Source organism: Carettochelys insculpta, chromosome 11 (genome assembly GCF_033958435.1).
Source record: "Carettochelys insculpta isolate YL-2023 chromosome 11, ASM3395843v1, whole genome shotgun sequence".
Taxonomy (NCBI): domain Eukaryota; kingdom Metazoa; phylum Chordata; order Testudines; family Carettochelyidae; genus Carettochelys; species Carettochelys insculpta.
In genome coordinates, this window is record NC_134147.1 from 18,429,973 (window position 1) to 18,559,215 (window position 129,243).

Below are 129,243 nucleotides of genomic sequence, written 5' to 3' on the forward strand. Positions count from 1 at the left end.
AATAGGCAAATGCAAATATTAACCACTGAACAGGGTGGCGGGAGTCTTTATTATATTCCTAGGACTGCCTTTGGGCTATAGGGGAGGGACTTGCCTTTTTGTGTACTCTAGTGGTAGATATCTAAGGGTGTTAACTCTGCGTAGGCAACTAGTGGGGAATAACATTCTACGTTTACACTCCTAGTTTGGAATAGGAGTGTATTTATGGAGGAGTGCCTGAATGTGCAGAGAAGACCTACTACAAACATTGCTTGTTACAGCACTTGAGGCTTTTGACATAGGTTGCTTATGAAAATGGCATATGAGTGGGTATTACTGTAAGGTGGATGCAAAAGTGATAGCAAACCTTTTTAACTACTCAGTATGGCCTTTCAGTTAAAGGGAAAAGCTAATTCTAGTGAGGCCCAACAGGGGTCGGCCCTGTTCTTGGGAGCAGCATCTGTAGGGGCATGTGCAACCCCCCTGCAAGATGGGAGGAGGCAGTCAATGCAGGTGGTGAGACTAGCAGCAGGAATCCTCCCTTCTGCCCCTTCAGTTACCAGCAGCGGTGGAGGAAGCCCAGCAGGGCAGCCCTAGCTCAAGCTCCTCTCGGGCTGCAGTGCTCTCCGGCTCCATGGGAAGGGCAGGACCACCCCACATCCCCAAGCAGGTGGCAGAATGGCACAAGCTGGGGCTGCCTTGCTGTGCTGCTGCTTGGGAGCAGGGGTCACATGGACTCCTGCTTGTCCCCACCCTCCAAGCATGCTAGTCCCCTTCCCCTGGCCTTGATTGGCAGAGGAGGTGGGTCTGAGCTGAGCAAGGGTTGTCCCAGCCCTTCTTCAGTGGCCTCCAAGTCCTCTTCTGCTCTCCCCATCGGTTGCTTCTGCCTGTTCTGCATCCACAGACTTGAATAATGGATGGGAGAGAGCTGCAGATTTTTGTAAGCACAAAAGCTGAGCTGGGAAGGGTTGCAAACATTTTGGAGTACAGGATTAAAAGTCAAAAGACTTTGACAGATTAGAGAATTGGCTCTGAACACAAAACTACACTATCTTTCCTGACTTTAAAGTACTACACCTAGCAAGGAAAAGAAATCAACTGCATAGTACAAAATGGGGAAATAGTGGCCAAGAGGTGGTAGTACTACAGCTTGAACCTCTAAAAACTAGGTCTCACTGGCGCAGCAACAGCTGTGGTCCAGCAGAACCATGCATGGTCCTGGATCCGAGAGGCCCAGTAGCTTTGTCTCTGATGGAAGGAGAGCCTGGGGCCAGGATCCCTGTTAGATCCAGTAGACTAGCCAGGCTGGGGCTTGCGATCTGAGTGTGGTGGGTGACGGCAGGCTAGCCACCCCATGGGCTAGAGCTGGGGGGGCGGGGCCAGAACTGACTTCCCCAGATCTAGCAAGGTCCTGAGGGTGCCAGAGCAGAGAGGTCCAACCTGTATTGAAGAGTTGGGGTTTATAGTGATCGCAAACTGAGTCAATGATCTTGTGTAGTTATAAAAAGATACTTTTTTTTTTTTTTTTCCTGGGGGTATATTGAGTGGTGTAGGCAAGACAGAAGGTAACTGTCCTCGTTAGCACAGTACTTGGCTTGATAATGGTGCCCAAATCTGGGTGCCACACTTTAGGAAAGATGGGAACAACAAAATTATAAAAATCTTTCCTATAAGGAAATTATTAACCCTGCCCCCTCCCAAACAAGTCTTTTTTAAATGTGAAAAGAAGATAAGCCTCCAGATATGCTAAGAGCTGTTATAAAGAGGACTATAATAAATCTTTCTCCATGTCCACTAAAAGTAGGACAAGAAGTAGTGGGCTTAGAATAAAGTTGGGGTGGGGAAACCTTTATTGGGTCAGAGGCCACTGACCCACAGAGAAATCAGTCGGGGGCCACATGCAAGTGAGATTTTTTTTCTAAAACAACCATTCTTACCATCAATTTTTATCCACTGTATCCTACCAAAGAGACAGAAAAAATATAGAGCTCTTTCTGTGCTTTATGGATATGCCCTTCTCCATCACAATGGATCACCTGTCTTGTCTAATTTTTCTCCTCTTCATCTGAAGCATAACTAGTGAAAAATAACTCATCCAGGACAGAGTCACACCATCTACTACTATTGAGAGAGGCTGTTTGCACAGAATGAAAGATGAAGTTTAATGGTAGACAGTAATACTACACAAACATTTAATGATCTCTGAAAGTGCAGCACACAGAATAATGGTACTAAGCTACCTCTCTGGACACTTCATCTTCCCTACCTCTGAAAGCTTTATCGGAGTTGACTTGAATATCCAGCACCAACCTGCTACAGCACATGGGGATGCTATTCCTGCATGGTAGGGCTGAGATGTGATGTTGGATGGTGCCCTCTGCTGGGTAAAACCCAAAACTGAGGCTCTAATCCTGGGGTCAACAACCTTTCCAAGGCAGTGTGGAAATGTGGCCTTTTGATCTCTATGTAACTGTGATACTTTCACAAATAGTCCTACTTACAACAGCTTCATTAATAAATAGATGCAGAGCTTTACCATTTCTGTCTTTTTAAATCTCTGGGTGGCTGGGTGTTTTAAATATGTAAAAATGTCTAGGACTCTAACACAGGTTGAGTCTCTCTTAGTCCAGATTCTTTGGTCCAGCAACATCCCTTGTCCAGCAGGGGGAGATGACACATCCTAGCCTGTCCAGGATGCCCTCCATCTGTGGGGGATATGGGGAACAAGAAACATCTGTAATCCCACCTGTCTGTGCGGGAGATGAGTGGGTGCAGATGTGAGACACGGCAACCTGTCTGTGGGGGAGGCAGGGGCAGTGCATGTGAGACAAACCCACCTCTCAGATTCAGTGGCGGGGACACAGGCCCACAGCCCAGGTGCAGTTGCTGAGCTGGCCCTCCCAGAATCCCTCTTGGGACAGCCCCCCCCCACCCCCCCCTACCCTGCTAGGGTCCCTTTTTGCCCCCACCCATCTCTTACTTGCTTACTGTTAGCCAGCTGAATTAAGTAAGCAGACAGTGGGGAAGTGTCCACTGTTGAAGAACAAGATGAAACTCTCTCATCCCACACTCTCTTGTCCAGTAACATCAATCATCCAATGGGACGATAGATGTCACCAGACCAGGGAGCGCCTGAACTTGACAGCTCCAGTTGTGTATGGTGCAGCAGAACCTGCTGGTAGCAGGGAGCCCCAGGAACATCCCCAGGTCAGACAGCCCTGCTACCGGGAGCCTGGCTGGGGTGGGAGAGCCCAGGTGCAGTCAGGAGTCCCAGAGCAGGGAGACAGTGGGGAGCCTGGCTGTGGCACAGAACGCTGCTAGCAGCCCCAGAGCTGTGTGGAGGCCTGTGAAACCAGCTGGGGCATGGAGTCCTGCAGCCCCTTGGGCACCCTCCTTTCCTTTTTCCTTGTGGATCCCAACTTAAGGCTTGCTTTATGGTGGTGGTGGTGGTTGGTTTTCTGAGGGTATGTCTCATCCATCACTATCTTCTCTTCCTGATTCCTTCTTTGGTAGGAAGTTGGTGAGTCAGTTGCCACAGGCCTTGGTTGTTGATGGTGTATGACCAGGGGAGCCGAAGGATTTTATGGAGGCAGTTATTGATAGATGTACTGTAACCATCTGGTCTCACTGAGCCCAAGCACTGCTAGCTTATAGCATCCCATTTCTGCAGCCAGTTGCACTGTACTTTGTTCTGATGTTCTATGTTCTGATGATCAGGGTTTTCCTGGTTGATGAAAGCGTGGTCGGCATTGTAGTTTCCTTTCAGCTGTCATCACAGCATGTCATACTCCCTCGAGACAAGGGCCCTTTTTCCTCACAGGATAGGAACCTGTTGAACGGTAGATGTTTCTGTAGCAGGGAGTGTTTTACTGGGAAGGCGTGATGGCCGAATGCCCAACCCTCCTCCTTTCTCATCCAGATTTGGGACTGACCATGGTGGAGCTGACCAGAAAGGAGGGAAGGAGAATTTATGGAGATTAGGATCACAGAGTCCTTCTCCTGGTTCTCAGCCCTGAGCACAACTGATAGCAGGCTTTGAATGGTGCATCCCCCGAGAGAACTGGAAATAATTTTATATGGGTGGAAAATTAAGGACCTCTGCATCTGGGAAGCCAGGCATGTTATGCACAGGTAATTCCCCACTCACTTTTCTCTGCAGCCCTGAGCCAAATAATGCAAAGAAGGGCTGAAGAGGCAGCTTGGGTGGCTCGGGGAGTGGGACACAATGTGGGCTGGGAGCAGAGAAGTGGATGCTGCAGTGTAGCTTGTGGGTAGTTCCAGCAGACCTAGCAAAGTTCTTATTCCCTCAGCTGGAGTATTGCATCCAGTTCTGGGACCCCCAGTGTAGAAAGTATGTGGGAGCATTGGGGTGGGTTCAGCAGAGGGCAGCAAAGATGATGAAGGGGCTGGAGCACATGACCTATGAGGAGAGGCTGAGGGACCTGGGTTTATTTAGGTTGCAGAAGAGAAGAGTGAGGGGTGATTTGATCGCAGCCTTCAGCTTTGTGACGGGGGGGGGGGGCTCTAAAGAGGTTGGAGGGAGACTGTTCTTTGTGGAACAAGGAGCAATGGTCTGACGTTACAGGAGGAGTAGGCTGGATATTTGGAAGAACTATTTCACCAGGCGGGTGGCGAAGCTCTGGGATGTGTTGCCTGGACAGGTGGTGGAATCTCCATCCCTAGAGGTTTTTAAGTCCCGCCTTGACATGGTCCTGGCTGCGATGATTTCCTTGGGGCTGATCCTGCTCTGGGCAGGGGGCTGGACTCCATGACCTCCCGAGGTCCCTTCCAGCCGTAGGTACCGGTACCGAGAGGGACGGGGCTCAGAGCTCCAGGGGAACGGGCAGCTCGGGCGAGGGGGCTGAAAAGCAGCTGGGTCCAGCTTCCCTTGCGCCGCTGGCTCCGTCCGAGGCCGGAGCGCTGCCGGGTTAGTCCTTATGGAAGTGGCGGGTTCGCCTCTGCCTGTCGGGGGGTACCGCGCCCCTCCGCACCAGAGGTCTCACTGCGGCAGCGGGGAGGCTGTTGCAATGCGGGGAAGACGGGGCGGGGCGGGCGAGCGCGGCACCAGCGGGGCTATAAACACCAACTCTCCGCTACCCCCGCCAGCCAGCGCCCAGCGCGCGGCGCTCCCGGGACGATGGGGGCTGAGGCTGCCCCCTGCCTGCTGCCCGCACCCCCCGAGTCCCCTGCGGGTCTCCGGGCCCGTCTCTCCCCCGCGCACGGCCAGAGCCGCGAAGGAGGAGCCTGCGAGGGAGGAGCCGCCGCGGACGGGCAAGGGGGGGAACTCCTGTTTTGCGATCTTCCTGGTTTCCAGCGCTTTGCTCGGCCGGGGGCGAAGGGAGCAGGACCTCGCCGGCCCTTCCAGCCAGGTACGTGGCTTCTCTCCAGCTGCGGCCGGCTGCCCTCCGAGGCGCCGCGCTGGGGCTCGGAGGGGCTTTGCCGACAGCTGAATCGCGTCGGGGTGGAAAAGTTCTCTTCCCCTCTGGCCCAGGCGCTCTGTTACACAACCTCCGCCTGCTTGGCAGCCTCCCCGGCACTGGGGGCTGTCGGTTTTGTGTTTCTCTCCAGCTTAATATTTCCTCCTCCAAATTATAAAGGGCGGGTGGGCGCGCAGGGACCTGGGCGCCCTAGTTTTTGATTTGATTGTGAAAACTTGGGCACCATGCCCTGCTCTTAATTCACAGTCAAATCTTCCCTGGTCTGGTGGGAGAGATCAGAGGTTTTGCTGGAAGCCTGACGTTTCTCTGCTAGTCTTTGCCCTGCTTGTTGTGGGAGTGGGGTTTGCACTAGTCCCCCTAGGCCTGTCGAGGCAATGGTGAGAAAGGGGATGAAATTGGTACTCACAAATAGCATTCTAGGTACTATTAACACGTTAGTGCTGACAGCACCTGTGTGAAGTAAGTACATAGATTTTCTTGCATGTCAAGTGGAAGTAAGGACATAGGATGATGCCTACAGCCCTACAGGTATTTAGGTGGTTTACTTCCCCTGATTTAATTAGAGGCTCTGGGCATAAGTGATTTCCGAAAGGCTAGTCACAGAGTCAGCAATGCACAGTCTTGCCTGCCCGCTAATCACTAGGCCCTCTTGCTCTTCAGAGGCTGTTCATAATCTGAGCCCCATGGAGTGATAGGGAGCTGTCATCCACTTATTTATTCTGGGATTTTGGTTTTAAATCCAGTCCCATCTATATGTCATTGCACCTTGGACAGTACATGAGACTGCAACAGGACTTAGAGTCAGCTTGGCGTTTGGCAGCAGTGCTTAAAGATTCCATGGCTGAGATACTCAAATGAGCATAAAGGAGTTGGGTGCTGAAATCAATGGGATTTGGGAATTTAATTCCCCTTGGCTCCTTTGAAAAACACCAAAGACGTTCTCTTCTCTCCAGCTGGAGGCTTTGTTTATTCCATCCTTCTAAGCCTTGTGTGTCAAAGTTAGTAATCTGCTCCAGGCCTATGAAATGTTCTGGTGTCAGGTAAAAAATGTGAAAGGAAAGAATTTTTGAGCAGCGCTGTAATCTGAGGTGCATGGTGGCCAGACAAGCACAGCTAATCTTGCTGCATCCCTCTTTCAGTGAATTATGGTGAGGTCACAGCCAAACCCTCCAGCATTATGGCAGGAGCAAGAATGAAGCAGCCTTTGCCCTGTGAGCCTTTTAAATAACCAGCCACTTCTTTTATGGTCCTGATTCAATCACTGGTTATTCAACTAGTATGTGACACTATAAGACAGGACATTTTATATTCCTCCCTCTTGTGGGTTTGTTTTGTGCTTGTTCCAGATCTCCTCACAGACCCTGACTAAAGATTCCCCAGTCATTGTTACTTGCCGGTGCCGGGATGGCAACTCCATCATTTCTGTATTTGCTGCTGAGCAGTTCAACATGCTTCTTCCTTCCAAGGCCCAAGTGTGAATTCTGCACTGTTCTCTATGTTGGCATTTCTAATAAGCCATCTAGTTGCCAATGAAAACGGCTGACATTGCTTTTTCCATAAAGAGGATGTCTGCCCTTTAGGGTCAGGAGATCTGGGTTCAGTTCCCAGATCAGCCAGAGATTACTTGGCACAAATCACTTCTTTTCTTTTTACTTGTGAAATGGTGATAAAGAGTTGCCCTTTATCTGTTTTGCTTATTTAGACTGTGAATTCTCTTGGTAAGGGACTGCCTCTTGAGGTGTGTCTGGGCAGTATCTGGCACTATGGCGCTCTGATATTGTGACTGGGTGCTATCACAGAAGATCACTTGGAATGTTCCCTGGTGTGCTGATTATGCCACTGACTTATTGCTCTCTGGGGCTCCCCACCACCGTATCTTGCTGGTCCAGATCCTCTGCTCTCCCCAGCCAAGGCATGGAGCTGGGGTTACTGCCCCCTGCTTCTCCCCACAGAGCAGTTCAGACACTGATTTACTTCCACTCCGGGAGGATGGAGCTCTAGGGCACAGCAGCCAGGAAACCAACTTTCAAAAGGGATCAATCCCCGCCCAGAATAATTCATCTCTCTGTGTAAAAGTTTTGCACAGAGTGTTCATTGTGCAAGCCCCCTCATCGATGAAAGGGAGATATGTACAGTGGTGGTCCTTCCCTGGTAATCATTACTTACACTGAGCTTGATAATAAAAACTCTTTTTTGTTTGTTTATGAAGCAAAAACAGTAGGCTTTAAATGGTTAGAAGTTAAAAACAGGCAGATCAAAGTGAGTTACTAAATTTAAAATAAAGGAAAATGCAGAACTAGTTCTAACTTCCCTAAGGACTTGTCTATGCTTACTGTAAGCTCTACAAGCTGGTGGTCGATCTTCTGGAGTTCAATTTTGTGCGTCTGGTGAAGATGCAGCAAAATCGACGTCCCTGGGCTTGGCTGTTGACCCTTGTACTCCATGCTATCGTGTGGAGTTAGGGATGTCAGTGCAAGACCCTAGAGGCTCAGAGTTCACTAGAAAAATATGTCAATTCTGATTCTAGCTATGTAAAGTCGTAGCTACAATTGTGAATCTGTAATCAACTTATTTCCCTAATATAGGCTTACTCTCAGTGGCTTATGGCATACAGATTCTTACCCTAAAGAGCTGTTCTCATTTCAGGTAAAATCTTCAAAGCAGAGCAGTTCCTTCCTCTGATTTGGGTCAATATCCTTTCACAGTTCTTTGTTTCTTCCTGGGGTGTCAGGGAGATTACAATGTAGGCTGAAGACAAAAGTCTGGTAGAACAACAAGAAGTCCTGTGGCACCTCATAGACTAACAGATATTTTGGAGCATAAGCTTTCATGGGCAAAGACCCGCTTCATCAGATGCATGAGTGGGGGATGTCAGAGGAGTATTTAATGAGTGGGGTCCCAGTAAAAGGGAGGGCCAGAGATGACAAGGTCTATTCGGTCAGGGTGGAAATGGCCTGTTATCAGTAGTATACATCAAGAGGGGAGAACAAACAAGGCAGATCAGTCAGTGGGGATGTGGCCCATTGTCAGATTCTGGTGTGGAGGTGTGAACTTCCAGTGCAGAAGAATTGCTTTTGTATAAGGGGCCAGCCACTCGCAGTCTCTGTTTAATCCTTGGTTGGTGGAGTCAAATTTGCAAGTGAATTGCAGCTCAGAGATTTCTCTCTCCATTTTATTTTTGACGTTTTTTGTCGTAGGACTGTTACTACTAAATCTGTTACTGAGTGTCCAGGGAGACTGAAGTGTTCTGCTACAGGTTTGTGTATGTTGCCATTCCTGATGTCCATTTATTCATTTACGCAGAGACTGTCCAGTTGGGCCAATGTAAATTGCAGTGGGGCATTGGTTGCACATGATGGCATATATTATATTAGTAGACGTGCAGGTAAAGGAGGTCCTGATGGTATGGTTGATGTTAAGTCCTGTGATAATATTGCTGGTGGAGATATGCGAGCAGAGTTGGCAGCGAGGTTTGTTTTAGCGATTGGTTCCAGGTTTAGAGTTACTGTGCTGAGGTCTATAGGTGTTGGTGAGAATTTGTTTAAGGTTGGCAGGCTGTCTGTAGGTGAGGACAGGCCTGCCTCCCAAGGTCTGTGAGAGTGAAGGATCATTGTCCAGCATGGGTTGCAGATCCCTGATGATGCATGGGAGAGGCTTTAGCTGCGGGCTGTATGTGATGGCCAGTGGTGTTCTCTTGTTTTCCTTGTTAGGCCTGTCTTGTAGCACATGGCTTCTGGGTACCCATCTGGCTCTGTCAATCTGTTTCCTCACTTCCTTAGGTGGGTATTGTAGTTTGAGGAGAGCTTGGTAAAGGTCTTGTAGATGTTTGTCTCTGACTGGCGGATCAGAGCAAATACAGTTGTACCTTAGTGCCTGGCTGTAAACAATGGATAGTGTAGTGTGCCCTGGATGGAAGCTGGAGGCGTGTAAATAAGCATAGCAGTCCGTGGGTTTTCGGTATAGGGTGGTATTTATGTGACCATTGCTTATCTGCACAGTAGTGTCCAGGAAGCGGATCTCTTGTGTGGACTGGTCCAGGCTAAGGTTTATGGTGGGGTGGAAACTGTTGAAAGTCTGATAGTTTCCTGATGGTTAAAATACAGTCCCCCATAGAACAGTAAACCTTTGTTCTACCTCTACACGGAAAATCACTGGATTAAAATGGCTTTCAGCACCAGGTGGTACGGTAATGTGTCTTTCTAGCACCCACCACCTTTTAGACATACAGGACAAACAAGGCTGTTTACAAGTCGTTAAGCTGATCACCCAGTTGCTAAAGTTCTGGGAGCACCAGTAATGGCTGTTACTAGCACATTTAAAACTATAAACAGACATATGCTCCATATGTCTAACTTCATACACAAGAACGATACATGCAGAAAAATATGATATACAGATTCAGCAGGTTAAAACATTAAAATTATACATTACAAGAGAGATTTTGTCCAACGCATCTCAGTTAAGCATATTTGTGTTCATAACAGAAATTTCATAAAGCATGGGGATGGGAAGAAAGTACGTCACGCATGTATATTGTAAATATTTCTAGGAGTTCTTCTGCTAATTTGTTTGATCCAGCTGTAATCAAACGAAGGCTCTCAGGGTTTGTGTTTAATAAATTTGTTTAATAAATTTCTCTTACACATGAGAAATGGGCTATTCAGTCATTTGATCCTGGCACCTTCCCAGCTCTTTAGTCTTCTGGTTTGAGTTAAGAATTCACCTTTGTAATACTAATCAGGGGGCTAGAAAGTTGTCGTAATTTTGGGCATGCCCAGGTGAGATAAATGTGTTATAAAACAGTAGATGTGGTAACTAAAAAAAATGTGATCTGACTGATAAACTGTCTAACCTAAATGGAATTTATTTATTTATTTAGCGTCCGCTCTCTTGAGCCAATGTAGGTGAGTGCCTGTTTCCTTATATCCTTGCTGTTTCTGTGAGTCAGACACTTCATCTAGCAGTTTTCTTTGGTTGTGTTGAAAGCTCTACAGTTGGAACAATTTTGGCCAGCAATTTTTTTTTTTTTTAAATCATTATTTCTTCTAGGAAAGCTCTTGCTTTCCCTCCACCCCTGGACAGTTTTGTTGGTATGGTTGATTTTCTTTGAGTTGAGCTGAAGACTTTTTAATCCATCAGGCAAAGGCCTTACAACATCTCATGGCTGAGAGTGGAAGCTAGCAAAGTTTATATTGGAAACAAGGTGTCCATTTTTAACAGTCAGGATAACTAACCATTCCTGTGATGTGGTGGACTCTCCGTGAGGTGGACCCCATGAGTCAAGATTGGAAGTTTTTTGGCAAGAGACACTGCAGTTCAGTTTGAGGTATTGGATTCGATGCAGGGATTTCTGGGTGAAATTTCCAACCTATGTTATGCAGGTGGTTTGACTAGATCGGGGTGGGGGATCTCTTTTGGGTTGAGGACACTGACCCACAGAAAAATCAGTTGTCCCCACAAAAGGGAGAAGCAAACAAAAAAGGAAAAAAGAAGAAGTTTCCTACCAAACAGCAACAACAAAACTCTCACTGGGCTGACCTGGTGCCCAAAGCTCTGGGCAGGAGGGTGGGTGCAGGCAGGGGCAAAGGGGGCTGTTGCCCAGGGGCCTGACATTTCAGCGGAGCCAGAGCTCCAGACCCCTCTGTAGTGCTGTAGCAGTGCTGTGCTGCATGGCTGGAGGGCGGGACAGTGCTAAGGGCTGACTACGCTAGTAGGGTGACCTTCCGTCCCGTATTGGGCGGGATGGTCCCGAAGGTAGGATGCCCAGAAGCTGTCCCAACTTATTCTTTAAAATGGCCTCATTGTCCCATATTTGGTCTGTTCCCCCTGCCCCATTTCTGCTAGCAGCTGTGCAGGTGCAGCTGCTGGCGGGAGTCACTTCCCTGAGCCTCAGGGAAGTGTGGGCAGCTGCCGCTTCCCCAGGGCTTGGGGAGTGCCAGGGGGATGTCACTTCCCCTGGGCTCTTGGGGTCAGCTGCAGTTGCTGCCTCCTTCCCTGCTCTCTGGGGCTTGGAGGAGGTGCCCCTCCCCACATATCTCCCTGTCCCAAATTTGGAATAGAGAGAGCTGGTCGCCCTGGTCCTCAGCCCTCTTCCACCCTTGGCTCCACTCTTTCCAGGACACAGAGCTGGGCCCACCTCCTACCTTGCCCTGGGGCCTGCAACGGTTGTTGGATCCTGCTGGGTGCAGGAGTGGGGTGTGGGTGCGGGATCTGGGCGGAGGAGGCAGGAGATGGGGACATCTACCTGGCACAGCTCCGGTGGGGGCAGGTGCAGATGTTTTTGCATAGCTCTGTGTGCTGCAAGGAAGTCCACCCTGCAGGCACGGCCCCCCACTGCTCCCATTGGATGTGATTCTTGGCTCAGGGGAGTAATGGAGGCAGTGCCTTCAGGGAGCACGTGCCTTGATAGATCCTACATGGCTCGGGGTTTCCCCCTCACTACAACAGGGAGACTGTGCTGCTGCTCTGGCCATGGTGTGGCTGGAGCGCCAGAGCTGGCTTGCTTCTCTTTGGGGGTGGGGGAAGCTCTATGGGCTGGATCCGGCCTGTGGGTTGTAGGTTCTCAGTCCCTGGACTAGATGATCACAATGGCTGCTTCTACCAATTTTTGCTCCTGGATGGAATCTCAGGGAGTGGGATGAGTGCCTGATCAATTATTAGATAAAGGTGGCGTGTTGTCTGTAAGGTGTCTATTGGGGGTGGGGAAGATGTATCACAAGCACATCCTGAACCTACAATGCTTGGTCACCTCTGGTTTTTCTGGTGTTCAGGGGCACTTCCTGTTTTCTAGCTGTCCTTCCTGATTTCTCTGCCTGCCTTAATTGAAATTAGGCAACATGTGCTGGCGTTTGAACCAAAATATCAGACAAGTAGCCTTTAAAAGCTGGAAAAGAGACTTTGGGTGAGAGAAACCACCTGGAACAAAGACTGTACAGTAAACACTCGGTTATCTAGCACTCCACCAACTGGCACATTCAGTTAGGAGGATCAAAGAAGGCATATTAGGCCAGTGCTGGGGAAGCCTGTTAGCTGAGATGCCTGGACAATGAGATTGGGAGGGGAATATGTTCTGCTGAGTGAGGAGAATGGGAGGGTGAATAACAAGACATGAGAGGCAGCACAAGCATCTGGCTAAGGCACTGAGCTAGCGGTGAGGAGACCTGAGAAGAATTTAACGCATGTATTGTCTAACTTTCTATCTTCTGCTAAGTCTATAAGAAGCAGAGACTCTCTGTTGCTATGTGTTTATATGAAGCCATGGCACAGTGAGGCCCTAGTCTTGGCTGGGGCATTGGGCACTAATGTAATAAAAGTAAAACAGTAGAACTCAACATTAACTTGCTCTGTAAAATATGTCAAGCACCCTTCCTTTTTACTGTCAGCTGAATGTGAGTGGTTTCCAAGGCACTGATGGGGACATCAGTCCTCTGATTTTTGGAGTCACTTCCAATCATACTCAAGTGTGACTACATCTGACCTGAGCCTGCAGAAGTTAAGAGTAGTTGTAGTAGTAAGCCTCTTCCACTCCTCTGTCTTGAAGCATAGGGCATTGACAACCAGTCACCAGTGTCCCCTGTCCTAGGCAATCTTTCCCAGTTCTGACCAGGTGTATCCTGTCTTTTTAGTGTCTGCCTTTAGCTCTCTGCCATGTGTTTATTGGGTGCCCTCTTTTCCGTTTTTCTTGTGGGTTCCAATTTAAGGCTTGCCATATGATGTTGGTGTTTAGCTTTCTAAGGGTATATCCAATCCATCACCATCTTCTCTTCCTGATCTCTTCCTTGGCAGGGAGTCGGTGAGTCAGTTGCCGCAGGTCTTGGTTGTTGACGGTGTATGGCCAGTGGATCCCAGAGGATTTTATGGAGGCAGTTATTGATAAACGTCTGGATTTTTTGACAGCCCTGTTTGTTGTTCTCTACATTTCTGCTCCGTACATTAGGACTGATTTGACATTGGAGTTGAATAACCTGATCTTAGTTTGAGTTCTGATCAGCTTAGAAATCCATGTTTTTCATAAGAAGAAAACCTGTTCTTGCTTTTCCAATCCCAAGATCCCAAAGAACAGCTTAAACAGCTGCAAGAACTATAGAGGAATCACACTTCTCTCTGTGCCAGGAAAGATCTTCAACAGAATCATCCTGGAAAGAATGAAAAACACAATGGGTCCAGAGCTGAGACACCAGCAAGTCGGCTTTCAACAGCATGGATCGTGCATTGACCAGATCACAACATTACAAATTCTATTGAAGCAGTCTATAGAGAGCAGAAATTAGGTGTCCCTAAATAATTTCTCTGCTGAATGGAGGGCCCTTAATTGTTTTTTCTAGATAAACACTTTAAAATTTTGGTCCTTAGTAATGCTGTCCTCCTGGGGCCAATGTGTATCTTCATCACGCTTCTTTCAGAGAGCACAGGTGTTCTTGTGGTGACTCATGAGTTATCTTGCTTCTGTCAGGCACAGCCGTCAGGCACAGACCTGTCTTAACATTAATGCAAATACTTCAGGAGTCTGCGTGGGGAGGTGGTAAGAGTGATACAAATTTAATCTTATGGAGACCAGTGCTTGGTTTGTGTAGCATCTCTGGGATAAACTCCCAGCTCTGCCATTTGTTTGTATAGTGGTAGCTCCTAAGAGCCCCATTGCTGGATCAGGGCTCCACTGTGCTAGGTACTGTGCAAAAATAGAAGAAGAAATGGGCCCCATTGTACTTAAAAGAATTTTGCAGGATCTTTTGCAGGGGGATAAGGCAAAACACCACATTTATTGGTAATACGTATATCAGTCACTACTTGATCATATGCATGCGAGATATTGCACTCATGTACCTGCTCTCACACACAAGCACACTCTGTCTTGTGGTTATTATCAATTAGTTGCCCCCCTGTCTTCACTGATCGGTGAGTTAGATGGCGGAGGGTGGAGCTGGGCTTCTGGAAGGGTGCTCCAATGTTGACCTGGACCTGAGGTCCCCCTACGTGACTCCTTAGATTTATAGTGGTCTCTCTCTCATGCAGATCCACAGCAGTCAGTCGTCTTAGGCATATGCAAAAACCTATGTGCTAATGGCTATGTCAGTCAGCCAGTCATTCCTGGCGCCTTCTTCTCAGGCATGTCAAGCTCAAAGCCTACTGAGAGCTGCACAAACAAAAACTGATAGCTGTCAGGGCCACCAAAGAAAATGTACTTCTACCGGAAAGTCTTAATTATTTATTATAGCTTATGGCTTAGGTATATCTTATAATACTTTCAGGTATTGTTTGAATATGATACAATAATTTTAGTTGAGAATTTAATACTTAATATGACTTTTATAGTATTATAATTTTATTAATAGTTCATAAAATGTGGTGTGTAAAATTATTTGTTCATATGTAATATTTTTTACTTTAAATATAAATTTAACATACTCTGTGCCCCAGCTGGCTCCCAGCCCTAGGGCCGCAAAAAGATTCAATGGGGCCACATGCTTGACATGCTTGTTCTAGATGTTGCCTCAGTGCAGCCAAATTCATCCTCAAAATGGGCCTTTTGAATCTGCTTTCAAAAGAAGGTGCTTGCTTTTTACTCCCACGGTCATCAATGTGTCTGGTCCTCCCCACCTGACAGATCTTTACTGTCCTGGGATCGGGTCCTGCTTCCCTCTCCAACTGTTGCAGCTCTTCAGAGGTGCTTGCCTTCCAGGCTGCTCATCCACACCTCATTCATTCAACAGGGGAATCAAGTAAAAGAAAAGATCTATTTTGGCACAAAGACATTCTCTTTACCTTAATTATTTATAGGGACTATTATACCAAGATTTGATACAAGTTTCTATGTAAAAGGACTTAATGTAAAGTTTATCTATATTTATATGCACATATACAAAGTTAATAAGAAAACAGTACAAAAATTACAAGGTTTCCATATAAAAAGACTTAATTCTGTAGAGACTCAATACGAGGTTATAAGAAAATTTGGTGGCAGATGGCAGAACAAGGAGCAGTGGTCTGAAGTTACAGCAGGAGAGGAGTAGGTTGGGTATTAGCAAACACTACTTCACCAGGAGGGTGGTGAAGCACTGGGATGCGTTGCCTAGAGAGGTGGTAGATTCTCCATCCCTAGAGGTTTCTAAGTCCCGGCTTGACAAGGTCATGGCTAGGATGAGTTAGTTGGGGTTGATCCTGCTTGAAGCAGGGGGCTGAACTAGATGACCTCTTGAGGTCCCTTCCAGCCCTGTGATTCTATGAAAATAATACAGAATTTTTTTCTACAGCCCCTGCCCCCGAGATTTTTACAATCCAAGTACAAGAAACAATAGCTGAATACAAACAGATGCAGGAAACAAGGAAACACTGTTGGTCCGCAGAACAGGCAGCAGCTAGTATGAGATGCCACCTGCCTAGTGTTGATGAGTTATCTGACTCGATGTGTGGCCAAGACCTTTCCCTCTCTGCGCCTGTTTTCCCTGCCAGATTTTCCCTGTTTCAGCTGTAAAGTCTGCAGCAGGGATGGTTTTTTTCACGAGGGATGTTTAGCACAGTAGGGCCCAGAAGTCAGCTGAAAGCATTAGGTGCTCCCATGTTACCAATAACAACACGTAATCGGAATCATCTGCTGATTTGCATTAAGGGTAATGCAAATGGTTTAAAAATGGTTGACAGCAGTTGGGTCCATAAACTGACCATTCCGGCAGATGCAAAGGAAGAATGTTTGAATGCTGCAAGAAAGCTAGTTCCCCTCATGGTTCTCTCTTGCGTGGCTTAGCTGTAACGTAGTCCATGCTTAGTAAGAACATAGACCGATATTAATACTTCCCAGGAAATTCCTCCATGCACTACATGATGTCAAAACCAGAAGTGCTTGCAGAATGCTGCCTTCTTATTGTTTAGATTGCAGTAGCACCAAGAGAGGCCAGGGCCTGACTGAGTTGGGTGCTTCACATATACATACTAGGACACAGTCCCTGCTCCAAAGTGCTTACTGTCTGAATAGATGTGGGAGAAAGGAAGGAATAGTACACTGCTAAAATAGGCTACGTCTACACGTGCATGCTACATCGAAATAGTCTATTTCAATGAATAACGTCTACACATCCTCCAGGGCTGGCAACGTCGACGTTCAACTTCGAAATGTTATTTTTACCATGCACACACGAACCTTTGCAAAAATATTTCCATCCATGAACACAGAAAGTTAAAGGCAGGCAAAGTAAGAAAAATGCTGCATCTGAACTTACTAGAGTTGGATTTAAGGCTATTTACTTTATATTTTGACACCTCATGTGATATTGGCAATTTGCGTTTTAATGGCTATAAAGCTTTAACTTTTTTGAATCTCAACATCTCCTACTATTAAATACTAGTGCAGGGGTCAGCAACCTGCGGCTCGGAGCTGGATGTAGCTCTTTAAAGACGTCTTTGTAGCTCTCGATGCTAAATTGCGAAATGAAAAAACAATCCCTAGCTTCCACACAGTACTTTTCATTAGTAGATCTCAAAGCACTTTACAAAAGAGAAGGAAATCATCATCCTTAGTCTACAGAGGGGAAGACTGAGGTGCAATAGGGGACTGTCCCAAAGTCATCCAGAAGACTAGTGGCAGAGATAGGAATTGAACCCAGGTCTCCTAAGTCACAGGCCAGTGTCCTGCTTGGTAAGATATACTGCCTTCCTGGTATCAACCTCTTGTGAGGTTGGACTGAAGTCACTTGTGGACTGTTATTTCCGTGTCATGCCTTTTCTTGGAGGCCCCAAAAGCACCAGTCAAACAATCAGCAGGCTGTGCCAAGAAATCTGCCTCAATGCAAATCTCTTGTCTGCAGACCAAATGACGCAGCCCTGCTTTGCTTTGTGGCTGCACCTTCTTCATAGCATGCGGGGGTTTTCTTGAAACCAGACTGATGTGTCTTTGCTTGGGAGGTTGTGCTCAACATCCTAGCCAGGGCTGGGATAGGGTTGCGAGCAGCTGTTCTCTGTCTGAGCAGATGCCTTGGCTGTTCCTTTGGCTTAAGAGTGCAGGGACAGTCCGGCTGGCTGCTTTGGCTCTTAAATCCCACCCTAATCGAAATAGGCGCTGCGAGGGAACGTCTACACGCCAAAGTAGCACACATCAAAATAAGGGTGCCAGGAACAGCTGCAGACAGGGTCACAGGGCGGACTCAACAGCAAGCCGCTCCCTTAAAGGGCCCCTCCCAGACACAGTTGCACTAAACAACACAAGATCCACAGAGCCGACAACTGGTTGCAGACCCTGTGCATGGATCCGCAGCTGCCGCAGCAGCAGCCAGAAGCCCTGGGCTAAGGGCTGCTGCACACGATGACCTGGGCTGGAGACAGAGCATCTCTCAACCCCTCAGCTGATGGCCGCCATGGCGGACCCCACTATTTCGATGTTGCGGGACGCAGATTGTCTACACGTGCCCTACTGCGTTCAACTCCGAAGTAGGGCGCTATTCCCATCCCCTCATGGGGTTAGCGACTTTGACGTCTCGCCACCTAACGTCGATTTCAACTTTGAAATAGCGCCCAACACGTGTAGCCGTGACGGGCGCTATTTCGAAGTTGGCGCCGCTATTTCGAAGCAGCGTGCACGTGTAGACGCGGCCATAGTCTCTCTAAACAGTAGTCTCAGCACCCTTTCCACCCCCACACTCACCATCAGTGCCACTCCACTTTGGGTGGGCGCGGGGTTGGTCCTGCCCCCTTCCCCAGAGCAGCACAGCCCAAGAGCAGCACAAGCTAGAGCAGCTTGCACTGCGCTCAGGCTGCACCACTCCAGGGGGAGGGATGGGACTGCACCTGCACTCACTGGAAGCGGCGTGGCCTAGCAGGGCAGGGGTGGGATAGGTGTGGACATAGCACTGAAGGGAAGCGCTTGAGGCAATGAGAACACTGGGGGAGGAACACAAAGCCAGTGCCCCAATCCCCTGGAGCCCCCATCACCTGTCATCACTGGTCCCTAGTCTTTTCCATTGAGTTTGGGAAAGGTACTGATGCCTGTTTTGCCTTTGGCCACTAGAACAGGTGTGAAAACACCTCTCTCAGCAGCTTTAGTGCACCCACGTTACCCCACTGGGAAATACCGTTACCAGTGCAGGAGTGGAAAACACTCTTTAGACCAAATACCTTGGCACGCGGCAGTTGTCCGCGCTGCAGTTTTGTAACATGATTTCTCTTCTTGGTAGTCCGCCGTGTCCGACGAGAACGTCTTGAGCTTGCCCAGGCTCGTCGCTTGTGGACTCGCATGTGGCTGAAGAGTCCAAGCCTTGAACGGCGTGGGTGCTCACAGGAGGGGCAAGGGAATTGTCCTGGCTCTGTCAGTGCGGCTGCTGCTGTTGCTTTCCTCCTCGCACGAGCATCAATCAGGCGTACGCGTCGCTGCTCTTCGAAGTTGTTATACGCGTGTCGTACGAGAGTACGCCAGCCTGTTCGGTCTTCTGCATCCTGCTTTAGCTTCTTTGGCTTTAATCCAGGATGAGCAACGTTGGCCTTCATGCAGTCTTTATACCTCTTGCGAGGCCTTCCTTGATCCCTTTTGCCCTGGGAGAGGTCACCGTAGAGGAGTTGCTTAAAATGGTTTAAAACATGGTTGAAAAGTGGTAGCAAAGACCCAGCTGAAGATCTATTTGGCCAGATCCTCGGCCGCTGCTGTGTATTGTCATAACTCTGCCTGAGACCAGCAGATGATCTGGCTCACCGAAGGACAGAAATACTCAGCAGCCTGGGAGTACTGGGCTCTAGAGACTGCCAGGGGGTCAGTTCCGTGCTCTTGGTATGAGCTCCCCAGGAGGTTGCAGCTGTGGGGTTGTGGTTCCTGCTTGTTCCCTCCATTTTCCTTGAATTGTCTTGATTCACTTCTTTTCACAGTCACTAAATAGAAAAGGGGCTAATTGTAGGTGTGGGAATTGCTGTTTATTGCGTAGCGTTCTCGGTTGGCTTGCCAATCCTGCAGGTATGGCATTTTTATTGCGTAATTAGTTCTGCCCCTGCAGGAGCTAGTGTTTGTTGGGCTGCATACCTGTTAATGATTTTATCCCTTGGGGCTTTTTTCTTGCATGTTAGTTCTATGAACAACCCTACCCTACCACACTAATTCTGTTGACATAAGGACAGGTTTATCTATATGTGAGCGAATTCTAAAGCACACGAAGAAGGAGGTGCCACTCCACAGTGCTATATTCCTCTTATGCCTTTAAAGAAAAAGCTTTATCTGCTAGAACCTTTTGGTCTCTGTTTGGAGAAACTGGAAATAAAAAACGTGTTTAAAACATAAACAAACTCATGAAATTTGGCCAGTGCCGGGGGCAGGCTCCTTGTATAATCCAAAGGTTGCTACCTCATTTTACGCTGTGTTCTAAATCCCCTTTACCAGCCACTCAGTTGTTGGTCCTGTCCAGAACATTATGCTGCAGCCTGGAGGGTGTCACACTCCCACTGAAAGCCTGGGCAACCTGTGACCTGGCCATTGGGGCTCCACACTGGTTCATGGCCTCCCTGGTGCCTTTGTGCCATGGGGGGACTAGAGCCCACACTTCCTATGCCTCCCCCCCATTCCCAGTACTTTCATAGGAGCCAGGGATCTCCTGATTGGCGCTCCGTCCCCACTGCTCCCCCAGCTGGAATACTGTGACTCAGCTGCTCCTGGCATTCCAGTTCTGGGAGGGCGGGGGAGGAGCAAGTAAGTGTGGAGCACCAGTGCCCTGGTGCGCAAGAGGCACGTGCGGGAGGGGGCGGAGAGCTGGTCAGTGGGGCTGCAGGCAGAGCCATGGGCTGCAACATCCCACTGAGGTGAAAGAGGGCCACAGATGTGGCCCGCCTGCTTTTCATGATTGCCCATCCCTGCTCTACTCTCTTTGGCCCCTTTGACTCTGCCAGAGGTGAGGCTGGCGTTTTCAAAGGGACCATCAATTTAAAAATCACACTCCTGCCTTGAGCCCATTAGCCCCAGTGTCATGAGATCTGTGCCATCATCCCTAAATATGCAGCATGAATGTCCCATGAGGCCCAGCGTAGCTGAAAAATGGCATGGAGGACACTGGGATGCCTACGTACGGTGCAACATAATTTTGCTGATACAGCTTGGTGCTGCACAGACAGAGAACCCCAGGGCAAGGTGAGAGCGGGGCGGCCAGCTCTGTGCTGTGGAAGGGGCAGGTCCAAGAGCAGTCAGCTTCCCCCTGTGTGCACGCGCGCGCGCACACACACACACACACACACACACACACACACACACACACACACACACACACACACACACACAGGAGAACTTCAAAGGGGCCCATGGGCAACTGCCCCCTTTGTCCCCGACCCCATTGGTGGGCCTGATGGCACACATGGGCCGGGGTGAACAAGCTCTGCTAAGTAGTTTTATTAGATCATATCTGTCATATCAGCAGTGGGTTTTTTTGTGCCAGTACTTACCGGTATGGAGTATAGGGACCCCTGGGGGATAGAGAGGAGGGTGTGAAGTCAGCTGAGTACAGTTTTTTTTTGTTTGTGTTTTTTAAGCACTGTCTGTCCTTTATATCTGCAAGTTTTTTGTTGCTCAGGGATGTGAAACACACCGCGCACCCCCCACCCCGGAAGCAGTGTAAGTTTTTGTTGGAAGGATTGCTCCAGTGTGCAGTGCTGTGTTGGTAGGAGAAAATCTTCCACTGATGGTTGAGCTGGCTTCACCCTGTCCGTGGGAGAGCTCTCGCTCCCATTGGCGTACTGCGGCTAGACCAGGGCTCTTCCATCTGCGCCACTGCACACTTGTCAGTGACCTATTGCTTTGGTGTCACAATGCCCACCAACCATTTCCTGGTACAGATGGCTAGCACAGATAGGGCCTTGCTGTTGTTACAGGTAGCACAAGAACTTTCTGTTTTGGGTGGGTCCTTCATGCAGCAGGGAAGAGAATAACACTTGTAAAGTTTAGTGGTGCTGGAAGATATTGATGCAACTGAGAGCAGGTCTGTTTGGAGAAGTGTGTGACCGGATCCCCCAGGTGCAGCCTGGGACTGTGGGGCTACTGTGCCCCCCAACCCATAACTCTCCCACAACACCTTGCTGGAGATAACAGGGCCTGGAGGGTTGGCTGCTTATCACTCAGCACCAGAGGCACCAACTCCCCAGGTCTCTAGGGCTGGAGGACCAGTGGAAAAACATGGGTGCTAAGTTACGCCTCCAACACCTTCCAACCCTCCCACCCACCAACAGCCCCCACTGATCAGTGCCTCCCTCTCCCCCTACAAAACATCTGTTTAGAGGCATTTGATGGGAGGATGGGGCATGCTGGGGGAAAGGGGCAAGAGCTGGAAAGGAAGAGGCAGGATAGGGGCAGAATTTTGGAATGGATGGACCAGGGCGAGAGCTAGGAGTCAAGCAGCCCCTCAACACTTTCCAGAGTCAGCACCTCTGCTGAGCACAACTACAGTGGAGTCTCACACCCACCTATGTTGCATGTGTCGTAATCAGAGGCCCTGAGACCTCAAAGGGTGAGTGAAGTCTCTGCCCTACATCCTTGGCTGAGAACCAGCTGGCCTTTAGCTCATGTGGTAGAGCGCAGGGCTCCTGTGATCGCAGGTTCAGTCCCTGGTGCTGGTGACCTGCGTCTGTCAGCATTACACATGAAAGGCTCCAAATGACTTTCCCCAGCTCTCCCTGCACTGTACCTCAGCAATATACCGTCTGGCATGCTCCAGATGAGCAGGGCGAATTTATTATTTGGTTCTCTGCTTCCACCACAGAACACAGACACATGTTAGCCTCTTTTAAACCTGAGCAAATTACTAGCTGCTTCAGGGAAACTTAGTGATAAAACAGGAAAATACAATTTGACTGCAGAAGATAGGCAAAAAGTCAGAATTAATGACCAAAAGAAATAAAACATAAGTACACAGTCTAAATTCTCAGCCCTATTGGACTGGCCAACATCTCGGTGAAGCTGTTTTTGTCACCCCACTGACTAGCACAGTCTTTAGTACACAGGATTGGCCCTTACAACTGGTCCAGCCCTCCTCTGTGGGAGTCTTCCGTCTCCTCAGTGATTTTGTGGCTTGTAGTGTGGGTGGAGACAAGCAAGGCAAAGCACAGCCCTGCTGCATTTGCTTTTATGCCCTTGGTCCATGTGCGTGGAGGACACAAGTCCAGGCATGTCTGGGGGCATTATTGAGTCCCTAGGCAAGGTCAAGCAACTCCCTTGGTCTGGATCAAAGTGAATCCCTGAATAGTAGCTGTCTTGATGGACAGGTGCCTGAGTGTTCTTTACTTTCCCTGCTTTTGTGTGTGGGGAGTGTGTGGCTGGCAGATTTTGTCCCCATTTACAGCATGTGTTAGTGAAACCTCTCACAGCATATGTGCATCCCATCCCATGAGGTTAAGGGCACAGGGGGTGCTTGGACACTGCTTGTGCTGTTGTCATTCCCTAGGACAGTGTGGCCTAATAGGCAGAGTCAGTAGTGCCACCCTTGAGTTACAGAGCTATCCAGCCTAGTGGATAGTGTTCAAGTGGTTGAAGGCAGCAGTCCCAACAGGGGAGCCCCAGCCCACCCTACTCCACTGGGCCCCAATCCAGGGTTTTTGTCAGTGGGGAAAGATCCACCACTTGCCCAGCAGGGATTCCTGTCCCAACAGCCAGAGCTCCCTGGGGTGGGAGATGCCACTCACTCACCCTCCCTGCATAGGTGCTGTAGCACCCCCAGGCTTGAAATGGTTTCCATCATATACTGTAGGTACAGGTTGGTTTAGTGGCTCTCAGCACCACAACTGTACAAATTGGTCCAGCATTCCTCCCTCCCTGGGTCACTTCCCACCACTTCTGGCATTGAGGTGATCCACATAGTTTCACAATCAACCACACCACTCTACCCCCTGCAGCACCACCGGCTCTAGTGGCTCCGGGTAGTTACCCAGGTTTCCAGCTTCCACTGGCTGGGTCACCTCAGAAGCTCCTATAACAAATCCTTCTTCTCCAGCATTCGGCTCATACTGAGCTGAGCTGCTCCCTTTTATATATCCCCCAGGATCAGGAGCATGCCCAGTCTGGAGCAAGGGGCGGGACTTGCTCCACTCACAGGTTTTAACCCCTTCTGTCCCAGTGCAGGGTATGCACACCCTTCACACAACCAGACAGCATAACTTCATAACCTGATACGCACTCACGATACACATATTGAGATGAAAGAGGTTATGAACTGCTGACACCCGTTCTCCTGGTACCTCACATGACACGCTGTCAGTGCAATAGCACAGGTGCATGCAAATGAGGACTATGAGTATTACAGAGCACACCCTCGACGTCTAACATGTCAGAGTGAGGACTTACTGCAGCTCCATATGTTCAGCAGGTTACATCCTGTGCTTTGCTATTAGGTCCTTTGGCTAAAGCTGTGTAAGGGGTTGTGAGGGCCAGTTCTCCACTTACAACATGTTTGGACAAGTGCTCTTACACCAGCGCAGCTGTATCGATACACCCGTGCCATTGTAAACTTGTCAACGTACCTGTGTCCTGAGTAGCACTGTGCCCAGCAAATGTTTCCTGGTACAGATGGCATAGAATGGCCTTACTGTTGTTACAGGCAGTGTTAAAGAGCTGTCTGCTTTCTCTGTTTCAGTGTGGCTTGCCTCGTCCAATAGTTGCCAAAGATGTCAGAAGAAATCATCACCCCCGTGTACTGCACAGGTGTCTCGGCTCAGGTCCAGAAGCAGAGGGCTAAGGATCTAGGTCTGGGGCGGCATGAGAATGCAGTGAAGTACTTGGGTCAGGACTTTGAGACGCTTCAGAACGCATGCTTGCAGAATGGAACCCTCTTCCGAGATGACACCTTCCCTCCTGCAGCCACCTCCTTGGGCTTCAAAGAGTTGGGTCCGAACTCCTCCAAAACCTACGGAATCAAGTGGAAGAGACCCACGGTGAGGCAAGAATTGATTCCTCCCACATACCATTTATAGGGTTATTTGTGTCCTACGTAGAGAATCCCTCCTGAATCTTTTTCTTTGGGTGACCAGTGAAACAAAGAGAGTTGCTTGGTTTGTTTGCCTCCCTAAATGCTGTCCTGGTGGAATTTTCAAGCCCATGTTGGTTAGAGCCAAAGACCTGCTGACCATTCCTGCCATTGATTTAGGTCTTGCCTATACTGGCAATCCACCCTGATTCCAGCCATTAATGAATACAGCTGTTTATTTAGGACAGTGTTTCTTAAACTGTGTTCCGTAGAACACCGGTGCTCACAAACAACTTGCAAGTGTGCTGTGAGCATTTGGAAAAATGCACTGACGGTCTATATGTTCTGCTATTAAACCAGATACAAGGTTACTTCGTCATTGCTAGGACACCTGATTAAATTATCAAAACAAAAAGCAGTCAAGTAGCACTTTAAAGACTAGCAAAATAGTTTATTAGGTGAGCTTTCGTGGGACAGACCCACTTCTTCAGACCATAGCCAGACCAGAACAGACTCAATATTTAAGCCACAGAGAACCAAAAACAGTAAGGAAGGAGGACAAATCAGAAAAAGATTTGTCTGGCTATGGTCTGAAGAAGTGGGTCTGTCCCACGAAAGCTCACCTAATAAACTATTTTGCTAGTCTTGAAAGTGCTACTTGACTGCTTTTTGTTTTGATAGTGTATAGACAAGCACGGCTTCCTCTCTGTTACTGATTAAATTCGTTCATTTTGGTTTTCTTGTGTATGTTGCTTGTTTGGGCTTTTTGTTTTTGTTTTTTGGTCTGACAATTTTTTTCTGCATTAAAAATATTATTGTTTGGTGTTCTATGAACTCAAAAAGTTTAAGAAACATTGGTTTTAGGAAGGCGGGTTTGCCACATTGTATCAGATCCATGCAACTAGCTTAGTAAAATGGCTCCTCCTCCTGCAAATAAGGGCAGTAAGCCATCTACGTTGGTATCCAGCTTCTTGCTGCGCTGGATTGAGCCATTCATAAGGTAAGTCCAGCATCACACATGTAGCAGAGGCTGCTACCTGGTGCTTCAGAGGAATCAACTTAGTGAATTGTGCACTATTAACTTCTGCATATCTGTGTAATCATTGCATCATCCCGTTCTCTTTAAAATAAACAGCCTGCCTATATATTTATATGGCCTTATCAATGTCGTATCTGAGAGCACATACCATGGCAAACTCTCTAGCCTCCTGCCATGGGATTTACTGCTGGCTGCATGCTTTGTGAAGGTGGTTTTTCTTTGTATCCCTTCTACCTGTGGTGCACCTGTTATTAAATTTGCGTGACAGGCCCTCCTTCCCCCCGGCCTCCCATGCTTGCATCACAAGACACAGTACAGAGGAGATGTTTTTATTGTTTATACTGCAGTACTGTCCACAGGCCCTGGAGGGGAACTGGGGCCCTATAGCATTAGATACTGCACTGCCATGTAACAAAAGGTCTGGTCCAAAGGACTGACAAAAGTATTTGCATTTCTGGGGAACCTAAAGAGGCCTAGGTATGGACCAGGACACAGCCCCGTTGTGCCAGGGGCTGTACAAACATAACAGTATTGGTCATGGTCCTTCTTTCGAAAACTGTTGCCTCCTACCAGGATGGCAGAGGCTTTGTATATTTGCCACACACACCATGTTCACTGGGCTGCCCTTGTGAAAAAGTGGCTGTGTGCTTAGGGGTTAACCCTTGTAGATCAAAGGTGCTGGCTTTGCCCGGCTGGACTGCATAGCCTTGTAAGAACCAATATGCTTGTCACTGACACCTTAAATCTCATCTATGTTTTGTTCCAGGAAATGTGTTCCAACCCGCAGTTCATTGTTGACGGAGCCACCCGCACAGACATCTGCCAGGGAGCCCTCGGTAGGGATGTTTCTGGGTTCCCTTTGGGGGGTCTCACCTATTATTAATGCTGTTGTTGAGAGACTGGGCAGGAGGGAATCTGGGGGCTGAAGCTGGACTCTTGTTGTTGGAAGAATGTAGCTCCCAAGGACTTGCTTGGTTGTGATTCGTGGTTACATGTGGAAGCGGGAACAGGTAAATCTTTGAAGAACTCTTGAGCATGAGGACAAGTATCTCCTGCTTCCTTATTTCATAAAGCCTTTGGAGATTGTATGATGAGATCTGTACATCCATCTCCCCCATTGCACCACAACTCCCCCGCTCCCCACAATTCTGCATTTTGAGACAGGATGGCCTAGTGGGATGGTGTTAGCCTGATATGAGAGACATGGCTTCACTATGAGCTCCCTGTGTGATTGTAGCCCTCTCGCTCAGTTTCTGAGAGCCTCGGTTTCCACATGCCCAGTCCTACAATGAGATTCTCCTGGGCAGACTCCACTGTGGCTCTCCCATTAACTTCACTGGGGCTCTCAAAAGGATTTATCTGCATGGAGCTCACTGAAGGGCCTGACTCTTGGGCAGGAACTTGGGATATCAGTGCATAGAGGGGCTTGAATGTTCCCTGATTTTCCCCTTGCTCCTCATTCTAGGCTGCCAAGAGGTCTGCTGTGTAAGCCTCAGTAATTTCTAGCTTCTTTTGCAGCATATTCCTGTACCTGTTAGCTGTTCCCAGCCATGTGAGGCTACATGCCCCCAGTTCTTCTCTCCCCCAAGCTTTCACTTTTTAGTGAGCTTATGCAAACCATCAGATCAACAGGTGTAACTTTAAATAGTCCAGTAGATTGTTTATCACATTAAATCCAGCATCTTTCTCCTTTCTGTGAAATATTGCAGCTACTTAGCAAAGAGGAATGCAGGGAGGGGTGGTGTGATAAGAAGGAAAGCTGTACTTTTATTTTTCTCTTGCAACTCTGCTTTGAAGAGTCACTTCCCCAGTGCTCTTTCTACAAGAAATTGTATCTATTTCAGACTGGCACTGACTTCCCTGAACTTTCTCTGGATAAAAGGAAGTTAGTAAGCTGCTCAAGCTAAATTGTTTTTCAGGTGGTTTTAAGCCTTCTCTTCAGTTCACCCAGCGGGAATGTGCCTGACTCAGTAACAATCTTGTTGCAACTACAGGCTAAGCCACTGTTGGCACAATACACATGACAGAGAGTGGAAGAGTGCAACAGAGATATGATTCCCACAGAGAGGTTTTAAAACAGGCAGAAAGGGAAGCCTGGCTCTGCTTTTGGCTGAGATAAAGTGTAGATGTTCTGTACCTAGTTTCCTTTACTGTAGTTTCTATTTCGTTTTAGCTGTGGGCACTGTGTGCGTGCACTGTCTCTCCTCTGTAAAGGTCTCTGAGTTCCCCAGCCTTGCATTGCAAAAAATGGATTAGGGAGAATGTCTGAGCTAGAGAAAATTAAGGCTGGAAATGTACAAATCTGCGCTGCTACTTTTTGACAGATTACCCTGACCACGGCAAATTGGAGCCTAGATTTAGAGTAATTTAAACCAGAGGGGTTAGTGCTCTGAGACCGATGGGTTCATCTACACACACAAGTTGTACAGCTCAAACAATCTTAAAGCTGTACAACCCCCCTTCCTGCCCTCCTGCCTTCCAGTGTGGCAAGAGGTTAAACAGCCTATGAATTTCTGCTGGTATGAAGGTGTTTAGATGAGTGTAGTTTATTCCTAGATGAGTGTAGCTTATTCCTCTTCCATTTGGGAATAGCTATATCAAGATAAGCTTTTTGCCAGTATGATTGCATTCTCGCTGGAGGTATTCCTGCTATAGCCATATGTGTTCAATATATATGGTACAAAACCAGTATGACAACCAAGAGTGAAATTTTAAACCATGTTGAAGTGGCTCAGACCTAAGCGCCCAAGTGTCACTGACAGTCAGTGGGATCCAAATGCTTGAATCCTATTTGAAAATGAACTTGAAGCCTTCTGGAAATTTTTTCTCAAGTGTTCTGAGTTATGGGCTACTCCTGTGAGTTGCCACCCCTTGCGCAGAGACTAGTCCATAGTCTCTTTGAATCCCACCCACTGCATGCCTGTCTTTCTATTAAAGGCAAGGTTAGGGCCATCAAATACAGGGTGGGAGGGCAAGGAAGGATGGAGGAGTCATGTGCATGGTAATACTGACTACTTATATGGCACCTTCCATCCGAGGAGCACAGTGTGTTTTACGAGCACCCGTGCTTATCTTTAGCTCTGGACTTTGGCCAAAAGAGGGGTCCCTTACGGGCGACGTGAAATATTCCCAGCTTAGGCGCAAACCTGGCTCAGTAGCATTCTCTCCCCCACAGAATAGCACACTCTTTCCAGGGGTTGGACGCTGCCTCTGCATTGCTCCCAGACAAATTAGTCCAATTTGAAATCAACACACAGTGCAAAGATGCAGTCTGTGAAGCCCAAAGGAGGCACGTTCCTCCCATGATGCACCTTTTGTAAGGGCAGGAGAGTCCCTGGATTTGGAAGGTGTAATAGCAGCTGCCTGGGAGTGAGGCAAATTTTGGTGTCTGCCCAACTGGATATTCAGGACGCTGCAGTGAGCTAAGTTTGGCAGCAGCAATAGTCCTGCTGCCCTGTTTTTAATAGCCTGGGTTGAGTGCTGCTCTGGATGAAGGAAGCCCCTGACAGCTGCAGTCTGGCTCCTCCCAGAGTCAGCATGGGGCCTTGTCTCTCGGCATTGTGCCCCTCCCTACAGTGGATTGCCAGTTGCAGCAGAAATGGAGTCCAGCTTTGTGCAGATCCCACAGAACTTTAAAAGTACCAGGAACACACGCAGGCGGGGGTGGGGGGAGAAGTGTGTGGGGAATTAGTGGGGCTCTCGTGCCTGCTGGGCGGGGGGTCGTGTGTGTGTGTGTGTGTGTGTGTGTCTGGGGGTACAGGGAATGGCGGTAACAGAGCACCTGGCTTTTGGCCAGTGCTCACAGCTGTCCCTGAAAACGAGTCTGCACACAGCATTCGTTGGACTGAAAGAGCCTCCTCTGGTTGTCATCCTGTCTGCTGCCGGCCTCCATCCTCCTGCTCCTTTGCCGCTGGGCTGAAGCAGCCTTTAAACTGTCCCTCTGAGACGGCTGCGGAGGCGGCAGTGCGTGCGGGCCAGCGGGGGCCGCTCACAGAGCTCTGTAAGGAGTTGGCAGCGAAGGGCAGACAGCCTCGCATCTGGCTCGTCCTACGCCGGTACTAAGTCGCTTTCTGGTTCCCGTTAAAGAGGAACAGCAGAGCAGAGCTGAGAAACAAGCAAAACCCCAATGGCTGTGGTGACCTTGCACTCGGTAAGCGGGAATTGCCAGACTGGGTTAAACTAAGCGTCCACCTAGCCTATATTCTGACAGCAGCCAGCACCAGCTGCTTCAGACGAGAGCAGTGCTGTCCCATAGGAATGTAAGGATCACCCCGCACCACACACACATGCTCAAAAATAAATGGCCTTCCCCCTCCCCACTGAGCCAGATGCCACCCCCCCCGCCCTGCCCTGCGCAAACTGCCAGCGACTCACCAGAACCACTGCCGCTCTGGGCTGCTGTTGCCACTGGAGCTGCCAGGCCGCGCACGCCAGGGCCGTGGCCAGAGCTGGGCTGCAGCCGCTGGGGCTGGGCCGGAGCCGCAGGAGTTGCTGCTGCCGTATGCCTGTCCCACCGCGTGGGGGGAGGGCGTGCCGCGCGTTTGGCTCTAAGGAGCCGCATTTCACCACCCCGCAGTGTCCGATTCGCCCCATGTGGTGAACAGCAAGTGTATTAGACACCGCAGGACTAGAGGAAGGTGCAAGAAATGCCGCACTGAGGGGAGACCCTGCCCCTCAGGAAACTGCCTCCCTACCGCTATTTGAGATTGGCTGCTGCCCTGATGCAGGAGGACTGGTAATGCCCCGTCTTTGTTTATTTTTAATTGTTGTTGTGCATTTGGAGAGTCTAATCATCCATACAGCTATCCAGTCCTTTTTTCTCAATCCTGCTGAGCTCTTAGCCACGTGGGTATCTGGTGGCAATGAGGTCCACATTGTAACAGAGTTGCACAGGGAGTGGTTAAGGCACAGAAATAAGTTGTAAGTTCTCTTTAATAGACACTCATTGGCATGAGGTGTGACTCCTTCCCAAGCTTCACTCTGACCATGCTTCCAGGAATGACTGGCTGGGGTCCTATTCTTTAGCTCAAGTGGTGCTTTGATGGTTAGAGCAAGGAACAGTGAGATAGGACTCCTGCAGGGTTGGCTATTGATTTGTAGTTCAACCCTGGGGCAAGTTGTTTCACTGCTTCCTGATGCTGTTTTTCCACTAGGACTGACTGCACAGCCCTACAGAGCTTCACTGATGTTTTCAAACGCACCTTGAGGTGGAGGGTGCTATGGACGTGCCAAGAGTCACTATTTTTTATTCTTTTCCTTACTCTGCTGAGCATAGTAGCCTGCTAATGGTACTATTAATCTGATACAATGTCTTCCACAGTAGGCCCAGAATAAGTTGTAACCAATTGTAGTGGGACAGCTTAAAGCAAAGCGCACCCTGGCTGAGATCCTTACCCCTTTATCCTTATCCTTTATGTTGGATAAAAAGGGCCCTAAAAGCTCCATATCTGGCTAGAGGAGGAACTTGGAGAGGCACAGGACAGGATCCCACCCCTCTGACTCTTATCTAAGTGAAAACACTGTGCAAAGTGCACAGAGAACTGGATAAACTTGCCTTGGGACTGAAACTGGGGAGGAGCCTGGTCGAGCTAGAGGTAAGAGGGGCCAGGACTGGCAGTGGAAGGAAATTTCTCCTCTCGTCTGCGTGGAACAACGACTTTTAGGCAGCTTGTGAGTGTGAAGGCCAAAATGGTCGTCTTCCTTATGCCCTTCCCTTTGGATGTTCAGATCTCTGCTGATTTAACTGACACAGTGCAAAATTCAAAGGGGCTTCCGCTGCTTTTGAGCTAAACCAAATGGCTGTCAGATCTCTTTTGAACCAGACTCAAGTCCAGAGTAGCCCATGCATCCCAGGAGCATAGAATCAGAGCTGGGAGACACCTTAGGAGGTCATCCAGTCCCACACCCTGCTCAAAGCAGTCCCAATCCCAACTAAATCATCTCAGTCAGGGCTTTGTCAAGCCAAGACTTAAAAACCGATAGGGAAGGAAATTCCACCACCTCGCTAAGTAACCATTTCCAGAGCTTCACCACCCTCTTGGTGAAATAGATTTTCCTAATATCCAACCTAGACCTCCCCCATTCATCCACAGTGTCATATTTTTGGTGCCACTGAAGTAAAGAAAGAAGAACAAACCATCAGCAAAACTTAGAATGCTCAGCCTTGGAAAACGATGATGAGGATGTGTGAGAACTTGCAGTTGGAGACTTAGGAGAATGTCTGGGAGGGAGCCCCAGGCTGTTCTGAGTCATATGTGGGATTGTACAGCTAGTTTGTGTTAGCTGCAAGAATTGGTGTGTGGTTTACACAAATATTTTTCTCCCCAGTGGTCCTGTGTTGCCAGATAGCTTCTAGAACTTGCAAGCCTGAAATCTTGCACTCATTATATATAATATTTACCACTTGGCATTTTCTTTTTCCTTTGAGAATAAAATATAACCACAGCATACCGTGCAGTTATTTGATTGGATGCGGCTAAGTTCTTCTAGAGAAATGGCCATGTTAGTTCCTGTCATCAGCCTGTAAATCGAACTTTCCTGACTAACTTTTCCTTCTGCCTTCATTCAGGTGACTGCTGGCTCCTAGCTGCTATTGCTTCCCTCACCTTGAATGATACCATCCTCCATCGAGTGGTCCCCCATGGGCAGAGCTTCCAGAACGGCTATGCTGGCATCTTCCACTTCCAGGTGAGATGCTGGGGTGCCAGAACATTTCACCTCATCTGGTGTTGGACCTGCTGCTCCCTTGGTTTACCTTCTTCCCCAATAACACGGCCACAACTGTTGCTTTTGAGTTACTCTCTCCTTCGGAGTTTTCGTTTATTTAGTACAAAACAATAATTCAGGTCAAAGCTAGAATCTTCCAGCCTCCTTGTCCAAACTTAGTGCTTAAATTCACCCTTCCTGAGCTTCTAATTCCACCTTAAGGGATTTGCTGCTGTGCCTGGCTGCAGATAGGCTTTTCCGTCTGGCTGATAGGGAAAGTTCCTTCACTATCCCACTCTGACCCTGTATTTCATCAGGGCCCAGCTCTCTCTCTGGGCTTCTCCAGAGAGGTCTGTCTCTCTTTGGTGAAGCAGGAAAACGTCTTCTAAGATGTCCCAACCCTTGAATTGTCATGGCCTGATGTCTTGTCACCTGACTCAACCACTGGGCCAAACCCATCACATACAGGGAGATAACTAGGTGTAGATGGAGCTCAGGCCAGCTCCTTTTAAAGGGACAGCCCACCCCATAACATTTGAGTATTGGTATCTTTACCAAAGATGCATGTGCTTTTCATGTAGGCATGTGGGAAAAAAATTATAGATCAAAAATGGTTCCTGTTAGACAGCGCAATATGCATTATGTTTCACGTTCACTGGTACCTTTCAACAATTGTTACCTTGAAAACCATTGGATGTGATGTCAAAGCAGCTTCCTGTGGGGTTTTGCAAGCAGGGGTGGAACATTATACCTTAGTGGAATGCAATGGGCCTTGTTATGTTAAGACGTTTTGGAGAGAGATGAATCAGTAACAACTTTCCCAGATAGAAAGGGGAGGTCACTGGCAGTCTGAAGAGCTCAGTTACCAGTGAGAAATGCGTGTCTTGAAGCTGGTAGGAAACAAGAAAGCATGACGGCGTTAGTAAGCAAAGACCTTAGAACAACTTGTCTAGGGCGCACTTTATTAGGACTTTGTCTGCACAGTTTTCATACCCCTTTTTGTGTTAGTTTTAAACAGAAATGGCTAAAGCATGTAATCCCTGGTACAGCTGTAGTTATACAGGTATAAAACTGCTTATGCTGGTATCATTATTCTCTTTCTTAGCTGTACTTACCGGGATATCTCCCAGGGTTCGATTTCATGCCCCTAGTGGGGATGCATGAAATCAAACCATCAGGGCTTTACTGTCAACCCCGGAACTCCCCATTATCACAAGGAGTCAGGGAGGTCAACGGGAGATTTTCGCCCGTCGACCTTCCTCTGTGATCGATCCTAGATATGTTGATTCCAGCTAGGACTGGCTTTCAGGGCTAGTGTAGACTTGCCCTCATTGTTGGCTTTCTAAAAGAGACTGGATTTTTGCCTTTGTTCAGCCCTGAGCACAGCTAAACAAATCACAATACCCATAGCTGAACCTTGTTGGTAAAGTGCCAGTGGCTGGTATGACAGATATCTGGTTGTTCACCTGTGTGCTACAATTCTGGATCTCCCCCCTCAGCCGTACTTCAATGTGAACGCTAACGTCGTTATTTATTTGCTCTACCTGTGGTGTTATTTTTTGGGGTGTGGTGCTGTACCTGTGTATTTAGCAGGAAGAAGATTGCACTGATCGCTATCTAAACCGAGAAGTATTTGGCTAGTAAATCAGTAGGCTTAATCATCACTGATCTATGCCCGGGGGGTAAAACTGTAGCGGAGGTGATTTATTATTCAGCATGGTTACTCCCATCATGGGCAGGGCATGCCAGGCAGAGAGAGGAAGGAAGGTGGTGTGGGGGTGGAGGAAAGCCAGATGCTAGGGACAAGAGGCACCAAATAAATTACAAACATCATCTGTAGTTAGGTTTGGCCCCGGTAGGCTGAAGGTCAGAGGGCTGCAAGTGGCAGTGGGAATCACTGGATAGAGCACTAAACTGTGACTTTGAGACTTGGATTCTGTTCTCTGCTCTTCCTCTGTGCTTTTGTGTCTGTACATCATCAAGCAGGTGACTCTTATCTCAGTTGTAATCATAAAGGTCAGGGAGTCAGGAATGCCTAGGGTGAACCTCTCTTGCCCGCACCCTTTGAGACCTGACTGGTGCCAGATGAGAAAATTTGCCAGACCATTGTCTAGCACATTATCAACACTCTCACTGTTACTGGGCTCTTAGAAGTCACTTGAGGGTAAATTACAGCTAATCAACAGCACAGAACACTGACAGCCATGACTGGTGGCTGGAAACAAACTTTATGGGACCACAGGAAACTTGACCACACCCATAAATTGTGCTTATTGGGCCTAATTAGAATCATTCCGGATTACAGATGTTGCTGGATGAGAGAGTTCCAGATTAGAGAAGTTCATCGTGTAGCACCAGTTCGTATAATCTCAGTGCAAGATTTAAAGAGCTCAGTCAATTGCATTGATCAAAAAGTAGAAGAAGAGATGACTTGATCACAATGAATAAGCACCTTCATAGGAAAAATAGTAGGTACTAAAATCTAGTAGAGGGAAGCGTAACAAGAACCAATGTCTTGTTAGAAGAAGAATGTAGCTCACCAGGACTCTGGGTGGGGCTCCTTCTCCTCCAGGTCAGTGGGTGGCCATTCTGCCTCACTACACTGCCATTCATTCACACGCAGGGGAATCAGCTGCAACACTGCTTCCATGGCCCAGACTTGCGGTCAGGCTGAGCATGGAGTCAAGCAGACCTGGCCCTCGCTCAGGGCAGCCAATGCCATTCCAGGGGCTCAGGCCTGTGGTCAGACCAAGTACACAGTCAGTAAGCCCGAGCCTTGCAGGGCAGGCAGCACACACACAGTTCAAAAGCTGAGACCTGTGCTCACATTGAGCCTTTAAACATGTGGTCTATAGGCCCAGGCCCTAGCTCAGGGCATGGCCACAAACCATCAGATCTCCTAGCTCTGATGGGCAGCTGACAAGCACAGGCAGTTGGTCTGGAATTTGGTGGTGGGGAGACTGTTATCCATGAGGGGGTGGAGTGTGGAGGACATAGGCCCACCCATTCCTCTGCCCTGGGCCCTAACTGTGGCAGATCTGTCTGCCACTGGGTCCGTGGGGATCCAGGCTGCCACACGTTGACTTGCATACAGGCTCTGGTTCAGCCAGACTAAGGTCAGCTGTCCCTGGGCTGCTTCCAATCTCTCCCTCTAAGCACACCTGGCTCCAGTGCAGATTCTTGGGGGTGTTGGAACCTCTGGCAGTCCCTCCAGGTCCAAGTCTGTCTGGTCCTGGCTGGTGCTCAGCTTCCTCTAGGTCCCCACCAGCCTCCCAGCTCAGGCGTGGGGGCAGCCATCTGGTTCCTCTGGAAGTCGGGGCCTGACTGAGCTCCTGGGCTGGCCTTTTATACCTCTAGTCCTGCCTCCTGGCTTCCGGTCAGGCGAGGGAAGGGCCAGGGCTCTTCCTCAGCCAGGTCAGTGGGCGGCCAGTGCGTGTCAGTACAAAGAACAAGAAGCTAAATTCAGACCCAGAGGTGGTTGGTGAGGAAAGAGGCAGAGGGGGCACCGACTGTGTGACTGTCCCACACCTGACTCCCTCCTGCGCCCCCTCGGGGGAAGGCCGAGACAACACCCCCTCTGCCCTTGGCCCTGCCCCTGCTCCACTCCCACTCCTGCCCTGCCTCCCGCCTCACTTATTTCCCAAAGACACTCCCCCAGTGATGCTGCCTGGAGGGGAGAAGGGTTGTGCCAACAGCAGGGGTCAGGCAGGCCACTGTGCACACACCAGCGGTGGAGGGAAGTGAAGCAGTGAGCGTGGGGGAGACCCCATGCCTGCTGCTGGCGCCAGGTGCCCTGCTAGTCCCCTGGCCTGCCCAGAGGCTCTGGCCTCTTGCCCCTCCCACTCACAATGCTGGGAGGGACGTAGCCCTTTGCACCCCTCCTGCATGCATGGCCAGTGGCCAGTCCAATTACAGTTAGAAATAAGGCTTGAGTTTTTAACAGCCAGGCTGATTAACCATTGCAGTTAACTCTGCAGGAAATGACAGATTCTCTCTCCATCTTTTCTTGTCTTCAAATCTTCAAATCAAGATGGGGATGCCTTCTGGAGGAGGTATTTTAGTCAGACATAAGTCACTGGGCTCAGTGCAGGGGTAAATGGGAAAATACTCTGGCCTATATTGTATAGGGGGTCAGACTAAGTCTAATGTTCTTTCCTGGATTTATAATCTATTAATTTAAACTCTGAAGGCTTTAATCACTATTTACGTAAATCACTTTGCAGACCTGAAATGTTGTATGCGTTGCTCTAACTCTTCACCGGACCATCTAACCAGGGTGCTTTATAAAGTTTCCTGTTTCTAATTTTGGTAGAAATTTGGTGTGACAGTTCTGCAGTGTTGCCTTAACAAATGTCTGCTGCATCGTGACGCGACTGTTATGTACTTTGTGGCAATTACTAATCTTTATTTGGAAGTTTAGCACTTTCCCTGCACCTTCAAAGTGTTGAATGAGTTCATTGGAGGTGGGAATTTAAGATACTATGGCTGGGTCTACACGTGCCCCTTCCTTTCGAAAGGGGCATGTTAATGAGCGGGTTTGAAATATGCTAATGGGGCGCTGCAATGAATATGCAGCACCTCATTAGCATAATGGCAGCTGCGGCAATTCGGAAGTGCGGCTTTTTGAATTGCGCACTGCCCGTGGAGATGGAACCTTCTGAAAAGACACCCCCCCCCCAGTTTTTGAAAGCCCTTCTTCCTATTTGGTGATCGGAAGAAGGGCTTTCAAAAACTGGGGGGGTCCTTTCGGAAGGTCCCGTCTCCACGGGTGGCGCGCGATTCAAAAAGCCACACTTTTGAATCGCCGCAGCCGCCATTATGCTAATGAGGCGCTGCATGTTCATTGCCGTGCCTCATTAGCATATTTCGAACCTGCTCATTAACATGCCCCTTTCGAAAGGAAGGGGCACGTGTAGACTCAGCTTATATGTTAGGCACTTTAGAAAGACCTAAAATTGACTGATTAATTTCAGGATCCTGATATTTCTGGAGCACTCAAATGAAATAAAAAGCACGGAATCTTGATCTGTTGTCTTTCTGCATGTCGGAGAAACTGCAGATGAATGGATGCCTTTCTAGGCACATCCTAGACCTCTAATATCCTTGCTAATGGGGAGTGAAAGCAGGCTGACTACAAAGAGTTTATGCTTGCTGTCAGGGCAGCCTTGAACTGAACTATCATGTTTTTGTCCTGACAGTTAAATTTTTCTGGGCAGAGGTCAATTTCTGAGGGTGGAGTTGCGGCAGTGACTAAGCATTGTAGAAACCCGGAGGAGTAAAGTAATATTCTCACTGAGACAACTAAATTGCAAACTCAGTTTTCAACAGTTGAAACACTTGAAGGGAATAGGTGCTCCTCACACAGGCTGACCAAGAGTTCTGATGAGAGCAATGCTTACTTGCATTGTGTACAGTTTTCCCTCCTCAGCTCCGCTAATGCACCTCAGTCCTGAGCTGCACCAGTCTGTTCTAGCCCAGCCAGCAGCTCTGCCAGTGTATTCTGAAACATATCCACCTACCCTTGGAATGACCCTCTGGCCCTCTTCTGAGTCAAGAGTAAGGCGTGTTTTCTCCTCTGGACAATATGGTCGTGTCTACACTAGCCCCAAACTTCAAAATGGCCATGCAAATGGCCATTTCGAAGTTTACTAATGAAGTGCTGAAATACATATTCAGCGCCTCATTAGCATGCGGGCAGCTGCGGCACTTCAAAATTGACACGGCTCACCACTGTGTGGCTTGTCCCAACGGGGCTCCTTTTCGAAAGGACCCCGCCTACTTCGAAGTCCCCTTATTCCCATCTGCTCATAGGAATAAGGGGACTTCGAAGTAGGCGGGGTCCATTCGAAAAGGAGCCCCGTTGGGACGAGCCGCGCAGCGGCGAGCTGCGTCAATTTCAAAGTGCCGCAGCCCCACACATGCTAATGAGGCGCTGAATATGTATTTCAGCACTTCATTAGTAAACTTCGAAATGGCCATTTGCGTGGCCATTTCGAAGTTTGGGGCTAGTGTAGACGTAGCCTATGTTGACTACAGGTTAACGATGATGGTCTTTCCTCACCAAAATCCTTTAAACTTCCCCAGTCTCCACTGCTGAAAGACCAGTGCATTAACAGACAAAGTAAAATCATTCCCTTCTCCTACTCCAAGCCTGGCTCGTTAGCACAGACTCTGGAGACTCATGCTTTCAGCTGTGGTGGTCCCCAGTTGAACTGCCAGTTGTTGGCCAAAATGAGGTCTTCACACCAGGGCTGTGAGAGGAAGGATGGCCAGGCAGTTAGGACATTAACATGGGACCTGGGTTCAAGGCCACATTCTGCCACAGATTTGGTGTGATTTGGGCAAGGCCCTTAGCGTCTCTGTGCCTCAGTTTTCTTGTTTTGAAAGGAGGATGATAGTTCTTGCCTACCTGAAGGGCTGAGGATAAATGTATTGTGTGTTGTGTGCAGATACTACAGGAACATGGGCCACATAACCACCAAAAATTACAGGCCTGATTTCCATCTTGTACAGTAAACCCTCAATTTAAGGGATTAATGGGGGGAGCAGTGTTCGTTAATCCTGAAAGTCCGTTAAATCCGAGGGTTTACTGTATAGTCAATTTCACTGAACAAAAACAATTACTGTTATGAGACTTTTTTACATATCGACCATCTTAATGATAAATATACCAGAAGCTGAAAACATCCTTCCCAGCTCCTCTCCACTCCAGCGCTGCAGGCAAAGTCGCGGTGGTTTCTCCAGGTCCCAGTCACCCGGGCTCTGCCCTGAGCATGGGTGGCTTGGAGATGGAGGAGGTGCCATGCTCTCAGAGTGCTGTGGCTCCCCGGCCTCCAAGCCCCCCATGCTCAGAGCAGAGCATGGGGTTCTCAGCCACGGGGGGGATCTGGCAGTGGCTGCCAGAGATCCCCTGTCTGTGGCATTTGTAGCCATGGGGGGTGGGGTGGGGGGATGACCCTGTAGCCACCACCAGGGATGCTCACGGCTTTGGTGGTCTCAGATGTGGGGGAGACCCAGCAGTGATGAGTCACCATTTACAGTACTGTACAGTACTTTACTTTCTTTGTGGGGGCATGTCTGTTGTTACCAATATCCGATAAAACAGAGTCTGCTATAGCAGGGGTTTACTGTACCTTACTCTGGTGCAGAATGATACTAAATAAGTTGTAAAATACAAGTAAATAAGAGCAGGAATATTTGACACTGATGTTTAATGACTGCACAATGTGCAGGGCATGTGGGTCTCATTCTCCACTGTTTTTAAAACTGTATCTTTCTCATTCAATGTGACTGAACCACATCCTGTTGGTTCGAATCACATGGCCAGACTGTAGCTGGGTATCTACAGAACCTTATTTTACCCGCCCCACGAGCTGCATGTTGAACACTCGAGCCAGTGCCTGGTGGCTGTGAACAGACGTCACAGTCCATCAGATCAGATATTGAAAGCTCTCGTTGAGGTTTGCTCCAATGCGAGCAACAGAAACAAGCGAGAGGATTTTCTGAAGTACTTACATCAGATATTTTTAAACCACCCTTCTTGATTAAGGAGCTGCGTTCCCTTTACCTTTCAACAGGACTCAGACTGAGGCTCTGCGTCTACCCTAGCCAGTTTTGTTGACAAAAACAGCCTTTTGGCAACAAAGCAGTGAACGCGTACGCCACACAGTGCAACTTTTGTCTGGAAAAAATGCTCAGTTTCAGCCACCAAAAAACTTCCACCCCATGAAAGACTTTTTTTCTTTTCCCTTCCCTTTATCATCAACAAAGAGCCAGTGCAGATACTGCTGGTTGTTTTGTGGACAGAACTGGCTTTCTCTAGTATTCCACAAAGCCTGCTCTGCTGCCCTACAGGCCTGCACCTCTCCCCTTTCAAAACTCAGGAGAGTATCTGACAGCTGAGCCTGCTGCTCTGTTTGGGGAGCAAATGAGCAAATCTTTGGACTGCTCCTGTTCTACCCTGTCTAGGCATACAGTGGCGGGCAGACTGTTGATGCTGAGGGAAGGGGACAGACCTGTGCTGTTTTGACAAGTGTCAGAGAGGTCGCCGTGTTAGTCTGCAGCTTCGAGAACAAGAAGTCTTGTGGCACCTTATAGACTAACAGATAGTTTGGAGCATAAGCTTTCGTGGAAAAAGACCTGATTCATCTGATGTCTTTTCATGGGCAAAGACCCCCTATGCATCTGATGAAGTGGGTCTTTGCCCATGAAAGCTTATGCTCCAAACCGTCGGTTAGTCTATAAGGTGCTACAAGACTTCTTGTTGTTCTCTGTGCTGTTTGGACATTCCCTACCACAGAGAACTCACAGAGCTACACATGATGTTGCTCCCGGAGCTGAGGAGGCTGTGGGAGAACTCAGAGGGAATCCCAAGATGCGTAGGGATCAGCTCTGCTTTCCCACAGCACCGCACTGTGAGAGACATACCCATAATGCATTGCTCATACTATCGATGGTAGTGCCCCTACTCTGGACATGATCTGTAACAGAGGAGCAAGTGTGAACGTGCTCTGGCAAAAAGTCAACATAAATTTTGTTGACAAAACTCGGTAGTGTGGGCAAAGCCTAAGGCCACGTCTACACTAGGGAAATGAGTCGATTTCAGTTCTGATTGACTTATTGGAAATTGACTTTCCTGTCGACCTTCCTTAGTGAGGACAGCCAGGTGAGTTTCTCCTGTTGACCTCCCTTATGCCTCATGATAGCAAGGAGTAAAGGGTCGACCGCTGACTCCCAGTAAGTCTATTTTATGTGTCCTGGCCAGATGCATGAACTCAAACCCTGGAAGATTGCCCCTGAGCGGGTTGATCTTCTGGGTAATGTAGACGTGCCCTGAGTCAGTTGAAAGAGTGACTCTGAAGAGGACTTGGGGTTATGGGATAACACAAGCCCCCAGTGTGATGCTGTCACTAAACTGATGAACACAATCCTTGAATGTGAATAAGAAGGAGGTTACAGAGTGGGAGTAGGGAGACGGTATTGTCACAATTCAGGGCAACTGAACCTGCATTTCCTCTTTGTGGTCGAGCAAGGGCACCTGCTCCCTTGCCATTGGCTTTCTTGGGTGAAGACATGTGTCTCCCTCCCTTCTAAACAGGATATCTCCATGCTGCGTTGTCCCTCAACCATTGTGTGCTATCCCCAGCAAAAGACTAACTGCCTAAGCAGGCTCCTTTTGCTTTCCCTTTAGAGTTGGTTAACAGTGGGGTGACAACACTTAAGCTGCCACCCAGCTCTTATTAAGCAAGACCATTTTATTCTTAAGTTAAAAGCAATACAGAGAAAACATATTAAAAAGAATAACGGAACCTCTATGCATGCTAATAAACTTATCAGAGAACATCCCCATTGCGGCATGGGACTGTCAGGAGCAGTTCTTCAGGCCCCACACAGGTGTTTTCTTGTCATTTCACATTTACCACGCACTTTGCTCTGAACAAGAACTCCCATGAGTCACAGACTGACTCATTTATCCAGTTTGGGTCTTGAAAAAGACTAATCGGTTATCAGCCAAACAATGGGTCTCTGCTCAAAAGAGACAGATAGGAGATGGGTCATTTGCATTTCCTTCACCCCAAGTGTTTCCTAGGAAATCCCCTTGTTGAAGCACAAGACTTCTCTGAGTTTAGGCGGCTAACATTCAGCTGTATTGAATTCAATAAGGCAACAGATGAGCCAAAGTGGACACTAGTAAAACCAGGTCCAGCAAGGCTGCTTGATTCAGCTAACTCTAGTATTTTATACCCTTACACAAACAAGCCCAGTGTCAGAGGCAATTAGTTAGAGAATTGTAAGTTGCTTTCCAACGAGAAACCGTTATCAGCACGGAAAAAACAAGTACAAGGGAGCTGGATCCCCAACTCCAAACAGTTCATTAACGCATTCCATAGAGCTCATCCTCCCAGCCAGTCCCAAACTGGTCAAGGAAAGGACAGGCTCCTGTGTGCGTGCAGAAGTAAGTGATGTGAAATGCGTTCTATACAAGATGGCTTCCACACCCTACTGCACGCACTTTGTTCCAGAAAGTCCTTTGAAGTTTGTAGCATCTCCCCAAAATTGCATTAATTCACCATGAAACCAAAACCTTTGTTTTCAGAACAGTAGGCTCCAAAGGTATTAAAATGTAATTCCATAGCCTATGTCTACATGACAGCAATCTGTCGATGGGCGTTACTATCGACAAAGATCTTCCGACAAAACTCTGTCAATAGATTGCGGCCACACACGAAAACAGATTGCTCTGTCTGGCCATTCTCTCGATAGAATGGCCAGCTGAAAGCACAGAAGATGGGGCTGCCTGGTGACCCGGATGCCCTGTCTGTCAACAGAGACCCTCCTGGAACGTCCATGTGGCTTTTTTGTTGACACGTTCTGTCAAGAAAGGCATTCTGCCTCATGGGGGAGAGGCAGAAGGCTATCCACAAAAGTGCTTTTTTAGTGTGTCTCCCCAGGTTTTGTTGACAAAACCCTCCAGTGTAGACATAGCCATAAGGTTTAACTTGATTAAGTAGGGTTTAATTTAATTTCTTACCGTTTGTCCAGAATATTGCCATACATGTCACAGGTATTATGTCTGGATCGAGCCTTAATGAGACTGTTACTGGATACTGTGTCCAGTTCTTGTGTCCATGCTTCAGAAAGGTTGTTAGACAAACTTGGAAGGGGTTCAGAAAAAAGCTACAAGAATGATTTAAAGGAAAATATACCTTATAATAAGAGATCAAAGAAGCTAAAATTTTTAGTTTATCTAAAAGCCAGTTAAGAGATGACTCTATTATGTCTACAAACAAGTATCTATAGAGAAGAGATTTCTAATAGTAGACAGTTCTTTGATCGAGCAGAAACAAGATAATGAGATGCAATGTTTGGAGGCTGAGTCTGCATCCAGACAGAAAAATATTATCAAGTTGAGTGTAATGCCTCTTTAGCTCGACCGATTAATGAAAATTTCATTTCTGGTTCACATTTGCAGGGTATTTGGGCAATAATTCATCAAAATACTTATGAACACAGTTAATGTTAAGCATGTGAACAGTCCTGCTGAAGTCAGGTAAATTAAGCACACCCTTTTAACGTTAGTTACTTACAAAAGTACATTGCTGAACTGAATCTTCAAACAACTACTTGACCTCTTTTGTCCATTAACTGTAAGGCCTGAATGGAATCCTAGTGCCCTATCGCTTGGCTTGTGATGTTTCAGGGGTTTAATTACTGCACAGTTGTTTGAGCGTCGGCAGTAACAAATAGCCTGGGCGCTTAGCCAGACCTCTGCAAAGAACATGACCTTCTCATTTTCATCGCCTGTGCATCCTGTAGCTCCAGCGTGAATAACACAGGGCACAACAAAACTGGGGCACTGCAGATCTTGTCACTAGCTGGTTAGTGTCCGTGCTCTCATAGTGCTGTTCTAAACAACAATTCTTCTCACGGAATGGGTTTGTCTACACCTGAGTTGAAGCTGTGTTTCACAAGAACACTTCTTTCCCTAGGGAGAAGAGACCACGTGTTCCACATATTAATTATGTTGCTTAATGCATTTTTGGAAAGTGTTTGGTTAATATGGTGATGAAGGTGACCATAGAATCTATAGCTATTTTCACCATCCATCTGCATATATCCGTCTGTCCTCTGTGCAGATTTGGCAGTTTGGAGAGTGGGTGGATGTTGTCGTGGATGACTATCTGCCGACCAAGGATGGCAAGCTGACCTTTGTACACTCGGCAGAAGGCAGTGAGTTCTGGAGTGCGCTACTCGAGAAGGCTTATGCCAAGTAAGTGCCAATGCCTGGGCTTGCCCTGCTCTAGTTTGGACATGGTCGTGACGTACAGGGGGATCCTCAATTGTATGTTGGGGATAGGGTCCGTAAAGTTGTGGCTTAAAACAAAATGATGTATAATGAGGAATTTTGCCCCATAAGAAATAATGTAAATAAAAGCAGGTAGGGACTGTAAGAGAGTAAAATTTGCCTATGTGACCATTTGCATATGTGACCATCCTAACACAGGGGTGTGGAAAGTGGGGGGGGGCAGGTCCTCGGGGGGAGGCATGAAATTTCATTAGGGGCAGAGCACAGTTGGCTCAGGCTCATCCAGCTCATTTAAAATGTTGAAGAATGTGACTGGTTTTATGTTCGTGTATTCACATTTCTCTTCCAATTAATAAAGTTTATACATTCTACAGACATATTTTCTCACATGTGCCAAAAGAGTTTTTTCCCCTATGAACAAAATTTCCGTTGGTTTGGATTACATTAGACAGGTTGAAGGGGTATGCTAATTTTCCATTTCTAAATGACGTAGTGAGGAATTTTTTACGTCGTGTAAATGGTGTAAGTGTGGAACAACTTCTACGGGAGTGACTTACATCGAGGACTGACTGCACTAGGCACTTGGCTGGTGGATCTCTGCTGACTAATGTGGCCAAGAGTGTGTGTGTGCATTGGGAAAATGCTAACGATCTCCCTTCTCACTCAGGGTGAATGGTTGCTATGAAGCTCTGTCTGGAGGAAGCACCTCCGAGGGCTTTGAAGACTTCACTGGGGGAGTCACAGAATGGTACGAGCTTCGGAAACCCCCCAGCGATCTTTTCCAAATTATCTTGAAAGCTTTGGAAAGGGGATCGCTGCTTGGCTGCTCCATTGATGTGAGTCCTTGATTTGCAGAGTATTATGCACCTTTTTCTTGGTGGTGGTGGTGGTGATGGGAGTGTAGATCTTGGATCATTTTAATAGGTTGAGGATTTGGGGCTGGTCATTCTCAAAACAAGGGAGAGATTCCAGGATCCTTTGGACGGTGGGCATTTGGGATTCCTTTGGCAACTCTACAATGTGTGCATGCGCGCACACACACACACACACACACACACACGCACACACATGCAGAAGCAAACTACTTTTTGTATCTGCTGGAGTCCTCAACTCTCTGCTCATCCAGGCAAGCCACATGGCTTCTAGGACTTTTCTTCATAGCAGTAATAGCTTGAGGTATGGCTCAATTTTTACCCAGTCTTTTGCCTATCTACACACATCTCTATTTCACATTCAAAATGATGCTTTAAACTTGAGCTAATTTGCTTGTCATGGTATGTAGGTTGAAGCTGAAGAGTTGCTGATACTAAGGATTTGTCTACACAACACCCCTACACTCTGCCCTCCAATGACAAAAGTTCTGGCGTGGCAAGAGAAAGTGTGAATGTTGCTGTATGGGAAGGCACACACTTCTGCCCACAAAGGAAAAGGTGCTTGTGAGGTCTGGGAGTATTTTGTCTGCAAAAGTGCTGACACAGGACATTCACACACACACGACTTTTAGCCACAGGGCTGTGTCAATACAGCCTTGTGGCTAAAAAGCTACTTAGTGTAGACATACCCTTTGGCTAGCAATACAGTAGGGAAGCAGGAGCTTGAGGTACTAGACCAGATGCCAATCCTGTCTGTTTTGCAATGTGGTTGCTGTCACTCCAGCAAGTTTAGCTTGACTTGAGTATACTCACCTGACTCAAGCTAACTGTTGCAGAGAAAACAAACCCTCAAGCTCACTTTGAGACCTCCACCTCCCTAGACAGTCTCTGGAGTTCAAATTAATCAAGAAAAACAGAACTTTGTTCCAAAAGGCTGTTCAGCTTTGGGAACAAACAGAGCTCTCATCTTGGCTGCTAAGCTACATGCATCTCCTGTCAATATTTACAGCAAATCTCCAAGTCCGACTTTAGAAGAAATATCAGAAAGAAACTCCATTGGAATGGCGTCAGCTGTCTTACTGGAGCTCATGAATGCGTGTGCCAGTCCCACGTTAGCCTGTCTACCCGTTCTTCTAACAGCAAGGGTCACTCCTTCCTTAGCTCAGATACACTTACAAAATCCATAGTGTTCTTAACCACTGGCTGCTAGTTTGCTGTTCCCATACCAACTGTACATGGTGGCCATCTTGTGGTTCCCCCTCTCACTGGGCAGCCAGTCGTCCTGTTCCTTGTGGAGTTATTGCCTGAATATCATGCACCTCTTCAGTGACGCAGTGGTCTCTGCTATTTCTGGTTGAACCTGTTGTCATCCTGTTACTATATGTCTGATGGCACTGGGAAGAGCTCCAGCACTGATGTCTGCTGTTAATCTAGAGCTCTCCGATCAGACAAAGGCCGAGGGAAGCTTTTCATTTTTTTTCTTTGACCTGAGCTGTTTATGGGAATTACATAAACAAAAAGCACCTTTTTTTGCTCCCAGCACTAAAAACATTCATTAGCCTGCACTCGGAACCCAAAAACCACTCTCCAGATTTCACCCAGGGTCAGCCACCACGTTTTCAGCTGCTCTGTCAGACCAAGTCCAGATTTCCATGGGCCATCGGTGTAAGTCATGCACCCACTATCTTCACTGTGATAAGTCAACAGCTGATACTCTCCTGTTGCTCTTCCGTCTACCCTTCTTGTTCTGGTGGAGTACCAGAGTCAATGGCAGAGCACTGAGCCGTCTATTTATTTCATCTGTACGAGGTTGATTCCTGACGATCCAGCGGTTAGTAAAGACACGCCCTCAGACTGTCTTTCTCTCTTTATCTTTCTTGTCTGCTGCGTCTTCTTCCCTATTCACACTCTTACCCTACCATGTACATTTAACAGATACGTAAAAATCCCAAGACAGATCATTCTACTGCACACACAATTCTCCCCCTCTGGCGAGGATGAAAGAGAGAGTGGCCCCCGTGTGATGGTCAGTCGGAATGCACTCCAGAAGGCCGTCAGATATTATGGCGATGAGGATGGTGTATGAACCTATTATGTACGCCAAACAATAATGTTAATGATCAGTGAGTTCTGAGCTTTCCATTGATACATTATATGCCACACTTTGGGTAAGTATCCTAACAGTAATGTGCGTCTTGGCATGAGGGTGCTTTTAGGGTCATGCCTGTGGTGAACAGAATTGGTTTGTTGCTCAGGTACCACAGTGATGGTTGCATTGTAAAAACCTGGACACAACCAAGGTATGCTGGCTTATTTGCATGTGTTCACCTTTGGGTTTTACACTGTGGCTACATCTACACTATAGAGTTTTGTAGACAAAACTCGCAGTGTCTACACACAAAATGCACTTTGTCCACAGTTTCCATGTAAACGCTCTGATGGGCCCTTTTGTCAACAGAGTAGATCAAAAGATCAATCCACTTTTACATGTAGACACGATCTGTCTACAGAAATTTTGTCAGAACGTCGCTTCCGACAGTAACTTCTGTAGGCAGTTGGTTCTAGTGTAGACGTAGCCTGTGTGGAGAAACTAAGTTTGAGTTAATATGTCTTTTCATTTGGGGACAGAGATGACACCTATGTTAACTTTAGCATGCGTTCTTGTGTGCTTTTGCATTATAGATTACGAGCGCTTTTGACATGGAGGCTGTCACATTTAAAAAGCTGGTGAAGGGTCATGCTTATTCGGTCACAGGAGCCAAAGAGGTACATTCTTCGAGCCCTTGAATTTTTGGGGGAGAGGGAGTGTGGTGCAGTAGTTCAAACTGCGAACTGGGTCTCCTGGGTTCTGTTCCCCCGTTTGTGACATTGCACAAGTCACTTCACCTGAGCCTGCCCACCTGCATAGAGGGAATAATAATATCTCAGACACCCCTGGCAGTGGACTTCAATAAGGAATGTTGGAGAATCTCAGATGTAAAGTAGGCTTAAAAGACAAAATGTTTTGTGCATTGTCTGGAGGGATTTTCAAGACCTTTAGAAAGACTCATAACTGCAGTGTTTGTTGTGGGCTTGTAGGGATAGGGTTAAATAGGAAGTCAGACGGAAGAGGAGGAGATACAGTGCACTGGCTGATCCATATTTCATTGCCCACCCCATCCTAAGTCAGTCTGTTGTAGCTGATCTTTGTGGCGTAACCACCTCGCACGGGGTGGACAATAATTTTTTTCCGGGGAGGGGGACACGCCAAGATTTTGGTAAGTCGGCAAGGGCCAAACTTTTCTATGGAGGGGGTACAGGGTCTGGGATGGAGGTTGGGTGCAGAATGGAGCTCAGAGTAGGGGACTGGGATGCCGAAGAGCACGTGGGGTCTGTTACTTAATAGCACTTTTGGATTCCTAAAGTTGAGAGCATTTTAAGATCCCACCTACTTTTGATGCCTATAAAAGATGGAGGCAGGAACTACACAAGGGCCTTCAGAAGGGTGAGATGAGGATCAGACAGCTAGCAGAGGAAAAGCGAGCCCACAGAAAGCACAGTAAGGATCTGCCAGAGACCCATTACACATGCAACAGATGCGGCAGGGACTGTCACTCTCGTGTGGGCCTTCACAGTCACAGTCGACGCTGCTAATGATGATCCCAAATGGAACTACGAAGGGCGCGATCCATAGTCTACGTAGACTGAAGGATGCTACTACTACTACTGCTAAAAGATCACCAAGACTGTGAAACTGGACGAGTGAATTTTAAAGCACAATGCTGCCTGCTGTGTGTGGCTTTTAAACATGTGCAGGGAAATGTGTATATATAAAATTCAGATTTATAAACTTTATAAAACTTCTTCAAAACAAAATCTGCATTTTAGTCTGAGGATGCCTAAAATGCCCCTTCACAACACTCAGAACAAGCAGTCCTGGAACACCTTAAAGATTAACAAATTTGTTTATTAGGTAATCAACTTTCATGATAAGACCCACCCCTTCAGATTCTTACCCACGAAAGCTCATTGCCTAATACAGCTGTTAGTCTTTAAGGTGCTACAGGACCTTTAAAACAGTGTCTGCAATAGAATGAAAACCTTAATAGCTAAAACTACGTGTAAATAAGATTGTAGTTAGTAAAGTCCTGGTACCATTGTGGCTCGGCCTTTCGTTAGTGGAGCACAGTGACGTGTTCAATCTGTTCTTGGCCATAAGAAATGATTTTCTTAACTTTCAGATCTATTGTAATTTTTTTCCTATAGCATTCACCCCCATAGTATCCAAATTCTTCACAACGGTTTTTGCAGAATGGAAAAAGTTGTTTTCATTTAAAGCTGATCGCAATTTTTCTTCCCCATAGAACTCTTGCATTAAAACCTAGTTATGTGTTGCCCTGCTCCATCATAGTCTTTTGCGTGATAATTCTCTGTGCCCCTGACTGTAAGGCACACACGCTACAGAGAGCAAATATTGTGGTCTCTCTAACTGCACATCTGTGGTGATTCCAGATTAACTACCGGGGACAGACAGTTAATCTAATTCGAATGCGAAACCCATGGGGAGAGGTGGAATGGACTGGAGCCTGGAGTGATAAGTAAGGATTAACTTCTTTTTGTGCAGGTTCTAAAGACCTTGAGTGCTAGAACTCAGAGTAGTTTGAAGTGGTTTTCATCACAGACAGGGTTTATAGTTGGTTTCATTGACTCTCCACACCCACCCTACTGGATGTTGCGGGTAAGGGGGATAATAATAAATAACATTTAATCTATTTGCCCCAGACCCCAAAATGGCCCACTCAAGGAGTGAAGTTGAAGGTAGCTCAGTCCTTGTACTCTGCTGCAACTGGCGACTGGGGGAGCAAATAGTGTCAACTAGGATGATAAGATTAATTATATCAGTCCACTATGCACCAGACTGCAGATGTATCAATTAACTGCATATATAGGTTCTCATTGTTTATCTATCAGGTGAGATGGTCCTTAGATAAATGGGAAATAGCTGACAGAAAGAAACTGCTTCTAGTCATTACTTATCTGTGTCAGAACTCGTGATCTAGAGGTAAAAGGCGCTATCTAGGGCAAGGTTCAGTCCCCAGGATAGATCATTCCACTGCACACACAGTTCTCCCCGTGGTAAGGATGAGAGACAGAATGAACCACGCATGATACATCAGTCACTTTATGCGACAGGAGGCCCTCAGTTGTTAGGGCGATGAGAATGGTATAGGAATTTATTACAGGTTGAACCTCTCTGGTTCAGCACACGCTAATCTGGTAACATCTGTGGTACAGCATGATTATAGTTAGCTGGAAGTCCACTTAACATGGGTGTGGCCAAGTTTCCCCCAGTCCTGTAAAGTTTGTTAATGGCCACCATTCCTGGCTGTCAGTCTTTTCTGCTGTTATTTAGCTGTAATTTACCTCAGAATGTCTTCCAAGAGCCCAGTAAGCAGTGAAAGTGTTGGTAATGCTGCTAGACAATATTGACCTTCCGTGGTTCGGCATCCGTCTGATCCTAAGGGTGCCAGACTAGAGAGGTTCAACCTGTACAGACACCACACATTAATATTAAGGATATGTGAGTTTTCCAGTGATGCGTTACATGCCAGCGATTGCATAAATATTCTAACAGCACTGTGCCCCCTGGCATTGGGGTGCTGTTAGCGTCACACATGTATGGAATAGGATAGGTTTGAGGAATTGGGTGGGATAGGTTCAACCCAATTTGTGGAATTGGTAATAAACTAGTGAGCAATATCACAGGAGTTGCTTAGAATACAGACTATGTGGTCTATGGCCAGTTATGTTGTTGTTGTTGTTTTTTTTTTTATGAGCAACATGGGATGATCATGTCGACAACAATGGCCCAGATTCAGCCCTGGTGCGACTGGCGTAGCTCCAATAGAACAGTGGAGTTGGCACCTCCTTCCCCCAGAATCAAATTTATTATTCCATTGAATTTACTCTTCAAGCTTTGAGACTCACTGCATGTTTGAACTGCTTCATCCCTGCAGCTCTTCTGAGTGGAACATTGTGGATCCATCTGTGGGACAACAGCTAAGGGTTAAAATGGAAGATGGGGAATTCTGGTGAGTGGAAAGTACAGTTTGCACTAAACCGCATTTTATTCTCACGTGACCAAGTTAAAAAGGGGTTTTAAATACTCACAAAGAAGCTGAGATACCAGCTTTTTTAAAATTTGTTTCCTACATGGGTTTTCACTGGCAAAAACACCTCTTGAGGAAGCAAATGTATGAAAATGTTTTCACTGCAAATGGATCTTTGCACCGCTTGGAATCCGTTTTGTGCTTTTTATGCGGTTTTGTGCTTTAAGGCCATGAAGTCAATGACCTGGGAAAAATACCAAAATGGATTGTTTTTTTCGGGTAAGAATATTGTCACCCACCTGTTTCCTGACAAACCATCCCCACTGCCCCCACCTTAAAAAAAAAAAAATCCACTGTGGAATGGGGCTGATCTCCGTTTGGCATAAATCAAGGAAATTAAGCTGAAGATAATGAAATTAGACTGATATATACCATCTGAGTGTCTGGCCTTGTAAATTTATTTTAGAAATACATTTATAAAATGTGGATGCTTATACTCGCAGCTCATTTTTGAGGCTATGGAGGTGGACACAAATTTTGTATTTGCACAGGGCTCTGCTGATCAGGAGTCTTTCAATGAAATGTTTGTTCACCAAGAAATGCAGATTTGTTGAAACCAAAGCTGTTTGTGAAATGGTAATTTGTGCAAGTTTCTATGTGAAGATATGTTGAAGAAAAACTTTTAAAACAGTGAAAATAAAACAATTTAACAGTTTAAAAAGGTTGTTTTCTGGTCTGAAATTATTGTGTTTAGAACTTTAATTAGAACTTTAAAAAAACTAAATCAGTTTTGGAAGTACCAAAATGAAACATTTTGATTGACCTGATTTGATTTTAGTTTTAACTTTGGTCTGTCAATTTGTGAAAACACGATCGAACTTTTTCTTCTGATTTGGGGTGAGAAATGCTTTGCACTCTCAAAAATGTCCATGGAATAGGAAAGTCGCTTCACACCCAGCTTGACTTGAGAGAGACTTTTGCGGCAGTTTCTCTTACACGTGTGCAAACTCACTGGATTTCTTTCGTCTTAGGATGTCCTTCCAAGATTTTTTGAGAGAGTTCTCACGGCTGGAGATCTGTAACCTTACCCCAGATGCACTGAAATCACGCAAGTTCCGCAAGTGGAACACAACTCTTTGTGATGGCAGCTGGAGACGGGGGAGCACAGCTGGAGGCTGCAGGAATTATCCAGGTAAGTTACGTGGCCTGAGTGCTATCCTTAGTGCTAACCTGCCCAGAACACCTCATTTATTAAATTAGCCTGATGTTGGCTGTTAAACCAGTTTTCACCAGAGATGTACCAATCTCACTGCTGCCTGAAGAAATGTGCTTAGTTTACTGGGCACATCCTTCCAGGGACCCACGTTAATGAGGAGCGCTCACTTTTCGATAGATATTTGCTGAATCACCACATTTGTGAATGTTTTTGTAACTGAATATTGTTCTGTTCATATCCGGTGATTGTTTTGTACCGGGATGGTCAGGTTTTCATGGCACTTGGGGACTAACAGGCTCAAAGGCTAAGTCTTCACTATGATAACTGTGGGTGACTACAGCTTGTGTAGGTATATCCAATGTAGCTTTAATCAGGCTAGCTTGGGTACCAGTGCTACTGAAGCCACAGCATCCTGGCCTTCAGCATGGGTATACAGGCTCACCAGAGCCCTGGGTTACTACTTGGGCAGCTAGACCACGCTAGCATGGCTTTCTGTCTACCAGTGCCCATGCTAGCTGTATTATAGCTGTCTTAGGTATCCACAGTCTCCCCCATGACTGCAGCGCAGACCTGCTGTACACCTTAAAACAACCAGGAATATATAAGCATAACACACTGTTTAGTCTGTTTCTTTCTCTTCCCACCCTTCAGCTACATTCTGGATAAACCCCCAGTTCAAAATCTGCCTGGAGGAGGTGGATGATGACGATGACGACTACAACAGAGAATCGGGGTGCAGCTTCCTCCTGGCACTCATGCAGAAGCACCGTCGCAAGGAGAGGCGATACGGGAAGGACATGGAGACCATTGGCTTTGCTGTGTATGAGGTAACTGTGAAGGCTACATAACAATCCACCCTCTGAGATCCCTGGCTTCAGGTCAGCACAACCTCGTCTCTTCCCTCTGAGAATACCAGTTCTTTATCAGATTAATAGGCTCCGTTGCTTATAGTCAGCCTTCAAATGTTAGCTCACTGTTGAGCTGCCTCTGTGCTGTGGATGAATTAACCTGTCAACCCAGCTTGTGGGACAGCTGTGTTTCCTCATAGGAACAGCTAGGGGACGGGTGAGCTAGGATGTTCAGTGTGGGTGCCCCCGAACGACATGAGTGCTTCATTGCAATGGCACAAGAGAAGTAAGAGATGTGAAGGGAAACCATTGGTTAAAGTCTGATCCAAGCACTTGAAATGTAGTTCTAGGAATGCTGAAGGGGACTGGCCAAGTAAATAACTCAGTACAGATAACAGACTATAGATGTTATTTTTTTTTCCTGTTGGCTACCAGAACACTAGTTTCATTGTAACTCACTGACTTCTAATTTGTATCTCTAAAGGTTCCTCGTGAGGTACGTATGGAAATACATTCATCAGATACCAACCATAGGTAATGCATATTTAAATCACTCCTTTTGGCAGGGATGACACTACATGATGGTGCATAATGTAGCTTCACTTTGCATCCAGAATCTTCTTCATTTAGAAATGATCAAGATGGCTCCAAGGCTTTTGTTTTGTATCCATCTGAGACCATTTGAGTTCTTTGATATTCATCCAAATCAGGGGAGGGCAAGATATGGCCTGTAGGCCGGATCTGGCCCACCAAGTCTTTTAATATGGCCCATGGTCTGTCCCTGGGACCCTTGGACATGGAGCAGCTTGGGCTGCTGACTGGGAGCCACCTAGGTAAGCACCTCCTGGCCAGAACCTGCTCCCGGTACCTGGCCCGACATTACCACCCTGCACTCCAACTCCTTGCCCAAGACACTACCCAAGCTCTCTGCACCTCAGCCTGCCGCAGGTCACAACTCCCTCCCAAACCCTGCACCCCCTCCTACACCCCTTCCCAAGGCCAGAATCCTCACCTGCACCCATCGCCCTTGCCTGACCCTGCACCCTAATCTCTTTCCCCATGTCACAACCCCTTCCTTCAACCAAACTCCTTCTCAGACCCCCACACCTTTTCCTGCACCCCAGTCTCCTACCCCGAGCCCCTTTCTGCACCTGTCCTCCATCCTAAACCTGCCCCCTCCCATTGGAAAGTGTGAATCTTGACCTCTTACCGAAATCTTGGAGTGGCCCCTCATTAAAAATTATTGATCAGCTGTGATCTGAACAGCATGTCTGTGTTTTACGGAACTTTTCATTCTTCTGTTGTCACACCACTAACAGAGGCTGATAGGCTGTAATGGCATGTTGTGGGGCGGGGATTTCAGCTTTCTGAGGTCCTATTTTTATTCTAAATATTTATCTTAGGTACTTATAGTGCCTCTTTCACTGTACTATATAAGCACGTCAGAAATCCCTAGTCATAATTCGGCGGTGAGGTATGGAAGTGTCCCTGTTTTACAAATAAGGACCTACGGCACAAAGAGTTTAAGTGATTTACCCAAAGTCATACAAGAACTCTAGCAGAGCAGGGACTGTGAACCCAAATTTCAGATGTTCTCAGCTATTATCCTCACTGCTAGACCATCCTTTCTCTTTAATTGCCCTCTTCAATGTCATCCTTTCTGCTTTGCTGGGTTGGCACCTCCTATCCTTGTTGTAAGAGGGATCGGCATAATTCCCTTCAGAGCCTATCAGTGCTGCTGTTGAGTTAGACAAAGGAATGTGCTGCAGTTCTCAGACTTTACAGGCTGAGTATGTGGGAATCTGAGGTTTGATTCAATGTGTGGCAGCCATTACATTTATTTTCACTTTTTATTTGCGCAGCAAAACCTACATGGCCCAGGGGCAAAATGCCAATGTTGTGACCACTGTTCTTTCAAAGGTCCCTCTGCCCTTTTCCAAGGATCTTCCTATCTTTTGCTGTGGTGTTCTTTAAATATTCTGGCTGGCCAGATCATTGTACTGGGACTTGCGCAGTCTGTGTGGAGCAGTAGATTTCCTAGCACATGTGGGTGACTTGTATGTCTCTTTCTGGCAGTTGACAGGCCAATCTGCAGTTCACCTAAAGCGAGATTTCTTCGTGTCGAATGCCTCACGAGCTCGCTCGGAGCAGTTCATAAACCTTCGTGAAGTCAGCACGCGCTTCAAGTTGCCTCCAGGGGAGTATATTGTTGTGCCTTCCACCTTTGAACCCAACAAGGAAGGCGATTTTGTCCTCAGGGTCTTCTCAGAGAAAAAAGCTGGAACTGAGTAAGTGTCAAGACTCATCTTTGACTCTGGCAGGTGTTTTGTGTGAGCTAGTAACTGTTTTCCAGGCATTGGGTCCCAGTATAGAGAAGGATGATCGTACCCAATACCATTACTGCCGCTGGCACCCCCATACTTGCTTTTGCTAATTAATGCTAGCCTACCAGGGCTTCCCAATAGAGTGCTATATGGGAAAACTTTAATGATATCAAAGCCAATTCACAGGGCTGCAGTTAGGACATGAGTATGGGAGTTTACTCACATACCTCTCGTGTCAGGATTTTTGCAATGGTTGGGAACCTTTGTTACCAAGCATCATATTTTTCTCTCTCTGGCAGACTGTAAAGAGGGAATGTGACACAAGCTTACCAATTCTATATCAGCCACGGCCTTTAGGCTGTGTGGCTACGGAAACCAGTATGTAGTGGGTGTGATGGTTGGAAAAAGAGAGGGTTGATACAATGGATAGTATTTTGCCCTGCTGTGCTAGAGAGCCTGAATTTAGAACCTTTGATCTATTTCCCTGCATCTATAAAGGTTTGGGGCTGCCAAATATTACTGAAACCCAGAAACTTATCCCCTTGAGAACTAATATATAGCATTTATACATACTCATGCAATCCTGTGAGCACACAGAACCTCCTCTCTCGCCACATTGGTTTTGCTATTTTGATTCCTTCATGGACATTTGTCTGTGTTTCTGCAGGGAGATGGATGATCAGATCCAGGCTAATCTTCCAGATGAGGTAAGAACCCCTTATCCGCTAACCTCTGCAAGAGCAGGGCCCTTTTGAGGTGTAAGACCACTGGGAGTTCAAGCACAGTCACTTGGTTTCAATTCATGGCCTGTGGTTGTGTTCCAAGAGCCCTGTTTATATAGTCATGAGAAGAGGCTCCTCTTATTTCCATACATTCTCATCTGATAACTATCTTTCCATGCTAATACATAGCATGCCAATGCTTGCTCTTTCCAGTAGAACAGGCAGCTAGAACTTGGTAGTTACTAAGTGTTGTTTCCTGGCATAAGAAGTCAGTCCCTTATCTAAACCTAGCTACTGTGGGTCTATCCACATAGTAAATCTTCTGAGTCTCAGTCAACCTGGTTATGTCATGTACTCTAGAAGCCTGGACAACAGAAGATCTGCATTGAACACTGATTTTTTTTATCTACTGTTGTTCCCCTTCCCTATGCAACATGTCTCTGCTCTCTGGGGAAACTGGCCTTGTGTCGGAGTTCTGACTGAGTGGTGCTAAGGTATTGTTCGAGTGATGTAAATCCAACTCCCTCAGGAGCTAAGAGCATTATTTTCCCTGTACAACTGCTCCCCTGCTGATTGAAGGCGTGAGAGGCCGAATGTGGGATTCAGATATGACTTTACTCCTTGGCTGTTCTTGCCATGATATCTTTACTACTTCTGTGTTCTCCTGTCCAACTGTAAGCTCACAACAAATTTCCTGAGGTACATGTTTCATGGCTGTGTGCCTGGCATGGGCTGCGTACTTTATTCTTCTGAGAAGGAGCCAATCAAAAGTTTGTTCTCTTTCTGCAGAAAGTGCTTTCTGAAAGTGAGATTGATGAAAGTTTCAAGCAACTTTTCAAGCAGCTTGCTGGAGCGGTAAGCATACTGTTCTTACGAATTAAGAGGAAGGGACAAATATATGTCAAACGTCCTATCTTTGGAGGAGATGTGGCTGCATCTGTGGTTCCTGTGGTGATGGGTGGAAAACCAACATGAATAAAGAAAAATCTCTGTGCTGTATATCATGGTCCCATGGAGGAGTCCCTACCTATTACAAAATCATTTTGTGAGCAGTTGGATCTAGGGGAAGCTTGATATATGTGTTCCCAAGTAGGAGTTTAGAGATAGGAAAGAGACTCAAATGGAGCTCATTCAATTTGATCCTCCAAAGGAGTTACAGATAATTTAATTTATTGGAGGATTGTGAATGATACAATGAGTGGTAGGATTAAATATTGTTTTTAAAATAAAATAATTAGGTGAAGCAAAGGGGCATTACAAGATAACTGTATGCAGCCTCTATGCTCAAGATGAAATGGTGCATCCAGAGATGATCGGTCCCTGATGAGAAGGGGAATACAGGTTGAACTTCTCTAGTCTGGCACTCTCTGGTCTGGCAACATCCAAGATCTGGATCTCCACCTATCATTGAGTGGCCCTGTTTCCTGTCGTCCCTTCAAGTTTTGTTTATGGTTCCCAGTCTTCTGTGCAGTTGTTTAGCTCTAATTTACTTCTAAATGTCTTCTAAGAGCTCAGTGAGCAGTGGAAGTATTGGTAATTTTCCTAGACAGCATTGACTTCCCATGGTCCAGCAAATTCTCTCCTTTGTCACTGGTTGTGTCCTTAGGGTGCTGGACTAGAGAGGTTCAACTTGTATAATTGTCTCTAATATATAATGATAATATATAATATCCAAATGGGGAATGAATGCACTAATTTAAAATGAGCATACTAATATTTTTATAGTTAATTGTAACAATACCCCTTAATTAAAACTATCTTCTACCATATCTGTATTTCCACTTCCCTGTTTAATCTTCTATACCGCAAAACCAAACGTTTTCTACTTTTTTGGCTATTAATATCAAACATCATTCTAATGATCATTTTTGTCAATGCAATTTCTGTTGTTGACAATCTTTCAAACCATCCAAAAATTTCCTTGCAACACCAGTTTAAATAAAAACACTAAGTACTTGATCTGGTCTTAAGTCCTAACTTATCTGTACGTTGCCTCTGAATTGTCTTTTCACTTATATTTTCCCAGGCCTCATTATTATCAAGCCCAGCTTGAGGACCAAAAACAGTTCTTTACTTACATTATAGCACATTTCTATGTAATACAAGCAAGCATCATCTCTGTGGGTTACACAAGATAAAATGCTTTTCAGCTGGTCAGCAAAATGAATTGGCTGTATTATTTTGTCTCCTTTCAGGTGTAGGATGCTTGAAGTGTGAATTGTCTGATTCTGATTCTTTTCTCCCCATACCATACTTTAGTTCAACCGTTAGACTGCTATTTAGCTTTGCATGTAAGAAGCTAAGTATGATTAGGCCTTAGAGCTGAATGGATTGGCTCCGAAGAAAAATGAGAGTCAGCGTGAAATGGTGTTGACTGTTTTTCTTAGGTGGCCCTTTCCCCACTGCCTCATTACCAAACTAATACCTCTTTGTGGTAAGAACAGGTAGCACAGCTAGTGGAGGTTTGTCCTGGAGAGTTTATGGTAATTAAATAGTGACAGAGAGGTAGCTGTGTTAGTTTGTATTCTATCAAAAAAAAAAAAAGCAGTCCTGTAGCGCTTTAAAGACTAACAAAATAATTTATTAGGACAGACCCACTTCAGATCTATAGAATTTCTTGTCCAGACTCAGTTATATAGCACAGAATTACAAAAAAATTGCAATAAAAACTGACAAATCAAAACTGACAAATTGCAATAAAAACTGACAACTGTTAGCATCCCCCACCCCTCACCCCCCTCCTTCAGTTCCATGTAGTTGATTTGTCAGTTTTTATTGCAATTTTTTTGGAACTCTCTGCGATATAACTGAGTCTGGACTGGAAATGCTATAGAGCTGAAGAAGTGTGTCTGTCCCATGAAAGCTCATCACCTAATAAATTATTTTGTTAGTCTTTAAAGTGCTACATGACTGCTGCTTTGTTTTTATGATAATTAAAGCTGAACATGAACTCTTCATGCAAACCTGTAGCTAAGAGGCAAATGTGGTCCTTGTGTGTATAAGCAAGCTAATAGAAAGTAGGAGAAAGAAGATGGTATTACTTCTCTCCATGGCATTAGTGAGGCCATTTACTAAGGATGTTGAGCAAGTGGTAAAAAGGTACAGAAAAGAGCTACAAGAATGATTCATGATCTGGAAAACATACCTTATGTCTGAGACTAAAGAAGCTCAGTCTATGTAGTTTACTGAAGGGAAGATTGAGAAATGATTTTATCATGTTCTTCAGGTAAATATATGGGGAAGAGATTTATGAAAATAGAGAGCTCTTTAACTTAGCAGAAAATATACAATTGGCGTGTCTATGCTACAAAAATAACTTGAAAGTTGCTAACTTCGAAGTACAACTTCGAAGCAAGCAATTTCAAATTTGAGCATCTACACACACCGTACTTCGAAGTTAAACTTCCAAGTAGAGTACTACTCCATTCCTGGGAACGGAGCAAGTACGTTGAAGTTGGGCTCCCTACTTCAAAGGTAACTTGGGCCAAACCCTCTGTTTTTCTGTGAGACGTAAGTGGCTTGAAATGTTAGCTTCAAAGGCTAGGAGGGACCTTGTCTGACTTCCTGCACAGCACAAGATGGAGAATCCCACCCAATAATTTAAAGACTTCAGGTGATGAAGAATCCTTCTCCTCCCCGGCTAAGTTATTCTCGTGATTAATTACCCTTGCCATTAAAAACGCCCCTCTTATTTCTCATCTGAATTCAGCTTCCAGCCATTAGATCTCATTGGATGCGTCTACACTAGGAACTAACTTTGAAGTTAACTTCAAAGTAAGGGAAAATGTGTGTAGACTCTCTGATGGCAACTTGGAAGTAGTGGCCAACTTCGAAGTTAACTTCAGAGTTAGTTCCTAGTGTAGAGGCACCCAATGAGATCCAATGACTGGAAGCTGAAGGTAGATGAATTCAGGTGAGAAATAAGAGGGGCGTTTTTAATGGCGAGGGTCATTAATCACTAGAATAACTTAGCTAGGGAGGAGCTGGATTCATCACCTGAAGTCTTCACATTATTGGGTGGGATTCTCCATCTTGTGCTGTGCAGGAAGTCAGATGAGGTCCCTCCTGGCCTTTGAAGCTAACATTTCAAGCCACTGACCTCTCACAGAAAAACAGAGGGTTTGGTCCAAGTCACGTTAGCCAAATTCCAGTCCAAGTCTCTGCCTCTAAAATTTCTCCAGACATTTCAGCTGGATTGAATATTCTTCACTTCCCATCCTAAACCAATGTGTGTGGTGTTGCTGGGGGCTATTAATTGCAGCCCACAATTTAGCTAATAAATGTGGATGCCTCTTAGCAACACATGGTTCAGTACTTAAGTTGTACTTTGTGGTGAGAGACATTATCACAATGCAATATTATTTCTTCACTTCTTCTAGGATATGGAAATCAGTGTTGCAGAACTGCAGACTATCCTCAACAAAATCTTAAGTAAACGTAAGTAATAGAAAAAGCAGCATCCTATAACTCAGCTGACCTATTAGTGTCATGGTCTGAATCTGGGTATTTCGTGCTCAATCTATGCCATCTAGTGTACCATGTAGTTCTGTGGTTTGTTGAAGTAGTACCACCAATCTGATGCACCCAGACTGGTAGCTATAGCTTGGGCATGGTGGCTCTTTTTTGAGTATCGCTGTTGGGACAGGATCAATATAGTTCTGTCTTCCACCTGTTGGATGCAATCTCATTCTCTGCTAGGAGAGGATGGAAATGAAACTAATTATTTTTTCATTCCTGCATTGACTGCACACTTACAAAAAATCCAAAAAAAGACCCAAACCCTCAGGTGTTTGTAATGAGGGTGCTAGCTTTTCATAGAGTGCATATAAACAACCCTGCCATGTGCCTCACCTTTTCCCCGTCTTTGTTTTAAATTCCAGATAAAGATCTCCGGACTAAAGGGTTCAGTACTGAGTCATGCCGAAGTATGGTTAACCTCATGGATGTATCCTCCTCCTGCATCTCTGTTATGTGCAAGTGACTTCCTGGTCCTTTGGGTTATGTCATATCTGTAAGATGTAAACCAGTAATGAGGGATTTTTTTATTATGTAAAAATTACATATTATAGCTGCTAGGGTGCTGATGTTTAGTGGAGACTTTAGTTGGTTTCTTCTCAGGGTATGTGTGGTATGAGAAGAAGTTCCTCTTCATAAAGTACAATTGATTGCAAACATTTTTCCTTAATTATTTTTTCTGAATAGAGGGATGGAAATGGGAAATTAGGACTGGTCGAATTCAACATCCTCTGGAACAAAATTAGGAATTACTTGGTAGGTGAAATTGCTATTGATCCTCTGCTTCTCCTTCCTTTGACTTCTCCCTATCCAAGGCAGAGAATTTCCAATGTCTACTGAAAATGCTCTGGTAGCAGCCGTAACAATTTGGTGTAGTCTTTATCCAGTCAGTGTTTGTGTACACAGCAGTGTGGTGTCTTCACACATTGTCAGTGGACTTTAGTTAAGTTCATGAGATTGCTGACCCAGCTTCAGGAGTATCCAGCATGCTTACGTGTCTCCTTTTGTTTGTTTGTTTAAGGTTGTCTTTAGGAAGTTTGATTTAGACAAGTCTGGATGCATGAGTGCCTATGAAATGCGAATGGCACTGGACTCTGCAGGTGATGTATCACCTTCCATGATGACGTTAACTTCCTGCTTTCCACTTAGTTTATTAGTCAGTTAATTCGTAATCTTTTCCATCACTAACCAAACAGATACCCCTTTCAGCCATTATTCCAGCCATGATGCAGCCAAGGTTCTAATACTCTTGTCCAGGTATTCCATCTAGGCACTGTAGGAAAACGATCAAATGATGGTGAGATCGGTTAAAATTCAGAGTCAGGCCAATGAAGAGAGCTTCAATAAGATCGGTGTGACTTTTGTTTCAGATGTAGCTGATGGCAGTGGTAATGTGGTCTGTGCAAGAAATTTTGGAACATAAGCTTTCGTGGGCAAAGACCCACTTCATCAGATGCCCACGAAAGCTTATGCTCCAAAATATCTGTTAGTCTATAAGGTGCCACAAGACTTCTTGTTGTTCTCAAAGCTACAGACTAACACGGCTCCCTCTCTGATCCTTGTGCAAGAAATGTGTGCCCTCTTGTGGCTGCATAGAAAACCTGAGTAGTTGCTTGTTACAACCCAAAATGACAAGATTTGATTGGTAGTAGCAATACAGGAATAGTCATACTAGATCAGGTCCATCTAGTAGTCTCTCCTGTTTCCAGCAGTGCCCATAAAAGCTGCCTCAGAGATGATGTAGTGATGAGGTAACCTGCCCATAGAGAAAATTTCTTCCTAATCCCTCTTGTCAAATATTCTACAACATACATATTTATGTCCCTTCCAGAACGCTTGGGATTTTTAACCCAGGATATTCTGGTGGTCCATATAAATGGCCAATCTTTTTTAGAATCATGCTAAATTCATGGCCTCAGTGATGAATAAACAGATCTCTTTATACATACATCAACGAAGGGTCCTGTGGCACCTTATAGACTAACAGAAAAGTTTTGAGCATGAGCTTTCGTGAGCACAGACTCACTTCATCAGACCAGCATCTGATGAAGTGAGTCTGTGCTCACGAAAGCTCATGCTCAAAACTTTTCTGTTAGTCTATAAGGTGCCACAGGACCCTTCGTTGCTGTTACAGATCCAGACTAACACGGCTACCCCTCCGATACTTTATACATACATGGCATTCCAAGAGCCATCTGCTTACTCCACTTAATACATGTGTGTCTGAAATCATGTGGAGTCTTAACTTGCTTTTTAATACAGTAATGTTCGTCTTGATAGGCTTTAAACTGAACAAGAAGCTGTATGAATTAATCATCACCCGTTATGCTGAGCCTGACTTGGCTGTTGACTTCGATAACTTTGTGTGCTGTTTAGTGCGACTGGAAACCATGTTCAGTGAGTACAAATTTCCGAGGCCTTTCTTGTGGATAAGAGTTTCTTATTGAGGTACTAGACAGATAGTTTTGTCCATAATCCAGCTGGAAATCAGATTCTGACCTACTCAGCCTTAAAAAAGTCTCTTGATCTGTGCCTGCTCCTGATGCTTGGGTACTAACGTCCATGGTACCAAGGAACCCATTTAGTGCTGACAGTGAGTATTTCCCCAAAAGTCAGGATTTTGCATTGGCACTATTCAAACTCTTGACCATGAGCCACTCATTGATGATGCTACTTGTAGAACGTTTAATAACTGTGGTAAAGCTATTTATTGGGATTAGGAGACTGGCAGTGATAGGAGACTATCGAAGATGGTAGAAGGCAGGGATCGTATGCAGGACAGACGGCTCTGTGGGGAAGAGCTTGTTAGCTGAAGAATCGGTTGCAGATTACCAGCCCCACAGTTTATTTTAACTCCTGTCTTTGTATAGATTTGAAAGGGCTGGGCCCTGACCTTCATTTGTTCTGTCAATAGCAAGAATTGTACTTGAGCTGTATTCAGTGGATTCTCGTGCAACATTGGATTTAAAAAACAGTGAAAGGGAGGTAAACATTCTCTAGCAGGTTTCCTTGATGAAGTGGTGCTTAATCTATATGGAGAGAATTGAGAGAGATACTACTTTCTATAGGAGCTCTTAGAATTACCCAGAGGCATCAAAGTTTAAAAACGGTGCAATTAAAGAAGTAATTACAAAACATTCCCCATTTCCTGCCTTTTCCCATCACCATAGGATTTTTTCAAGCCCTGGACACAGATAAAGATGGAATTGTCACTTTCGACTTATTTAAGGTACGTACTTTCTTTCCTGACCCTGGTTTATGTGTGTCTCTTACTACCCATAGCTGGCCCTTGGGAGCAATAATTACAACTCACTACGCATTCAGCCACAAAGAGGTGGTGATAGTGTTCTCCAATATTTAATGCCTGTGATGCAGAGACAGGATTTCTTGGTTCTGTCCAACCTCTTTCACCAATTTGGGGCATATTAGTATGCCTCTGTTTACCCATCTTTAGCACTCAGACGTACCTCATGCATATGTTATGAGGCTTCGCATTACCGCTTACTACTTCTAATAATAATAATAATAAATTTGTGGTCCTTGATGAAAATGGTTCTGAATACGGAAAGAATTATTATAAATGACTACTTAGCAAGTTTGTCTCATACACCAGTTTGCCCCCCAAATGTTCCCGTAAACAAACTAATTTTTTAAGACCAACTGGTAGGTGTGCCAAGTGTTTTGCATTTACTTTATCCCAGCAGAATACTGTGAGCTAGAGGGCTCTTCATCTGGGGCCTAAGCCAAAAGTCCACTTTTCCTAGGGGTCATTCCACTGCTTTCAGTGGATTTGGGGTATAAAAGTAGAGTCAGACACACACTTTTATTGTACAACATATTATTCTATATGTGCTTTGGAGGTCTCCTTCCTTTATCATACAGGTTGAACCTCTCTCATCCTGCACACTCAGGACCTGACTGGTGCCGGACAATAAAATTTGCTGGACCACAGGAGCTCAATATTGTCTAGAAGTATTACCTACACTTCCACTTCTTATTGGGCTCTTAGGAGACATTTAGGGGTAAACCACAGCTAAATAACAGCACAGAACACTGAAGCTGTGGGCACACTTGGCCAAAACTTTGAAATGGCCATGCTAATGGCCATTTTGAAGATTACTAATGAGGCGCTGAATTGAATATTCAGCGCCTCATTAGCATTAGGACACTTCTGGCTGCAGCGCTTTGAAAGTGCCGCTTTCGAACACGTGGCTCAGCACAGCTACACGGGGGTCCTTTCGGAAAGGACCCCGCACATTTCAAAATCCTCTTATTGCCCTCAGTTGAGAGGAATAAGGGGATTTCCAAATGTGCAGGGTCCTTTCGAAAAGGACCCCTGTGTAGCTGCATCGAGCCACACGCGTTCGAAAGCAATGCTTTCGAAGTGCCGCGGTCAGAAGTGTCCTAATACTAATGAGGCAGTGAATATTAAATTTTTTGGCCAAGTGTGGCCACAGCCTGAGAGTCAGGACTGGTGTCTGTAAATAAATTTTATGGAACCCTGAGAAACTTGGCCACACCCATGATAAGCAGTCGTCCAGCTAACTAAATCATGCCAGATTACAGATGTTGCCAGATGAGAGAGTTACACATTAGAGAGGCTCAACTTGTATGTTGATTTTTCGTTAATGTGGTAATGGTTTCTGGTGGAAATGGAGATGGAAATTCCTGAGAATTACATACATTCTCTCTTTGTCTCTCCTCTGCAGTGGTTACAGCTAACCATGTTTGCCTGAAGAAGAAAAGGAGCCACTCCCACACAGCCATTCAGCTTTTTTCCCCATGTAATCTCAGCTGGAAGTGCCTTTGTTTTGGGATGGGAGAGGCCCTCTCCTACTCTTTGCTGCCTCTACTCCTTGCCCCCACTGCCTACAGAAGCCTGTTTGGACAACGGGACCCCAACTCTATGCATGGAAATACACTTATCAGTTCCTAGCCATATGCCTGATTGCCTTGTCTTTGTAAGCCTTTCTGCACCGTAACTCAGGCAGCTAAACCCACTCTGTTTTTAATTTTTAGTTCAACGTTTTGGCGAGAAACTGCAGGACACAGTGCCAAAACCACATGTGGGCCTTCTCATTCAGTTATATACTCAGTTTGTTTTAAATGGATAAGTCTGTCAGAGGACGCTAGTGGGGGATGATAGAGGAGGATTGTAATGCTTACCGTACAGAATGTCCTAGAAAAGCTGCTGCCTTAAGGAGGTTGTATTTTCTAGACTCCTTCTCTGCACTTTGCTTTGTGGGTTTTATCTTGATTGCTTTATTAGTCAAGATTCTAACTCAAGTGCTAAATATTACAGTTTGCCAAGACAATCTCTTCCCCTCCTTCCACTCCCTTCCTGTCCCTCTATTACTGGTCTTTACTCTCCTCTCTCCTTCCCAGATCTTCCATTTCAGCCTCTGGCTTTTTGCCTTTAAATGGCCCAAAAGGACCAGGGCTGTCTTTGCAGTTCTCCTTAAATGAGTCCTATTCCTTGCTGTTTTTACACCTGGGATTATATGTGAGAGAGGGAGACTGAGATGGGACCCAGGGAACTGACTTCATTCACGGTGCACTGTGAAAAGCCTTCTGCTTGGGATGATTGACCTGAGATTTCTTGTGCCTCAAGACTGCAATAGCAAACACTTTTCACCTGTTCCACCATTGCCTTTCCACTTTTCTGCTGTCCGTAGCCAAGCTGAAGACTCCCCAGAGCTTTCTCTTAGGTCAACCTGTTCTTGACATTTGCTATTTTTTGTATTCCGGTATGTGATGGGGGATTTTGAGGTGATTAGCATGCTTATTTAGCATTGCCAGCGGTGTCAATATCAGGGATTATATTACACACACGTATTGAGTAGTTTTATTTTGTATTGTAGAAATCCATTTTTAATGCCAAAAATAAATTTTAAAAGTGCTGTTAAAACTAGCCTGTTTTGCTGTGGTTTATTTCTTTTTGTGCCTTTGAAACGTTTAGCCATCCATTTTGGTGTTTAGTACATATGCACCACCGTGTCATGAATTTGGAGTAGGGTTTCCATATTTGAACTTTCAAAACAGAGGACACCCGTGAGAGGGAGTGTATTAATGTGTTATAGTATATATAGTGCATTAATACAATGTCTGTTGGTAGGTACTGATACAGATACACTCCCTCCCATGGGAGGCCTCTTTTTTTGAAAGTTCAGGTATGGTAACCCTAATTTGGAGCTATGACAATTATAATCCTATAACAATTTCCATCAGATGATCTCTGCCTCAAACAGATTGCCATTAGTTCGGGAGGCATAAAATGGGGTAACTTAGAATAAATACAGTCATACCCCGAGATACACCTATTTGGGTTATGAGAATTCAGGTTTACGAGGAGTTTGATTTAGAACCCCTACCTCGTCTTACGAGGCATTTCCTCGAATTTTTGAGGACCAATTTCAATTTCGTGCACTTTGGCGGGACGCGGATGCCCTGCAGCCTTTCCACAGCGCCCGGCGGTGGTTTCTCAGAGCCCCCTGCCCAACCTTTACCTGTGGCTGGTCGGGGTCTCTGCTTTGGCTTTGCAGCAGTGGTGCGCCCCGGCCCAGCCGGTGGCTGCGGGCTCCCAGGTGCTCCCGCGAGACGTGGCTGCTGGGCGTGGAGCCCATCCCGGCCCTGCCTCTGCTGCTCGCTGCCCGCCCTGCGCAGCTGTGCCTCAGGGCGCTGCTTGCCACCTGTGGCGTTCCTTTGCATTTAGCGCCTCAGCCGCCGCTGGTGGGGCTTCTCCGCTGCGCAGCCCTGTATGAGCGAGGCATCGCCCCTTGCCAACTGGGGGCCTCCTGTGCCTGCCTAGCTCCCCATGTGGCCAGCCCCTGACACTGCCCCCTCCCCACTTAACCTTAGCTGTGCTCAGGCCAGGCTGCCTCCCCGTGCCTCCCTGTGCCCTGCTCTGCCCCACCCGCCCCCTTGCACCAGCCCCAGTTCTGCAGCCGCGGGCAGCTAGCTGGCTTTGCACCCCTCTCCCAGGAGCTCTTCGATTTCCATTACCCTGTCTCTGCAGGTAAACAGACATATTGTAGAGTAATTAATGAAGGGAAAATGCCTTGTTAGGTTGTGTTATGATAACTAATGTTAACTGTTGAAGTAATTGTGTCCATTTTAATGGGATTTGGTGTTGTTTTAGCGTAAATGGGTGTAAATTTTGGGGCTCAGGAACACATAAAATTTTTTCCCATTGAAATTAATGGTAATTACATTTTCAACTTACAAGAATTCACCCTAAGAGGAATTTTTCAGGAACGAATTATCCTCGTAAGGCGGGGGAAGACTGGATCAGAGGGGTAGTCAAGTTGGTCTGTATCTTCAAAAACAACAAGAAGTCCTGTGGCACCTTATAGACTAATAGATATTTTAAATAATTTAAACATCTGTTAGTCTATAAGGTGCCACAGGACTTCTTGTTGTTCTGGAACAAACAGTTATTGTACACAGTAATTTTATCAATAAGCATCATAAATGAATCCATGTTTGAAGGGTTGAGGGGTCCTGAATATTTTAATCAGACAGGGTTAAATCAGTTTAAATAATGTATTGTTTTACCTGTTAGAAGCATAGCTTTCCTTGGCATTTGTCAATAGAAGAATCATTCAGCTAACTTTGCTGTTTAGCTGGAAAACTGTGTGAGAGAACGAGTGAATTTTGGTAAAGTGCGTTGAGATCTTTATGTGAAGGGTGCCAGGTATAGGAATGAAGCAAAGGTCTGTTACGCTCAGTCTATTGCCTGAGCAGATTCCAGACTGATTAAGGACATCAGAAGTCCCCACTGTTGGCTATTGGTATATAAAATAAAATCTGCATATTACCAGTCCACATCCAGTCTTCAGTAGAAGAGCAAATCAATAAGTTCTACTGAGTCAAATGCTTTATATCTATTGTCAATAATCTTCCATTGAAGACAATAGATGGCCTTAGAATGGGAGGGCAGGATGGGAAGATGGCTGCTCAGTAAACAAAATGAAAACCTGATTAGGCACAAGAATATCCAATAGTAATAAAAGAAGTTGCATGTTTAATTAGCCCTGTGCCCTACATGTGATCATAAGACAGTAAGCCGGGCTGGCAAATTTCACTCCTGACTGTCAGGTAAGTCCCAAGTTGAAGTTCTGAGTCTGCTTTTAACAAGGTCAATGCCAAGTATTTGCAACATTCTTCAGTTCCTGATTTGCAGCAGGCACCTCATAGTCCTTTTTTTGGGATGGGATGTAGCACAGGTGTCCAGCCAAAGGAACTTTGCACAGAGCTTCTTACTTCTCACTGTATACTTCCTCCCAATTATACACCATCCAAGTTCTGTGCTAATTGTCTGATTCGAACAGCAGTTACCAGTCAGTTGTAGGACCTCCTGTATGCGACGGAGATAGGTCAATGCAGGGCAGTTTACCTCAGCCCAGGGATGACACATGAGGGGCGAGGGCCCAGAGCCTCTTGGCAGCCCAGGGAATGGGGGACTGTTGTGGGCCAGACATCTGCAGCGGGGTTGGGCCCCTCCATGAACTCACCAGCAGCGGCAGAAGGGAGGGGAAAAAAGAGAGCAATGTGGCCCTAGCCTGCTCTCCATCTGCCTGCCACCTCATTTGGGTGAGGGACTTCCCTAGCAATGCAACCAGCCACTGTGGGAGTAAACCAGGCTACACCTGCATTGCTCTGTTTCCCCCACCCCACCACTGCCAGTGAGTGCGGGGGAGGGGGGGGGCGAGGGGACGCTGACCCCTGCTGCCAGCACGCGACTCTCCTTGCTAGTCCCCAAGCAACACTGCTTGTAGCTGGAGGGAAAAGATGGCTGGTGGGGGAGCAAGGACAGGGAGAAGCAAGGCCTGGGCTGGAGAGGGTCACCCAAGTCCTTCCCTGGATTAGGGGTAAGCAAGGAAGGAGTCACTGTGGGAGGGGCACATGACATGTTCCCCTACATCCTCCTCACACTTGCAAGAACCATGTAAGTGTCTACACTAGAGGTAACTTACATATAGCGTCCTATGGCACCCCAGGTCCCTGTCAGCTCTTTATATAGCTTCCAGCTGACTTTTCAGAAAAAGAACTAAATAAACTCATGGAGGATAGGTCCATCAATGGCTATAAGCCAGGATGGGTAGGAACAGGGTCCCTGGCCTGTTTGTCAGAGGCTGGAGACGAAGAATCACTTGATGATGACCTGTTCTGTTCATTCCATCTGGGGGATCTGGCATTGGCCACTGTCGGAAGACAGGACTGGCCTAGATGGACCTTTGGCGTGACCCAGTATGACCAATCTTATGTTCTCTTGCTGGAGCTGCTCATCAGGGCGCAGCTGCTTGCTTTCACCTCTGCTTGCACCAGTTTAACCTACTGGGATTTACACCATGCAAAACATTATGTGCACAATAGGCCTCTATGAGGGTTTCTTCCCCAATCAATTCCCTGCCAGCCCTTCTACCCCACCCCGTCCCTGTTTAAATATTTCCCTTGCAAAGCTCCCTGCCCATCCCTCGGGCCTACTCGTCTCACCCTTAGAGAGATCATAGAACAGTAGAACTGGAAGGGATCACAAGAGGTCACCGAGTCCAGTCCCCTGCCCTTTCCAGAGGATTAAGCACCATCAAGACCAATGTTTCTCAATCGGTACGAGTATCCTTGGGGTTACACTGAGGTTTTCCAGGCGGTATCCACTCATCTAGATATTTGCCTAGTTTTACAATGGGCTACATAAAAACACTAGTAAAGTCAGTACAATCTAAAACCGCAGTGTCCAATACGTTCACCACTCACCACATGTGGCAAGCAGGACAACACAGTGTGGTGATTCCGGCTCTGGAGCTCCACGTGGCTCTTAGAGCCTTTAAATGTGGCTCCTCCCAGAGCTGCATCCAAGTGTCACCTGCCCACTCTTGCATGCGCCCCCAACCCTGGTGGGACAAGTGTGCGGTGGCTCTACCCACTCCTCCAGCCCCAGTGGCTCCTCCTGCCTCAGTGGCTGCTCCAGCCCCAGCAGTCCCGGCGGCTCCTCCAGCCCTGATTGCTCCTCCTGCCCTGGGTGCTTCTCTGGCCCTGATGGCCCCAGCTGATCTGGCAGCTCTGGCTCCAACCACTCCTTCAGCTCTGGCAGCCCCAGCCTCTCCAGCAGCTGCAGCTCTGGCTGCCCCAGCCTCTCCTCCAGCCCAACAGCTCCTCTGTCCCCAGCCACTCCTCCAGGCCCAGCAGAGGGCTGGGGGAGCCTGGCTGTGCAGAAGTGGGGGGCATTTATTTAAAGGGGGGGTGGGGGAGCCTGGCTCTGGGGGAAGGGGAGTGGGAGGCCATTTATTTAGCACGGGTGGGGGCTGCGGCAAATATAGAAGGACAACAACCACAAGTGTGGTATCTTTTGATTCCTACTGGACACCATTGATCTAAAAGTTAACTCAGTTAACTTGTTTCTACTGCTTCATATGCCTTACACTGAAATGTAAGTACAATATTTCTATTTCAGTTCATTTATTTGATAAATAGATGGTAGAAAGTCAGCAAATTTTCAGTAGCAGTCAGCTGTGATTTTTTTCCTCATGTTTTTGTAAGTGGTTTTGAAGTGAGGTGTAACTTGGTGGAATGCAAAACAAATCTGACTCCTCAAAGGGTACAGTAATCTGGAAGGGTTGAATGGCACTTGTGTCATGACCTCAGATGACCTTAAGACCACGTTTCTCTTCTGGTGGTACACATACCCCGAGGGGCACATGAGAGAAGTCTGGGAGTACTTATACTTTTTTTTAAAAAGGGTACTTTACAGAAAAGTAAAAGGTTGAGAAACACTGATCTAGACAATCCCTGATAGATGTCTGTCTAACCTGCTCTTACATATCTCCAGTGATGGAGAGTACCCAACCTCCCTAGACTATTTATTCCAGTGTTTAACAGCCCTGATAGGGAAGAAGTTTTTCCTAATGTCCAACCTGAACCTCCCTTGCTGCAGTTTAAGCCCATTGCTTCTTTTCCTGTTTTCAGAGGCCAAGGAGAACAATTTTTCTCCCTCCTCCTTGTAACAGCCTTTTAGGTACTTCTCAGTCTTCTCTTTTCTAAAGTAAACACGCCCAAGTCTTTCAGTCTTGCCTCACAGCTCATGTTCTCTAGACCTTTTATCATTCGTGTTGCTCTTCCAACCTTCTCCAGTTTCTCCACATCTTTCTCAAAATGTGCTGCGGAGAACTGACACAATACTCCAGCTGAGGCCTACTCAGCACACAGTAGAATGGAAGACTGACTTCTCGTGTCTTGCTCACAACACTCTGGTTAACGTGTCCCAGAATCACGTCTGCTTGTTTTGCAACGTCACACTGTTGACACCTACTTGTGGTCCACTGTGACCCCAGATCCCTTTCTGCAGTACAGTAGTCCCCCGAGTTATGCAAGGGTTGCGTTCCTGCACACCCTCGCATAACTCAAATTTTGCGTAAGTCCATGGGGAGGGAAGCTGGGAACCAGGCAGCAGCCTGACTCCCAACTTCCTTGGGCTTCCAGGAGCCACGTACAGCTTCTCCCTGACTCCCCCAGCTGGGGAAGCTGGGGAAAAGCCATGCCACCGTGGCTGTCTGCCTGCCCGTGTCCCCTAGCTGGGGGAGCTAGGTGGGCAGACACGCAACAGCACAGTTTCTCCCAGCTGGGAGAAACCAACCATGCTGCTGCAGCTCTCTGCCCATCCGGCTCCCCCCAGTTTCTCCCCAGCTGGGGGAGCCCAGTGGGCAGGCAGCTGGTGCTGTGGGGCTTCTCTCCTGCTTCCCCAGCTATGGCCGTGGGGGGCTGGAGTGCTTTTGACTTGCACTTAAGTTGCATAAATGTGAGTTCGGTGCAAATCGAAATTGTGCATGCTAGGGGATTAATGTACCCTTCCAGGCCAGTGGTGTCCCAGTGTGTGTGTGAGGGAGGGCTCCCCCTAAGGGGAGTATTTTGCACTTGTCTTTATAAAACTTCGTCCTGTCTGCCTCGGGCCATCTCTCCAGTTTGTTCAGGTCGTTTTCAATGGCGATGTTTCCTAAGTCCCAGCCTTGGGGTAGAAGTGGGGCCTCAGCCCCTCTAAGGGCATCACCCAGGACTCTTCCTCTCCCCCAGGCAGAGCTCAGCAGCACTGCACCAGCTCACTGCTCCCCACTGAGAACCACCGCCAGCCCCACACCCGCCGTCCCCTCTGGCTGAAGGCGGCGCGAGCTCCCCCCGGGGCTCCCACGTGCAGCCGCGCCCCTCCGCAGGCTTCACCGGCGCGGCCAGCTCCGCAGTAGCCACGCCTCCTTCTGGCTGCTCCGAGGCAGCTAGGCCACGCCCAGGAGGAATAGACCCCCCCGCCCCTTGGGTGGCTGGCGCGGGGGCAAGTCACGGCGGCCGTAAAGTGCTGAAGTGTCGTGAGAGTGGCGGGTTTTTTCGCTTGCCTTGTGCCTCAGCCGGCGGACGCGGGGCGGCCGATGGGGTCGGTCTGTGTGGAGGAGCTCCTGGGGGAGCTCCAGCTCTTCGGTTTGGGCTACGAAGAGGAGGAGGTGCTCGAAAAACGTGAGGGGGGGTGTCTGCACGCGCGGTGCGGGGGAGGCGGGCCGGCCGGCCGTGGAGCCCGAGGGAGAGATGGGGATGGAGGGGCTCGTGGGGCTGTGTCCTGGGGGTTGCGAGGGATGCGGATAACGCGCGGGGGGGCCGGAAGTGGGGGTGAAGTCCCTGCGGTTTGGGGATTGCGGCGGGTCTGGGAGGGGTAAGTGACGAGCGGTTTTCTCTTTGCACGCTGCTTCCTTCTGTGCCTCCTGTCACCTGTTGCTCCAGTGCATGGGTATAACTGGGGGGTGCGAGTGCTTGGGGGCTGGATGCTGTTAGTAGCAAGCGCCCCAAAGCTGCGTTGCGTTGTCGCAGAGGCCGTGAGGGGGGCAAAGGGCCTTTTTGTGAAGTCTGAAAACACAGAACAACTGTGGTTTGACTCCCTATTTTCTGTAGTGCTCAACAACTGTTGTGGTGTCTGCCTGTTGAAGCAAGAGACGGACAGCTGCAAATTCATTAGTGACTCAACTCTGTCAAACACCTCTTCTCTTGCAGTGGTTGAACTCTGCATGACGCACAGATTGTCACAGAGTGACTTGGCTAATGAGTTAGTTGCCTTCACTGCGGCTAAGGAAGGTGGGTCGCTGCTCACTGTAGAGATCCTGAATGTCTTTGAACATGAGGTAAGGATAACATTTACTAAACAACTAATAGAGAGTTGGAAGGAGGTGTAGAGTCTGGGGGAAAAAGTCATAGTTTTTTTTTAAGAACCTACGTCTGGCACATTCTAACCAGCAAAATCCAATGTTTTGTTGTAGATGAGGCAAGTTGTATTCTACTGTATAACCAGTGGGTCAACTTGAAATCTAGCTGAGTGTTAACATGACATGTGCCTGTAGAAACAGCTTAAATACAACTTGACTTGTGTATGGTGTGGTTTTAGAAATGGGAGTTATTCCTCAGGGGATGAGATTTACCACAACCAAAATAACACACCCATTATGTCAAACTCATTTCAAAGTAAAGTTTGCATCATGTAGACAATAGCAAAGTGATTTTGAAACAACCGCTGTTATTTTGATATAACTTGACCATGTAAAGACTCCCTCTGACATTTCATCTCCCTGGTCTTCAGTCTCTCCCTCCGTAAAATGGGAATGATGCTTATTACCCACGCTTGGATTGATTGGCTAACATCTGTGAAGATCTTTAATGATGTGAAGTTCTATGTTGGGGGCAGCAACTTTTCTGATGCGGAGTGCCAAAATTTGACTCTTTGACTTCTGTGTATGGTCTGAATGCCATTGTTAGCTCTTAAATTCACTACAGGCTGCATTTCCCTAATCTGGCATGCTTGAGACCTGACAGATCACAAACAAGAGAATTTGTTGGACAGTGGAAGGTGGACAGCCCAGGCTTCCAAAGGCTCCCACTGGGTTCCACCCAGTCCCTGTTTCCCCACCCCATCCACTGGTAGAGGGCATGCAGGAGCTCTGGCTCCCAGCCACGGTAGCTTCCTAGTCCCTGCCATGGGACAGGCGGGGGCTCTGGGTCCCAGCCTCTCACCAGCTGCTGCTGCGGGGTAGGCAGGGGCCCCGGTACCTGTCCCCACAATAGCCTTGCAGCCCCCACAGCTGTAGAGCAGGCGGGGGCTCTGGCTCATAACCCCCTCTGGTGCTTCTGCACCTGCCCACTACTCTTTCATCTGGTTGCATCCCTATTCCTGCCCAATGAGGAATTTGCCGGACGAGGGATGTTGCGTGCTTTGAGAGGTGCAACCTGTATTAGTCGTATTTTCAACAGTTTCATTAATAAACAAATGGAAATGCAACACTTTACCATTTAGATGGTGTTTGGTAGCATTAGCTGGCCTTTTGTTAGTCGACAGGCAGCAAGGCTTTCAACAAGCTCCCAACTGCATGGGGGGAGGAGTGGGGACTGAGCTCCCACCTCGCATGCTGCTGAAACTCTGCAGGCATGCCTCTCTTGGCGCCTGTGCTGACGGTTGCTGACCCCTGTTCTGTGTGTTCAGATGATATGTACATCTTTAAATAGTCCCGGGCTTTCATTCCTCAGGTACTCAACAGAAAGGTTAATAAGGCTCGTCAAAAAAAGGACAACAGATACTCCGGAATCAAGGATATCCACACCATTCAGGGGCTGTATCCTTCTCTTCTGTTTGTTTAATATCAGGACTTCTAACTGAAAATCAAAATAAGCCCTCTTTAGCTGACTTTCTTGTTTCAGTCTGTACTCTGGCGTGACTAAATAGCATAGTTTACAACAGCAATGGGCAACCTAAGCTAATGAGTGGGGCACATCCTCTTCCATATTGTTGGGCCGTAAGATTCACATAACCAAGACGGTCTTCTGGGATAGGAGGGTAGTTTTTCTAACTGTGCTTGTATATGTAGAATATGCAGAAGGCCTATTGAACCATAGCAGTGCTTTGATTGGCTGCAGAGTGTGTGCATAGCTCTCACAATCATTGTTGTATGCGATCAGCATTCACCTTAATTCACGTATCCTTGCTTTATGTGCATGCCACTTTAGTGATACCATCAGGAAAAAACTTATGCAGTTGGAAAGCAGTGGAATCTGGCAACCCTGCAAGTGGGCAGGTGTAAACAAAACGTCTCATGGGCCACACACACAACCCCGATGGGCTGGAGGTTGTCCACCACTGGCTTACAAGGAATTAATTACATGTACACCGTTGCTCAAGAGAGAAGGGATGGTAAGGATGCTAGCCTGAAACTCTGGAGTCTGGTTATGATACCTGCTATGCTGCTGCTGCTGTTCTTTGTGACCTTAGACAAGTCACTTAGTTTCTCTGTGCCTCATTTCCCTATCAATAAATTGAGGACAATAGCACTGCCCTACCTTGCGGGGGTATGTCACAGTAAAGATTGTGAAAGCTTCAGGTGCTATTATGATAGAAACCATATAAGTCCCTAAGATAGTGAGTCAACTTTTTCTAGTAAGGATTTTTAATTTTAACATTCTACTAGCATTTGATGAAAGACAAATAGCAATTTACAATGTACCTTCAGTGTAATTTAAAATAATTGTTGTAATGCTGGGACAAAAACTATGCAGACAATGTCAGTTGGCAGTCTCCTGTGGCTGTTATGGCAGAATGGGATTTTGAGGAGGCGTTTCCATGCATAAAAGGAGGATGGGAGAAGTCTGTTAATTCTGACGTTGAAAAATGTATTATTTTAGTGTGATGTTTCTTGTCAGTATCTTAAGTTGCCTTTACAATTGCAAACTTTCCAGATACCCCGGGCACTCTAAAAAGAGTTCCTACTGGAAACAATCAAGAATGAATTTTTAGTGCTTGGCAAAATCTGGTGATCCTTTTTTACAAGAAGGGTAATGGCCCTCTAACAATGGGCTTTACATCTGTCTTTGCTTTTTTAAAGCACTTTTTGAAATTTTTTGGGCTAGATTCTCCCTTGCACTTGTGTAAATGGCTGCATATGTGTAGGGCAAAATACTTCCAAGACAGAACAATGTGATTTTTGCAAATGACTGAGTAAGGTATTGGGCAGCAAATAGTCAAGAACTGTATTTCAGTAGGCACTACTCTGTTGTCTTCCATGACTGGTGTTTGTTAGCATTGATGTAGAGGATGAAGAGGAGAACCTCCTTGATGCCTACACGACACCATCAAAAGTAAGTGTCTAGTGTCTGTTTCGCTTCAAAAAAGAAAGCCCCCTCAGTCTCCTCTGAGACGTTAGCAGCTGGACGGAATTTTAAGGCTTCAGGGCATATGTAAAAATGTTACTGTTTGTTTGCTATTTCATCTGTCTCAACACAGATGTACTTTCTTATCTGGTGCATGCATGGTTTTCTTTGTTGGGATGTGATTAAATATTATTTCCTTTTCATCAGGATAAGTGCGGGGAGATAGATCTTGTGGGAGGGCTGGATAGTTTTCATGTTTCAAGGCTGTTTTTGAGGAATAAGGCCCCAATCCTGGAATGACATTTCTACTGCTTTGAACTAGGTGTGGGTGGAGGGGTCCATCTGTGCAAATGTTTTAGGATTGGGACTTGTATTAGTTTAAAAGTGATAGGCCTGATTTTTCATTGACGTACTAATCTGGTTTGGCAGCATTGTACACCCATTTTACGTTTGCTGAGTATTGCTCTAAATTAATACACATTACAAAAGAGAATAGGCCTCTCGTGTGTCTCCCAAGAAATACTAACTGAATGAGGATGCACATGTGTAAACTTTAAATTGAATTTTTAAATAGGGCAGTCTTTTCTGGACTATCTCCCCTTTCTGTATTGTAGGGCTCTCAGAAACGAAACATAACAACACCGGAGACTCCACGGTCTAAAAGGACTTTATCTACATGTAGCCCCTACCTGCTTTTCTCTCCAAACAGCTTCTCACCAAGGTATGGTACTATTGGTCTGCCAGCTGAGATGGGTCTTTTTGCAGCTCCCTGCCGCCTCTTCACACTAACCTTGAATGTGGTTTAAATTGTGGGTGAATCTAGATGTTAAAGCCTCAAGATGTTTTAAACTAGAAATTAAATTTCTTGTATAAGAAGGGGAATATCAAGCAGGATTAGGTAATTGGTATTACCTCTGTATAGCATCATTACTGGATCATAGCACACAGTTCAGGTGTCCACATTCAAAAAAAGGTATGGAAATATTGGGAAGGGTTTTAAAAAAAAAAAAAAAAAAAAAAAAAAAAGGCACAATAATTATTTGAGGTCTAGAAAACATACCTTAAAGGGAAGAACTGAAGGTCAGTCTTTTTCTTTTGGCCAAGACTCTTGGTCACAGACTTTAAGTAAGTGTATGGGGAAGAGATTTTAAGTATAGAAAATAGCTCTTTAAATTAGCAAGAAAAGAATGATGTTCACTTGTTGAAAACTAAAGCTAGAAAATAGCAGAAATTTTCAACAGTGAGTGTAAGCAATTGTGGCGACAATTTAGCTATGGATGGGGTGGATTCTCCTCCATTCCTTGAAACCCTTAAATCAAAAGTAGGTTGTTTTTTTTTGTGTGTGACAGGTATGCTGTAGTTCAAACAGCACATATGCATTTGATATAAAAATTATTGGATGAACTTCTCCAGCTGGTACTAGCAGGAAGTCAGGGTCTTTGGACCTTAATAATCTATTAATCTTTCAAACTCCTGTCTTCTCAATCCTATTGATAGTCACGTAGATTATTAATAATTATGTGGTAGCATTTAGAGGCTCTACTTGAGGTTGGGGTCCTCTTGTGATCGGCACTCTACAGACATAGTAAGAGAATCTGTGCCCCGCAGAATTAGTTAGAAATTACAGGTGATGGCTGAGAGAGTGAGAGCGAGAGAGAAACAAGAAAAATCACCTTCCCAAGCTCACAAAGTAGCTAATCTGATGACACGCAGACAAAGAGTAAGTCAGAGAGCAGATCTCTGCTTTAACCTTGTATATGGTCCCCATCCCTAGTATAAAAGTAATTCACAGCTCCCCTGTGGGGTAAGACAGTGCTGTTATCCCCTGTTTAATGGTGGGTAGCTTTAAAGTACATGTTTTTGTTGTTAAACTCAGGGTCACACATGGAATCTGTTGTGGGGCAGGAATTGATCCATGTTTCCCAAGTCTTAGGCTAGTGCGCTACCCACTAAACAATCATTCCTCTGAAGTATCTGTCTGTCAGATGCTACCTGGTCATAGATGTCTCCTCTTTCCCCTCCCATAGACAGCAAACAGGCTAGAGACAAAAAGCTACCACTAATGGATTTGTGTGAGCAGAAACTACTGACAGTTAGACTGCTGCTAACTGAGAGACCCACAGGGTACAGTGGGAAAGACTTCTACAAGCGAGTGGCCCAGAACAGCTTCTGGTAGACAGCTTTTTCTCCTGATACTTGCACATGCCTGTGAATAGTAGGAAAGGCACAGATGAAAAGATAACCTTGCTGCCGGTGCTTCAATCCCAAAGCCATTGAAAAGCCTGCTGTGTTATGGTTGGTTTGTGCTGAGTCGTCTTCGTAATCATTAATAATGCCATCACCGGGTTAAATCCCAGCTTGGATTCTTGCCTGCTTAAAACTCCCCCTGCAGTTTTATGGATATGCAAGATTCTTCTTGCTCGAAATCAGTGGTTCCCACCTTTTCAGTAGCATGGCACAGTTCATTGAGACAAACCATTCCATGGCACACCCGCTTTTTCTGGCTGAATTGAATGCTCATAAATGCAGAGCCAGGGCAGCGGGGAGGGGTACTGATGACCTTACACCAGCTGGGGCTCAAGCAGCAAGGCTGCCTGAATCCCAGCTGTTGTGGGGTCATGAATTTCCCTCAGGCAGCTGCTTTGCAAAACCTCTGTGAGGGTAAATTGACCAACCCCCTGCCAGCTGGGATTCAGGCAGCCTTCCTGCTTGAACCCACATCTGGCGCCAGATCATCTAAGTGTGCAGTGAAATTTCATCAGTTTCTCCCCCTCACCTAACCCCCCGCCCCACTCCCTTGGCTCTGCAAAGAGCTGGTAGAGGGGAAATGGATGAAACTTCCATGACGCACTTAGACAGTTCTTGCAGCAGACTGGTTGAAAACTCACTGCTCTAAACCATGGGGTAGTATTGTTGTACCGTGTTAAACAGCTGCCGCATTCTGCCCCAGAGGTGACTGCCTTTCCATGGCAGAAGTAATAGTTTCTAACAACAAATCCAAGTTACAGAAGACTTGGTCTAACTTGTCCTGGGTTTGTTGCTTTCATATTGGCTGAGATCAACTTACTTTGCACAGTTCCTTTTTTTTCCCCTCTTCATACAGTGCTACTCCCTCTCAGAAGTATGGCTCCAGAGGCAACCGAGGTGAGGTGGTAACCTCATTTGGCTCTGTGCAGGACAACTCCTGGAGTGGAAGAGGAGGCCATGGATCAAGCGTGAAGCTCTTTGGTCCTCCAGAACAGTCACTCACCAAGAGTTACAAATTCATGTTCCAAAAGTTTCGTGACATCCGTGAAGGTACTTAAAAATCTAGTGTTTTCTTTATAAGAGCCCCTAGTGAATCACGGCATCTTACGCTTTGGCTGTTTTATGTTCTAGTGAACATTGTGAAGGCTGCCGTGAGCATGTAAGACCCGTGTCCAGTTCCCTCTCCTGGCTCCCAGTCAGCTTCCAATGCCAGTTTGAGGCCTGGTAGGTCCTAATTTTCAAAGTAATGAATGGATCAACTCCCCCAGCTACAACAAAAAAGCAAATTTTGGTCTATGAACCACTGTGACGGCTGTGCTCCTCTGGAACAATACAGACCAAAAAGCTCAGAATGAAGCATGCTGGACTAGATTAACTTTCTGTGAGCCCCTATGGGGACAGTGGAACATGGCAAAAGGAGGTCAGGGCCCAGCCAGGGCAGCAATGGGGCATGACACAGCAGGGGCAGCCCTGTTCCTCCCAGTGTGAGGGCACTGTTCACAAACCTCCAGTTGGCAGATGCACACTGCTCTACCCAGGCCTGTGCTGCCAGTGTCACCCTTCCCTGTGGGCTTGGGCCCATGCAGTTCTGCACAGCTCCAGCACCCTTGGACCCCACTGCACAGAAAAATGCTTGGTGCTCTGAACACCACCACCCTTGTCCAGCAACCCTGGACAAGAAGACCTGACCAGGTGGCTGAGAGGAGTCAGAGCTAGAAGGAGAAGTGATCAGGGCATTCGAGAGAAGCCAACTGCACCAGGCACAGTGCAAGCGGAGCCAGCTGAAACAGGGGCCCTTTTGAGTGTTGGCCTGGAACCAGTGTACACCTGGTACAGGAAACCTGTCGGAACTGGGGATAGTGTGTTTTTTAGATGAGCGGCTCCAGACGTAAAGCAAACCTCTAGAGGAGGTCAGGCATGTGTAGGCCCTGACTATAATTTAGAAAATACTGCAAAACTTTCTACCATAGAAATAACATGCACAAATCTGACACCTCTTTGTAACCAATAACACCAAATGAGAAAATCCGAACAAAGCACACACAGTTGAGACTTTGAAAAGGCAGCAGTGCCAGAGACTCCACAAAGTCTGCTAGGAACTTCACATTTGTCTTTGATTTTGTGTGTTTGGAAGGTGCTGAAGGGGGACATGATAGAGGTATATAAACTTATGACAGGTGTGGAGAGGGTGAATAAGGAGAAGTTATTTACTTGTGTCCATAATACAAGAACTAGAGGACACCAAATGCAACTAATGGGTAGCAGGTTTAAAGCTAATAAAAGAAAGTTCTTCTTCACTCAGCGCGTAGTTAACCTGTGGAACTCCTTGCCAGAGGAGACTGTGAAGGGTAGGACTATAACCGAATTTAAGAAAGAGCTAGGTAAATTCAAGGGGGTTAGGTCCATAACAGGCTATTAGCCAAGGGAGGAATGGTGTCCCTGGCCTATTGTCGGAGGCTGGAGATGGATGACAGGAGACAAATCTCTTGTGTTCATTGTCTTCAGTCTACCCCCTCTGGGGCACCTGGCGCTGGTCACTGTTGGCAGACAGGCCACTGGGCTGGATGGACCTTGGGTCTGACCCAGTATGGCCGTTCTTATGCTTTGATACTACGCTGGTGGGCAGCAACATAAACCCTAGGATTAACTGAAAATCAGGTCTTGTGTTTGGAGGTCCTGGCCATCTACAGCTACCACTGAGTTCAGGGTGTGGGAATTAAGCATTGTTGAAAGTCAGGCCAATAATTTGATGGACAGGGAGACATTGGGGTTGCTCCTATAAATAGGAATGCCCATACTGGTTCAGGCCAGGGCAGCAAGGTCAATACTGGCGCTTTCTGTGGACATTTCAAGAAACTTGGTGGTCAGCCTATGAAATAACCTGCCCATAGAGGAGATTGGAAGTTGGCTCAAGCTTTGAAGCAAGCAGATTTATTTTCCTACTGCCTTTTCTCCTCTTCCTGCGCCCCCTCCCGACAGATTCTGCCCCAGCCCTCTTTAATGGACCTGTGGATAATCTTATCCACATACAGGGGATCCTTGTTATAAGTCCAGGGTACGTTCCTAAATAATTCAACTTATAATGAAATGACTTATAAAGAGGAATTAATATCTATAAGGAATAAGGTAATTAGCGTGAGATATGTTCCCCCCTTTAACCCAGCATGCAGCCTCCCCCGGCCTCCAGCTGCCTTTGCTGGGCAGTGTGGCTGCTTCACTCTCTGCCACCTGACTGCACTCCAAACAGTACGGTACCTGTACAGGTTGTACCTCTTATTTGGCACCCTTGGGACCTGACCAGAGCTGGGCAAGAGAATTTTCCAAAAGAGGGAAAGTCATTTTCCCTCAGTGCCCCCCCCAGTTGGCTCCTGACTGATCACTCGTTCTGGCAGCCAGGTCCCAGCTTCTGGCTGCTCCTGGGTCCTATCACCATGGCTGCCTGCCACCCACAGATTCAGGCAGCCTGCTGCAGTTCACAGCCGGCTTCCCACAGCTTCTTTTCAGGCCCCTCTGACTCCCTGCAGCTCCCTGCCCACACCCTTGACTTTCTGTGGTTCCCCCCCCACCCCCACCAACTTTTCCCGGCTCCTCTGCTGGCCCCCTCCGGCTCTCTGCAGCTCCCTGCTGGACTGCTGGCGTGCTGCAGCTCCTCCATTGGTCCCTCCCACCGACACCCCACGGCTCCCTGCCAGTCTCCTGCTGCTTCCCACCCGGCTGCCCGCAGCTCCTTTTGCATTCCTGGGTTCCTGTAGCTCCCTGCTAGTCCCCTGTGACTTCAGAGCTTGCTTTCAGGGCGCCCACACTTCAATGTCTGCTTCTCAGCCACTACACAGCTCAGCTACGTTGCTAGCTTTTGGTCCCTTGCCCCCCCAAACAATGTAAGTGCGGGTCAGTGCAATGTACAATGAATTTACCTTCCTCAGACGACGTATGTGTGAAACAACTTATAGTAAGGCAACTATATGTAAATGCTGAATCGTACTGAATTCTTGATACCATCTTATAGCTGTACATCACACACCTAACTGCATTTTACATGTATGTGAGCAGCAAAGGAAAATTTTCCTCATTAGTCTTAAATTTGTTGCCTTAAGCTTCATTGACTACCCTTTACTTTTGTCATGATGAGATCATTAGGAGCACCCCCATTAAAATTTTTCTGTTCTGCTCACTGTGTTCAAATGGAAATGGTTTGTTTGCCTTTCCTGATCTCAGGAAGTCAACATCCATTGCTATAGCCTTTACCTTGCTAGTTAAGTACTTTTTTCTGCTCTAGAGGTAGCATCAGACATTGGTGACCACTGGGGTACCTGGAAATAGGGGAGTTAACAAAATTCCATAAGGCATGGGACTTGAAGCCCTTCTCTGCCATGAGCTTCTTGTGTGATCTTAGGTAATTAATTTATTTTCCCTGTGCCTTGGTTCCCCATTTATAAAATGGGGCCAGCAGCATGGGATAATCTGAGGATGAACAAGTTAAAAATTTTGTGAGGCACTTAGGTTCTCTGGTGAGTGTCTAGATAAATATCTTGGATCCTGAAAGAGAAACTGTTTTGAATTAGTTCCTGGCTTCGGTTTGTCTCCTTGTCTCTGCAGAAATATTAAATGTTCTTACGCATTTTATGATTTTAGTATTGTTCTGGAAGATAGAAGAACTTGGGGATGCACTGAAGAAACACTACAAGATTGAGGAGTTCACTTCTTTGTTAGTCCCTTCTCAGGTAACCACTGCAGCTCAGGAGCTTTTTCATAAGTGTGTATGTTTACAAGTCTCTTCTGTCTTTGATGTCTGTCATTACATTGCACTGTCAGTTAATTTTTTTTCCCCATTAAATGTTACAAGATATATAGAAGTAGCATCTTTGAGATCTTTGTGTTGTGTAAGTTACTCTTCTTCCTTATTCTCAAGGAAACTTATAAGAACAGAGGACTTGCCAGACTGGATCAGACCAGAGGTCTGTGTAGCTTGATATCCCCTCTCTAACATTGGCCAAAACCACCTGCTTCAGAGGAAGGTATAAGAATCATCAAAGAGGAAAATGATGGAATTACTCCTAGAGGTGACCTTCCACCCGCCTATTGTTCAGGCACTGGAATATATCTTGAGGCAGGAGGGCTTAAAATCTTTCTAAACTTCTTGTCTTATTAAGAGTGGATGTTTAATGTTATCCATCTACATCTGGCATAAGTAGATTCCAACCCTTATGCATAAGAAAAACCAACAGCCAGAAAGTCAGCAGTATGTTGGAACTGTGTGAGGGAACAGATCCAGAAGACCATCTGGAGCGTGTAATGACGTTTGTAGGACATCGGGAGCAGCATGGTAGAGTTGCATAAACTTAACAGTGAGACAGTCGAGAAGGGTTCCAGCTGAGAAGACATATGGTTCAGTGTTAGGGTGCTGCGCTGGGACTTAGAGACCTGAATTCAGTTCCTTGCTCTGCTAACAGACTTTGGAAAGTCACTCGCTTCATCTTTTCCATGATGTAATTCTCCATTTGTGCAATGAAATAATACTGCTTGCTTTACCACACCAGGGTGTAGTGAGAATAAATATCTTGTGAGCTACTCAGATACCATAGTATTGAAATACATTTAGGTACGTTTACTTGAGATTCAACTGTGACCATGTACCAACTTGCTTAGTTTGCATTGCTATCTCCGTAAGCCAAGTTAGCTCACAAAAATGGGCCTAATTTGCAAACTATGGTAAAAATTTGTTTCTGCAAAGAGTTGCATCCACAGCTGATTCATTGAGAGAGTGCTATATTTCTTCCCCTGGAAGTCCATTGTTAGGATTGTTTATTGCAGGTTGAAAATTGGGCCTGAAAACCAATTGCTTTTGGATTCAGCTTTGTTTTTAAGGAAAGATCAATACCCTGGAAATTTGTGGAGCTTCTGAGACTGCTGTTTTGGATGGATGCTGAATTTGTGAAGTAGGATCACTTTGGCTAAGGTCACTCCATGCTTTCTGTTTGGTAGGAGCCAGTCACTGTGCTGGGACAGATTGGGTGTGACAGCAATGGAAAGCTGAATGCCAAGTCAGTCATTCTAGAAGGGGACCGGGAACATTCTTCAGGAGGTCAAGTTCCTGTGGATGTATCAGAACTAAAAGAATACTCCCTCTTTCCAGGACAGGTGAGGTGTTGGATAAGACACATTACAGGAGGCAGAAAGGGCTGGGAAATCTGTCCATTACTTTAAGATGCAGGAATACTATAAGGTAGTTTTCTAGGTTTGTGACATGCATTCTAGGTGAGGAGGGGTAGAATTGTCAAAGGAATCTAACAAGTTTCAATGGACTTTGAATATCACTTCATCTCTGTGACTCAGTTTGCCCATTTATAAAATGGGGATGAGGCTTGGTTTGTTTTTAAAGCAGTTTGAGATCTGGATATGAAAAACAGTAGTAGTATTATTACTACTTTGGAGATAGACAGAAATATAATAAAACTGTAGAGTATGCAGCTTGGCTAATACTCCATTTTAGACAAGTCATGACCCCTTTCTGTGCTTTAGTTTCCCCTACCGTAAAATAGGGCTAATGATACTGACCTCTTTAGTAAAGGGCTTTTGCAATCTACTGAGAAGAGGGGAAGGAAAAAAAACAAGAAACAAAAATCACTAAATAAAAGCTAGCTGTTACTGATAGCTTAGCTCTTTCCTGAGTCTATACATTCCGTCACTCTGGTCTGACAGGTTTGTTCTCTTTAACTGTTTTCCAGGTTGTGGTGATGGAGGGTATTAACAGTACGGGTGGAAAACTGGTTGCATCTAAGCTGTATGAGGTGCGTAAATACAACTAAGCACAAATCCTTTTCTTTTGCTGTGTCTTTGTGCTGTCAATGAAACACTAGGAGCAGGTACAATTTCAGAGCTGATTCTAATAGGCCAATGATCTCCACCCTTCCCCGCCCCATAGTGCTGATGTTCCTTGAAATCTACGTATAAAAATACAAGCAATCAAACATTACTTTCTTAGCAAGCATCCATCTACCTGTTTGTACTCATGAAACTGAAGTGTTTACACTAATCTTTTATTCCATGACTTAGACATCTTGCAAAGGCCTCTTGAGTAAGTGCTTCTCTCTGTGGTGACCTTGACTTTGTCTGAGGCTGTCCGAGTGCCTCTTTGGGCATGTATGACTTTAGGGTGGCTGCTGCAGCAATGTCAGATCTATCAGTAATGCATGAGGCTGCCTCCTCTTCCCTCCTCACCCCTCCCAATATTTCTTAATTTCACCCAGTTCCTGTAGGCATTAGATTTATAGAGCTTCATGCACACCACAGGTGGTTGGAGTCATTTGCCCTGTGGTCTTATGCTTCATGGTACCACAGAGGCATGTGGTAGCCACCCAGGAATGTACTTCTCCATGTCAGTTGATCAAGTTAGACTTTTTCCTCACTCTTACAGAGGCTGTTATAGTGCAGGGATGGAGTAAATGTTTTTCATGCCCAAATCCTGCTGTGGTTTTATATTGCTATTAATTTGTCCATTTGCAATTTTCCCTACACTTGCAATGATTTTCAAGTATCCTTTCTTTTTAGGGGGTGCCCCTTCCTTTCTACCAACTTACAGGGCAGACTGAAGGTGAGTTCTATCATTTATAGATTTTCCTTCCTCCCCACTGCCCCAGTTTAGAAAATCAAGGTTAGGTTCGCATACTGGTCTTGTAGAGGTTTAGACAGATAGACACTCAATAGTGCAAACTGCAGCTAGTACAGTTTCTCAGATCTGGTGTACATGTAACTGTTTTAAAAGCTTCATTGCATACTCTTTACTGGACGTAGTTTGCCATTTTTATTAATAGGTCCGCTGTGGGATTGTTCCTGGATTAGAGCCCAGGGATCTATTGTTAAAGTAATCTCCTGTGTTTTGACTTTGCATTGAGAAGGTCACAAAAAGTTGAACTAATTTTGGGGGCTGGCTCCAACTTAAAAAATTTCCTGTTGTTAAAAATGTTAAAGATGCAGATGTGTATTTCGTCAGTTTTCCATCTGTCAGAAGGGCGATCAGGAAAGGAACCAGAGGAAAAATGATCACGTGCTGAGTGTTGACTTCTCAAGTCTTTCTGTCTCAGGCATTCTCAACCTCCTTTGAATCACACCCCACCTTAATGCTGCCTTTCCATTTGGAGGGCCTCACACTACAAAATGTCCCCAACTCTTAAGCACACTAATACTCATTCAGGTTTGTCCCAGTCTCTCCTCTGCCGGATAGACGGGCAGCTGAGCCAGCCCAGATAGGTGGTGCCACATCTTCCCTCCTGCACCACAACATCTGAGAGCAAGATCTTAGACCACACAGCACCAAGCAAGGGGAAATGGAAATCCCTTACTTGTATGTTGGCAGGATAGAGGGTGTCCTACGGGCAAAGAGGAAGCTTAGAAACTCAGGCTGAAATTGTTGCAAAACATTTTAGATCTGGAGCAGCAGATGGTGTTGATTGCTTGTGGGCCCTACACAACTTCTGACAGCATCACCTATGACCCCATGTTGGATCTGATTGATGTTATCAACAAAGACAAGCCTGATGTCTGCATCCTGGTAAGAGAGAGGATTCCTTCCTCTTGGATTACTTGGGAGATGAGTTGCATGTTTTGATTTGCATCCTGCACTGAGTTCTGTGCATTTGGACTCCAACATTCAGGGCTTCTTGTCCATTAACTTCGGTGGGATTCCATGCAGTGTCTTTCCCGTATGGAGTTCCTTGCAGGACTAGAGCTGCAGCCCCAACAAGGAATCTCCTGAGGAACAGCTTTTGCCCTGGTAAATTATTCTGAAATATTTCTTATGTTTACGTAGGACTGGTTCCCCTCGATCTCAACTGTTATACTTACTATATCTGGTGGTAAAATACATTTTGATTTCTCAATCTTCAGCATATTTTATGATTGCCATAGTACTTATAAAAGCTCTAGTCATGGACCTAGGCCCCCAACTGCAGAATGTGCTTAACAAATACAGAATGAAAGATGGTCCCCGCACTAGAGAACTCAAACTCTAAATAGAAGACAAGAGAAAACAGGGATATAGGCAGACAGGAGAGTGCAAGGAAACTGAGACCATATAGGGCAGCATGCTAGGCTGTGGTCCCAGCACACGAGCAGCAGCCTAACTGTTGTCATTTTTTTGTAGGCATCACAGAACAGGAGTCTGGAGGAGGGTTTTGAAGGAGGATAATGAGGCAGCTTCGTCGGTGTTTTGGGGGAGCTCCCCTCAGTGTGAGGGGCAGCCTGGGAGAAAGCACAAAGGTGGTTAACTCTAAGCATGTGAATAGTGCCGCTGAAGGCAATGGTATCGGTCAGATGCTTAGAGCATCTTAGAGCTTTAGAATGCAAGGACTGTACACATATGCAGGAGACACAGTCACTGTTTTATTGTTCCTAGCTCACTGATGTCTGGATTGCAGTTGTGGCCATCGTCCATAATTAAGATTTTAAAGCATGAATCTTCTAGCTGTACCAACATGACATAACTGTTAAGCACTAGAGAAGAAGATTCCTATATCTAATTAAAATTGCAGATGGGAATTAAGAGGCAGGCTGGAATTACTCAAAACTGGAGTTTGTCCAGGATGCTGGGGTTAATGCTCTTATGGGATATTTAATGAATATGGCTTTTTTTAATTTCCCATTTTTATGCAATAGCTTTATAACTAAATGATATAATGTTACTGAAAACTGTTTCCCGTCAAAAATACTAGGCTTAAAAAAAAGATGTAAAAACTCAGCTGTGATTAATTAGGCTACAATCCAAAAGCAAGATGACCATTTTTGGTTGAAGCTTATTGCTCTACATGGTCTTACAAAGACCGTACTACCTGAATGCTTTTTTTAAATCTCCTAGTGAAGTTTTGAATTCCTTGATATAAAAGCCAACCTTGCTGTAATGTGTACAACTTCTTGGTTGATGAGAAATAGTCCTAAAGTTAGTACATGCCTTTCTCGGTGCCTAATCCATAAAGAATGTGAACCTGTCTCTAGCTGAGCTATAATAAGCTCCCATCCTCTTTGGGTTGGGCCTGGAGGCAGATCTTCTAATCAGTGAAATATATATGTTCTTGAAATGGAAGTTCATTCCATGGTGCTGTGAGGCTTACAAAAGTTCACAATCTAGGGCTTCTCGTGCTGACGTGTCCAGAGGAAATCTGTGGCCTACTGTGAATTGGGCACACGGGGTGTGGGGGACAGAACCCAGGTCAGTAGATTACATTAAGATTTCTAGTGACTTCAGCAAAGGGCAGGAAGCCAGGGACTCTTTCTGCCACTATCTTGTTCTGTGGCCTTGGGGAAAGTCTATATCTCAGGTTTCCCCATCTGAGATGGCAACAACTGAGTAATTTGCAGGAGTGAGTGTTAAGTGCACAGTGGTATTAAGAGGAAGCTCTTGTATTGTAGTTGACCCTAGAGCCCCAGCTGAGCTTGGTCTCTTACGCCAGGTATTGCACAGGTAAACAGTGAGATGATCCCTGCTCTGAATAAGCAAGACAAAAAAAGGAAGTTTTAACAGGCAGAGAGTGGGAAATGGCCTGTCTACACTTCACAGCTTCAGAGCTGGGAATAGAAGAGGGCTTTCCTGACTTCTGTTCTGACTTCTGATGAGTACTCTATCCATTAGCCCATGTTACCTCTTGTAGTGTTACAGCTACAGTGTCTTGGATGGGATCTGGATAACTATTAACTTGAGCAATGCATCTTGCTATGACCTTTTGGTTTTCTTTAAATTGAAAGCTAAACAATACTAACTGTGACCTGAAGAGCTTTTAGATGATGGGCCCAACAAGGGATAGGGTTTAAAATGCAGCCCGCTAGAGGTCCTAATACGACTTCAAAACTAAGCGTGTTCCCAGAAGAAACCGCTTTAGTAACATTTTATGTCAGATAATCTCATTTTATGTATTTAAAAAAATGCACAAACCAGATATGAAACCCAGTTTCTGTATGTAACTACATAAAACATATTCATAGCCTCACCATCCCTGTGAGAGTGGCCAACAAATGAAAGCACTTATTAAATTCCTTTGAGTCAGTGATTTACCTTTCTATTCAGAAAAGGTGAAAGGCACCTTGAAACACGGCAATCTGTGGACTAAACTGATTTTTATCTGGACACGGTAGAATGTTTTGGAGTGCTTTACAAATGAGGCAAGAAACATAATTCCTATTTTCTTCTTTGAGAGGTGTGTCTGCTGGTGCTCCACCTCTGCTCTGGGTGCTGTCCCGAAGCCTTCGATTGGAGAGTTGTCCAGCAGCCTCATGCAGGCCATGCGTGCCTGATGCCATTGCCGCATGCTGTAGCAGTTGGAATCACACATGCACAGCCCGTGCCCTCCAGTTCTTTTCTCAACCACCCCCAGCCTGAGACGGAGCTCCACAGTCCTCTGCAAACGAACAAAGGAGTTAGTTAGAATAGCCTTATAGTTAGTGTTTTACCTTAGAGTAGCAGAGTTTGTTACTATTTTAAAAAACATTTTTTTTTCTTCAGTTAAAATGCTGGGCTTACCTAGCTTTAAGCGTTGCTCTAGTTGTAGAGATGCTATGCCTGTGTCTGATGGACATGCTCAAGGTGCCCACTGTTCGGGGGAATCCCACGTACCCCAAGAATGCCCCCTTTAGTCTAAACACAAGGCCAGGGCCAGAAGAGACAGCAACTGAAGACTAAAACTTATCCTGATGGAAAAGTCTCTTAGACTCTCTTCAGACCTGGACAAGCAACTGACGCTGGCTTCTTCCCATCCTTGCTCACCGAAGCCTAAAGCAGCCCTGAAAAAGAGGAGCTCCCTGGTGCATGGGGCCTCTTGTATCGGTAAATACGATGTCCCTGGTATCTGAGGCACCAGCCACTTAGCACGAAAATCAGGTACCCATCATGTCAGTACTGAGCAAAAAGGCACGAGACAATCCAAGCCGCCCCCAGCACCATCTGCACACCAGAAACCTCTGGCCCCAGTGACGCCGACTATAGCCACACCACCATGCCCCGTCATCTCGGCATCAACAATGAATCTACTTTCCACCCTGTCCCTGGGACAAGTGCCAATGTGATTAGTGACACCTTGTAATGGTGCTGCATTTGCCATCAACACTGATGATTTTCAATATACCCAGTGATTTGGCAGTTTTCTCTTTGCCTTGATCTCCGCTCTTCGGCACCAGCATTTCTCTATGTCACTTGGCACCGAACCTTGTACGCCCGGCACCATCCCACTCTTCAAATGATGACATCCACGTGGTCTTTTCTCCACGCTGCAGTTCTCCACCTTCTAAATGCTCCCCAGAGCCATGGTCATTATCAAGGGCAGCACACCAGTACAATATACTGTCTTGATATAGACACCCCTGGTTGCTACCACCAGCGCTCTGCTCCCTACAGTGGCCATACTGGAGTCCAGGGAGATCCAACAAACCGCTCAAACCACTATTGTAGCCCAAAAAGGTGCTGTATTTCATCCCCATGGCATGATACTTCATCTACTATAGGGAAGATGGTTCACCTCAGTCATCTAGAGATAGGACCTGACCTGACAGAAGAGATGCCTCCAGGTATGTCACTTCCCACTAATTCCTCTTCATCACCAGATGAGATGATTATTCCACTACATCCAACTACTATGGAGGAGGTATCACACTTTCAAGACCTATTCTGCAGGGTTGCAGCAGAGCTGAAAATAGCACTGCAGGAGGTCTCAGAACCTCAGCATGATCGAGCCCACTATTCCTGATCCTGCAAAAACAGTATGGCAGACACTGGTGACTGTACCACCAACCTGTAAGAGAGTGGATAGAAAATATTATGTTCCCCCAAAAGGATCTGAGTATTCATGCATCCATCACGGAATTTGCTCATGATTTGAGGCAGCTCATCAAAGGAACAGGATGTCACATTTCTGCTCGACTCCCATGGAAAAGGACAGAAAAAGATTTGTTTGGCAGAAAAGTGTATTTCTCCACAATGCTTCAATTTTAGGGTATTGAATTATTCAGTAGTCTTGGCAAAGTATGGTCATAAGAACTATGTGAAGCTCCTGGACTTCGTAGAGGATATTCTTGAGGTGAAGAGACCACAATTCAAAGCAATCATGGGAAGGGGCAAACTGTTGCCTGCGCAAATCTTCAGGAAGCACTGGATGCTGCTGATACCGCGGCATGCTCTGCGGCCACTGCAGTAGTTATGCACAGAGCATCCTGGTTCTCCTCCACAGGTTTTGCAAGAGCGAGCCAGTCCACCTTCTGAGGACCTTCCCTTCGATGGGAACAAATCGTTTGCAGCCAAAGCAAATGAGGTCCTTTACACAAGGAAGGATTCCAGAAACATGCTGTGCTCTTTAGGAATCCACGCTCCAGTCACCAGACGGAGACAATACCACTACCAGCTGCATTAGTGGCCATAGCATCCCCAGTGCACACAGAGGAATTTTGATAATCCCAACCAATCGAGACAAGGACAAAGGCAGCCATGCTCTAGCTCACTATGCTCAGAAGCAGTAAAGTTGCAGAACTTCCTCATCCAACACAGTACTCAAATCAAAGCAGCTTACATACCCAGAGCGCGCAACACCATGGCAGGCACTTTGAGCAGATGTTTTCTTCAACACCACGGTTGGGAGGTAAACACCCACATCATACAGAGCATCTTTCACCTCTGGGGACAACATAGCATAGACCTTTTTGCAACCCTTCGCAACAAGAAGTGCCCCCCCACCCTTTTTTCTTTTCCTGGGCCATGGATCTGGGAGATGCGTTCAACATCCCATGGACAAACGCACTCTATTACACTTTCCACTCCTTTCCAGGATGATTCGGAAGGTTCAAACAGACAAGGCAACAATGATTCTCCTTGCACCAGTGTGGTCACGACAATCCTGGTACCCTTTTCTTCCCTCCATGTCCAAGCATGCCCCAATCCACCTCCCCACATCATTATACAACGAGCACATCACCTACAACCAGACCCACCGAGACTTCCGCTCCCAGCTTGGTGCCTCGACGGCTCACTGATGCAGAATTAAATTGTTCTGTCGAGGTCCAGCATGTGCTTCTCCACAGTTTAAAAAAAAAAAAAAAACAAAAACCTCTACCAGATCTCCATACCCCCACAAGTGGAAGAAATTTGTTGCATGGTGCACTGCTAAAAATATAAATCCCATAGTTGCACCAATCAACACAGTGTTTGACTATTTACTTACCTTGAAACAGGCAGTCCAATCAACATTCACCTTGCAGCAAGAAAACTGCATCAGAAAACTGAATTTGGATCAGTCTCCCAACATCTCATCACCATACGTTTCCTAAGGGGTGGACGTGCACTCCTGGCACATACTAGATACTTCACTCGGATATGCAACTGGGGCCTTTCACCTTGAGATCTCGGTCTTGTCCTTCGTGCTCTGATGAAAGCCCCCTTTGAACCCATCTCTTCTTCTTCCTTAACTCACCTTTCCATGTAGACTTTTTATAGCAAGCATCCCCCCCCCCCCCCCGCGCGCACACATACACTATATATAAAATATAGTGACAGAGCAAATCTTTTCAGAAGAACAGCAAGATTGTTCATCCCATTGGCTAATCAATGCAAAGGACTGCCTTTACTCTGAACAAAGACTAAGTGGATTGTTAATTGTATAAAGCTAGCTTGTGAAAGCAAAGGAATTCAGCCCCCTTGTCCCATGACAGCAAGCTCTACCAGGGCTATATCAGCATCCAAAGCCTTCCTACATCATATCCTCTTGTTAGAAATTTGTAAAGCTGCCTCCTGGGCATCATGCCACATGTTCACAAACCATTATGCTCTTGTGCATGGCTCTAAAGCAGATACGCTGGGGCGGGGGCAGAGCAGTTCTGTACTCGGCCATCAGACGCTCTGAAGTCCCTACCACCGAAATGTTACTGCTCTTTAGGCACTGGAGGTAGCAGGGACATCTCTCAAAGATAAGGGAAGATTATTCACCTGGTGCAGTAACTGGAGCTCTTTGAGATGAGTGTCCCTGTGGGTGTTCTACCACCTGTGCCCCTCCCCTCTGCTTCAGAGGCTGCAGACTCCACAGTAGAGAAGGAAGTGCAGGACGTGGGCCCCATGTGCAGATGCAACTGCCATGGTGCGTGGTAGTGGCGCCGCACATGTACGGCCCGTTCTACACTGCTGGACAAAGTCTCTGATCAAAGGCACCAGGAGGGCACCCAGAGCAGAGGTGACGCAGCCACAGGGACATTCATCTCGAAGTGAGTAACCTTCCCTTACAAATGGGGAAACTGAGGCATAGATAGAGGAAAGTGACTTGCCTAACATCTCTCAGCAGGCCAGTAGCAGAGCTGGGAATAGAACACGGGTCACCTGCGTTCTAGCCCAGTACACTGCTCACTATTCCATATTATATACTTAGCTTCCGGGGGGGTGCTGGGGGGAAACGACAGATGGACTGAAACACAGGGGGGCAAAGTGACTTGGTTGTTCTAAGCACACTTCTGCCCAACAGACCTGACTCCCAGTCCCCATCTATCATCCACTAAGTTATGTTCCCTCCTTAACTCAGGGATCCTGGTTCTCCTCCCTCTGTTATTGTCCATTTGGCCACATATCTTCCTTAAGCCAGGAGCTAAATCGCAAGAGTCTTCTCTCCTGGTCTGTGTTCTAGTCTACAGGAAACTTTTTCCATTTGAGTCTTGTATGTTATCTGTGTTTAATGCCCCCTGGGTCATAGTTCAGGGCTGGAGCACCAGTCAGTGAGTAGGTGGGATGCATCTTTCTCTCTTTAAACTCCTTTAACTTCTTATTTTCTTGTTCCAGTTTGGTCCTTTTCTCGATGCTAAACATGAGCAAGTAGAGGTAAGTTGCCCCCCAAGGGAGATAAGAATTCACAAGTGTTTCCGCCCTGCATTATAGTAAATACCATGCGCTTATGTCTGGCAGTTACTATGGGGGAGGTCCTTGGAAAGCTCTCTTACCCCTCACTGCATGTCCCTTCAGATTGATGACACAGCAAAGGCAATGCTGACTCAACAATAATGGAGGGCTTTTCCTTGAGGAGGCCAAAGAATTTAGATGTGTTGTCAGAAGTATTCACTGCCCATTAGAATCCTTAAACTGCCCAGCAAACTAAGTATACCAGGCGTCTGTCTTGGGTGCATCTTTGTTTCCCTTGGATGCTATCCCCATGTTACCAAATGAAACCAGGATTTATTAATGTCATGGGGAGTCCTTTAAAGGATGACCTTCAAACTTTGGCATTGCCCCATTGTGCCTAGGTGGTGGGAGGATGCTATCAGTCTGTTCTGGTCTGTATGGTTGAGCTCTGCGCTTGGCATGGTTTGTGTGACTTTCCTGAGGAAAAAATAAGCGTGTGCGCTGCAAAGCAAGTTGTTCTTCCTTTGTCCATAGAACTGCCAGCTCACTAGATCATTTGAGGATATCTTTAAACATTGTCTGAAGATGATAATTGAGGGAACAAGAAGGTACGTATTAAACAGCTTTTGTGCTCTTTTGCCAGCTTTCATCCAAGAATTTGAAAGCATTGGGAAATGTGACTGAGTTGAGATTTGCCATTCCTTATGACTCCTGTATCTCTGGGAGGTGCTGAGAGACAAGATGGTTCATTTGCGTTTGCAGAGCAAGCTTAAGACAATATTGCAACACCTGACTCTCAGTTCCCAGCCTCTTCCATAGGTTACTAGAAAATGGTTCCTTTCACAATACAGAACCTAAGCCAATCTGATTCTTTAGCCTGCCTTTGAGAGAAAGGATGGCCGTGTAGTTAGGGCATTGGACTGAAACTGTGGCTCCATTTTGTTCTCTGCCAGAAACTTGCTGTTTGGTGTCTGGCAAGTCACTTTGACCTGTTCTATACTAAAAAGTTAGGACAACTCAACTAAATCACTTGGGGTCTGACTACTGCAGTCTTGAGCAGTTAAGTCAAACTCCTGGTGTTAACAGGACTAAGTGAATGGGAAATTTTTCTCTCAGCCTACCTACTAACTGTTGGGGAGGTGGGCTACCTACAATGATGGGGTAATCCTGACCATCAGGGTACATTGTGTCAGTTCTGCAGTGGTGATCCTATGCCGCTCTAGAGTTTCAAGTGTTGACAAGTCCTCAGTCTCTCTGTCGCTCAATTCCATGTCTGAAGTAAGAGTAATAATCTTTCCTTTCTTGTGTTAATTTAGATAATTTTCACTTGATGCCGGTAGGTCCTGCTATAATCAGCCAGGTCATGCTCTAGTGTAAAAATGTACAAAGCTCCTATGTGACTTAAGCACCTAAGTTCCATTGACTTTCAAAAGGACTTAGAAGCCTAAGTCAATAAGTGCATTTGAAAATTGTGTAATTAATTTAAGATCTTTTGGGCAGGGACGCTCCTGTGGGTATAACTTCACTGCAGAATTATCTGAGGCTTTTACTTGGTTGTTACCCTAGTGCCCTTCCATTCATACATGCAAACTCCTCATCTGAGTTCAATGGTGCTTTCACATCAGGCTAACTGGCTAGCCCAGTTTCACTCTGGATTGGTAACCTGTCCTCGTGCACTGATGATATAGTGCTGTTAGTTCTCCATTGTCTTCCCACCCACAAGTCACTGGGAAAGAATCCAGAGAGCTGATCACCTAACTGCAGTACAAAGAACTATGGGATACTCCCCCAGAAATCCAGTGAGCTACATGGGAGAATGCAAAGCCCTTGAGAAGATATTAACTCAGGTATAGCTTGCAGTGTGGTTGCTCACACCTGGACTAAGCCAACCTGCTCAGTTTTAGGAGACAATCACCTGGGCAGATACTGCTGTGAAGACACTTTGGCTGTGTCTACACTTACATTCCTCTTTCAAAAGAGGAATGCAAGTGAGACTCCAATTTACATATCTTGTGCTTCATTTGCATAATATCTTTTCAGAAGAGATTCTTTCGAAAGAAAAAGCAGTGTAGACGGGGCCCTTTCGAAAATGAAACCCATCTTCGAAAGACCCCTTCTTCCTGAAACAAAATAGGAAGAAGGATTCTTTTGAAGATGGGTTTCATTGTCGAAAGAGCCCCATCTATACTGCTTTCTTTCTTTCGAAAGAATCTCTTCTGAAAAGATATTATGCAAATGAAGCACAAGATATGTAAATCTGTGCCTCATTTGCATTTTCAATTTTCCTTATTTGCATTTCTCTTTCTAAAGAGGAATGCAAGTGTAGACATAGCCTTTGTGATTGTGCAACTTCCAGCACAAGGGGAGGCTTCCTCATGGGGGCTCTAGTTTCTACTGTGATGTAAATAACTGAGTCCCTTCACCTTTTGTATTTGACTATTCCCGTATGCTGTTTGTCTCTGTCACTGTTATGCCTAAGAATCCTGTCACTTGGGACATTTAAAACTAGACTGTGCAACTCATAAACATACAAACATTCCTGCATTCCCAGGAAGGTCAACTAGATCTGTATTTCTTAACTGTTGGGTTGCAACTGCGAGGGCAGGGTCATGAGGCATTGAAAATTTTATTACAATCCTGAGCTAATAGGAAAAAGTTTTCAGAATAACTTTAAAGCAGCCAAAACCTTCAAAGTTTGTGAGGTTAAATGTAGTAGTAATGGTAGTTTATCACAGAAACAGTTTTTACTTTTATGAGCCAGAAGAGGATGAGAAACAGTGAATAAAATGACATGATAGCTGTGTTTATGTGCTTAGTTATTCTTCCCCAGGGAAGTGGAAAACTGTTCAGAACTTTCTCCTGATGTCATACCTGAGTTTTCCTAAAGTTTATCCTTTTTCATTTTCGGAGTATGGAAATTTCCTCCTCCTTCCTTAAAGCTGCTGAACCTCAGATAGCTGCAAAGATTAAGACCCAGAAACAGGGCCTGGGAAAATGTCATGTATGAGTGGAGTTCCCTGGCTCTTTTTCCAAGCTGACAGGGATGTGAACACAGCATGTGCCTAAAGGAAGGGCAGGTACTAATCAGAAAGGGGGAGCCTTCTTATTTCAGGAAAGGTGGAAAGCCAAAAATATATGGGTTCAGTGTAGCTAGCAGCAAACTTCCTTGATTACTCAGGAAGCGCATGGAAATTAAACGTGCAAGAAGTGCTGGAGAGGAACTGTCTTGATTTGACTTACTTGCTCACTTATGTTTTTGGGTGGAAGGCCTTGTTTTGGTTATTGCCGTAGGTGGAGTCTAGTGTACAAATCCCTAGTATTACAGAAGCCAAGGGCTTGTCTATATTTACAGATCTACACCAACTGCACCGCTGTAGAGCTTAGAGAAGACCCTATCTGTGGGACAGGAGAGTTTTTCCTATACACAGATACTCTGCCTCCCTGAGAGGTTGGAACTATGTCAGCAGGAGGCTCTCCTTCATTAACATTGCACTGTCTGTAGGTCAGAAACTACAATTTTTCCATACCTCTGAGTAATGCAGTTGCACCGACTTAAGTGTGTAGCGTAGACCAGACAAAGCTATGACTGATTGGCCCAGATACCTTGTAGATTAGAGAGAGGAAGCCGTGCTAGTCTGTACACTATCAAAACAAAAAGCAGTCAAGTAGCACTTCAAAGACTGGCAAAATAGTTTATTAGGTGGTCTGAAGAAGTGGGTCTGTCCCACGAAAGCTCACCTAATAAACTATTTTGCTAGTCTTTAAAGTGCCACTTGACTGCTTTTTTATTTTGACCTTGTAGATTGTGATTCATAGCATAGACTGACACAGGGTAGACTACTGGGTCTCGTTTTTTTATCATGTTTTCAATCGTGGCCGACTTATTAAAAAAAAAATGTACTGAAACTTCAGATCAAAGTGCATGCTTACAGCTGATCTTGTAGAGGGAATTCTGAAGGTATTTGTCTTCCCTGAACAGTAGGAGGGAATAGTCTCCAACAAGTTACTTTACTCCCAGTTAGTGGTCTGATAAATACAAAAGGAGATTGGCTTATCAGTGAGTCAGCATGGCAAGACGTATCCGTTGATCATCCCTGACAACTGTCAGTTCCTGCCAGCAGCCTGCTATTTAATCAGCTTGCTATTTGTATCTCTTTGTGCATCTTCAGCAATGGGATGCTAATCGGTTCATTAAGCAACGGACTCCAAAGTGACACCAATCAGTAGGGCCTTGTGCAAATATTAAAATGTGGTTCTACATCTGACCCACATCTGCTGCAAACAACATGCATCTCATCTTCAAACCACTCCCTGGCTTTTGTGTGTCCCCATCTTCGGTCTGGCATCAAAGTGGAACAGGGTGTTGAATTGGGAGTAAGGAAAGCTCAGTCCTATTTCCAGCCCTGCCACTCACTTGCTATCTGACCATGGGCAAGTCACTTTGGCTCTTTGCCCGTTTCCCTAACCAGTCTCTGGATTTGTTTTAGCATGCATGTAGTAGTGCTTTAACTGTATCGGTACAATTAAAATGGTGCAGCCCCACCCCCCAGTGGGGATGCAGTTATAGCCATATAAGTGTGCTTCTCTTAGTCCTAACTTAACTGATGTACAAGAAGGGGAATAAAACTGTACTAATGTCAGGTACCTTTATGCCAGTATAGCTGTACTCGCAGTATGTGTGTGGTGGCGCGGGGGGGTGAGGGTTTAGTATCTGTCAGATTTAAAAAAAAAAAATCAACCCCTAACTAAAACAGGTATAGTTGTATGAGTTCTGGGTCTAGAGAGGGCCTCTGTCCGTCTTGTCCATTTAGATTGTAAGCTCAGAGGGTATGTTTTGTCAACAAAACCCTGGGAGCATCCAGATTCCCATGGCACTCTGTCGACAGTAAATCAACAGAATACAGCACTTTTGCCCACAGTCTTAATCCTCTTCCCATGAGGCGTAATGCCTCTGTCAACAGAGATGTGCCAATAGAGAGCTGGTCTGCATGTTCTGGGTGGGACTCCGTCAACGGACAAGGCTTCCATGACACCAAGCAGCCCTGTGTGCTGTGCTTTTGGTTGGCTGTTTTGTCGAGGAGAGCAGCCGGGCAGCCAGGCCACTTTCTGTTGGCAGAGCTGATCACTCGTGTGATGCACTTGGCAATTTGTCTGCAATCTATCAACAGAAGTTTTGTTGGAAGGTATCTTCTGACAAAAACATCTATCAACAAATTGCTGTCATCTAGACATAGCGGTAGAGCAGGGGTGATCTTGCTGTGGGTCTGCCCAGTGCCTAATACAGTGAGGCTATTATCATAGTTGGGGCCTGTCAATGCTGCTTTAATGGATGATCATGCTGCCTCATGTCTGAGCTCTTTTCCCAGCCCCACTTCCCAATCCAGAGACCTTCACGTAAGTGGAGTTGTACTATAAGGGGTAAACTTCAATTCTAATGCCTAGTCTTAACGAGTGAAGTTTTGCTGGTAGTGATACTGATTTAACCCTGATAGGGTAGACACATCTTATAGCGGGGTCAAATTATGCTTTTACGGGCATAGCATATATTAGTTCACTGGAAAAAACAAACAAACAAGCAAGCAAACTTTGATTGGCCAAAATACACCGTTTTCTCCAATATGAAAAGTCATTAAAATTACACCCCTAACTGATATTGGAATGGTAGAAGTTTGTGTAGACTCACTTAAGGCTTCCTTTAGCAGAGTAGCTGTATGGCTAAAGATGGCTTCTTGTTTGGCTGGTTTGCCTCTAGTGAAGATACTGCCTTCTCTGTTGCTATCCCAACCTCTTCATTAAACCCAAAGGGCTTGGGACAGGGGCTTTATAGTATCCACTGTTGGCTTTCATCCTCTGATCTCTCCCTCCTGTGGTCCTGGGTGGGTGTGCGAGGAGGAGAAATGGAAAAACAAAGAACAAATGAGACATTATTTCCTTGGGGTGAGCGCTGCGCACCACCAGGTTCTTTCATCTGCTGCCAGAGTCTGTTATACACTGGTATCGGGTTAATACGTGCTCCCCCCCCACTTTTTTTTTTTTTTTAAAAGAGAGAGAGAAAATTACAACACAAACACATGAATGTGCTTTTTGAGAGAGGAATATTTAAGCAGCTACTAGCCTGATTCTGTCTGTGTCAGCATTTACTCTTAAAGCTGCTTGGTATATTGAGGTTAATTTTTAAAAAATTGCTCAGCTCTTTGCACATGTGCATATTGACTAATTGAGCAAAGAAACTGCTATACAAGAGAGTGCCAATGGCCAACTTAGACTGTTGTTCTCTGATAGCAGCCTGTTTCAGGGTGCTTCAGAGGAAGGTGTAATTCCACTCCCAAAGTGACTACATGTGGTATGGGTGGGAAGTTTTTCATCAGCCTCAGCTGGCACTCAGCTAATACATTGAAACGTAAAGTGTTGCTTGTGGTTCTGAATATTTTTTAAGATTAACATGGAGAGTGGAAATTGTAATGAAAGTATTAAGATAGCAGCACATGGTTCAGGGCCGTGGCGTGGGCCAACCCCGATGGTGTTAGGAAGAAACTTTCTCTGCGTCAGATCATCTCAGATCTACATACTACAGTGTTTTTGCACCTTTCTCTGAAACAGCTGGGCATTACTGGAGATGGGATTCTAGTCTAGTTTTTATCCTACTTCCCTATCTCACAGGGGTGTTGGATGGATAAATACGTGCAAGACTGAAGTACTTTGAGATCCACTAATGAAAAGTGCTAAATGGAAAATTAGGTGGCCTGGTCTTTGCTTTTTTCATCACCATAATATCTGAGTACATGGTAGCAGTGCATTAAGTGACAAGAGTGAGAAAGTTCACATAGGGGTCTCTTATGGACTACCTTAACAGGGAGAAAAGGTGGATGAGGCTTTTTTGAACAGCTAACAAAAACATCCAAAGCACAGGACTTAGTGGTGATGGAGGACTTGTGGGGGCACAGCTTACCCAACAAGTTGTTGAAATGTATTGGAGACACTTTTTTTAATTTCAGAAGGTGGAGAAAGATACTCAGGGTGTTGGAGCTGGGGGGTGGGGGTGTTCTAGATTTGACCTGAACAAATAAGGAGGGACTGATCTGAGAATTTGAAAGTGGACCTTAAGTGACAGTGATCATGAAATGAGAGAGTTTGTGATCCTAAGGAATGATAGGAAGGAGAACACACCTAACACAGTGAATGCCAGTGAAAATGCGGTAAGTTCAGAAGTTAAAATAGGAAAGGAACAAGCTACAGTTACTTGGACAAGTTAGATATCAATCAGTTTCACGTATGCAAAATAGGAAATGACTGTATAGGAAGGAGTACTGTAGAAAGAGATTTAGCATTCATAGTGGACCACAAGCTAAATATGAGTCACCAGTGTGATACCATTGCAAAAACACAAACCTCATTCTGGGATATATTAATAGCAGTGTTGGAAGCAAGACACAAAGTAATTCTTCCATTCGACTCTGCACTGATTAGGTCTCAGCTGGAGTACTGTCCAGTTCTGGGCGCCACATTTCAAGAAAAATGTGGACAATTTGGAGAAGGTCCAGAGAAGAGCAGCAACCTATCAGAGAAGATTGAATGAAAGAATTTGGTTTGTTTAGTCTGGAAAAGAGAAGACTGAAAGGCGACATAATGGCTTTCAAGTACCTGAAAGATTGTTACAAGGAGGAGGGAGAAAAATATTCTCCTTAACTACTGATAAAACTAGAAGCAATGATCTTAAATTGCAGTGGGGCTGGGGGTGGGGTGGAGTTAGATTAGAAATTAGGAAAAAAACTTCCTAATTGTCAGGGTGGTTAAACACTGTAATAAATTGCCTAAGGATGTTGTAGAATCTCTGTCACTGGAGATTTTTTTAAGTGCAAATTAGACAATTTCACTATTTTTATAGATGGGTAACTGAGTCACAAATTTTTACATAAGAGGCTTTCAAGCAACTAGTGACTTTGAAGGGTGCAAAGCTGGATTAAGGGCCTGGTTTTCAGAAAGCACTGAGAAGCCTCTTAATTTAAAAAAAGAAAGCAGACCTCTTTAAGGTGTTTTAGATTAGGGTAGCCAAAATCGTGAGTCACTTCTGAGTCTTGGCTTCAATGACTTTGCACCAAGATCACACAAGGAGCCTCTAACAGACCTAGTTTTTTTAATTCAGGAAACTTGGGTTCTTTTTGGATCTGATCCATTATTGCAATTTCCTATGTTATGAATTTCAAAGGTTTTCCATATTAAGAGGTGGAGGACTCTAAACTTCTTGTATTGATGGTTTGTCAAGTACTGGCTTCTTAGGTTCTTTGCCCCTCTCTCAAAACACTTCTTTCTTCTGTCAACAGTGCAGGTTCCCATCTCGTGTTTGTACCATCACTGAGAGATGTGCACCATGATTACATATATCCCCAGCCGCCCTTCAGCTGCTATGATCTGTCTAAAGATGACAAGCAGGTAATTTCCTATAGCTGCCTACTTAGTTTGTTTACTTTTCCTTTGACTTGCTCGCTTAAGAGTGATTGAAAAAGTGACTGACAACTTGTTGGTTGGATGGGCAGGTCAGGAGCCTGAAAGAAAAGTTTCCTGTTTCAACCCAAACAAACTAGTGGTTAGGAGCAAAGTGGATTTGGTCATTTGCCGCACAGCCTGTTAAGTTTAAAACAAGAATCCTTTAGACTCCTTGTAATTTCATGCTTGGCACTGTGCAAGCCAAGACATCCCAAGGCAACTAGTGGTTTTTGGGTTCCTAATCTGAAACATTTTTCCCCTGTTCCAACACATTGTCTCTCTCCTGAGTAGCAGCAGATGTTGAGAGGCCTGGGAAGTCTGCTTCCCAGTGCAGGAGAAATCAGTACCTTTTAGTGCAGGTATATTTATTTACGTACCTATGCCAGTCCTGACAGAAAGTGGTCAGCCAGCTTGCAGGGTAATTCTTTTTTTCATGCAACTTAGCTCAATGCCACTCACGCATTTAACTGACTCTAAAAAAATTAACTGACTCTAAAAAAATCCAAGGCAAAGAGCAAACTCTGTTGCATCTCCCTCTCAGTTAATGTTGACACTCTCCAAAAAACCAGACCAAAACAAAAAACACTTTGCGTAGCCCAAAACATGAGGCTTCTCTCCAAGCATCAAAACTTGTTTGGACTAAGAACTTGGAAGATGATACAACAGCACCACCGGGAAGTACAATGTTCTCACATGCAGAAAAACAGGACCTTTTAAAGTATGTCTCAGGCAGGTGCCCTATTTCTCACTAGTCACTTCTGGGGGAAAATTTTGCTCAGCTTTGTTTCTCTTCTGTCTAGTGCGTGTTCACTCACAGTGCTGAACCTTGGTGGGATTCTCACCCCAGCCTGGGTGCTAAAAGGCTGGTCCCTTCATTCCATGTTCTGGTATAATCAAAGTGCAGCAAAAATGAAAGATTTAAGTTCTTTGGAGAAAGATGCACAGGACAGAAGTTCACAGAAACTAGAAATGGGAAAAGCTTTATCAGATCATCTCTCTTCTAGCGGAATCTTTTTTCATTAGAAATCAAGCTGAAAGCAGAAGTCTGGCTATGCTACTTCTTAGCCCTGTATCTACAACCTAGACCCCATAGCTTTTTGATTTGCTCAGATACCCCATGAGGAAATAAGTGGGAAATGAAATACAAGGTGACAAACGATCTCTGTGCCTGTTGCCAGGAAATCCACATCACTTAACTGCGTGACTGGGGAGGTGGGGAATTGTGTAATCAAGCAGACAGCTGTGAAGCTACAATGAGCTATATGTTAGTCATACTGCTTTACAGAGAGAGTTTCTGCTTAAGGCTGGTTTACGTGGGAAAATGATCACAGTAAGATAGAGTGTGAATTTTAACCACAATAGCTATTATGGTATAACTCCTGTTGTGGAATGAGTGCCTTTTTCTGGTTTAGTGCAATCCACTTTTAAAATTGGTTTAAGCTAAATTGGCAAAAGGCACTCTTGCCTCAGAACAGGAATGTAGATGAAGTTATGCTACAATAGCTATTCTGGTAATTTTTCCTCTGTAGACAAGACCATAAAGAGTTAAAATCCTCTGTGGTGTATCCAGAGTAAGGTTCTTGCTTGATTAAGCCCCATGACTATTGCTAAAGATTTCAGAAAGTTTCCCAGTGGAAGAGGTGGTTGCTTTCATAAAATGAAATTACAGTGCTTCCCCTTTGAATTCCCCAGACACCTCAATTCATACAGTCCAGGGAAAGAAGCAGTCTGCTAAGCCAGAAAGCGTCTTGAAGCGTGTCTTTCACCACCAGTCCTCACTAAGTGTCTTGTGTAGGTTTAGTGTGGCCTTGCCTCATGTGGTGTCACACTCTGCCATGTCTGTTTCTCTCCTCGCCTGGTCAGACTGGTGCTTCTGAAGTACTCTCACCCTCCTGGTTTATTAACATAAAACAACTGTTCATCTCTAAGCCAGGACCTTGGAACCTTCTCCTGTTTGGCAGGGCTGTCCTGAGGGGGCAGTGTGGGGTCTGGGGCAACACCTCCCCTGTGTCACAGGCCCCACTCCTTCCTGCTCTCCACACATAACTCCCAGCCCCTGGACCCCCCTCCCTGACCAGCCTGGCAGGGGATCACCTGTGGCAGAGTGGCGTGGCGGCAGCAGCAGCTGCAGGAGGTCACTGTCTCCTTCTTGCAACATAGCGCTGTGTGGTGAATGCTGGGGAGGCTGAAGGGAGGCAATCTGCTATAGCTGCTGCTGCCACTCCCTGACCCGTCTCCCAGTTACTCCTCCCCCTCCCATCCATAGGATGTGTGGGGCAGCCACTGTGAGGCTCCCAAAAGCATGGGGCTGCCCCACCTCATCTTACGGACATGACAGCTCCACTTGTTGGGCTCCAGTGTGTCCATTCTCAGCTGCCAAAACCTTCTAAGACGTTTTCTTCTGCCTGTTACTGCAGGTAGCTCCAGCCAGGCCTTTCCTGCTGTCTGGTATGGAAAGCTTCAGTCCTCAGTCCTCTGGATCCCTCTCTTCTCAAGCAGAGAAGTTCTGCCAGGCTTACTTCAGACCATGGCGAGACCTCCCATAGGTTTTTCCTAGCCCTTTGTCCCACCCTCTCTGATGGAACACCTTGTTCCTTTGTTACCATCATACGAGGCCTGGTCACCTGACCTTACGTGGGCCCAAATCCAAAATCATCCCCTGGAACTGGATGACAAATGGGGCCCAACTCCCCTGAGAGAACCAGCTCACCTTGTTCATAGACCCCTTTGTTAATCTGGAGGATGTTGGTAACAGCTGAATCCAAAGCGCATCCTGTTTTTGCCCTTTCCTTTCTCATTTCAGCGAGTTCACTTTGTGTCTGACCCCTGCACTCTGGCAATAAATGGAGTAATTTTTGGCCTGACTTCTACAGACCTGCTCTTCCATATGGGCGCTGAAGAGATTAGCAGGTATGTGAGCTTAGAACAAGCTATGAAATTTTAGGGTAAACAGTTTGTTGGAAAGTTCTTCCTAGTTTCAAACAGGCCAGCTGGGGGCGGGGGGGGAATGTTGATGTAATTTGATTGGAAAAAGATGTGGTCACCTCTACCAGACCGTAATGCAGTGAAAGCTTTCAAAGAAAACGAGGGCCAATGGATAAAGGGATCCTGAGATAGAAAAGTTACAGGGCAGGTCGGCTGCTGGTGATAGTGGGTGTAGCCCATCCCAGGTATGCTGGCTTACACTACCTGTGGGCAGTGTTCCCTCAAATCTTTTCCATTCATGTGCAGAATAATTTTTTTTTTTGTGCGAATAGAAACATAAAACCTAGCTGTGGGTCCTCTGCTAATCTGCTGGGCCGCATTTGAATCTCTTCTGGGTGGCTGCACCCTGCCTGCGGGTCTGAGAGATGTTGACGGTTCACATTTAAACTGAACAAGTCTCTTAATGAACAAACTAATTGTTTTTAACACATACGTTTTATTTAATGTCTAGCCCTTCACTCACCCTACAGCTAAAATCCACTAGGGCTGGATTTTATTGCGTAGTCCCCTTTGATGTCTGTTACACTCCTGGATTCTCTTGCATCGTAATGCGGTAATTGTGCAAGAGAATCAAGATGTGAGTAACACTTGTGAATGTACTAGTGACACTGAACAGTTGCGTTGCTTCTCTGTGAAATAAGGATAATACCTTGAAGAGAGGCTAAATTCCCATTTGCAAGGCCCTTTGATCTGCAGTGGAGATTGTGTCCGTGCTCTGTGTTTGAAGTGGTGGAGCTGCACCTGTGCTTAGGGCAATGGCACTTGGGAGACCTGGCTTCTGTCTGTAGCTCTGCCCCTGATCTGCTTGATGGCCTCAGGCAAGTCACTTCCCTTTCTGTGCGTCTGTTTCTACCTGTACCCTTAGCTTTTAATTCTAAGCTCTTTGGGGCCAAAACTGACTCTGTGGCTGTGCAGTTCCCAGCACATTGGTGGACAAACCACAGTCTGTGGGCCAAGTCCGTCGTGTCAGACCTTTTATTCTGGCCCTTGAGTTCCTGCCAGAGAGTGGGGTTGGGGCTTGCCCTGTTCTGTAGATGCTGTAGTTCTGCGTAGCTCCTGCAATCTGCACGTTGCCCCCATCCCAGGCTCTCGGTGGCAATGTTTCTGCTAATCTTCTGAATCCATGTGCAGATTTTTTCCATCTGTGTGTGGAATAAATGTTGTGTTCACTGGGGTATGTGTGAATGTGCACCGTCAATAGAAACAAAGACCTAGCTGTGCACGCTTTGCTAATCGGCTGGGCGTCATTTGAATCTCAGCTGAGCAGTGGTACAAGTGCCCATCTCACAGGGAACACGGCTCTTCAGCTCCCATTGCCTGGCAACCGCAGCCAGTGGGAGCTGTAGGGGTGGTGCTTGCAGATGGGGCAGCATGCAGAACCACCTGGCCAGGCCACTTTGGAGCCAGAGGAGGGATATACCACTGCTTTTGGGAGCTGCTTGAGATCAATGCCTCCTGGAGCCTGCACCCCTGCCCCCTTCCTCAGCCCAGATCCCTCTCCTGCCCTCTGAGTGCCTCCTTGCCAGAGCACCCTTCTTCATACAAACACCCAGCTCCACCCCAGAACCTGGATACCAGCTGGAACCCTCACCCTATCCATGCCCCAGCTCCAATTTCATGAGCATTCATGGTCTACTACATAACTGCACAGTGACATGTGGTCCTCTGGCCAAAAAGTTTGCCCATCCCCTCCCCAGCACTACAAGGCCCAGTCTTCTAGGCTCTATTGTACTACAGAGACTAATAAACAGCTGATTAAATCCCATGGTAGACCAAACCTAAACTGACTTATGTCCTTTTTAGTCTGTCTGTGATGTTGCGTGCAGTCCCATCTGTGCAATCATGACTCACTAGAGAGCAAGACTCCAGGCCCCTCATGGTATTTTGCTTTCATATAATTGTTCTGGGAGGGAAACGTTGGCTGTAGCTAGGCACTTTTGTCTGGACTTGGTGGTTGAACTCCTGTGATACACAACAGAGGAGAGGGAGCGTTTGAAGGGATTCACGTGTTACGTTGGATGGGTGTGCGCATGCTGGCCGGGGCCATTCACACGCTGGGGTCATGGGAGTGAGATGTTTGGTTCTCAGTACTGTGTGGAGTTCCAGTTCTCTTGCACGCATCAGTGGTATTTCTGTCACTGCTGTTAATCTCCCACAGTATTGTTTATTGGGAGGTGAGCGTGTGATGAAAAGTGACCGCCTGGGTGAGGATGGAATGTGTGTGTAGTGGCCAGTGTTTACTTCTCCTTGCAGGTACCTAATACGAAGAAGCTGGGGGGCTAGGTGCCTTCCAGGGGGATGTTAGGCATTCCATGCAGTTACGCTTTCAACTAGGACACTGACTTTAGCACTACACACTAGACTGTCTAAACTATAGCTGGGGCCCCTCAGCCTGGGGGTGTGTGTAACGCAGGGACATGTGCACCCCCAGCGCTTTAGGCTGGAGGGGCAAGGGGCCAGCCAGCAGCCAACTGGGCCAGCAGCCCTCAGTGTCCAGAGAGACTTGTGGGCGGAGGCTGGCACCAGCAGCAGGCATTGGCCTCCCTACATTTACCAGTGGAAAGTGGAGTGATGCATACAGGGGAGCAGAGTGAGCTGTCAGCAGGTGTGGGGTTTACAGATCCCCAGAGTTCCACCCACACTAATCCCCTGGATCATATCGGCTGGTGGGAAGAAGGGGAGTAAGGATTGTGGGGAGGCAGGATCTGTGGTGGAAAGGGGTTGTCCCAGCTCTTCTGGGGGAGAGTCATGTGGCTGGTGGTGCCCCAGGTCTCTTCTCAGCTGTTGCCCCTACTCCAAGCCTGGGTAGAAAGACTCATGCTAGTGCACTACAAATAGGGTTGCCAGACATCCCACAAACTGTACAACAATCCTGAATTTCTATGACTAGTCCTGCATTTATGCAAAAATGTCCTGCTGGTACATGTTTGTGTAAATGCAGGATGCATGGCTGGGGCTGCTGGTGGGGCTCTGCACCCCAGTCAGCTCCTGGGGGCGGGAGGGCCCCCGGCGGCTGGGAGCCGACTGGGTGGCGGAGCCTTTTCTGCATGCTCCCCTGAATGAGGATAGTTAAGCTAGTACAAACTACTGTGCGGCTGCTTAATTTATCTTAAAGGCAGCTTATTTTGATATAGTAATTCCTAGTGCCAGACATCCTAGCACTTCTTATGGCACTCTGCATTAGCAACCTCCTTGCTCATTACAAAGTACGGTTTTCCCTATTTTGCAGATGGGAAAACAGAGGCAGACAGAGAAGTAATTTACCCAAGGGCCCTGAGCCTGCTAGGTAACAAGCTAGGAATGGAACTGGGGTCTACTAAGCCTCATTAGGACACAGTCCCTCCCTAAACAAGGTGTTTTTTCTCTACTCTGTTTTTACAACGGGATAGCTGATGCCTCCTTTGTCCCATGTTACAAACGTACGCACATCTCTCTCTGAGGGAAGGCATAGCTAGGACAAAGGAAGATTGGCTTAAACTTAAGAAAAATGTGTCTTTTGTACCAATTTGACTAAATGGGTTTAAAATATTTCTTGAAGTTAAACTGCTGTGGCTGGCTGCGCAGACAAGCCTTAAGCCAGGTACTGAATGCATCTTCTGTGTGTGCATGCACATCTCACTGACCATTTAAATGAGTCCATGCCCCCCTGGGTGTTTACAAATACTTGTCAGCCTTTTTTCCTTATCTTCCCTACACCCCCACCCCACCCCCCAACCATCGTCTAGTTAGGACCTGTATATTTTCTTCATGTGACTCTTCCCTCATAAATCATTCCTTCCAGCCTTGCAGCGCTCTGGTTGCTTCTCTCCAAATTCCTGACAGTTAAATGTTTTCTCTTTGACTTGGAAACCCAGTAGAGGATTCTGGGTTTGTGTTGTATCTAGTGATGCTCCTGCAAATACAGCCTCAAACCATATTGATTAAATCTAGCCTTGAACAGATCACCCATCTCCATTGTGTTATCTTCCCCTGGTTGCTAAGTGTCTTTGTTTTCGGGAGTGGACTTTTGAAAAACTCTATAGCAAGAGAACTTCTTGGCATAAAAGCTTGATCAAAGTTAGAGTTTTATAGAGCAGTGTTTCCCAATTTTATTTGGCTACAGAATCTTTTTAAACTCGAAAGAATTTTGCAGAACCCCTAATAACAGCCTTGTATGCGGGGCTGAAAGAGTAGACCCCACATCAGTAAGGATAACAATAAACACATGCTAAACAAGGTCATGAGACCAACATTTAGTTTAATTGCACATCTTTAAAAACCAAAATCACATTTAATGTGTACAAAACCTAAAGCTCAAAAACTAATATACATTATATTGGCAGTTTTCAACGTGGAAGAGTGTTTTTTCTTGGCAAATCCTTTGTATATTTGGTATAATACTGGAAAGTTGGATTGGCATACCTGGTGCAGCGTTCTGTCAGAATCATAGAATGCTAGGACTGGAAGGGACCTTGAGAGGTCTTAGAGTCCAGCCCCCTGCCCTCATGGCAGGACCAAGTACTGTCTAGACCATCCCTGATGGACATTTATCTAACCTGTTCTTAAATAGCTCCAGAGATGGAGATTCCACAACCTCCCTAGGCAATTTATTCCAGTGTTTGACCACCCTGACAGTTAAGAACTTTTCCCTAATGTCCAACCTAAACCTCCCTTGCTGCAATTTAAGCCCATTGCTGCTTGCTCTATCCTCAGAGGCCAAGAAGAACAAGTTTTCTTCCTCTTCCTTGTGACACCCTTTTAGGTACTTGAAAACTGCTATCATGTCCCCCCTCAATCTTCTTTTTTCCAAACTAAACAAGCCCGATTGTTTCAGCCTTTCTTCATAGGTCGTGTTCTCTAAACCTTTGCTCATTCTTGTTGCTCTTTTCTGGACCCTTTTGAATTTCTCCACATCTTTCTGTTGATTTCTGTATTTTGTTTTTTTGCTGTGTAATTTGAGAACCCAGTTTCGCATAAGTGTGTGCTGGCAAAGGGTAAAAACTGACGAACTGCAGGTCTTGATAAAGGTGAATATTCTTGACGTAAGCCTCCCCAAAATGATCCATGCTCCCTGAGAATGAGTGCGGAGATTTATGGTGGTGTATTACAGGTGATCACAGCACTGACTGACTGTGCGCTCAGCGCTGGGTAGTGACAGCATCATCCTCGCTGTCTGGCTAAGCTGGCATTTCACAAGGACCTTTGCCAAATGCAAATGAAAATTGTTTTTAACAAAATTCATAAATGCTTAAATATTATTTTTTAATCATAAAATATTATTGTATTGGAATTTTCTTGCAGACCCCTTATATTCACATGGAACACCATTTGGGAAACACTGGCATAGAGGATAGGGCATTAGACAGGAGGGGATCAGGAAACCTGTCTTTTTAATTGTGGGTTTATCAATGGCCTTGGGCAAATCCCTTCCCCTCTCTGTGCCTCCCTGTTCAACTCCCACTCTTTGTCTAGCCTGTGAACTCTTTGGGGCAGAGGCTGTCTCTTATGCTTACTGGGTACAGTACCTCATGTACGGGAACACCAGTTTCAGCAGGAGCTTCTAGGAGCTTTGACTTTTTACTATGTTTTTACAGCAGTATAGCTGATGCAGTATTCATCCTTACATATCGTACCTTTATTATACCCTCATCCTTAAACATACATCTTTTATCTGAGTGCAGGCATAGGTAAAACAAAGTAAGTCTGGCTTAAACTTAAGAAAAGCATTAGCAGAAGTTTAGAAATTTGGGGCTAGTATAAGCTACTAAAAAGCTCCTGCATTGCCCTCAGGGTTATTTTAATTAAGCGTGCACGCTTTGTTTCCTTGAAGACTGTTTCATTGGCATCCAGCCTGGCCAAATAAAACTTGGATGGCATTTGCTCTCAAGGCGTTTTCCTCCTAGCTGCAGCATGTTAAGATGTGTTCACAAGTCAAGTGTTTGTTTTTAAATTAGAGAATTTTATTTTACTAAGAGTCTGCCTTAACAATGTAAAAACAAAGTCAAACTGGTGTTTAGCTGGTTTAAGGACTATTATTACTTTGTACTAGAGTTACACCTAGGCCTCCCAGCAAAGATCAGAGCCCTTGCTTTTTGTTCATTGCACAGAATCTTACTGTATGGTTCATGGCCCTGAAGAATTTTCATAGTTTAAGAAGACAAGACTGACAGATTGAGAGAGAGGCAAATTGGCTATCCTCATTTTTAAAGATGGGGAACTGAGGCATAGGCCAGGTGACTTGCCCAAGGTAGCACCAGAAGTTTGTGGCAGAGCTGGGAGCTGAATGCAGATATGGAGTCCTACTCCAGTGCCCTAAACACAGTCCAACCCTGGTCACTCATCAGAAAGCAAATAAATTACCTTATTCTTAAGAGACGTGTTCACCCCATTTTTTGTAGCTGAATTTTGGGTGTTTCTCTTCAAACAGCAATTCTGGTGTCTCAGACCGGTTCACACGAATCCTTAAGCATGTCCTGACACAGAGGAGGTAAGATCACTCTCTGGATTTAGCATTTGTCACAAAACATTTCCTTGGCTAACGGGACACTGCCTGCCACGGGTATGCTGGGCTTTTTACTCTTTCCAGCACTTTGTGTAATGACTTGCACAAGTGAGAGTGTTATAAAAGTGCCAACATCCTGACTCAGCGGTGTTCTATACCTGCCCTGTGCTGGTGTCAGTGACCCCCACAAGATTCATAAGCATTAAGGCCAGAAAGGGCCATTGTGATAATCTGGTCCTGTAGTGTCCAATCAGTTCTAAAGCAGTAGCCACTATTGTAGTGACTGCTGTAGGGAATTAGCCACGTATATTTTCATAATACTGTATTGTTCAAGCCAAGTAGCCACACTCAACTGGCGAGTGTGTGGGACCTCATGGATCTAGTCTGACCTCCTGCTTAAGAGAGGCTGAAGAATCTCCCAATAATTTCTGCATTGATCCTGTAATTTTTGAGCTAAAGCATCTCTTTAGAAAGACATCCAGTCTTGACTGAAAGACTATTCCAAGCAACGGAGAAATGCTAAGTCTCTAAGTTTTCTCAATGGTTAATTTCTATCACTGATGAAAATGTGTACCACATGTGGAGTCTGAATTTGTATAGCTTCAATCCCCAGCCACTGGATTTCGTTCTGTCTGACAGATGGTCCTAGAGAAGCAGGCCTTCAGTTTCATTTTTGAACAGCTTTCTTCTTCTGGAAACAGAGGCATAGCTGATGGTCCTGAAAGGGTGGGGCTGATGCCTGTTCACCTGGCTGACAGCGGGAAATGCTGGGAGGATGGTGCAAAGATGTCTGTATTTAAGTGTAATCAATAATTTAATGTTGCAGTTATTACCCACTCTACCCTCCTTCAGAGGAGATGAATATCGATTATGAGAACTTCTATAATTACGTGTCTTTACCAGTCACCCCAGATGTCCTTGTTGCTCCGTCTGAGCTGAGATACTTTGTTAAGGTAAGCTGGTAAAAACATTTTGTCTGGGATTGTCAGTGGGACCTAAAGAGCTAGGCACACATTTCTCACTGGAATTCAGTATGAGAATCCCAGCCTCAGTATATAACTCTTCCTGCAGGAAGAACAAACTATAAGTGGTAGGAATTGGCCTCTGCTCTGTGAATGCCATTTCGGTGCTCTCGCAATACCACAAGCATTGGATAAAATTTTCAACGGTGCCTAAGACCCATTTTGCAGAAGTGGCCTAGGTGCCGAAGTTGCATTAACTTTCAGAAGTGTCCACGGCACTGAAGTGTCTGTCACTTGAAAAATAGGGCTTGAGCTCCTAAATGATTTAAGCATTTTTGAAAACTTATCTCAGTTTTATTCATATTTACTCATGCAGAAATGAGAGGACTTCCCCTTGTTTCACATAGTGAAGGCTGGGCCCATGCCCATCTTCCTCTTTCATTTGTTAAGCTAGTTATTTTTCTCCATCCCTACCTGAGTGAAAGTATTTATTACTGTAACTCCATCTCTGATTGTAGTTAAGGGTTTCGATGTCATAGCAGAATCTTCGGTGTGAATTTGTTTGAGATTATGGAATAATTTTTAAGCAGTTACAGTGGGAGCAATGAGAACCTTGTTGCTACCTTGCCACTGAAATTAACCTCTAGACAGGTTAAAGAGCTTAGCAGGATTCCCACAGGATTAGGGCATTTGCTTGGATAACAGGAATTTCTAGTTACAGTAGAAAGGATAAAAAAAATAACCAAGGGTTTTGGGAAGGGATAGTAAACCTGCAGCAGAACAGGCAGGTTATGCTGTTACTACAGGGTTTCTTTCACTTTTCTCTGAATCATTTAGTACTGGTTCTGTTGGAGACTGGATACAGGACTAGATAGATAGAGGGGTGTGATCCAGTCTGGCAGTCTGTGTTCCTAGAGGAGAAATTAAAAGCACAAACACAGCCTTGTGGTTTGCAGCTGCTGTAGGGCTAAAATTGTTGAGATATTATTGGAATGCAGCAGCCCGGCTGGGAACCTGATGTATTGCGAGGCAATATAGTTCAGTGGCTAGGACTCTGAATCAGGAGCCCTGGGAGCATTCTTGGCTTTGCTGCTGTCTCTCTGACCCTGGGCAAATCATTTCCCCATCTGCCTCTGTGTCGTCTCCCACCTTTTATTTAAACTATGAGCTATTTGGGACAGGGACTGTTTCCCACTACATATGTCTGCAGCATTCAGCACAAAGGGGCTCTGTTCTTAGCTGGGGCTTTTACTCGTATAATTTAATATTTTTATAGTACAGTAGTGCCTGAAGAGGTGGAAACCATTTCAAACCAACCAGTAGCTTTGAAACCTGATCTGATTGCTTGTGCCTGAATTCTTACCTGCTCTATGGTCAATTTGTGCTCCCTGTCTCTCCACAGGAGGTCTTAGGCTGTGTCTGTGTGAACCCAGGACGGCTCACCAAAGGCCAGGTTGGGGGGACCTACAGCCGTCTTAATGTACGGAGGCAGGATATGGAGGAAGAACGAAAGAGTCCCTGCATTGCTGCTCAAGTTGTCAAAATCTAAACAGAGACTCTGTACCCTACCCTTAAAACAGAGCTGCTGGCCTGGAGTTCGAAAGGGGTTCAACTCCAGCCTTGTTGAGCATCTGTTAAATTTGGTCAAAAAATGCAATGGTGACGTGGCGAAGGGGCTCTGAGAGTTGTGTGATACCTTTTTCTCTCAGGACTACTGCTTGTGAGAATCTTGTGCATAGTAAATCCAGCATTGTTTCAAGATTAAGAATCTTCTGTCTGTTGCAACCAGGAATACAAACTTTGCCAATGTAAATGTGCATGAGAGTCCTGACTTGGATCAGCTCGTCTTCCACGGTAATTTGCCAAGGGGGAAGTTGCCAGCACATCAAAGTGAACTGCAATTAAAGTACACCCCTGTGTTTTCTAAAAGTTCACGTTGCCAAGCTGTCCCTTTAGTTTTGTCAGTCTCAGCAGACGCTTCTGCTCAAGGTGAGCTGAATGTTCTATTTTCAGTTCCTGCTGAGTTTTTGTTTCTCTTAGGCGATGTCCACACTAAATATAGACGTTGACCACAAAATACGCAATGTCAGTTGCACAGCTAAAGTCAGTTTGTCTGCGGTCAACTTCCATGTCTGTCTACCTGGGGGAAGATTGACGGGAGTATTTCTCCATTCAACCTTCCTTATTCCTCGCCTCTTGCAAGGAGCACAGGGGTCGATTTGACCAGTGAGAGCGTAATTTTGTGCGTGCGTGAAATCACACCCTACAAGATCCACCCTGAGCGGATTGATCTTCTGCAGTAATGTAGCTGTAACCTTAGATCCTATGGGCTCAGCACCAGCATATGTCAATCATCTCCCTCTTGCACAGTTGGGGAATTGAAACACAGGGTAGACTGTGACTTACCCGAGTTCACGCAGAGCGTAGCAGAGCCCAGAAGAAAATCCAGTTCCCCTGAATCTCATTTCATTCCCTTACCCATTCCATTGCTCTGTGTCTCTTAGGTAATAGCCATACTTCCTGGAGCTCTGCCTGGAACCAAGCAGGATGATCTGTTTCAATCTCTGGCATCATAACATTACAGCAAATGAAAATTAAATTGAGCCCACCTGAGCTGGAACAATAACCTGGCTTTTTCTTCATTATTCACAGCCTGTCTCTCGGGGAGCCCTGTGGGGTCCATAGTACTTCATGTAAACGTATGCATTGCCAGGCCTGTTTGACTTGGAAAGGCGGGTGTTACTTGTCCAAACCAGTGGACAAATGTCAGTTTAAAGCAAAACATGCGGGCAAGGGGGTTTACATTTTTTTTTGCAATTCTTCCATGCAACTACCCGCTGGAAGAACGTAAACTTTGATCCTTGTACTAGTTAGTTCCAAAGGTCTTTTGAGCTTGGGGCAGGGCCAAACTACAGGGAGGGGTCGAATTAAGATACACAATTTTCAGCTATTTTAATTATGTAGCTAAAGTCAACATACCTAAATTTGGGCTTCCGCACTGTCTCCACTAAGAGAGATTTGGAGCCTCTGCTCCCATGGACTTCCCTTACTCCTAACAGGGAGCAGGAGTACCACGGTACCACTTTAAATTTGATTTAGCGCATCCCTACTAGTCACACGCTAAATCAAACTCTGGAAGATCGTCCCTGGCAGGGTCAATCTTCCCTGTAGTGTAGACGTGCCCTTGGACTGCTGTAAACTGGCATGTGTGGATGGCTAAGAGCTGTATCATCTGCATTTCTATTGTACATTCATCATTATCATTATCCCATTGGACTGAAGTACTTGTGTTTTCACCAGCGGCCTCTGAGCTGGCACTACATAAACTGCGATATGTGAAACGCTTCAGTCCAACCTCCTCTTTTTACTATTCTGTGACAGAAGATGCTAGAAGCCTTAGCCAAAGGAGGAAGCTCATTATTGTGTTTGGACTCCTCATGAAAGAGAATCTCTGCCCCAAAGAGCTTCCCAGCTAAACAGAAAAGACAACCAAGGAAGGATCACTATTCTCAGGTGTATAAATGGAGAATCTGAAGGACAGACTAGAAGGGATTTGCCTAAGGATAGCTGATAGCAGCTCCTGAGTCCCAATCCCATGCCTTATCCATAACTCTTAACAAAAAGAAGGGTAAAACCGGACTTGATTACAGGTTCTAAGTATGAACACAGGGAACAAATATTTAATAATGGACTCCTCAGTCTAGCGGACAAAGATATGACCCAAACCAAGGGCTAGAACTTGAAGCAACACATTTGGGCTGGAAGTATTGTAACAGAACAGTTAACATAGCCTGAAGAGGCTTGAGAAGCTGGCCATAGCGGCCTGGGCATGCAGAGTAAAGCAATGAATTGTCTGGAGGATGTTTGTGCGCTGCCCATGATAGATGTTTCTGATCCTATACAAGAGGGGCTGATCTCTGACAAAGCTAATTCTGCTCTTCTGGGCCATGTTTTCTGATGATAGCTCTTTGTACTGGTATGTGGGTATAATTTAAAGTCATTGTAAACCTTTCTTGGAGGGCTCCAGTCCTTGGACTAGCGACAGTTGAGCCCTGTTGCCTGGAGACAGGTCGAATGCACTTGATGAAAGAACAAATGGGTGCTTAGAGAGGATTTTTCAAATTCAAACTGCTGCAGAAGCAAACATTGCTCACTGGTCTTGTGACAGGCTAACTGAGCCTATGCTGGGAACTTTTCTCTCTCTCCTGCTTACCATGGGAACAATTGGATAGCAACTCATCTATCTTCAGGGTCTGTGTCACGTGCTTAATATTCCTGGTCTAGCTCTTCAGTGCTTTGGGCTGTCCCAGCAGCCCAGCTATCTGGGGAGATGTTCTGTCCCTTTGAGCTGAAATTCAGGCATAACAAAAATCTCAAGGCCAGATCCTTAGCTGATGTAACTCATCTTCTTTGAACATCAGTGGGCTACTCTGATTTACACCAGCTGAGGATCTGGCCCTTAATTATACTGTGCCCCCTCTTTTTGAAAGTCCACTGGGTATTTTAAAAAAAAAAAAAATCAGACTGTGGATTCCAGGACTGGCAGCACCTGATCTCAGCTATGCATCATGACCCTGAATGCTAGATGCTTGGGCCTCAGTTTCTCTCCTGTAAAAGGGGATAATGAGCTTTCTCACAAAGAGGCTATAAGGAAGATGGAAAATGCCAAGGGCTGAGATACATGGGCCTGTTCTGTTCACCAACTTTGTTCCTGTAAAGCTTTGGGCAAAGGGGTGATTTATTTTTACTTTTTGGTACAATAGTTATATTGCTACAAACCCTAGTATGGATACAGATGTATTGGTATAAAGGTGCCTTGTGCTGGTGTAGCTTACTTCGTTTTCTATACTGGAACAACCTATGCTGCTATAAACATCTCTGCACTGTGGAGCTGGGGTGCCAGCGGGTGGTTCCATTTTAAATACAGCTAACGTGGCCCAGCTGTTGGGTGTACATTAGGACTAAACTTCTGAGCTTCAGCCCCCTTCTGGAAAGTGGGCACAGTCTTTTCTTTACACAGATTGTGGGACCTTCAGGACAGGGACATCTCTTACTATGACTCTGCAGTGCCTCGCATAAATGGCAATGTGGTACAAACAGTGAAGACACCTAACAGTTGTGATAGTTTACTGAGGGAAGTGGTGGATTCTCCAACCTTTGGCTCCAAACCAAGCCTTCGGTGTCTTCCTGGAAGATAAGCTTTGTGCAGAGGTTTCCATACTGTAGCACAAGAGCTTGATGGTCCATCCCCTTCCTTCACAACCAGTTTTTAAGGTGGTGGTATGTGAGCCAACAAAGTTTGGGAGCATGGCTTATCCCAACACAGTTTATTGGGCTCAGTGTAGGAGAAGTAAGAATGGAAATCTGGCCTGCAAATATTATGCAGGAGGTGAGACTAGTGGTCTCTTCTGGACTTAAATCTATGCATCTTTGGGGTTCAGACTTAATTCTAAGTGCGCTGAACCCCTCCCCTTCAAAGTGTAGAAAATGACTGTGGTTACAGTAATTAACAGACTATTGCTGTAAATTCAAGTATTTGTCAATCAAGCCTCATTCGCAGAGCTGGGAGTTTAGTGGCGTCAGTGTCCTAGAACAGAAGCAAAACAGAAGTTCCTATAAAATTGTCGTTCAGAATTCATGAAAGAGAGGCACAACAGTTAGAGATGAGGAGTGGCCACCCCCTCCATCCATGTGCCCCTGCCCTGCCCTCCACATCGCTCAGCCTTTCAAGTAACATTTAGATGTAGCACTTGGCAGTTAGTGCTGGTTCCCACATGCTTTGAACAGAGTGTTGCTTTTGTTCCCTGGCTGTTAGATGCTACGTGGGGAGAATTCCAATAGCCCGAAATCCAATCAAGGGCTGAGATTCCTGCATGATGGGATTTGAAAAGCAAAGCTGGGAAAGGGGGGCTGAGTTGAGGTGGCAGTTCAGACCCAGGAAAGGAATTATTTATGTGTATTGTATTGCTGTGACTGGTCAAAACAAGGGTTGGTTATAAAATTGTTTGTGTGGGAACTTGGTGACTTTGATTCTTCTGCATCACTGGCACAACAGTCTTAAATTGGTAGATCCCTGCGTAAACAGAAAACCCTAGCCTGTCATCCCAGCGTGTAACCGTTACTTAGCAAACCACCTAAAACTGAACACTGCCTGTCCCAAGTAATAAAACTGTGGTTCCGACTTGCAATTTGTTTGGAATGTCTGGTGGGTTCTTTGCTAACGGACAGTGGTGAGGAGCACTGGCTGGCTTCCCTTGAGGAATGGTTTCATTGTGCTTCTTCCTGATTTCAAGTTCTCCTTACCACGAGATATGCTCTCCCATGAGCTGGCTGCCTTCAAGTAACAGGAATTGGTGTTTATAAGGGAGGAAATGGATCTGCTGTCTTGGTGGCTGACGTTCAGCAGCCATGGGAGTGCTACTTGACTATCTGTTACTCTGCTCTTCAGCAGAGTATTCTAGTAGAAAGCTTGGACCAACACCAGTGCTATTTGGGTGAATGTTATGAGCATAATGTGGAGTTGTTAATAATATGCTACGCTTCTGTAGCACGGTTCATCCTAGGAACTCAAAGCACATCATGCTAGCAGAAGGCCGATCATTGCTTGTTTAAGGGCCTGAACTTAGACTCTGGACATCTGTGTCTGCCACAGGTACGCTGTGTGACGTTAGGCAGGTCGCTTTGTCTCCATGTGGTTCCATTCCCTTGTCTCTATGTATGGAGGACTGTGTTGATTCACAAGGGGTTGTGAGGGAGGCTCCCTTTATAGTATGGTTCTCGAAAGCTGTGGGAGTGATGGAACATGCAAATGCTTGAATTACCAACCCCAATATTCATGAGTCAGGTCCCACTAAATTATGGGACTGGCTTAAAAATGGGATTTTACTTTTTAAATGATTGGTTATTTTTCTTTGCCTCACTAATGCGCAGTCAGGTTGCATTTCCAGGCTTTTATCTACAGTTGTGAAGGCAAGAAATATAACCTTTTCTGCAACTGAACACTGAGATTCTCATGTAACAGCTCAAGCCAAGGCTGTAAGTAATACAATAATATGTAGTTATTAGACTGCAAAGTGCTTTACATAAAAAGATTGGACGCACTATTCCTATTTTTACAGGAGAAATAACTTGCTTACGATCTTGAGTTGGTCAGTGGCAGACCTGGGACTAGAAAACAAGGTTCCTGACTCAGTTCAGTGCTTTGTCCAGTAGGACACACTTCCTGTTCACTGACCTCTGACCCTATGTCCACAGGAGGTGGGGCAGGTTTTATCTTCAAATTTGATGAGGTACAAGATGAAATTATGAGAGCTCTCAAAACCTGACGTACCTACACGTGAATGAAGCCCTTCAGAGCCTTCTGGGGAGGTTAATATTAAAGTAGACAGCCCTTACTGCTCAATTGCCCTTTCAAATATAGTTCTAGGCAGAAAAATTCACCAAGGAATTTTCTTTAAATAATAAATGGTGCCCTGAAAAACTCTGCAATTAAGGCAAAGGGACAAGAAGCAGTGTGGCTTCGTGGCTAGGGTAGTGACTTGGGAGACCTAGGCTTTATTCCTGACTTTGGTCCTGTGATCTTAAATAAGTCACTTCTCTTTGCTTCAGGCTTGGTCTACACTTCTAGCTGTGGCAATTGCATGGCTAGCATCGACTTGCTGGCCATCTACACAGAAGGAGGTCAACAGGAGAAACTCACTTATCGACCTCCCTTACTCCTCGTGAGGTTGAGGAGTACAAGGGTCGACTGCTGATGGTTTGATTTTGTGTGTCTCTACCAGGCACACGCAATCAAACTCTGGAAGACCCACTGACTGGGTCGATCTTACCCCTAGCGTAGACGTACCCTCACTTTCCCCTCCCATTTTTTATCTTGTCTGTTTGAACTAGATACTCCCTCGTGCTCGGATCCTGCTCTCTGCTGAATCATACAGATCCTAAAGGGAAATGTAAGAGCTTTAAAAAGCGTCCAGATTAGCACTACCTGCAGCTAATGGAAAACAAGAGCAAGGCCTAGTAGGCCATGAGCTTTTCCAGGCAGGGGCTGTCTGCTGCAGTGCCTAGCACAAAGGGCCTGGTTCTCAGTCAGTCCGTAGGGGCCACCATAATATCATAGACTGCTAGGACTGGAAGGGACCTTGAGAGGTCATCATGTCCAGCCCCCTGCCCTCATGGCAGGACCCAGTACTGTCTAGATCATCCCTGATGGACATTTATCTAACCTGTTCCTGAATATCTCCACAGATGGAGATTCCACAACATCCCTTGGCAATTTATTCCAGTGTTTGGCCACCCTGGCAGTTAGGAACTTTTTCATACCGTAGCACTGGAAGGGACCTTGAGAGGTCATCAAGTCCAGTCCCCTGCCCTCAAAGCAGGGCCTGTTACCATCCCTGACAGATTTTATTTTTAATCTAACCTGCTCCAGACCCTAGAAAGGCCCCCTCCAGGGCTGAGCTCGCAACCCTGGGTTGACGAGGCCAATGCTCTAACCACTGAGCGACCCCTTCCCCAATGCGATGAATAGTAATAAAGGCACAGGGGAAGGGCAGACAGCCCTGGGAGGACTGAAGGGAAGGTGAGGACTGAAAATTATTAATGGTGCCACCAGCGCGCTCTGGCCATGTCCAAGTAGTTTAATTAATAAATGTGATTTTTCTGAGAGCAGCCTCGGAAAGGACTCTAGAGGCTATTTGCTGTGGTTGCTGCCAGCGGTGATTAAAGCTCATTCACCTTGGAAGTGTGTTGGGTACTCACAGAGCTTTTGCTAGCAGGGCTTAAAGTTCTTACCCTGGGCTGGGAGGGGACAGATAGATGTAAAACTTGCTGGAAGCAGCCTCCCTTTTCTCATTGTGGAGTCCAAACTCCTTTCCCTGTATAGATTTCTAGCCCGCCTCTCTGCCACTGCGATCATGGTTTGGCAAGAGCTGGAGGGAAGCACCTTGCATCCATTTAACTTCAGGAAAGAAGCGGGGGTCTTGTGGTCACGGCACTTGGCTGAGCTTCTGGAAGTCTGTGTTTATTTCCCACTCTGCCCCAGTTTCTATGTTGACCTTGGCCAAGTCACTTAAGTCAGTGGGAGCTGGGTGATTAACTCCCTGATGAAACTTTTTATACTCAAGACCTGTTTTCTCCTTGGGCCTTGCCTTCTTGTCGGTGAAATGGGGATAATTCAGCCTTGTCTATTTAGAGTGTGAGCTCTTTGGCTCTGGGAGTGCCTCTCCATGTATTTCTGTACAGCCCCTTACAGAACGGAGCCCCTGATCTCAATAGTGGCTTTTGTGCTGTCATAACACCACTACTTCATGCGCCAAGCATGGTCAGTAATGCAGCAGCTTGTAAGAGTTGTCTCGTCCCTTCTGGAGCACTTAACAAGCTAGCCACTGCCTGCCAAGCAGAGTCCTGTTTTTGCTGAAGCAGCCCTATGCGATTCGCTAGTAAGAAGCAGGCATTCGACTTCTCTCCTGCTCCCAGGAGGGAGCCCTCCGTGGCTTCCTCTGCTGATTCTTCATCTTTCTGCATTTATAATGAGCCCCAGCAAGCCCTGTCTCCGAGTGGAAATCTGATTCCTCTCCCCCTTCTGCCTCCTCTGAGAAGGATGGCTCCAGATTCCTTTCCATCCCAGTCATCCCTCCTTTTAACCTTGCTCAGTGCCTGCGTGGGATCACTTCACGTCCTTAGTGCTCTGGATGGAATGCGAGGGGACTCGCTCACTTTGGCTGGGTCTGCCCCAGGAAACGTCCCCTCACCTGTGCAGCACTAGGGTAGACAAGGTGGAGGGATCTTAACCACCGTGAGGTTTGACCCTGCTCAGAAGTAAGAGGGGTTAATCCAGCCGTCCGTCAGCTGGGAGGAATGACAGTCTTGTGGGTGGGGCACTGGAATGGGACTCAGTCTCCAATTAGGACCAGAGCTCTCTGGGGCTAGGCACTGCACAGACAGCGAGGGCGAGCCAGTTGCTGATTTAAAGAGCTTGCAGTCTGGCTAGCCACGGGAAGGAATGCTATCCCATTTTAGGTGGGACCACTGAGATTAAATTACTGAAAGCTGCCCAAGGAGTCTCCGGCAGAGCTGGGAGTTGAACCCACGTCGCCCAGGGCCCACTTCGGGGCTGTCTGCCCTCCCCCAGGACCCGTCTGTGTTTTGCTGTCTGATGTACAATGCCGTATGTTTTATAGGGCTGTGCCTCATGAATAATACTGAAGTGATGTCAAAAGCTGCCGGCCAGCCACGTACATGGGACTCACGGCCATGAGACAGTGTGCGGTAACATAGGTTAGTATAAAAGCTCATCCCAGTGCTATGCCTCCCCTAGTATTATTTTAAAGCATCCTGCTCCTTCCAGTGCTCAATAATGATGACACCCTTGGCCTGGCAGGACACAGGTGAGGCGACCTCCTGGGACTCCTACCTGAACACACGTTTTGCTGCTTAAAGCTTCCAGCCCCAGGTCCTAGACATCCCACAACATGTGAGCCCATGACTCTGCCCCTCCAGCAGAAGGGGCAACAGTAGAAACTCTCAGGAGTAACAGGAGCCGCAACTCTCTCCCCCATGGCCCAGACAGAGGAGGGGTGGCACAGGCCTGTAGCTCTGTGCCTTGACTTAGCCTAGTCTTAAGGTCAGAACTGGTTTCCCATCTGGAGCCCAAAATAAAAACCTGCCCCACCCACTGTGGGTATTGGGTCAGAGGTCAGTGATGGGAGGAAATGTTTGAGGTTTCCTTTGCCAGGGGTTTATTTGATTGCTCCCCCTACCTCCCCAAATCTGGGGCAGCGCGTTCTTTGTTATGCATGTTTGTTTAGGTTTCATCTGGAATGCATTTCAGAAGGGAGAGAGTCAGACTTTGGCCCGTGTCCAGCTGGCAGTTCGGATAAAACCAGATCGAAAAATGGCTATGCTATGAAGGAGGGTGAGTGCAGAGTGGGGTTTAATGGAGTTAAAGGTTCTGGGTGGTGGGAGGGGGAGCAGGACTCCTGAGTTCCACTGCTGCCTTTGGAAGAGGGTATATTTCTCCGTGGTTAGAGGAGAGAACTGCAGATCAAAGTTCCTGAGCGTCTTTTCCTCACTTTGGAAGGGAATGACATTTAGGGGTGGGGGCTTAGGGCTCCTGGTTTGTTCCTGATCCCAAAAGGGCGTGCTGGCCTAGGGGTTAGCATAGCTGGCTGGGACTCAGGACTTCTGGGTTCCAGTTTTGACAATGGGAGAGGAATATGGTCTAGAAAGTAGAGCAGCAGGCTTGGGAGTCAGCTCAGCTGGGTTCTACATCCTGCTCTGTCGCTGACTTGTATGTGCCCATGGGGATAGGCCACTTCCTTTCTTTGTGACTCAGTTTTCATCCTGTAACAGTAGGATGAGAATGCTGAGCCCTTTCATCCACGTAGGTATTCATGCCCCTATGACCACAAGTGATCTTTGAAACCATCAAATGGAAACTAATTAGAACAATGCTAACTATTAGCTACTGCCTGGCTCACGTGCTATTGATTCTTTCCTCCAGTGCTACAACAGCCTGTGCCGGGTAACGAACAGTTCCCATTACCTCGCAGAGTGGTTTTCCTACGCACCTTGTCTGATTGTGCTGCCTTTCCCTATTCCAGTTGTCTATACCAGTTGAGGCAAAGTGGTGCATGTGCGTGTGCATGGTGATAGCATGTAAGCAGTGGAAGTCCCTGATCTCTGGAATCTAGGCAACCAGGTAACACCTTTGTTTCCCAGGGAACAAAGTTGTCACCTGGTTGCCTACGTTACAGAGATGAGGGACAAGTCCATGAATTCTGGATTTGGGTGATATTCTAAAACAGGATCTAGTCTTGGTAATTTGGGTGCCTTCTTTCCCCTCTTCAGCCTCCCACCCCCTTGTTAGCCTGCTCCAATCTTGTCTTCAAGACGCCGCTGCTATAGCGTTGTGAATTATACCTAGTGGCGGTGTCCATTCTTTAGGGCAGGGACTGTGGTTTCAGTATGGGTATGGACAGCTCTTAGCACAGTGGGGCCCTGCGCCCTCATGAATCTCTAGATGTTGCTGTCACACAGAGAAACTATTATATATGCTGTTTTTACTGTGTCCATCTGTCCACCTTGGCAAGGTTCTACCATGTGTCCCCTTCCCCAGCCAGCGCAGGGACTGCCCCAATCCGCTGACAGAGCCATTGCCCACCCCTCACCACCATGCCAGCACCTCGCCCACCTAGCGCATGGCCCAGCCCCCCAACCAAATCCCTCCCCTAACCATGCCAGCCCCTTCCCCAGGGCCTGGCCCAGCCCCCAACAGAGCTCCTCCCCCAGCCAGTGTGGGGCCTGGCCCATGCACTTTGGATGTGTATTACAAGTTTCTGTCATGCTCAAAACTTTTCTGTTAGTCTATAAGGTGCCACAGGACCCTCCGTTGCTGTTATAGAGCCAGACTAACACGGCTACCCCTCCGATACTAGTTTCTGTCTTGTGAGTGGAGCTGCAATGGGGCCTCTAGTAATAGTTATACTTTTAAATAATTGCTGCACATACTAGAGCCCGAAGTGCTAGTTCTCAGGAGCAACCTCGGAATCGTGTTGTTTAACGTTTGGTGAGCAAGCCCAGGTGCTGCAGGCAGTGATGGGAGATACTACCAGGGCAGGTTCCCTTCTGAATGAGCAGGAACCCCAACAATGCAGTGTCATCCTAGGGACCCCTGTGCTTCCATGGAGTGGGTGGTTCAGTTAAGGGCGCTCTCCTTTCTCACTCACTGCTAAGCTCAGTGACGCCCCTGCAGTGCTAGGGGGGCCCTGTGATTTCAGAGCAGTGTGAGAGTGCTCTGCCCTTGGGCAGTAATGACCTGGTGTCTCGGTGAGTTGCTAGGGTCTCTGTGCTGCAGGAAGCTGGCTGAGTCACTCAGCTGGTGCTGCTTGCGCCAATATCTTACCTGCTGGAGTCGCTGTAAAACAGATGCTCCTTGAGTACATGTGGCTGTGTGGCTGTTTAAAAAACACCCAGATACATGGTAACTCAGGGAACCGGAACCAGTCCCAGTTATAACTCAGGTCACTACCACTCTCTAAAATTCCCCCAACAGCCTAAGTCAGACATGGGGTTCTCCTTCATGCCCTGTCCTAAATTGTTGAAGACTGTTGCACTACCATGATCCTCCCCAGAGGTGGCTGCATTTCCACAATGGACAAAGCCATGTGTACGCGTTCTACTCTGTGCATTCTACTCCTCCCTGTGGGTGTGTTCCTTGCTCTGCAGGCTTGGCTGAGCCACGCAGACAAACTTTCTCTCCTGTCGCAAACGTTACTTTCCTTAAAGAGAGGGATTGTTTGCCAGTTGTTCTGTTCCAGAGCTCAGCCTTCCAGTCTCTGATCTGATAAAATCAGACACACCCAGCAGCACATCTGTGGCAGATTATGCCTTACTTGTGCTGAAGGAGGATTCTTCTCCAAATGACTCAACTCTGAAACAATTTTGCACTTAAATTTGGTGCTGGGTTTACAAGACTCATTTTCTCCTAAGCCTGAGGAATTTTAAGCAACCAGATTATTTTAAAAAAAAAAAAAGCTTCTAAAATCAAGGCGCTGAAGAGAGGCCGAGTGTGTGGAGTGTGTTTAGATTAGTGGTTCTCAACCATTGTCCCTTGGTGGCAAGCCACTGGGCCTGCAGGGTTGGGGGTGGAGTCCAGGACTCTTGCTGCCCTGCCTGGCAGTGTGGGGTACAGGGTCCTGACCCCCCCCCATTGCCCTGTCTGAGGCTTTGGCTTCCCTGGAGACCAGAGACAGGGCTGTCATGCTGCCCTGCTCCATATGTCTGGGCTCGGGGCTGCCCTTCCTGCAGCCTGGTGGGGTCCAGGGGCGGGGCTGCCACATGGCAGGGTCAGGAGGATAGGGGTGGCCCCACAGCCTTGTATTTGGGGTCCACTCATGGCCTGACTCTGTGGCAAGCAGGGGCATTGGGCATAGGGGTTTGTGGGGGGGTTAGGGTGTGCATTATGGTTCTTAATCTGCGTCCCAGGTGCCCCAATGTGAGCAGCACAGTGGCCAATAATAAACGGTGAGAACCACGACGACAGTGTTCTCATTTTCTGCCCGATTCCTTTGAAATCTGTTCTGTGTGTATTTCTTCTCAAGCTGGACACTCAGCATGGGAGACTCTGGCAAAATAAATAAGACTCATTGGCAATGTGGTTCCTTTAGCAAACAAGCTACCTGACTGGAGTGGGTTGAACAGGAGCCAGGACGTCTGAGTTCTAGACCCAGCTCTCTCCCCAAGGGTCTGTCTGCACTGCAGCGAAACCCCCACAGCTGGCGTATGTAAGGGCACTTGAGCCTAGAGTAGGGGGCTGTTTAATTGAAGTGTAAAATTTGGGCCCAGTCTCTGAACCCTTGTGAGGTAGGAGAGTCTGAGTCTGGCCTCTGCCCCAACATCTACATTACATTTAAATAGCCACCAAGCCTGAGTCAGCTGCCATCTATGGTTATCTAACTGCAGTGTAGACAGAGCCTGACAGACTTGGTGAGTTATGTCAAAGTGTTTCAGTTTTCCCAGCAGGGAAACGGTGAATTTCAATGCTTTGAGATCCTTGCATGACAACGCTCCAGGCAGACAAAGGAGCATTATCAGCCACTGAGTTCCACTGCAGCAGACGCTCTGGTCTGTGTTCCTGCAGCTAAGCATCCTCTTTGCTGCAGCAGTTGGCTCCTAGAGCCAGTGTTTTGCAATAATACAAGAGGCTTTGCAAGGGGATAGGAACACCTGTGACTTTCTTGGGCAGTGCTGTAAGTTCCTGGTTTGGACTGACACAGGTTCATTCACTTCATAGCTAATCTTGTTTACAGGCTTTTTAAAATTACCTGTCTTGCTGGATGGGCAGCATGAGAAGCCAGCAGCGTTTGTAACAAATGTTCAACTGAATGGAGTGACTGATATAAACATCACAGGAACCTCCACATGGTTTTTGTACTGTGTAAATCTACAGAGCCAAAATCCAGCAAGACATGGTAGGTTGGGCCAGGGGGGAGTGACTGTTCGCCAGTTTCCTGGTGCCTTTATCTCTTCTGAAAAGTGTCATGTTTGGCCAGAGGAAAACAAACAGCACCTTCTCCCTGGAGTGACTTGTGGACCTGCATAAATGAATGTGGCTTTGGGTTTTTTATGGGTAATGTTTTCAAGCAGGGAACTATGTCCTTTTAAAAACACTAAATGTGAGATGCTTGGGTAACCGCAGGGCTAGAGAAGCTGCGCTGTAAGGGAAACGTCATGCAGTTTTGCAAGTTTTGCAATAAAACTATAAGAGCTGGCAGTGCTTGGTTACCCCCAGTTCTAATGCCCACGTTTTAAAAAGGCCGTTGGAAAATTGGAGCAGGTCCAGGAAAGAGAGAGAAATGATTTGAGGCCTATAGAAACTTCCTGACAGTGAGATACTGAAAGAGCTCCATCGTGGGTGGTGGGTAATAGGGGCAAGGGCAGACTCTGCCTCCCAAAATGACCTGAGTGCCATGTCCCCCACCCCCCCATGCTCCCACTGGCTGGAAAGGCTGGGGGATCAGTGGTAATGTGGCTGCCCTGTTGACCAGTGTTACAGACACCTGGGAAGGCTGGGGCTGAGGTGCAGCTGGCCAGCTGTTCCCCGGGCTGGGGGCCGCCTGGCTGCTG

General features: G+C 46.3%; 2 protein-coding genes across 6 annotated transcripts; both read left to right on the forward strand.

The window, feature by feature from the left end:
* Positions 1 to 5,093: 5,093 nt before the first annotated feature.
* On the forward strand, positions 5,094 to 66,360 carry CAPN1 (calpain 1). Its single transcript, XM_075004797.1, has 22 exons — positions 5,094 to 5,348; positions 23,990 to 24,287; positions 26,125 to 26,194; positions 31,927 to 32,045; positions 43,700 to 43,833; positions 44,537 to 44,705; positions 47,424 to 47,507; positions 49,233 to 49,318; positions 50,738 to 50,812; positions 51,862 to 52,022; positions 52,698 to 52,873; positions 53,379 to 53,390; positions 54,971 to 55,182; positions 55,886 to 55,925; positions 56,730 to 56,795; positions 60,320 to 60,377; positions 60,821 to 60,885; positions 61,143 to 61,211; positions 61,477 to 61,555; positions 62,736 to 62,852; positions 63,626 to 63,684; positions 65,165 to 66,360. Exons 2-22 carry the CDS (start codon positions 24,021 to 24,023, stop codon positions 65,189 to 65,191), a joined length of 2,145 nt encoding a protein of 714 aa, XP_074860898.1. The 5' UTR covers positions 5,094 to 5,348; positions 23,990 to 24,020; the 3' UTR covers positions 65,192 to 66,360.
* A 6,395-nt stretch (positions 66,361 to 72,755) lies between these two features.
* POLA2 (DNA polymerase alpha 2, accessory subunit) lies at positions 72,756 to 116,270 on the forward strand. Of its 5 annotated transcripts, none has more exons than XR_012647016.1 (18): positions 72,756 to 72,953; positions 73,482 to 73,609; positions 75,003 to 75,088; positions 76,547 to 76,604; positions 77,231 to 77,337; positions 79,693 to 79,913; positions 83,496 to 83,584; positions 84,846 to 85,001; positions 85,589 to 85,651; positions 86,412 to 86,454; positions 87,287 to 87,411; positions 94,651 to 94,689; positions 95,242 to 95,315; positions 103,029 to 103,137; positions 105,995 to 106,101; positions 107,980 to 108,055; positions 112,583 to 112,642; positions 113,484 to 113,533. XR_012647016.1 is itself a non-coding variant. In XM_075005730.1 (18 exons), exons 1-18 carry the CDS (start codon positions 72,869 to 72,871, stop codon positions 115,166 to 115,168), a joined length of 1,824 nt encoding a protein of 607 aa, XP_074861831.1. In that variant the 5' UTR covers positions 72,756 to 72,868; the 3' UTR covers positions 115,169 to 116,268. The 5 variants fall into 5 exon arrangements, 4 of the variants coding, with proteins under 4 accessions (XP_074861831.1, XP_074861832.1, XP_074861834.1 ...); XM_075005730.1 differs by lacking the exon at positions 107,980 to 108,055 and adding an exon at positions 115,022 to 116,268 and having other exon boundaries at positions 113,484 to 113,610; XM_075005731.1 differs by lacking the exon at positions 107,980 to 108,055 and adding an exon at positions 115,022 to 116,265 and having other exon boundaries at positions 79,720 to 79,913; positions 113,484 to 113,610.
* Positions 116,271 to 129,243: the final 12,973 nt, after the last annotated feature.

Coding starts and splice junctions, on each gene's coding strand:
- CAPN1 (XM_075004797.1), top strand. CDS start 24,021: ATGTCAGAAGAAATCATCACCCCCGTGTACTGCACAGGTGTCTCGGCT. Junction 49,319..50,737: donor ACTGGAGCCTGGAGTGATAA/GTAAGGATTAAC, acceptor TCATCCCTGCAG/CTCTTCTGAGTGGAACATTG. Junction 63,685..65,164: donor TCACTTTCGACTTATTTAAG/GTACGTACTTTC, acceptor TCTCCTCTGCAG/TGGTTACAGCTAACCATGTT.
- POLA2 (XM_075005730.1), top strand. CDS start 72,869: ATGGGGTCGGTCTGTGTGGAGGAGCTCCTGGGGGAGCTCCAGCTCTTC. Junction 76,605..77,230: donor CCTACACGACACCATCAAAA/GTAAGTGTCTAG, acceptor TCTGTATTGTAG/GGCTCTCAGAAACGAAACAT. Junction 79,914..83,495: donor GTTTCGTGACATCCGTGAAG/GTACTTAAAAAT, acceptor TTATGATTTTAG/TATTGTTCTGGAAGATAGAA.